Raw genomic sequence first — 102,472 nt, 5'->3', positions numbered from 1 at the left:
CTCACACCACCATCCTTGTTACATCTCCGCATTCGGCTTAGCCTTCCATCGTCATTTACTGCCTCATATCAAGGTAAGCTGCACGCCTTTTGACCGGCATTTAGCCGTCGGGATCCTAGTCTCCGTCCACTGTAGGTTCCTTACCCGCGGATTCTGCTTGGGAATGTACCTTGTCCGTCAGGTCTCTACATGCTCATCCTCTAACACTTCCCAAACTCACTTCCCCCCTCTTTTCTATTTTACATTCACCCCCCACCACTTCGAGGTGGTTCCCCTTAAAGACGGTGCAATCCCCCCCTGTCTGGCCCAATCAGCGTTGGCTTTTTGAGTTGTCCTCGTCTGATCAGGCCCTGACCATCACCCCCCGAAGCACGACCAAGCCAGTCCGCGTGCCAATCATACCAAGTGCACTCTCTAGGAACTCATGCTAATTGGCTCCTATTGTGCAGTGCCCAAAACCAATGATTGCATGAGGACATTTGACTTCCACATCCATCACGTGCTTCCCTCCCAGTTCAAGAGGCCGATATCATGCAGAACTGGCAGCCAAATGGCCAGGCAGGCTCTCCTCAGGGCCATAATAACATGTGGTCGAGTGGTTACACTTTTCCCGATGGAGCGAACCAGTTCGATGCATCCCAAAACTGGCAGCATCATCAACTTCCTAATCAGAATGCCTTCTCGCATCTTGGCGCCCGAGGCAATGGTGCTGAGAATAATCTCTATACCTCACCTCACCAAGCCCATGCAACTGTGGCAACCGAGCACAGCAGCATGTCTGCTCTGAACCACGGAAGCTTTCACAACGGCCACAGCCAGTTCCCGTTGGACACGCCTTATACTGATGCTGGTCAAGAGGATGCCTTGGCTGGTCTGAACGACTTTCCGCAAGACATGTACGGCGAGCCGGGCAAAGCAGACTTCAGTGCCAATATCGACAACTTGAACCATGGCCACACGCCTGACTTTACTCAACAACAATTTCAGTACAACGGCCAGGCCAATCAGCTTTTCAATGGTGGCGTTTCCCAATACACCGACGCCCAATTGATTCCCCAGCATGGTCACCAAACACCAGCACAACTACAACAGCGCTTCGACTCGGTTTCCCAGTCATTTTCGCCGGCCCCTCAAGGCTATGTTCCATCACCACAACCGCAACAACACCAGGCACAACCGGAACGAGTCTTCTCCCAGTCGCCTCACTCCTTTCAGGCCCAACAGTCCCACCAGCAGAGCAGTCAGGGCTTCTCTAACCCGACCCCGCCTCCCTTCCAGCAGAACCAAACTGCGCCCTACCAGCAGCATAAGTTCGTCCCTCAGCAGGTCTCATACCCCCAGCCGGGAGGAAGATCTGCGTTTCAGCCTGTCGCTGCGAAGCAGATGCCTGATCAAGACTCAACACCTCAGCACACACCGCAGCCTATACCTCAACAACAATCTACCCATCAAGTCAAAGCAGTCGCGTCACCGGCTCGTACTGTGCAATCACAGCAGCCACAGAAGCAGCAGCCACACTTACAGCCCATTGCGGCAGCACCTACGTCCCAACCTGGAACACCTGCCATCGATCCCGCCCTCCAACCTGAGCCCCTGAAGAAGCGTAAACGGGTTCTGAAGAAGGAGGGCGAGGCGGAACAGGTGGATTCTCCGAATTCGAAGAGAGCTGACGATGGCGAGACTTTGGCCTTGCCTTCGAGTGTTGAAGAGGAGATGGTGGCCATGGAGAAATTCAGAAAACGCAGTGCTGCATCCAAGAAACAGTTTCCCCCGATTCCAGGAGCGCCGTTTCTTGTTTCTTCAGGCACTGTCAAGTTGGCCGCGCCTAAGAGTTACGACAGGCTCGCACCACTTGTCGCTTTGCCATCGTCTAGTGGACGACGCATTCTTCCAGAACTCGGCCGTGACCTTCCTTGTGAGATTCAAGGCAGGTTCACTGACAAGTACAGACCGTCCGTGAACTTTGTCGGACAGCCAGGGGATAGAGAGACGGAGGCTAAAGCCCTCATCGAGCAGTATGGACGTGAGATGGGGGATCTTAAATCTGGCCGTCCCAAATACTCGGAATTTCCTTTCACCTTCCAGGAGCAACTGAAGGCCGACGAAGCAGCCAAGTCCAAGGCCCAGAGAAAGGCGCGAAAGGAAGAGGAGGAAGAACGAAAAAGACCAATTCGCCCTGAGACGCGGCCAACCGACCCTGTAGAAGCTGCCGTATGGGATGTACTTGGCATCGCCTATATTGATCCTTCAGCCACCAGAACGACTGCCCTCCTTGGCACTACTGTGCAGGCTCTGGGTGAATTTCTTGTGAAGCTCAGATCGGAGTTGAACCGACTGAGACAGGAGGTCGACCAGGCGAGCAAGGAGGGGAAGCCTCCGTCTGTCATGGCCGAATGGAACAGTAAGCTGGATTTGAAGAGGGAGATCTTCACCAGGGTCTGCGACGCCGCAGCTAAGCATGGTGACGAAGCTGTTTTGGAGAACCTCGGTGGTCACCAGAAGGGTGTACTGAGCCTGGTCAACATGCTGATCGGTTGCATCAAGGCAGCTGACTTCAAGGGACCCTTGCCGAAGGCCCTCCTTCGCCTCATGTCTAACATCAGCATACACAAGAAGATCGCAGACGCAGTCAATTTTGAGACTATCCGAAAACGATTTACGGATAGGGGCGACGATGAGATCAAAGAATTAGTTCGTACGATCGCATCTAGGATCAAGAAAGATGCTGAACCAATCAATGGTCTTGACGCCAAGAAGGCACCGTCGACGGCCGCAGTCAGCAAAACGCCAAAGCCTGCTGCGAAGCCCCTTGATGGCCCCTCCGCGAAGAGAGTTCGCGATGACGACAGCGATTCCCGTAATGTCAAGAAGATGGCCATCGAGTCAACAAACACCGCCTCTGGCACCAAACCGGCCGCCAAACCGGCCGCCGGTTCCCTTCAATCCAAGTTCGGCGCTACAAAGCCTCGTCCGGCGGCTTCGACTTCTCTTGCAGGCAAAATCCGAGCGCCTGCCCCTAAATCGGGCACCAGAGATACTGCCAAACCCGAACCTTCGAGATTTGAAGCGTCTGCTTCGTCTGCAATGGATGTCGACAAGAAACCAGCGACATCAGCGCCCAAGCCCGAGGCAAAAGTGCCTTTGGCAAAGGCTGCTACGACCTCGGGCATCGCTTCTTCCAGCATCGCATCCCTGCTTGACTCCATCAACACACCCAAGGCGGATGGTGGCCCCTCAGCACAAGCGAAGGACTCCAGCAAGAACGACATTTCGGAAACTCCCGAAGAGAAGGAGAAGCGGCTCCGCAAGGAAGCACGCCGGAAGCTTCGTGTCAGCTGGAAACCCGAGTCGGAGCTGGTACAGGTTCGCATCTTCCATAAAGAAGCCGCCGAAGACCAGGACAACATGACCAAAGACGCAGCGGATGATCGGTCTGAGGGAATGATGCTCAAGCAGCGCACATACAACGAGGATGATGATGAGGAGGACGACCTGCCCCAGAAGCCATGGGCCAGACCAACGTTTGCCGATTTGTCCAGTATCCCGATGGACTACCGCAACAAATCCTTCATCACTCGTGGAGGCAACCTCACTTTCCATACCGAGGAACAGAGGACCACTGAGGAACGGGAGAAGAAGGAACTGATGGTTACATACATGGACATCTCGGACATTCCGCCAACGCCCAAGTCTCCGCCACCCGAGTCCGCAACGCTTAGTTCCCAAGGCAAGACCTGCCAGCTGCCTCAAGGGGAGCCGAAATACGATGAGATCCACAAGCGGTGGAAGGAAGCACAGCAATTCGGCTGGGAAGCAGCAGGATACTATGCGCGCCAACGTCTCGATGCGCAGGATGACCCCGCTACGAAACTCAACTCGATCTTGGGCAACCTGAAGCCGATCGCGCCGGCAGTCGAGCCTGAACCATACAACATGACTCCGCCCAAGGAGAACGCGCAGCCTATCCTGCCTCATGCCACTGATATGCAGCCTGTTCCGGTCATCCCGTTCGACGACAAGGTGCACGACATTCTTATCTCGGACAAAATGAAAAACTGGCAGGATCCCAGTCCGTTCAATTTGGCTGCACAGCAGACCCATCGACGCTACGACTACCCCGACCCAGCTCTTCAGGCCGCCGCCGATGATGTAGAGGAGGCATCAGAAGCGTTGAAGGGACTGCCATACCCCGCGACTAACCCGCCCGCTTGGCTTGCCAACAATCAAGAGAGAGTGAGGGAGTGGTGGGCCGGATATCAGAAAGACTTGGCGGCAAGAACGAAAAAGGGTGCGGGTGATCAGGCGCAAGCTGGACCCAGTGTCGAGGTAGAGCCACAACAACAACAACAACAACAACAACAACAAGAACAAGAACAAGGACAACAACAGCCTGCGCCCCAGGCTCAAGAGCACAGTGACGCATGGGCAGCATACTACAAGCAACAAGAGCAACAGTACGCCCAATACATGGCCATGCTGCAGGGTAGCCAGCCTCAGCAGCAACTTCAGTCCGTTCCACCAGCCCAACCTACACCAGCAGCTCCTGCCCCGGCAGGCGACAGTCAGCTCCAGACACTCCTTGCTCAGATGGCTCAACAGCAGCCGGCGTCCCAAGGCGTTGCATATGGGCTCAACCCGCAAGATACTGGCTATCAACAGTTGATGATGCTTGCTCAGCTTCAGCAGCAGCAGCAGCAGCAGCAGCAGCAGCAGCAACAACAACAACATACCCCGCCTCCGCCGCCTCCAACTGCTTCACAGTCTCCTCCCAATCACGAACAAAACTCGTTCAAGCCTCCTCATTTGCAGCGGCAGCTGGTCGACTACAGCGATCGGGACACTCGAGACGAGTTTGAACAACTCAGCGGGCGCGATAAGGAACGCGGGCGCGAGCGTGAAGGGAAAGGCGGCAAGCAGGGTAAGAACCGCAAAGGGAACGCTCCCGGGGGCGCCACGCTCCCTCCCCATCGTCCCGTCAACCGTGCCCTCATCGGAACCAAGCCGTGCAGTTTCTGGCAGCAGGGGAAATGCGCAAGGGGTGACAAGTGCACATTCAGACACGACAACTAATCCGCAACCATTTGTGGGCTTAATGTACATATCCGACTTCATTCCTGGCTGGATCGCGAGGGGACAAAACGTGTCCCCCTTACTCATTTTTTCTCGTCGACAACCGAGCTCGATGCTCGAGGCTGAACCAAACCTCGGATGTTTTCCACGGAACGGATTGGGGTGGGGGGATGGAGTGGTTTGTAATTACAGGCGATGTGTTTCTCGGAATTTTGGCATAGCATTATCATGGAACCGGAGGTTAGCATTTGCATCAAGGAAACCATGGACTAGGGAATTGGGGTCTTGGGGATTATGCATAATGGGATAGGGGGTTTGGCAATGATTAGAGCGAGCGCTTTTTTTTTGCGTCGCTCGCCAGGTACCGAGCCTGGCTAGAATTGTACACTACCTACCTAGGTGCCCATCATCCAGGAAAGGCGATACCTCTGCCATCGGCCGCAACTTTGTTTTGCCTAGTGATTCTTTCCGTGATAAGTTCGTACCTGCTGATCAGGAGTTGACGCTCTCAGCACACGCATAGCCTTTACCCTAGCGACAACGACGGCGGCAACAGCCCGTCTATCGAGTCCATCACCGAACGCCAGCCTCGAGTCCCAGCCTCTCTTCCGTGATCTTGACAATGCCCTCCCAAGGCATCATCGCTCCGTTACCCGTGTCGCCACATGCGAGCGTCTTTTCCACCGGCTTCAGCACCTCGAACCACGGCCACTCCTCCTCGAGGACTCTGACCTGCTTCGCGGTGATGGGGTGCACGTGCATGGCCGAATTCATGGCCGTGGCCACTAGAATCTTCTTCTTCTGTCCGTCGATGAGTCCCTCGGGGTCCCACGCGCGGACGACGCTGGTCTTGAGAAGCATCAGTCAGAACGCAGCCGGTGATGAAAGGTCATGAATCTCGACTTACCAGGAGGTTGTCTGAGAAACCGTTGACGATCTTGGCGAGCGTATTCGCCGAGAGTGGTGCGATGAGCATCAGATCCGCCCCTGGACCCGGTGTTAATTGCATAATCGAAAAACAGCATACTGCTCTCTGCGCTCATTCGGGTGGACTTACACCGCCGCAGCTCGATGTGCAGGATCGACGCGCCGCGCCGCCACGGCTGCACCCACTCGTCGGCGTCGAGGTGGAGCGCCTCGACGTTGGGCAGCGCGCGGACGGCGGCGAGCGAGGGCTGCTCGAGGGTCGAGCCGTTGAGGAACTCAGACGCGGAGGCCGTGAGGATGACACGGATCGAGATGTCATGGCGGGCGAGGGCCAGGATGATGTTTTGTAACTTGATGGTCGCAACCGAGCCGCTACAGGCGATCAGGAGATGCTTCTTGCCGTCCGACCGGGAGGCCGCTACGGAGGCCGCCGGGTCGTTGGCGGGTCCGGCTTGAGACATGTCGGAAACGGTTTCTGTGGCAAGTCTTCAACTCCTGGAGAACTCTCTTCGGGGGAGCCGAGGTCAACGTAGGTGAGGTGTATGAAGGGTAATCAGAAAGTCGATATCGGAGGATTAGCTGTAATACTCATCTCTGAAAAGGCGCGGGCTCGCCCCACTTCCTATAATAGAAGCCTACTAACTCACATGTGAAGTCCAGCCAAAAAGTCGCTTTGCAAAACGGGATCCTTGGTGTTGTGCGTTACTTTGGATTTTTATACTCTGTTGGAGGGTTGCCTAGAACAGTAATGTCACATTACAGAATGTGTTAGTCGATAAGATGCTCTAGTAGGGTGATGTAAGTTAAAGATTCGGTGCACTTAGTAATCACTTTCGGAGGTGAAGGGAGTGAGTGGCTCAGCGGCCCCGCCACCGAGCCGGACCGCTCATGCCTGGAACTCCATTGAGAGGAAGGGCTCAAATGCAGCCCAACGAGTGCTCATCATCGTACCTCACCATCGTACCTCATCGAATATTGGTTTTCGTTTAAAACCCCATGGTTTACTTGGTAGGTGTCGAACAACAGTGTACTTCTGCATGGCAATCAACGCCAGAACAATGAGGGCTCTTGTCCCCTGGTGGCAGCAAAGCCCATCATAGAATGATTATCAGACCTTCAATATACAGCCCTCCCTTCATAAAAGATGCCAATATCACAGATCTCAAGCTGTGGAAGATTCGAACGACAGACGAGCTGTAGGGACGACAGCCATAAGCCAGAGTGATTAGATAACACTACTCGACAGGCAGGACTGATCTCATTGGCCAATCACAGCCGACCCACCATCGGGCGTTTTGCGGGGTCCCAAATTTTTTTGCTGGTTCCAACGGAAAGCGTTGGTCCCCCCCCCCAAAAAAGTGAAATCTTGCACGGCCGAAACACGCATATCCCAAGCCCGAAGAAAAAAAAATCATGGCGGCGGGCAGCAGCACGTCTTCCTCACTGACGTCGACAACCAACACGCTCACTTTCGCTCCCGGTATGGCCGCCCAGCTCCCCCCCGGCGGCGTCGCCGACGTGCGAGCCCTCTACGACAACTTGAGCGCCGAGAAACGTCACGCCTTTCTCCAGCCGCCGCCCGCGATCCCGTCCGCCTCGCTGCAGGTCGTCAAGGACACCTTGGACGCTTTTGCCGGCCAGATCAGCGACGAGCAGCTGCGCCTACTGAAGGAGGCGTCAAAGAAGCGCAAGCGGGCTGACGGCAGCGCACGGGTCGACGTTCTCAAGATCCGAAAGGTCCATGTCGACGGTTTCGAAACGGGCCAGGTCTGGCAGCAAGCTCGCCGCATTATCCAGAGCGCCCTGAACCACTCCAAGGAGACGCTACAGGAGCTCGAGGAGCGAAAGGAGATTGTTACAAGAAGCGTCATCGGCGAGGAGAGCCTCGTCGATTCTGACGCGGAAGATTCCGAAATTGACGACGACGACGACGAGGACGACAACGACGACGAGGACTCGAGTGACGATGACGAGCTCTCAGGCTCCGAACTGGAGGGTGTGGAGGAGGACTCCGACGAAGAACATGTTGACGGCTCTGATGTCGAGGGACTTACCGGAGATCTCGAAGAGGACGACGAAGAGGTTGAGAACGAAGATGAGGAAGAAGAGGAAGAGGACGACGAAGAAGAGTACGTCGAGGACCCCAACGGCCTCAACGATGGATTCTTCTCCATCGACGACTTCAACAAGCAGACGCAGTGGTTCGAGGAGCAGGACGCGCGAGGAGATCCCAACACGGATGCCAACAGCGACGACGAAGACATCGACTGGACCGCCGACCCGCTAGCGCCATCAAGCAAGTCAAAGTCTTCAAAACGCAAGAACGAAGATGAGATGGAGGAGGATGCTGGCTCTGACGAGGAAGATGAAGAAGAGGACGGGCCGACGTTTGGCGACATGGACCTCGACGCCCCCGAAGGCGCAAGTGATGACGAGGATATGGACGATGCTATGGAGGATGACCAAGAGTTTAACGCCAACGGTATCTACTTCAAGGACTTTTTCGCGCCGCCGGCGAAGAAGGCTTCCAAGGACGGCAAGTACAAGAAGAACAGATCCGTACGCTTCGCGCCCAAAAAGGTTACCGATGAGGATGTCGAGCGTGCTATGGAGGACGTCAAGAGGGATCTCTTCCACGACGAGTCTGACCACGGAGACGACTCGGACGACGCTCTCTCGGACGTGTCGGCCGGCGATCCGAGATCCCGTCGATCGGCTCACGAGAGGCGTCAAGCGAAGCTCGCCGAGGAGATCCGCAAGCTCGAGGCGGAGTCCGTGGCCAAGCGCCAGTGGACATTAACAGGTGAGGCCTCCGCCGTCGAGCGGCCGATGAACTCGCTGCTGGAGGAGGACCTGGCATTCGAGCACCTCGGCAAGCCGGTGCCCGTCATCACGGCCGAGGTCAGCGAGGGCATCGAGGACCTTATCAAGCGGAGGATTCTGGCGCAGGACTTTGACGAAGTGCTCCGACGTCGGCCGGACGCGGACCTGCCGGCGAACACGCGGCGCGGGCTCGTGGAGCTGGACGACTCCAAGTCGGGCAAGGGTCTTGCGGAGATCTACGAGGAGGAGCACATCAAGAACGCGGACCCCGACAACTACGTCAGCAAGTCGGACGAGAAGCTGCAGCGGGAGGAGCAGGAGGTGGAGAAGATGTGGAAGGATCTCAGTGCCAAGCTGGACTCGCTCAGCAGCTGGCACTACAAGCCCAAGGCGGCGGCGCCGTCGCTCACGGTGGTGTCGGACGCGGCGACGATCGCGATGGAGGACGCGCAGCCAACGACGGCGCAGGGGGTCAGCGGCGGTCAGAGCATGATCGCGCCGCAGGAGGTGTACAAGGCCGGCAAGGACACGGCGGAGGCGGGCGAGGTGGTGGGCAAGAGCGGGTTGCCCATGGCGCGGCAGGAGATGTCGCGCGAGGACAAGGTGCGCCGGCGTCGGCGCGAGAAGGAGCGGATCCGCAAGGCGGGCGGCACGGACAAGAAGCCGCTCAGCAAGAAGGCTCAGATGCAGAAGGACACGATGGCGGACCTCAAGAAGGGTGGCGTCAAGGTCATCAACCGCAAGGGCGAGGTCGTCGACGTGGACGGCAACAAGGCCAAGGCGGTGGCCAAGGCGACGAGCAGCAGCTTCAAGCTGTAATGGAGGAGCTGTCTGTGTGCCTGGTCTATTTTTCTGTCTGTGTCTGCCCGAGACTGTTTGTCAGTCTTTCTGTCTGCATTGGCGATGTCGAGTGGGAGGAAGAGGATGGACACAGTTTCCGGCTTCCCTACGGCGTTGAGGCTCGGAAATGGAACACACACAATCTGGACAAGACAGTCAGTCATCCAGAGCGTAATATTTTCTCATGTATCACAAAGCATCCCTGGTTCTTTTCAAAAAATCAAAAACTTGGGCAATTGAGTTGCGGAATTCAAATGTCGATATCACCGTGCCAAGGGCGCAGGGGGTCTGGATGGAGCCTAGAAGCTCCCGTAATCAATCAGCCGGCCGAATGACAAATGTAAATCTCCAACAACCTTTTGCTGAGGGAAGCCATCCTACCCGATGCCGGCGGAATAGGTAAGGTAGGCATGCTCAATGCGGTTCAGAACGCAGAAGGGCGCAGCACCGAAGAAGTCCGAAGGAAACAGGATGCATGACCCCGCGGAAGTGGACGAGAGATGCTGCCCACCGGCCCAGGGGGACCAGTTCAGTGTGGCAGGGGTCCGGCGGCCAATGATGTGGAAGAGAAAAGCCTTTTGTCAGGGACACAAAATTCGCTCAGCATTCCCACTGTGCAGTCACCCACCACTCAAATAACACTCAGTTAGGTACTCCCAATCTATCGGCGGGTACGCACTAATCAAGGACCGAAGAAGACAAGAAAAAAGAAGAAAAAAGGGACACACATGGTCTGATGAGGATTGGAAACTCTGTGGTTGGGCAGTTGTCGCTATCGGTAATGCAGCGTCAGCATTTGGGTCACCCAGTCCACCTCCCTCGTTCCCTTCCCCTGTCCTTCTGCCCAATACTGTAGTACAGACACAGATACGCTACAGGATACCTACTAGTATGTCATGCTTGTGATTGTCATGTCGATTTTGGGGCGGGGTGCCGCGCTGCAGCCGCCGCCGTTTTCGGACCCCCATCTGCGTGAAGTGCATAGATATATGTCTCCCTTTTTCCCATCTGGTAAGCAACGATCTGATAGTAATCTCTTGTAGGATCTTGCATCTCCGTTTCAACTCCCGTCCCGTCCCCCTTCACTGTACTTTGTTTTCCCTCCCATCAAGCCCCCCCCTCCTTGCCCCTCTCTTCAGCGTCTCTACCTAATCGTACCCAACCGACGGTGACTCTGACCCTGGAGCCACTCCCCGCCACGGAATCAATCAATCAAACTTCTCCATACAGTACCGTACCTACTACGCAATACCGTGCGGCAACCGACACAGATTACGGTGCCCACCCCGCCAACCCCTCATCATTCCAGCGCTTATCAAGCACCGCCGTCCTACAGTACAGCCGCTTTCCGCTACACAGTCGCTTTTTTTCTAGTTTGACTAATCCGCCAAGGAAGTTTCTCTCTTCGCCCTACCTTATCCCTCCTTCGCCCGCCCAGCAAAAAGTCCTCACAACAAACTCTCAAGAAACCTCGTTATTGTTCGACCCCTTCTCTTCAGTTCTTGACGGCTCCTTTTCTCCTCCATTGTCCTCAAACAAACCGACTACACCAGAAGACGCTCCGCCGAATCAAGTGCCCTCTCGCAACGAGTTGACCCATTCTCCAAAATGGCGCCCTCCGTCGTTACCCTCGACACCACCTCCGACTTCGACTTCACCCCCTCCTCTGTCACAACCGCCACGACAACACCTGCGAAGCGCACCCTCCTTCTCGCCCCCCCCTCCATAGCCTCCCACCCCCACAAGCTCCAGACCCTTCTGGCCTCCCACGATCGCGCCACCACAGACCTGCAGATGCTCGACCGCCTCTCGGCCGGCCACGTCTCCCTGCCCCAGTCCGCCTACGACCTCGTCCTCGTCCTCACCGACGCCGACGGTTCCCGAGTCGAGTCCACCCGCCTCCTCTCCGCCCGCGCCGTACTCTCGGCCGTCGCCGAATCCCTCAAGCCATCCGCGCAGCTGAAGGCCCAGGATGGCGGCAACCTCGCTAACGACCCGACCGTCGCGCGCGAGGCCGTCCTCGCTGGTCTGGTCGCCGCCGCTGGGAGCTTCACGAAGCCGGATTATGACGAGGACCAGGTCGTCACATTGAGTTTCGGAAGGAAGAAGGCGTCACCGCAGTCCAACGGCGCTGTGTCGCTGGGGAGCAAGCCCGCCACTGCGCCCCCCGTTTCAGCGCCCCCCGCTGGCGTGGGCTTCGTCGACTTTAGCGATGATCTCGATATGGACGACGACGACGACGACCTCATCGACGAGGATACCCTCCTCACAGACGCGGATCTCTCGCGTCCTCTCAACATCCGTACGTCTTGTCATTTCCCTCGTCCACCATAACCCCTCAGCAGACCAGAGGGAAAACGAAGAGAGATACCCAGCTAACACAAACCTCAAAAACAGCCCCCGAATGCGCCCCCAAAGCCGGAAAGCGCCGTCGCGCCTGCAAGGACTGTACCTGCGGCCTCGCCGAGCGCATAGCCGCTGAGGACGCCGCCGCCCGTGCCTCCGCCGACAAGGCCCTGGAGGCCGTCAAGCTTGGCGCCGACGACCTCGCCGAGGTTGACTTCACCGTCCAGGGCAAGGTCGGCTCTTGCGGCAACTGCGCCCTCGGCGACGCCTTCCGCTGCGACGGCTGCCCCTACATCGGACTGCCGCCCTTCAAGCCCGGCGAGGAGGTGCGCATCCTCAACAACGATATCCAGCTGTAGAGGACAAGGGTGTGCTACCCACCCTCTCCTTCATTTTTTCTACTTCATCATTTTGGACAGAAACTCGGATACTGGCTGGCGTTCATTGTCATGGTATGGGGCGGGGGAAAGCCTGGAACACACACACTCACACATATAACATATATCCGTCGGCTCATGCATTTCACGGGGGATTGGGCAGCGAAGCCAAATTGGAACGAGAAAAGGCGCTTGCTTCACTTTTGAGACAATACAGGTGTTTCGGCGTATGAGAGGGGGGAGACACAGAGAAAGAGATAAGGAAAGAAAAGGAGACGATTACTGATTGAAGCATGGGAAATAGTGTGAGGTCGTAGGACGACGCCAGTCATCAGCAACGGGACTAGGTTGTGCCATCATACATGCCTCGTGGTATGAAGATCATTCAGGGTTGGGCCGTAATTCGAATGGAAAATTTGATCACTTTCTCCCTCCTCAGAAAGAGGGTTGACTATTTTCTCAACTCCATTACTTAAACAAGACGCAACACAAAAACTCCGTACCGTGCAGAATTTCCCAGTATCTCTCATCCGTGCCCCCTTTCTGAGAAGAGCGATGAAGGGGGGGATCATCTTTGCTAAACTTTCCATGCAATTGTTCTTGAGAAGCATCATGTAGTTCAACCAAAACCGACTTATCTTCACATAGCTAGAGTTTTCGGCCTCCTGTTCACCGCGCCGAGCGGCTGCCGTTCGCTGCCGAGGGCTTCTCGTGCGGCTCGTCGTCGCTGTCCCCCCCGACGCTGTAGCGGTCCTTGTCCATCTCTGTTGTCGGCGTCGCCACGTGCAAGTCGTCCAGCTCGCTCTCGTCAAAATCGCCCACCTCAACGTCCCGTGCGGTCCGCCTATCACGGAAGCCCTCGAGGCCGCGCGAGGTGCCGCGATGGGTGGTCGGCGGCGTGTTTCCCATGATGCCGGCGTAGCCCCTGCGCTTGCTGCGCTCGCGCCAGATGTACCAGCCCCAGGCGCCGGCGGCGATGATGACGATGACGAGGACAATCTCGCCAGAGCGGTAGTACGCCTTCCACTTGGCGTCGTCCAGCTTCTTCTGCGTCTCCTCGTCGGCGGAGGTGCTGTTGCCGATGTTGCCGACCGACGTGGCGGGGCCCTGTTCGCCGTCGAGGCGGGAGTCGACGGGCATGCCACCGACGGAGCTGATGTCGACCTGCATGACGCGGTCAAGCATGTCACGACTGCGACGGGCGTAGTCGAAGGGCACCATGTGGGATGAGTTGTAGAAGAGGATGTAGGTGAGGTTGCGGGCCTCTTGCCAGAAACCGGCAGGTTCGCCCTCAACGGTCCAGTCGCGGCGCGGGGCCCAGTTGCCGGGCGTGAGCTCGAAGCCCTTGCCGCCGTTCCATTCCATGTCGCCAATCATGGCCTCCGTTCCCATGTGGTTGCAGATGAGGTCTTCAGCGCCAGAGAAGAGGACGACCGGTACCTCCTTGAGAAGATCGGGCAGAAAGTCTCTCGATGGCGCCGAGTTCTGAGCGCGGAAAGCGGCGCCGACGGCTCCGCTGCACTCGCTCCAGCCCGTGCTCTTCTGGGGGTTGATGTGCAGGGCGCTGACCACATCGGCTCTGCGAAGGTAGGGCGTCACGTTGACCAGGTCTGGGGGCCAGTTCATGCCGCACGAGGGGTAGGTGTCGCGCAGGCGAATGTCGTACATGTTGATGCACTCGCGCTCGCCCTTGGAGTTGACCTTTGCCGTCTGCTCGAGCAGGTTCTGCAGAACAGTCTCGCACTCAGAGAAGTCGACTGTGTTGCCGACAGCCAGCGAGGTGCGGCAGATGCGCCACTGCTGCTCCAGGTTGAGCGCGACGGGAGAGCCTTTCTCGATGAGCTTCTTCTCGTATGCATACTTGAGGTAGGCGTCGTATTGTTCTTTGGGAGAGATCCATGCGTTGCCCATGATCAGACCCTTCAGCCGCCATGTGGTCTTGGTCCCCGGTTTCTTATTTCTCTCAAGGATGTGCTTCGCGATGTATGGGATGTGCTGACCGGCATATGATTCACCTGCGATGTAGAGCTGGACTGGTGTCAGAACGAGGCAAGCAGACCCAAAGTGGAGGTCGTCTGGAATGTTTCAACTTACGTCGTCTTGCTCGTATTCGGGGAACATGGCGAACCACTTCTCGAGAAACTGGACAAACTGATCGGCCATCTCGGGTAGCTCGTGCAGGTAGCTGTTGGTGTCGACATAGCTGAAACCGGTGCCGACAGGGTTGTCGACGAAGAGCAGGTTGGCGAACTCGTTCCAGGAGCCGTTGTTGTACTCGAGATGCTCCTTGTCCTTGAGGCGGTAGGGGCCGATCTCCATGAGGGCGCCGTCTTCGGAACTACACCCCGGGCCGCCATTAAGCCAGATGACGGTGCGCTGCTTGTTGGCGATGTGTTGGTTCTGGAAATGCCAGAAGAAGAGGTTGCCATTGTGTTCGGGTGTGACTTCTACGTGTCTAGGGATGGGAAACGCGCGTCAGCGGGATAGCTTCACGGATTGGGTTGCGACGATGGTTCTCCACATAAGTTCAAAAGAGGAGGGGGAGGGGAGGAGCGTGGCAGCATCGGGAGTTGTCACGTACCCAGCGTGCATCTTAATGAAGGGCTCCTTGGGTGCGCCGGGCAGGTCGTGAACGAAGTACTCGGAGGCGCTCTGGGCGGCGACAGCCGGGGTGCATGATGCCAGCGCAAGAAGCAGCGCTGGCACCATCGATAGGATAGCCATTGATGGGGGGAAGTGTTGGCCTCCCCGAGGCTACCTTTGGGAGGGATCGATAAAAGGCTAGGGGCGTGGTCCAACTTGAGAGTGCATAGAGGCGCTTGTCTCCCCGGGTACTGAAAGAAGGAGAATTGAATGAAAAGGGAAGAATCAACCGCAGCAAGAGAAAAAACCCAGATGCTGCTGGGTAATTAAGCGGCAATGTTGAATGGAGGGAGGGCGACTGCAGAGGGATGGGAGTGGAGGGAGAGAGAGATTGGAGAGAAAGGGGAAAAAAAGAAGTGACGCCGATGGGATTGTCCCCGTCCCGTCCGTCCCATCCAGATCTGAAATGTGTACTCTCCGGTGTCTCGTGCCTCGCCTTTGCCTGGTACTTTGCGGGAGTCCCCGGTCTTTCTTCCTCTCCAACCCCGGCCGCGTACCTCTTCGCCGCCCCACCCTTGTTCCGCCTACCGAAATAGGCTGGATGGAGCTGGGAGCTGGAGCGAGGAGCGAGCGTGGCACAGACTGGAAGGATTTAGGGGATTCGTTATCGCCCGGCGGATGTAAGCGCAGCCGGATAGGGGGGGGGCTGTCTGGATACTTATCCACAGTGGCTTGGCTCTCTCACTTGCTAGTTGAGAAAGTCGCTGGCTGTTGTTAGTGAGCCGCAGCGGATGGATCACCCAGCGTTGAAGATACGGCGTAATTCTACTTTGAAGCTCTATCGAGGTCCAACTATACTCATATTCAAGCTGTTATGAGACTGAGCATTGTTCCGGCAGAAGATGGAGTGGAAACCATGGTCAATCAATCAATCAACCACTCTCATGTCCATGGCTAGGTACGTAGGTACCTATAAATACTCTTCCTCCGGTCAGTACAGACAGTCTGTAGTGCGGTTACAGATCGCCTAGGTCCGGCCCTGCTTATATAAGACATGCTCACCAAGGAACGCCTATCTCCATTTTTTAGCCGTGTCAACGGTAACCTGAGACTTCGAGAGTGAGTCGAGTCGTCCCCGTACCAAGACGGATGTTCATCTCACTCTGACAGTTCCGGTACTGAGATCTCCGACCGAATGCGCATCATCAACAATGCAAAAGGCGACGGCGCCAGCAATAGACTATACGCATCACACACCCCGGGCTGTCGGGACGGCCGTTGCCAAGTGAAAGACAAAACCTACGGAACCTGCGAAACAAGTATACCTTGAGAGCCCCTAACTCGTTGGGCACCTAGGCAAGGCTGGGGAGGCGTCCGTCCGAGCTACAAGTTAGGGCAGGCCTAGCAGCGGTTTAAGCATTGGACCTTGCCGCAACGGCTTGTAGCCTAAGTGGAGAGAGAGAGAGAGAGAGAGGGAGAGAGATAGATCTCAGTCACTGGTCCCCCCCCCCCCCGCCCCCCAAACAAGCGTTTGACCACAAATTTTAGCCCGCAATACTGTACATGGGCCACCACCAAAAAAAAAAAGCGCCCTGAGCCTTTCTGAATCATCCTCCGCAAACTACCTAACGCCATTACGCGGCCTACCATTCCATTTTCGTGCCTGGCCGTCCGTCCATTGATTGAGGCGGGACAATAAAAAAAAAGGCAAACGCGCATAGGTTCTAGGACGACCTCGACCAGCAACATGCCGGGCAAGACGTACATCGTCGAGCACCTCGACCCGGAGCTGGGCCCGTGGTCCGAACTCGAGTACATCGCCATCGCCAAAGAAACCCACGCCGCCGCCGGCACTTTCCTGCTGTCCTCGCTTCCCGCCGGCTTCGTCGCCCCGGACAAGCTGAAGCAGGTGCCGGCCTTCAAGGCCGAGAGCCGGGGCGTCGAGGAGCTCTACGCCCACGACAAGTCCCGCGTGTGCCTCCTCGACCCAGCCGCCGCCAGCGACCTGAGCCCCGAGGACGGTGAAAAATTCGACGCCTTTCTCTTTGGCGGCATCCTGGGTACGTGCAGTTTGCCTGGCGAGTGCGCCGAATGCTCTGAATGCACGCTGACTTCTTCCTCCAGGCGATGACCCCCCTCGCGGTATTTTTTACTCCTCGTCGTGTGAAGTGAATGGCCTCTTCTGACCTCTTCTGACCCCTCTGCAGACCGCACCTCGGAGCTGAGGAAGAAGGGCTTCGAAGGCAGACGTTTGGGTCCCACGCAGATGACGACCGACACTGCCGTCCGCGTCACCAGAATCGTCGTCGAGGAGAAGAGTACGTCCGGCTCACGCCTGTCGCATTGCTTTACTGACGGCCGGCAGCACCCCTGGACAAGATCCCTTATGTCACCTACCCCGAGCTGAAGTTCAGCGAGCATGAGAGCACCGAGATGCCCTTCAAGTACGTCACCGACAAGGACGGCCAGCCCATCATGCCCGAGGTGAGATCTCATTCCCATTTTTCTTCTACCTCGTCTTCCATCATCCTTTCGAGTGAAATGCCGAGCGAACCAATACTGACCAACGGCCTCCAGGGCATGGTCGACCTCATCAAGAAGGACGCCGACAAGGCGATTGACGACCTCTTTTAATCGATACCAATTCCAAATGAACATGAAAAGTTGCGATGCACCACGGCTGATGTACGACTCCATGAAACCCCGTGACCACCGCTTTGCCGGACGCCGGCCTTCGTTGACCCCGCACTGGAGATCGGTCACTACTTTACTGAGTGAGAGAGGGATGCGAGGCTTCGTGCTCTCTGGTTGGCTTGCCTCTCGTATCTTGACGTCCGCCCACCCGCTCTTCAACTGTCTGTCATTTTATCATCGAAGAAGAGCTGCAAGGTCAGTTTGCAGTTCTTCTCTCATCACACATATGCCCTCGACTCGCCGACGCAGTGTGGCTGGTAAAGTTTGTTTGCCGCCATCCGTTCATCTTCCTCAACGGAAAAGCCCCGCGTCATCCTTATCAACTCGACTTTCCCTTCTCGGCTTCCAGATCACCCGCGGCTTGAGGCCGTATCCCTGCTCATCATAGCCATCGCTCCCACCCCGCGATAGCAAGGTCTCCTCATATTCCGAGGTCGCCCTCGTCCCCCATAGTCTCTCAGGAACCCTTACCAAGAAACATCTGTTGCCATCCGTCACATCTTCACCAAATAAAACATTCTTACAGTGACAGAATGTCCAACCCTCAGATCACATTCCGGCAGACGACCTTCACGGGCCCCTCGCTCCTCTCCGCCCGCCGCCGCACCATCTCCCGCACTACCATCCGCGCCCAGCTCGACCAGCTCCGCGCCAACGGCCAGTACGACTGCTTCAAGCTGGGATGGCACCCTATCTATGATGACAAGTCGCGTTGGCCCGCGCCCCTGCACCTGTTCTGGGACAGCGACGTCGCCAAGTGGATCGAGGGCGCCTGCTACTTCCTGGCCGACGAGTACGACGTCGAGGTCGACGCCGCCGTACGGGAGCTGGTCGCCATGATCCGCGGCGCGCAGCACGCGGACGGCTACCTTAACATCCATTTCTCCGTCGTCGAGCCGGGGAAGCGGTGGACTAACATTCGCGATATGCACGAGATGTCGGTTCCCGTCCGGGTTATTCCAACGCGGCGCATTGTGGCTCACGTCTCTGTAGGTACAACGCCGGCCATCTGATCGAAGCTGCCCTTGCGCACACGCAGTATTACAGAAACGACCTCCTCATGGAGCCCATCGAGAAGTACATAGCCCACATCCGCCATCGCTTCGGTACCGGAGACGGCCAGCTGCGCGCCTACCCGGGACACCCCGAGATCGAACTCGCACTTCTCCGGTTCTACTCGGTGACGGGCTCCCGGGACGCGTACGACCTCGCACGCTTCTTCCTCGAGGAGCGCGGAAACCCCACGGGCCAGGACGGCCAGCACTTTTATGACTGGGAGATGGAGCGGCGCGGCGAGCCGCGCTGGAAGCGGCCCAACTCGTTCCCCATGGACCGCTCCTATTGGTACTGCCAGGCCCACGCGCCCATCCTTGACCAGCCCACCATCGAGGGCCACGCCGTCCGCGCCATGTACCTCCTCACCGCCGCCGCCGACCTGCTGAATCTCTCCCGCACAGGCAGCCCCTCGGCGCCGGCCCAGCCGCTGGCCGCCGCCCCGGACTGGCTCGCGGCACTCCGCCGTCTCTGGTCCAACATGGTGGATAAGAAAATGTACCTTACAGGCGGCATCGGCGCCATGGCGCAGTGGGAAGGGTTCGGCATCGACTACTTCCTGCCGCAGGGCGCGGACGAGGGCGGGGGCTATGCCGAGACGTGCGCGTCGGTAGGCGTCATGATGCTCGCCGAGCGGCTGCTGCACGCGGACCCGGAGCTGGACGGGCGGTACGCGGACGTCATGGAGCTGTGCCTGTACAACAACGTCATGACGGCCATGAGCCTCGACGGGCGGGCCTTTACATATGAGAACCCGCTCGCGAGCTGCGAGGGCGCGCCGAGCGGGAGGGAAGACTGGTTCTGGTGCGCGTGCTGCCCGCCCAACGTGACGCGTCTGTTTGGCAGCCTGGGCGGGTACCTCTGGGACTACGGCGGCGGCGGCGAGGACGAGGCATGGGTGAACGTGCACCTGTACACGAACGCCGAGGTGAAATTCGCCGCGGGCGGAGCCGAGGTGACGCTGTCGCAGAAGTCCAACTGGCCGTGGGAGGGCAACGTGCAGTTCGAGCTCGGGGGCGCCGAGGCGCTCGAGACGACGATCCGGCTGCGCATCCCGGCCTGGGCCGAGGGCGCATTCGTGCTCACGCCCGCGGCGGCTCCCGGGACGACCGCGCTGGAGGGCGGGTATCTGCGGCTGGGCGCGGCGTACACGACGGCCCACGCCGTCTTCTCGCTGGACGTAGGCGGCTTTGCGCCGCGGCTCGTCGCGCCGCACCCGTACACGGGCCAGAGGACGCTGGCCCTCGTGCGCGGGCCGGTCGTGTACTGCGTCGAGGACGCCGACCACGGCTGGGAGGGAAACCACTTCAAGGACGTCGGCTTGAGGGGGGGTGAGGCGGTTCGGGAGGAGTGGAGGAGCGCCGACGGAGGGGGCGACGGGGAGGGGTATGTCGCGCTGAGGACGGTCGGGTGGGAGAGGTCGCCGGAGGATTTACAAAGGGGTGGGGAGGGGGTCAGGCGGGAGCTCGTGTTTGTGCCGTTTTACTTCAGGGCGAACCGGGGCGGAAAGGGGCAGATGCGGGTTGGGCTCAGAGATGATGGGAGGTGAGAGAGGTGAAGGTGAATTGCTGTGTGAGGCTATGGGTTCTGGAAGTGAGACTCTCGAAGGCTGTCATGATCACGTCTCATTATATCCGCCACGGGAACTGTTTGTACTTGATCTCTAGACGCAGCCGGTGTCTTGACTACAAGTCCATCTCCCATTAAGCTTTTGACATCCATTTTCAAGATGGAGGTCCGCTTTGTAGACTCATGTCCAGCGAGCCGATTTTCCGTGGTGTTTCTGACGTTTTTGGAGACCGCGATGAAAGCGATGTTCCATGAAGCAAAGTACCTACCAAACATATCAGCTCAAACAGAGCATAGCATAGTACCCGGCGGTGGTCTGGATAACCGAGTTGCAATCAACCTTGCCGGTCCCTCGTTAGATGAGAGGATTCCGTCGCAAGGCAGAAAAGTTCAAATTATCAGCTGCCGACTTAGATACGGGAGGACCAACAAAATTGACAACATTGAAAGTAGTACCGGAGAGGGAAAGTTTGGCGGTGGAATACATGTAGGAGGGATGACATTTGCTGTTGAATGATTGGCGCGAGACGAACCCACATGGAGCTCGCAATGTCGGTGAGTATCGGTGAATGCATGGTCCAAGCTTCTTCACCGAGCTCACCTCATTACATCACCCGTTCTCTGCCATCCGATCAATTTCGCATTTCTCATCATCTCTCTCTCTCTCTGTTGTGTCCCTCCTCCGCCGCTTCCAACGCACCACACAAACCACAGCCCACCATGTTCTCAAGGACGTTCCTTCGCTCAGTATGTTGAACCACCGACCCGTCGCCCTTCCCAAAGAAGGTCCTTTCGCTGACCCAAACGCTCGCTAGAATTTCGCCCGCCAGGCCGTCCGCCCGGCCGCGCGCCCGATCGCCTTCCGCGCACCCCTCCCCTTCCTCACCCAGCACCGCCTGCTCTCGGACGAGACGCGGCAGGCGATCGAGAGCGCTGTCGGCTCCGCGCCCGTTGTGCTCTTCATGAAGGGCACCCCCGAGACCCCGCAGTGCGGCTTCTCCCGCGCCTCGATCCAGATCCTCGGCCTCCAGGGCGTCGACCCCTCCAAGTTCGCCGCCTTCAACGTCCTGGCCGACCCGGAGTTGCGTCAAGGTGCGGGACCTCGTCCGAGACGGACAGACCACAGAGAGAGAGGCTGACTGCAGACGCGAAACAACACAGGTATCAAGGAGTTCTCCGACTGGCCCACGATCCCCCAGCTCTACGTCGACAAGGAGTTCGTCGGCGGCTGCGACATCCTCGTCTCCATGCACCAGAACGGCGAGCTGGCGAAGCTTCTCGAGGAGAAGAAGGTCCTCGCCGAGGCCGAGGCCGAGAAGAAGGAGTGAAGAGCGGGTACGTCCGCGCTTGCGAGCGCTCGGCACGAGGAGGACACTAGGAGAAACTGTACAATTGTAACATACCGAATGGGGGACAACCACACGTGGGACATGTCCGAGAAATAGATTGGGTTTTCATTGGCAAAGCATGTGGTCTCTTGATCATCTTCAACTCGACCATCCGCCCATCGTTCGGGCCGAGGAACTGTCGGTCCGTCGCTATGTATGGGGGACGCCACCACGGATTATCATCTACGTCACAAGAAGTCTTACACGAGGGTCGGTCGACCGACGATTTTTCTACAGGTGGGATTCGCTTGCGCTTACAGATGCCCAGTGGCTTGCGTCATTATTGAGCTCGTGATGAGAGTTTTACTACTTTCAGTCTCTCTGTATTTATTGGCATACCCTTGAGTTCGTCTTCGCATCTCGTTTTGTACTATTTTCTAACGATTACATACATGCAACTAAATTCCCGCTACAGCGCCGGGTACGCCGCGCCGTCGCCGCGCGGATCGCTACCCGCAGACCACACGCCGGTTCCTTCGACCGGATCAACGGTGTATCGGATGATCTGGCCACGGCCGAACAGACCCCTCTCTGTCCCCCGGACGACCTCGACCTTATGGCCCAGCTCCCGCAGGCCCTCGACCGTCTCTTCGGGCATGCCCTCCTCGACGCTCACGGTCCAGTCGAAGTCGTCGTCCCGGTCGGGGAGGCCCGCGACGATGCACACGCGCGGCGCGTCGAGCGTCTGCTGCGGCGAGAGACCCGCCACCAGCTGGCCGAGGAGCACCTGGACGTGGCCCTGCGGCTGCATGAAGCCGCCCATGACGCCGAAGGAGCTGTGCAGCGACCCGTCGGCCTGGTTCGTGACCATGGCCGGGATGATGGTGTGGTAGGGCCTCTTGCGCGGCGCGAGCCGGTTCGGGTGGTCGGCGTCGAGGCTGAAGTTGGCGCCGCGGTTCTGCAGCGTGAAGCCGCAGCCGCGGGGGATGATGCAGGTGCCGAAGCCGCCGTAGTTGCTGTTGATGAAGGAGGCGGCGTTGCCGTGCTCGTCCGAGACGGTGAAGTAGACGGTGTCGCTGCTCTGCAGCGCCGGCGAGGCGTACTGCTTCTGTTGCTTGCCGGGCGGCGAGCCGACGCGCAGCTCATCGCCGCGGATGGCGCTGTCGGGCTTGAAGAGGCGGGCGCGGGCGGCCGAGTACTCGGGCGAGATGAGGCCGGCGGACGGCACGGGGACGACGTTGGGATCCGTGACGTACCAGCTCGCGTCGGTGAAGGCGAGGCGGAGGGCCTCGATGATGACATGGAGGTAGGGCGCCGTGTTGTGGTCCTCGGCGGACCAGGCGGGCACGACGCCGGACGCCTGGAGCTCCTGGATGATGCCGAGGGCCATGAGGGCGACGATGCCCTGGCCGTTGGGTGGGTGTTCCCAGACCTCGACGGCGCCGTCGTTGGAGTGGCCGTTGGAGTGGCCGTTGGTGTGCCCCTTGGCGTGCCCGTTCGTCGTGCTCTTGACGGCAGGCTTAAACTTGAGCGAGATGGGGTCGACGGGCTCGCTACCCTGCTCGAGGTGGTGCGCCAGGTCGTCGAGCTCGAGGTGGCCGCCGAGGCTCTTGACGACGCGGACGAGCTCCTCGGCGACGCGGCCCGTATAGAAGCCCTTCTTGCCGTCCTTGGCAAGGGCGCGGAAGGTCTGGGCCAGCGTCGGATTCTTCATGATCTCGCCGGGGTTCGGGGCCCTGACGCCGTCCGGCGCGTTGGGGTCTTTCTTGAGCATCTCGGCGAAGTTGGGCGACGCCTCCCTGATCTGGGGCTCCGCCGTGTTCCACTGTTTTTTTAAATAATAATCAGCATGGCGCGCGTGGTCCATGGCCCCCCCATCTTTGAGAGCCGGGAGTAGTTCCGAGGGTGTGAAAACGCACGTAGTGACTCGTCAGCTCCGACACGGGGAAGCCCTTCTCGCCGAGCTCGATAGCCGGGGCGAGGACCTGCTCGAGCGAGACGTTGCCGCTGCCGAAGCGTTCGACGGTGTCGACCCAGCCGGCGGCGGCACCGGGGACGGTGACGGCGTGGACGCTCTTCATGGGGATCTTGCCGCGGGCGCCGTCGGCGACGCCAAGGTCGCGACGAATGGTGTCGAGGGTGGCGTTCTTGGCGGAGCGGCCGGACCCGTTCATGGCTGAGACATTACCGGTGGTGGCGTCATAGAAGAGGATGAACATGTCGCCGCCGATTCCGGTCGAGCACGGCTCCGTCATGTTCAGGCCGGCGGCTATTGCGAGGCGGGGGATGCGTGTTAGCCATCGCTGAAGGGTTCCGTTCCCGCCCGCCGAAGAGGGGGAAAAAAAGAGAGAAAGAAAGCAAAAAGAAACTAACCGACTGCGACGGCGGCGTCCTATTTGCACAGCATCAGTTACGGACTCGATGACGGAGGAGAGGGAGGAGTGGCACTGGAACTTACGGCGGCATTACCGCCGGCCTGGAGCACCTGGATGCCGCATTTCGCGGCCAGCGGCTGGGTGCAGGACACGATTCCTTTTGTGCTGTGGACGACGCTCCGGCGGCTGCCATACTTTGCGAACTCGCTCGCTTGCGCCGAATGGAGGGACTCGCTGGTGAGGGGCATGATGAAGGCGTCCGATGCGGGGTTATCGAGTGCGGTAGCCGAGACGGGGGAGTATGAGGGAGTAGACTAAATGATATGTATGAGGTTGGATGCTGGATAAACTGGAATTCGCTGGATCCTGTTTGAGAGAATTCGAAAGAGAGATAGTGAGTGAAAGAGAGAGAGAGAGAGAGAGAGAGAGAGAGACAAAGAGACAGTAAGAGAGTTGTATGCGGTCATTCAACAAGAAGCCGTCAAGTCGCAGCGAGCTCGGAGGCCAAGTTCCCCGGTTGCACAGCTCCTGGTGTCCGGAGTTCTAGCCGATGAGGCCACGAAAGAAGAGAGGGGTCAACAGGCCGAGACTACCAGGGAAATAGGGATGCCGATGATCGGGAAATAGATAGATCACAAAAAGCCCGCCAAGTCAGGGGCAAACACAAGCAAGACAGAACGCAGAAACGCAGGGCTTCCTCCTGTATGTACGTAACACCTGCCTAGGTTCCCTCGTTGGGGTTTACCGAGAGAGGTAGGTCGATACGTTGGAGGTGGACGGACGGCCTACAGAGTACATTTACGCTAGTGGAGTTTAGGTGTACTCCGCACCACCGCATGAGATGCTCGGGATTGGTGCCGAAGGTTGGCGTTGACTCATCGGGGAGAGACAGAACTGGGGATGAGGGGATGGATGGGAACTCAGGGCACGGGGGGGGGATCAATGAGATGCGATAATGGTGAGCTGTCGAGTTCTCTATCAACTGCTAGAATAGAGTACAGTGGGAAACACTCTCGTTGTATGGGGTGTGTGCCTACCTATTAATATATACCTGCCTGTGCTGACAAGAGGTACCCCAAAACGGCCGTCAGCACACTCCTGTCCCGCTGTAACCCGCAAAGTGGCCCGAAACCCGGGTCTTGTTTCAACGGCAACGATGCCATGTGGCATTGTTGAAGTGAGACAGACGTACATACCTCCTGCATACATATATCAGAGCCAACCAACTGCAACAAGGCAAGTAAGTCTACGAGACCCAGCCATTCAATGTCAAGATTGGTCACCTAACCCCCCCCCCCCCCTTTTTTTTTCCAAATAAAATGGAAAACTGTGAATCCCATCGTCCCATGCCTTGATTCGTCTTGGGGCCCGTTAAAGACAAGTTGAGACTCTCCGCCCAACCAACAGCCGCCCGAGCGAGCAGAGGCCGAGAACCCAATGGGCTGTCCCGCCACACCTGAGTTCTCGTTGGAAAACAGTCGCTTGTCCCGAAACGTACGTCGGATCCGAAATCCCGGCGAGTTTTGCTGGTGAAACCCTAAACAGCCCGGGTGCTTGAAGGGGCCCTAGACCAAACCCGGGAATCCCACGCATCCGCTGCCCTTCTAGAAGGGAGTCAAGGTCGGGAAGTGCACATCAGTCCCAACTCTGCCGGAAAGTTTCTATTCTCTCTCTCTCTCCTCTCGAAGGAGAAAGATGCTTCAGTAGACCCGGCGTTAGACCAGAGTCGTACGTCCGATGAGTCGTTTCGTCTTTGCCTTTGACGCTTGTCGTCCCTTTGTTCGTCGTCGTTCATGCGGCCTATGAGTTCAACCCCTCCCCCCCTCAAGGAACTTATCTAGGCAAGCAAATGTGTGGGAAAAGGTTCACATAACACGAAACCGTGATGTCTCGAGGGTCTCTATTTGCATTCCGGCCGCCAAGTCCTTCAAAGTACACGACCTGGCTCGTCCGATGTTGTCTGTCCATGACCGCCGGATCATACCAACGCTCTCTCTGCCTCCCAAAAGGGGACTCGACTCGGCGTGGTTGCTAACACTGGCGAAATCGTAACTTTGCGGAATACACTGTCACACTCGTTATTTCAGGGTGGTCCAGCTGCGATTGGGTCAACAGCATCGTCGGGGAGCGACACCCTCGCAACGTCCGTGGCGGGGGGGCAAAAAAGCACGATACTCGTGAGAGAAAGGAGGCACTGCATCCTCTCGGGATTGGATCAACACTATCAGACCTGTAACGAACATGTTTGGGCATCAATGTGCCAGCTGTCAGCCCGTCATCGCGAGAAAACCTCTCATTAGGTAGTCTGGAGTTGCCGTTGGTTCGACATCGTATGGCCTGTGGTCTCATGAAGGCACCGGACTAACTACATACATACACCAACATATGTTTGCACACACGGTGGAGAGGTTTATCATCCGGTCTCTTTGGAGAACTGAACAGACACGACGCCGCCGCCGCCGCCGCCAACTTACACCTTGAACCGGAACCCATGCGCCGCCGCCTCGCCCGGCGCCGCGTTGATGGCCCCCTCGACGAACTCGCCCCTCTCCAGCCTGCGGTTCAACCGGACCAGAACGGTCCGCAGCACCGTCGCCGCGCAGACGGCCACGAAGCACGCGACGCAGTTGTGCACGAACGCCGCCGTGTACTGCGGCCCGTCGCTCTTTGGGTACAGGTAGCTCGCGTAGATGCTGCTGCAGTTGCTGACCGCGTTGATGAACGCCAGCGCCGCCGCCCTCTTGGCCGGCGGCCGCGGCAGCGAGTTGCTGATCCACGCGAGCGCCGTCGTGTACCCCGTGTAGATGCCCGGCACCATGAGCATCATCGACACGTACCGCGGCGCGGTGGTGTGCGTCGCCGCCCCGAGGATGAAGGCCGCCATGGCCACGCAGAGCGGCAGCACGATGTGCAGGTACCGCTCGCCCGTGCGGTCGGCGTGCCACGCGTTGAGGCACGTCGTGATCACGCAGAGGACGTACGGCGGGCACGTGAGGAGCAGCGAGACGACCGGGCTGTACCCCAGCGTCTGGACGACGGTGGGGAAGAAGTTGGTGATGGAGCCCGACGCGACAATGCTGAAGACAAGGACGAGCTTGTCGGTTGTTAATCGTGCTTCGAAAGGGTGGCGGGGGACGGTGTACATGAGTGAAGACAGGGAACGGGAGATGCTCATACATACCAGGATCCATGTCTTGACATCCTCCAGCGCCGTCTTGAAGCCGTGCCAGAAGGTCTGCTCGCCGCTGCTCGTCCAGTCATCCTCGCCAATGTCCTGTTGCAGCCGCCAGACGGCGAGCGCCGTCTCCTCCTCGTCGAGCCACGACGTCGTCCGCGGGAAGTTGGGCAGCACAAAGTACGCCCCGAACGCCACGGCGACCGTCACGACGCCTTCGATGAGGAACAGCCACTGCCACGCGCCCAGCCCGCGGGCGCCGTCCATGTTGCCCGTAATGCCAGCCGAGATGAGCCCGGAGAAGGCGCCCGAGATGAGGGACCCCGTGTACAGCACCGTCGTGCGCAGGCCGAGCTCCTCGCGCGTGTACCAGCAGCTCAGGTAGTACAGGCACCCGGGGAAGTAGGCGGCCTCGACGAAGCCGAGGAGGAAGCGGATGGCGAGGAGGCCCGCGTAGTTGCGGCACGCCGCCGTGGCGGCCGATATGACGCCCCAGACGACCATCTGGCGAGGGTGTTGTCGGGTCAGCTGTTTCTGTCCCAACTCTGTCCACGGACCAAAAAGTCCGGGGATATGTTATAAGTTTGTGTCGGCGTGCAACTTACACAGGTGGGCAGGTACAGCGCGGGCTTCCCGATCTTGTTGAGGAACAGGTTCGAGGGCACCTGCATGAGCAGGTAGCCGACGAACAAGATGCTCACCGCCGTCTGGAACTGGCTGGAGTTGGGGTCAAGCTTGAGGTCGCGCTCCAGACCGGCCAGCCGCGCCGCCGCGATGTTGTTCCTGTCGATGTAGTTTCTTTCCCCGCGATGAGAGCGGGTCCAACACACATGTGACACGACGGACGAGGGACGGAGGGGGTTATGCCGTGGACTTACAGGATGTACATGATGACAATCATCGGGAGCAGTCTCAGGTCGACCTTGCGCTTGAGCTTCCTCTCCAGCGCGGCGCGGTACTCGTGCGTCATGGCCGCGATGATGGGCGGCGGACGCAGGCCCCGGCTCTCGGCCTCGGCCGAGGGCTTGGGGTGATCATCGACGTCGCCGGCGCGGTGCTCGTGGTGCAGCGAGACGTGGTCCACCTCTGTCAGCTTTCCGCTCGCCATAGCTGTCCTCTTTGGGCCGCGGATGTCGTATCGGGGTTGGCTAAACTCTGCGTTCAGTCTATTGAGAGTCCTCTAAATCCCAATCACCAGAGCACCGAAAACTGCGTAGTTCGTTGCCTGTCTGCAGACTTTCGAATTATTCAATTTGAGGGATCAATCACGGATCCGGGGAGGTGGACGAAAAGCACGACGGATGCCAACCCTCTTATAACTCCGCACCTCAAGCTGCGACTGCGTCCTGCGCGGAAAAGAGAAGGGTGTATGCACCGGTGGTTTCGTCCCAGCTTTTCTCAAGTCGGGGTAATCACCGTCCCCCCCCCCCCCCCCCCCCCCCCCTCCACTGGGAACTGGGATGGCGTGTTCCCAGCCATTCACAGTCGTCAGGGCGGCACTCTTTAGAGCCCAGTAATGATAGTGGTTTTCCCCCGTTCGTACCAAACACCCCCTTTTCTAGTCTCGCGGCGGGAGCCAAGGTTGGGCGATCGTCCCAAGCTCTTCATCATCGGGCGCGGCAAAGCTTGTCATCCTGGGCGGGCAGGGGGAGGGCCCATGCTTCAACATCTCGGTGAATATAGAGCTCGACTTGGTTTCCCCTCGGTCCAACTCATGTAGATGTGCAGCCCAAAGCCACGGCAAGATTCGTTCTCGCGTTCGGGGCACGACCCAGAAACGGAACGTTCCCAGCTCGGCAGATGCAACCTGGCAGATACGACTTGGGCCCCAACGCTCCCCCGTTCCCCGTGAAACCCCTATCCCGCCCTCATAGACGGAAAAGTACACGCACCCAAGAAAGAATCGTCATAATCCGGGGTCAGAGGCAAGAGTGCGAGGGAGCTGGGAGGATGGGGGGGGGGGAGGGGGTTGAAAGGGACTGGGGTCCAGCGGAGCACTCCGCAAAATCCGTACCAATAGCGCGTGAACCGTCACAAAACGCCGAACGGTGTCCGGGGAGGGCAGGTCTACGAACACGCCTGTGATGTGACATCAAATGCGTCGTATTAGTCACGCTGACGGCGTCAAGTGGCCCGGAAAAGACGAGGACGTGCAGGGACGGGTTCTAGTGAGCCCAGCCGCGCTCCAATGAGCATGGCGTCGGTCGCGGTGTCCTCTGCCGTTAGAAGCTCTGAACCAGACGAACCCCCCGCCGTTGATCAAGCCAAGTGAAAAACATGGGCAAAGCCGAAAGGACGCCACGGCCGGCATCCGGCCGAATGGCCCCACCAAAGCCGGCACGGCTCAACACCGCGGATTACCCCATAATATGGCGGAAGGGGATCCACACTCAGGCTCGGCACTTGTTAGGATAAGCTTCGGGACCCAAGAAACGACCCTGGCTTGGCGGGGTCAGGGGGGGGTTTAAACGACGACGGCAATAGAATTAGACGTCCGTAAGTACAATTACACAGGCTGAAGCGGTTGATATTATTACAATTATCGATACATACATAGCGGAAGAGAGGAAACATGTACAGAAGTCGACCGCGGCATAATATGCCGCCGAATTAAAACACAGACACAAACAAGAAGCAAGGAAAAGCAGGACATAAGAGAAAGTTCATGACGCTGTAGTCGCATATGTCGAAAGTGTCAGAGGCCGTTGTGGTGTATGCAGTATGTGTGTGTGTGTGTGTGTGTATATGCGTGTATGCGTATAACCCTTTTGGTTTAGACCCCAGAGTCCTCCTGGTGGACCGACTCCGCCTCGGCGTAGGTTCTCCAGTTGGCGCAGGTGCTGTTCACCGTGTCGGCGTTGGTGAGGGCGGCGATCTCGGACGGGCGCTCGATGAGCTGGAGCGCGAAGCCAAGGGAAGTGTGCCAGCCGATCTGTGTGGCCTGGTGTTAGAAATATCTGACCCAAAGGGGAGAGAAAAGAAAACCGCCCCCCAAAACCGCTGAGGGACGAGTACTTACGTGGCAGTGCATCAGCCAGACGCCCGGGTTGTCGGTGTAGAAGCCAATGACGAGGTATCCGGACGCCGGCAGCATGGCGACGTCGCGGCGCGGGGCGTTGACGGTCTGCAGCGCGACGGAAGAGTCGTACGTGCCGGAGCCCTGGGCGAGGACCCAGAAGTCGTGACCGTGGAGGTGGATGGGGTGGGTCTAGGAGGGGGGATGATAGTTAGAAAAATGTTGCTCTTTTTTTCCCCAAGAATTTTACCTACAAGACCAATGGGGTTCTGGATGATGAAGTGCACCCAGACGTTGGCTTCATCGAGATGGACAATGTTCTGCTGCACCGAGTATGTGTCGTTGCCTTCGATGACCTGCTCGATAGCTGCGGTTTCCCATGTTAGCATGCGGCGCGATCGAATGACGGATGGCGGCCACTTACTCGGGTAGTCCCAGTCGGACAGGAAGGTGTTGTTATTCAGAGTCCACTTGAACTGGCTGGCGACGACCTGTAGACCGACAGTGAGCGTGTCGTCATAACTCTGCTGCCCGGCCTCGATCGCCACGACGGGGACCAGGTTAGACATGAGCTCGTCGGCGCAGCTGTCCGTGTACGTCCCCAACTCTCCCGTCGGGTCCGATGTCGACGACGAGTCGTAGCGCACGATGCCCTTGATGTCGAGGGTGTTCTCGTTATCGCTGCAGGCGAGCTGGGGGATGGCGCGGAGCCAGTAGTCGCCGACAGCCTGGTTCGCGCGCACGACGACGTCGTAGCGCTGGCCAATGCCGACGGAAACGTCCGAGACGTTGTAAGGGTTAATGGGCACGAAGTCGGCCGAGATGACCTCGAGGGTGTGGTTGTCGATCATGAACTTCCAGTGCGTGTCGATGGCGGCGTTGACGAGGCGCATGCGGTACGACTTGCCGCTCTCAAAGGCCGTCGTGAAGCGCGAGCCGAGATCGCCGTACTTGCCGACGCCGTTGATGAGACCCGTCTGCGCGGTGGGAGGGCCGGAGGAGGCGGCACCATCGTAGAGCTCGTCCGTGGTGCGGTGGAACCAGTCGCTGAGGATGATGGTGCCGAGGTCTTCATCGTAGGGGGCGGAAGCAGGACCGCGGACGATTATTCCTCCGAAGACGCCGTTCCTGGGATGCTGTTAGTTAAGCCACAACTGTGAGGGTCTGGGTTGGCGAACCAGGCTTGGAGAGCAAAGTGGCTATGGTACCACGAGCTACCATATTGGGACGCGTGCCACGTGTAAGTGATGGAGTCGCCCGGGGCAGTTGGGCACTGGGTGATGGAGGCAACGCCGTCGGCCTCGTTGGTGTAGTTCTGGCGGATACCGTGGAAGTGGATGCTGGTGCCGTTGTTCTGGAGGGAATTCTTCACGTGAACCACTGGCGGTGATGTCAGGAGCTTGTACAGCAGAGAGGTTTTATCAAGGAACCAGGTACTTACCAACAGTGTCACCCCAGTCAGCAATGATAGTCGGGCCAGGAACGGATCCGTTGATGGACAGAACCATGCGCTCGACGCCGTCGGGAGCCATGGTGGTGTTGGTGACTTCGAACCAGTACTCGCGGACGACCCCGGTCTTGGGAGCCTCCTCGTACCAGTTGGTCGAGAGATCGTGGGTGCCATCCCAGCAGGAAGGATTGAGAGCAGAGTCAAAGACACAGTCTTGACGCTTCTCGACGGGGTTTCTGGGAGAAGGGACGCCGGAGACAAAGACGGGCAACAGGAGCGCGAGGCATCCCAAAAGTGAGCGTCGATGCATGATGGGTAACTGTAGAGTAAACGAGTGTAGAACCGATAGTCAGTGTATAGAAAGAACGATACTGAGCATGCCTAAGGACAAGCGAGGCAACAGAATGAATGAAGACCAAGCTTGAAGAAGCGAGTGATGGTATCCGAGAACAACTTCCCAACGAGAAGATCTGCCTCGTCTTATAGAATCTGAATACGAGATTCGAGGATCCTCAAGACGACCGAATAGAGGGTCTCGTCAGTCGGCGCCTTTCTCGTCTAGGGCCTGTCCCCGGCGTGAACTCGACATCCATCCAAACCCGTACCGTTCCGTTAATGTTGCGTCCTGAAGACACTGCTTGGAAAGAGAGGCCCATCATCCACCCCTGGCTCGAGGAAACAGTCCCGCATCGAAGATCATCACCCATCCGGCAAGACCGTGAGATGTGGTCCGTCTGTTGCTCGGTCGTTGGCCGTAAAAGGGCTCCGGTGAGCACGCTCCATGTGTCATGTGTAGACTGAAGCTATCGAACATCGTGCCTATACGAAGTAAAGTTCACGCCGGATAGGCACTAGAACGGAGGGTCTCCTACCAGTCCAAAGTCCCCTGCATGCACCCTAGCTTTCTTCCTGCATTCAGACACCTCCGGGGTTAGTCCATGTGGATTTATTGCATGTATCACGCACGCCTGCATGTAGGCGCCGTTGCAAGGAATAAGCAAGCCAGTTGTATTGTGTGGAAAGGAAAAGAGGTCCCGATCATCTTGACCCATCGTACCTCGTCTGAGATTCAGGCGGCTCGGGGAGCAAGGCGACGGTGGACGTGAGGTGAATGAAGAGGGGACGTGGTTGCCACGTGCGTCTGCAAACCTATAGTCGATTTCGGAAGTGTATCGTCTGCCACCCTTCCCTTGGTCAGCCCCCCCCCCCCCCCCCATCAAAGTTTGAAATTGCAGACGCGTAGTCGTCCAGCCCAACAGACAAGATGACTATTGAACCATGCTTGTGTAGCCGCAATCGTTCCCAAGGTTACCGCCAAGCCGACCATCGTGCGGTGTCTTCCTTTCTACTATGAAAGCCGTCTCGGAAGAAGTGAGCGAAGAATGGAATGTCGTTGACGTCTTCCACTTCTGTGGTGGAACAGGGAGGAGAAATGACCTTAGGACGTCTCCTCGATTCCAGAATTATCGAGCTAGACACAAAGTTACTCTCAGATAACCCTGGAGCATCTGAGCCTTACCATGTCCGGTCCAGAAAGGAGAGATTCCACCCCGGACATCCAATGAGGAAACGCCGAAAGCCAAGCATCACATGGGAGGGCCGTTGTAAGTTAGCGCGGCAGGTCGGAAAGGAACATCGACGGTGGGAAAGTTGAATCAGGATGGAGGAATAAGACATGGTGCCATGTAGCTGGAAGCGCCAGTAGCTGGTTAAAATCCAAATCTGTGGGCGTCTCCGTTGGATTAGTTGACCGAGGAGACGTGGCTTGGCCGGGGTATCCTGTCTCTCGACCTGCGAGCAAGCTCTGGGGGTCACCATCCTGGCTCATGGTCAACGTCATCCGATGTAATAGCGTCAAGAAGAGGAGCATTTCGGACATGAGGCCGGTGTGGCAAGATGGGAAAGAAAGCTACCATGTCGTCTTGGACGGGCACAGGCCACGAGGTCGCACTCTCGCTGGATACCAAGAGCCTCTAGGATCTACTATCCTTCTCCTCATGTCGTTTGTGGCGTTGTTGGACCTCTGACTCGGCGGAGAGCAACATCAGACTTACAGCGGTTGTGTCGATGTTTGCAGACGCGAGTCGCGGCGAATCTGCCCCCCCCTCCCCTTTCCCTCCCCTGCGTGTAGCTGATTCTGAGACAGGCCTGCCTATTGAGAGGTCCAAAGCCATCGTTACTCTGCGTTCTCTGGTCCCACGTGCGTGGGAGCCCCCATTGTGGGGCCAAAGGGCATGTAAACATAGCAGGCAACAAACGTCCATCGCTGGAGGTCTGAGGGTCACGGGGGACAGCCGGTCGAACTCCGGGTCTCTCCCGCAGGAAGTCTCAATGGATGATGGGACAGGAGTTAATGGAACAAAGAGGGGCTGTTGCGAGCCTTCGACTACCAGGGGAGCGTGATGTGATGCGAAAGCGAGCGAGGGGCCGTTCGTGCCGGATCAGCAAGGGGCATTGCCTCCTGGCGATTAGGCTCTGATTCCAATCTCGTCACGATCTTGTAACCGCGGGAAGTATGCTTGACCAGAAGAAGCTCCCGTCAGTCTCCGCAGCGGGCTCAGGCGTTCGATTGCGAACGTGTAGATAATCCCTCATGCCTTGCAGGGTGGTAGGGTTGTCATAATCACGTATACACTCTGGATATGGAGTCACAGAGATACCAGCACCTGAAAAGTGAGATTCTGCGGGGTCGGAAAGGGGGGGGTATGTGGCTTGCAAGGATTCTGTAGCGTGTTAGTGTCTTGTAAGTCATATGGATACGATGCGGAGTGGGAGAGAGAACAGTGATTGAGAAACAGTGGAGAGGAGGGTAGAGAGGGAAGCATGGCCCCCCTGCTTGCTGGCCACGCAAGCCTCATCTCTGGCCGCTACCGCTTTTAGAACTAGCCAGAGCAGCACACCCCCTGTCCAGGCACGATCGGACAGTGCACGGCGCTAGATAAATACCGGCTCCCGCGTTGCAGGGGGCGCCATCCCGTGACGGGTGGAGGGGGCTCCCTGACACTCTGAGCCGCCATCTTGACGACGACGACGACGACGACGACGACGACGACGAATGTAACTTTCTTACAGGCTTACTCCGGACAACATCAATTCCAGAGAGTTTTCCCCAATGCTACCAGAACTAAAGATATCACAAATCAAGAGCAGCTCAATCTAAGAGACTCTCGGCCCCACTGACGACTACCACTCGTGCTTCGCTCTGACAGTGGTGTCGTCCGGAGATTTACCGCCGTCTCTTCCTTCTTGATGGTCTCTCATGTCGTTACGTTACGGACAACACCATCTTGTCATTTACAATGTTTCAAATTCAGCCCTTCTTGAACTTTTTCGAAGTAAACATCATTCAACGACGGCAATTTGGCTCTTCAGACTCCAGCTGACGGCCATCTCCCGTACATCGGTGCTCGTTGGTCATCTGCTGCCGAAGATTCCGGAGGAACCGAAAGGCCAACCAGAGCATCTGATCAACGCCAATTCCTGCATCTACCATCCTTTCGAGATTGAATTTGAGACCTATACTGATTAAGAAACGTTGGCCCCTTTGACTGGACGATAGAAGACATGCTGATTGGTGAAGAAAAGCTCGGTTTGCCGAAGAATACGAGGGAATGCACACTATCGTCACTTGTCTTTCCCGGGTCCTGTATCTGAATTCTTCTCTTCGCCGACTCGGAAACTACGCAGGCACCCTTATGAATGGGCCATACACCGAAAATCAACGGCGATGTCCAGCAATGAAAGTCTAGCAAGGCTTCACCCCGTTGCTTCCGATGTCGAATGCTACATTCTGCTCTCCTGGCGTCAGGAGGCCATCTACCTGCAGCCGAACATCCGAGCAACCTCACGATGCTTTTCGTCACAAAATTCTGCTTGGGATTTTTGCAGCCACCTGATCACGCGCCCATCTCCGGTACCTGGACCGCCGACTTGACTTGTCGGGTCTCGGAGCCGAATGCTGCCCGAGAGAAGACCTCCTGTCCCGTATGCCGGCGATGATCTCGCCGACGTACGGTCTCGGAGAAAGACGTTGCCCGAGGGGCTTGCTGTCCTCTATACCGTATTTTTGGCGATGATTCCGCCTTCCCCATGCATAGATGGCTATGCGACAACATCCGCACTAGCCGTCAGAGTCAATACAAGCAACTAGACGCCGATTTCTGTAGTCTTATGTCCCGCGTACCTCCGTTCCGATGATGCCGTAGTAGTTGACTATTTCGCTGATCCACTCGGCGCCATCTACAAAGTTCACACCATCGACACGAGAACACACACGAGAAACCACCCCCGACGTGAATAAGATCCAGATGACCGCCAGTTTCGCCCCACCATCATCGCTCGCCGAAGCGGACGGGGAGAGAAACATCTACTTCGTCCCGTAATAGTGGATATTGCCAAGAGATACAAACCCGAGATTTAGACCGATTTAGACCGATAGCATCGTGATAACAGCAGCGTCTAGTCTGTCACTAACTCCAGGCGCTACGGACTCGGCGGCGAAGAGTATTGGCGACACACAAACTCGTGGTATACCAGCCAGTTCGCTGCGGCTCGGGGTCTTGGCAGTATCTGCAAAATGCTTGCCGCCCCAATGTAAATCCGCAAAGTACTGCAGATTTCGACAAAGTGACGACAAAGACTTCCCCCCCTCCCAGTTACAGCGGGGCCGACCAGGACTTACACGGGCAACATCTCAAGTCCCGTTCTCCGGCCTTCAGGGGACCACTGCTTCAGAACATCAGTCTGCCAGGCATCCTCGTAGACATCACGAACGAACCAGACGAACGGATTCCGAGCGAATGTAGACAAACAACCAAAGCAGATCTTTTCCGGGATCGAAACAGACCATCGTGCAGTAGCACCTAGCTACCAGATGCCCTCGTGTGACGCCAAGCCTGGGACGTTTACGTGACTGCAATCGGCTTGTGTTTCTGCCCGCTCGGCAAGACTCTACGCGTCATAGACAAGTATGGGTCAGTTTTTCTCCCTCTTGTTTTCCCTTCCGACGACTAGCAGGCATCTTTCGGCCGAACGGCAACTGCTGATGGTCGAGACGCGTGGGACTAAAAAGGGGGGGGGGGGGTCAAGTCGACATGGCCGACGGACTTCTCCACAGACGGGGGATGAACGAAGGGGCACATGCACAATTTTCCCATCGCGAACAGCGACTTTTGCCTGGGGGGCCACCGGTGATTGTGGCTGGAAGGAATCTCGGCGCCGACAAAGTCCGTCGGCCATTATCTTCCTACTCCAGGAGACCATGCAGGAGCAGGGTGGGTGGCAAGGCGTCTGCCCGGCGCGTCTGCAAAGGCAACCAAAGATAAGGCGGCCGGGTCGGTTGGCGGACGTCGTGGTCCCCACATCCCGGGAGCCGGCGGGAGTCCCCGGGGAACCACACCGTCCGAGCGATGGAAAGACAACTGCTCGAGAGAGTCAATCTTCCGCGTGTAAATCGGAAGTGTTTTCGTCGAGAGTTGGGCTCAATTTATCAGTTTTTTGAACCCCGAATCGCCCCAACGAGAAACCACGCAAGAGAACGGGCTCCACACGCGATGTCGAGATGTTGCCAAGGTCCGGGTCCGGGATCCCACAACCCGTACTCCACCCCCGTCCCGGGCCGATGGGGCTAGCGTCAAACCCCGGGAAACGGTATCATGCAGCCGATGCATCACAAAATGAATAAAGGTACATACGAGGGACAGACGAACGGTCCCATTAGGAAGTGGGCTGTTAATTCATAGACCCTTGTCTATGAATGCGACATGAGAAACCACAGCGAGCAAAAGACGCACACCAATGTCGACTGCACGAGCGGTTAGAGGACGCTCGCCGCTACTGGATGCGAATGGGAAACCCACAACCCGGACACCGGGGCGTCTTCCAAAAGAAAGCAGACGAATTCGCTCATGGATGGTCTCGCTTCATTTCAGACCGAAACGCCTCTACCACCAACTCAATAAAACTGTTCCGAGCTCCGTCTGCTGAACAACGCAAGAAAACAACCAGGCCGTGGATTGGCCCGGCACACGAGCCTATCATCGTACAAATTAGACATCTCAACCTTTGGCACGAAGACCCGAGTACGCCTCAAAGGTGGCCAGCTCCCTGTGAAGTTGGATCATCAATCTCATTGACCATTGCGTGTTCAAACTCTTAACACATTAATCATGCAGCAAATGGCCACAAGAGACGATGAGCCACCGTTGACAATCCTGGAACCATTCCCACCGATCGAACTCCTATCCCAAACCACAAATCCAAAATAACACAATCTATCCCGTTTTCATAACACATTACAATCCGCGTACAATCATCGTCATAAACACATTACACGCACATTCAGTTGAACAGCCGCTTAAACATGCCCTTGATCCCGCTCGACTTCTCCTTCTCCTTCTCTCTCTCCCTCTCCCTCTCCCTCCCCCTATCCTTCTCGACATCTCTTGTCCTTCTTCTCTCCTCTTCGCGCGCGCGTCTCCGGGAATCGTCCGAATGCTTCGATCTGGGCTTCTCGGTCGCCTGGCGCGATGCTTCTTCGGCAACTTGCTCGCGTGCCTTTTGCAACTTGCTAGACCTTCCCACGTCCTCGGACCGACGGGTATGACCGTGTCTATGGCTGTGCTTATCGCGCGTTGTGCTGGATCGCTTGAGAATGCCACGAGAACCAGCTGCTTCTTGTTGTTGATCTGCGTCGTCATCCATCGGTATGTCGTCCTTGGCTGCTGGGGGAGGAGGAGGATCCCGGGGAAGAGTTTTAGCTTCAACCGTACCTTCTGGATTCCTGACGCTGAAGAACTTCTTGGACTTTTCCGGTGATGGGTCTCTGGGCTCTCTCTTGCTGAGTGTACGCTCCGGACGATGGTGCTCTGCGGTACTGTGCCGGCGTGAGCGGCGATGGCTGCGGTCTCCGGCCTCATCCGGCTTGGTAATGACTTCAGGCTCCTTGCCCTTGCGACGTGATCGCTCCATTTCCTCGGCTTCACGGTCTAGTTCACGCTGGCGCTCACGCTCACGCTCGCGCTCCCTATCACGGCGCCTTTCGCGGTCGCGGTCCCGTTCACGGTCTCGATCCCGTTGGGCAACTTCACGTTCGCGCTCCCTGTCCTTCTCCCGCGCAAGCCTGCGCTCTTCCTTGCGGCGATCGTGGGCAGCTTGCTCTTCAGGCGTGCGCTCGGTACGACTGCTACGCTCGCTCCTCTCAGTCCTCTCGCTGCGGTCGCTACGCTCGCTGCGATGCTTTCGCTGTGACACGGTTTGTGGGCTTTCAGAAAACCCGCTGTCTTGTCTCTTTGGTGGTCCTGTTGGGGTGCGAGGGGCAGAGTCGCCGGACCGGAGAGATCGTTCGCTATCCGTGCGGTGTCGCCGGCTCGACTGGTGTGAGTGATGCGAGTGCCGTCTGCTGCCGTCTCTGCCTTCGTCCTCGCCTCGGCTGCGACTGGAATACGATGAAGATTGGTGAGTGGAAGAGTGACGGCGTCGCCTATGCTTTTCGCGAGCCTCTGCATCCTTGTTTTCTACAAAACAGTCAGTATCAATTCTGCTTGGTTTGTCCGCTCCTGTAGTGGTAGTACTCCTGCGTCTGGAAAGAAGGCCGGGGAGAACCCTCGAGAAGAAGGTCCTTTTCCGTTTGATCTGGACTGGTTGTTCCCAGCTAGGCATGGCCTTGATGACCTGGGCGCTGTTCTCCGGTAAAGGGCCTGTCATTGAGCGGAGAGCCTCCGCCGTGGCATAGAATATCACAGCAGTCGCTACGAGTTCTTCGGCTTGCTTGATGGCCATCCTGCGCTGACGTCTCAGAACCTTTGCTCTTTGCTTTGCCGCTGGCGACATGGAAAGCTCGGGAAGAACCACAGCGGGCGTGGACGGCCGAAGACCCCAGACTGAGCTGTCTGTTTGCGTTCCAGAGTCCGAGAAGCCTTCTCTCTGTACGGGGCTGAAGTTGGAATCCACATCCAAGTCTTTCTGCACATCCGTGGCGGCTCTTGTAGGAACTAGAGCGATCCCAAGAGTCTGAGTCAACTTATCCGATGAGCTTCGTCGCGAGATAGTATCTGCGGCACTAAATCTGGGGGCACCGTTGGCAGTTTCATCGTCAACCGAGTCGCTAGCAATGTCGGCGGCAACTAGTCCCCCCAGAACAGCAACACCGGTGGCGGTCGCTCCGACAGCAAGTGTGTCATTGTCAGTGGAACCAGTGTCAGGAGGTACGGTGGTTTCCTCTGACGTTGGTGACGGCAGCTTAGGAGAAGTCTCGTGTGTCTCCAAGTTTGAAGAAGCGTCCTCTATTGACGATTCTTCCGTTGCTTCCGCGTTGACAGGCTGTGTTACTGGTGACTCTTCAAGAGGCGATTCACCTTCGGCCGAAAGTTCTTTGGGCTGCGCTTCCTCTGCAGGTGTGTCGGCTACGGTTTCCGCTGGCGCCGATTCTTCGAGATCGGCCTCCTTTGCAACCTCTTCGTCTGTTGGATCTGTCTGTGTAGCGCCTTTAGGGGCTGTCTCATCGACCGTGGAAAGATTTTCGGAACTAGCCTCCTCAGGGGCGGCTGAAGCAACCTCTGAAGACCCTTCAAGTACAGACTCGGCGACGAAGTCGGCAGGCTCAGAATCTATGGCAGTGTTCTCCAGAGCCTGACTCTCAGCTGGCGGTTCTTCAGAAATAGACTCGGACAATGCCATCGGGTCTTCTGAAGCAGCCGCATTTATCGTTGGTTCTTCGCAAACGACCTCGTCTGTAGCGGTCTCTGCGGGCACGGAATCTTCTGGCACTGCATCAGGTGTAGTTTCCACATCCACCTCCGTTTGTTTGGCCAAATTTGCCATAGGTTCGTCTTCTTCTTGCTCCATTGTCTCAGCCGGCACGGCATCCTCAGAGACATCATCCTCAGGAGGTTCCCGAGAAAGATTGTCCGCAGCAGCCGTCGCCGATATTGTCTCCGCAGAATGTTCTTCGGAAGCAACAACTACCTCCGAAACGGAAAGATCTTCAATGGCGATGACCTCTTCAGTCACAGCTTCTTCAGCCGCTGTCTCATCAGAGGCTGAATCAGGAGCAGAGGAGTCTACAGGGACGTCTTCAGAGACAGGTGCTTCGGTGGGTGGCTCTTCGATCACGGGCTCTGAGGTTGGAGCTTCTACTGCGGAGGGATCTTCGGATACTGCTTCCTTTGTCGCTTCATCTTCTGCTGGTGATGGTCCATCTACTGAAGTATCTGCCGGTACAGATTCCTCATCCAGCGACGACTCTGCTTGAGGCTCTCCAGAAGTTGACTCGTTGACTTCAGCTTGCGCGTTGTTGTCGTCGGAAATGAGCTCCTCAGCTGCCGTGTCAATGCAAGATGCTTCAACCGGTACATCCTCTATAGCAGATTCTGTGGTGTCATGGGATGGCGCCTCCGGCTCGTCGGGCTGGGACAATTCAGGAGATGGTGATTCTTCACCAACAGAAGGCGTCGCCTCCTCAACAGTCGGTTCAGCTGGCGCCTCGATGACAGGATCTTCAGAGACAGGATCTTCGACAGGATCTTCGACAGATTCTTCGACAGGAGCTTCTTCGACCGCTTGTTCTTCAGTCGCTTCAGCAGTAGGCTCTTCGGCAGTAGGCTCTTCGGCAGTAGGCTCTTCGGCAGTAGGCTCTTCGGCAGTAGGCTCTTCGGCAGTAGGCTCTTCGGCAGTAGGCTCTTCGGCGGTAGAATCCTCGATGACGAGATCTTGGACGGCGGCAGGCTCTTCAACAGCAGCAGGGGTTGGATCTTCCTCTGCTGCGTGCGGATCGGAGAGAGAATCCTCTTTGGCAGAATCAATGGGAACCGGCGCCGCCTCAACTTCTTCGGCAGGGTCCTCGGAATCCGGATCTGGTGTGTCGTCCGCGTCGAGTGCTGGGGTTTCCGACTCCGGGTAGTCGACATGGTCGTTTTCGTACGGAACCTCAGGGTCTTGGACACCCTGTCCCTCCCGTATATCTCCATCCGGGTATTCGGAATTAGGGGAAGGAAGGGAGTTCTCACCTGATTTCTCTGCACCTCTCGCATCAGAGGCAATTGGTCCTACCGTGTCCTTGCTCTCATCGATATCAAGGGATCTTGTTTGCTCCCCTTCCGTTGCGGGTGCCGTTGCCTCAGCCGGTGGTTGAGGCTCAACTGGAGCTTCAGACTGGACAGCAGTCACTTCAGTTTCAGCAGACACTTCTGGCTCAGTGGAAGCTTCTGGCTCAGCAGGTGTTGGATCTGTGGGAGCTTCAAGGGCGACAGTAGCTCCAGGCTCAGCAGGTGTTGGGTCGGTGGGTGCTGCCTCCTCGGCAGATGGAGGCTCTAGTGTCGAAGTCTCCTCAACTACAGCAGCTTCTTCTGCCTCCGCAACTTCTTCAACAAGATCTGCTTCCTTGGTATCTTCGGCAGTTGGCTCAGTCTCCGGCTCCGACTCCGGCCCTTTGGCTTCCAGGACGGGTTCTGCCACCGCAGCTGGAACAGGAGCATCAACCGGTGCTTCCGCAGCCTCGGGAACGGTCTCTTCAGTAACAGCATGAGGGGCGGATTCGGCATTAGCTTCATTTGCCTCATCGGAAGTTTCGGTCAGGGGCTCTGGATCTTTGGATCCATCTACGATGGCTTCCTCGGGAGCAGGCACTGACTCTTTGTCGTCTTCGTTAGGTGCCGGGGCTTCTGCCTCTAGGGTCTTAATGTTGGGAGTGTCTTCAACCATGTCAACATCTGAAGAAGGGGGCTCCGATTCTTTGGTCTCTGCCTCAGGGGCCGCCTCGGGCTCGGGAGCGGCATCGTTGGCTTCAGGAGCTATATCGGCTTCCGCAATGAGCCCCTCGGAGTTTAGTTGAGAAACTTCCTCGGCAGAAACTGGCTCCGGCTCCAGCTCATTGACTTCCTCTTCGATAGTAGCCTCAGGGGCAGGTTCAGAGTCTTGAACTTCGACCGTCTCTACCGCTGGTGTAGGTTCTGGATCAGATGCTTTGACAATTGCTGCAGGAGGTGCCTCAACCTCAGGCTCGGGATCCGTCGCCTCAGCAGCAGCAGCAGATTCGACCGCGTCTGCCGCTGATGTAGGTTCCGGTTCAGATTCTTGAGTGTCTTTTTCAGGAGCTGCCTCAGCTTCAGGCTCGGGTTGCTTCTCCGGGGCTGTTTCGACCTCGGCAGCAGATTTCGGGTCACTGGGCTCGGCGTTCAACTCTGCCTCAGCAGTCCTTGTCTCCTCTGCCGTCGCCTCTGGCTCAGTCTCTGGTTCCTTCATATCTGTCTTCTCGAGTGCTTCGATCTCAGGCTCAGGATCTTTAGACTCTGGAGTGGGCCCAGAGTCTTCGGCTTCAGGAGCAGGCTCGACCTCCTTAGTCTCAGGGGCAGCTTGAGGTTCAGGTTCCTTTGACTCGGGGATTGAATCAGCCTTGAGTTCTTTGGCCTCTTCAACAATGGGAACCGCTTCAGGCAACTCGGCTGCGGCTTCGTGAACATCTGCTGGTGGTTCAGGCTCAGGCTCCTTGGCCTCAGCTTCAGTCGTGGCCTCTGCCCCGGGCTCTTTAGCTTCCAAAGCAGCGTCGGCTTCCGGTTGTGTTTCCGGTTCCTTGATGCCAGCTTCCACAGAGGCATCCGCTGCTTCTGAGGTCTCATTTTTGACATCAGGAACAGTTCCTGATGCTTCAGACTCCGGCTCAGGGTCGCCGGCTTCGGCCCTGGCCTCAGGCTGAACCTCAATCTCGGGCTCTTTGGAATCCGAGGCAGCTTCTGTCTCTGGTTCCGGTTCTGTATCCTTGACATCAGCCACGAGAACCGAATCGATAGCTTCTGCAGTTGAAGCTGGCTCTGCTTTAGGATCTTCAGCCTTCGCCTCGGGTTCCTCCGTAACAGGAGCAGGGGTCTCGACTGAGGGCTCGGGCTCCGCATTTGACTCAGTCAATTGCTCTGTGGGTTGCGCGTCAGATGCTGGTTCTGGCTCGGGGTCGTTGGCTTCCAGGCCAGGATCCGCATTAGGCTCAGCGTCCCTGGTTTCTGGTGTCGGTTCGGTGACCGTTCCTGCGGCGGGCTCAGGCTTTGGGTCCAGGGCTACAGTGACTGGCTCTGATTCTTTTTCTTTGGTCTCAAAGGCAGCCTCTGATTCTGGCTCGGGATCGGTGGTCTTCATGTCCTCGGGGGCGAGAGCAGTCTCGGGTGCGGGAGTAGTCTCGGGTGCGGGAGTCTCGGCGGCGGCTTCCTTCTCGAGGTCCTTGGCTTCGTCGGCAGTTGTGGCAGATTCCTGTGGCTCGGCAATGGCATCGGTCTCGGCAGCTTCAGCATTAACCTCATCGGGACTCGCATCAGGTTCGGTTGTATACGCGGGTGCTGGAGCAAGGGTTTCCGTATCCGCTTCTGGCTCATCTTTGACCTCGTCGGCGGCGGTACTGGGCTCCTCTGTGGCAGGATCAGGGGATGGCTCTTCGACATTGACTTCCTCGGGCGTCTCTTCGATTTCAGTTGCTGGTTCTATGTTTTTTTTAGTATCCTTGATCCTTGGGGAGAGTATTTCCATGGTGAAGTTGAATTCTTTGCCGTCACTGATGATTCCGTAAGCGTCCATACCTTCTGTCGAGACAACCGTATCGTCTGCGACGACTGAATCTGCAGGCGTTTCTACAGAAGCAGGCTCTAGGGCTGTGATTCCTTCCCGCGCAGAGGATTTAGTCTCGGCCTCCTTTGGTGCATCGGGCTCGGCCTTAGTCGCTTCGACCCCTACATCTGGAATGGCTCCGGGCTCAGGCTCCGCAGCGGTAGGTTCAGCGGCAGGTTCGGCGGCAAGTTCAGTTGCAGGTTCGGCGGCGGGCTCAGCGGTAGGCTCGGCAGCAGGCTCGGCAGCAGGCTCGGCAGCAGGCTCGGCAGCAGGCTCACCAACAGGCTCGGCAGCGGGCTCAGCTTCAATCACCTGAGGAGCATCTGCTTCGACTTCGGTCACAGCCTCAGCCTCGGCCTCATCTTCCTTAGGGGCCTCAGTTTGACTCTCTGGTGCCGTCTTTAGGGAATCTTGGACCTCCACCGCGGGTTCCGTTGCAGGCACTTCTTTGGCGCCAACATCTGCAACAACTGCAGACTCAGCTTCGGTCGCAACTTCGGGGGCAGAAGCCTGTACGGGCTCGGGCGAGACATCGTCAGCTGGAGCAGTCTCTGCTTCGGGAACAGCATCTTCCGTGGCTTCAGCCTCGGCCTCCTTGGGAACATCTGGCTCTTCCTGGGTCGCTTGGGAGCCTTCTGCCTTGACTGCATCCGATTCGACTTCAGCCGCAGGTGGTGTTTCCTGTTCTTGTGGGACGATAGGCTCCTCCTTGGACTCTGAAATATCGGTCTTAGGGGCCTCGGCATCTTTGGTCTTGGCAACATCGGGGTCTGCTGGCTCAGGAGTATCGGCGGCGGCGGCTGGCGGCGACTCTGTTTCTGCGGCCCTGGGAGCGTCGACCTCAGCTTCGGCTGTAACTGGCGCGGGAGGCCTGGCTTCAGACTCGTTAGGAGCCTCCGCTTCAGTCTCGGGCTCGGTTTCTTCAACAGGCTCCTGCTCGTCTGTCTTTTCAAGTTGAAGTGAAGCTTCAGTGACATCTTCAAGTTCAGGTGCGACTTCGACGAGTCTCTCAGTTTCTTCGCTGGCAACAGGAATGTCCTCTGAGTTGGCTGGCTCACTAGCAGGCGAAGTCTCCACGGCCGGTGCGGTATCAGATCCGTCAGCTGGTTCAGCAACGGTAGCGGATTCTTCATTCTTGTCGCCAGTATCATGGGGAGTTGACGTTTCCGCATCTGTTGTAGGGGCTGCCGCTTCTGGTGCTTCTGGCTCTGAGACAGCGGCGGAATCTTCAGGCTTGGCTTTGTCGACGACTGCCTCGGGAACAGCTACTTCGGGTTCCGCTTCGATATCTTTGACTGAAGCAGTCTCGTCCTCATTTGACTCAACAAAGCCCGTGGAAGCGGTATCCTCGGCAGGAGTGTCAATCTCGACGGGTGGCTCAGCAGCAGGATCAACTATGGGTGGCTCTCTTAATGTTGCAGGAGAGGCCTCTGGTTCAACTGCTGATGGCACTTCAGGCTCCGTATCATTATCTGCAGACACCTCTGACTGTTTCTCGGCAGGGGCTGACGCATCTGGCTCTGAGGTTGTCATCCCAGAAGCATCGTCCTTGGGAGCGTCTTCGGCCTCTGTCTCGACGACGGGAGTAGAGTCGGCCTCTATAACCGGGTCTTCGCCTGCTGCTTCTGTCGCCTCAGCTTCTCCTGGTGCTGATTCAACAGCAGCGACAGCAACGAGAGTGTCTTCTACAATCGATGATTTGGTTTCTGCCGGTTTAGGATCGGCTGCCCCCTCCTCCGTGGCTTCAGGCGCAGCCTCTGATGCAGCTGATGTTGCGGCGGTCGAAACCAGCTCGCTGGATGAGATCTCCGCTGACGCTGTCCCGTCGGACTTCACGTCTTCAGGAGACTCGATCGAGGATTCGGCTTCGGCTGAAGCCATTTCTTCAACATTAGCCTCAGTGGGGGTCTCCGGCGCTGGCGTCTCTGCAAGAGGAGTATCACTCGCTCCAGCTTCGGTTGCCTTCACCAACACTGGCTGTTCAGGTGCGGCGGCTTCAGGGACAGTCTCTACTGATGCTTTATCAAGAGCTGGAGGTTCAGAATTCGCATAAGTAGAAGCATCGGCAGGAGCATCGGCAGGAGCATCGGCTGGAGCATCAGAAGGAACATCGGCCGTAAGATCTTCCGACGCTGCTGCATTGATCTCGACGGGGGTGTCGGCTGCGGAATCTTTCGTGGGCTCGTCGGTGATAGCGGCTTCGTCCAGTTTGGCATCATCCGAAGCCTCGGCAGCCGTCTCAGCGGGCGCGACTTCAGCCGAGGTCTCCGCTTCCGTTGATAAAGGCGCAACATCTTCGGCCGCCGTCTCAACTACAATCTCGGCAGCCAGCTTCTCGGCGGAAGCATCGTCTTCTGGCTTGGCGGTTGCAGGGGCTTCAGCTATTATTTGATCTTCTGAAGGTACAGGATCATCCGGTTGAGTTTCAGCTTTCGCGGTGTCGTCAGGCTTGGCTTCGGCAGGAGTGTCATCCGGTACCTGGCCGGGTCCCCCCTCGGCGGATGCAGACTCTTCGGGCTTCTCTGGCTTGGATTCTGTCGAGATATCGATCGGGGGCTCTGCGACAAGCGTAGGTTCAACGACAGCAGGCTTGGTCGGAGTGTCGCTTGTCAGCTCTTCGGAGGAAGCCGGAACTTCGTCCTTGGCATCGACAAGAACATCAGAAGCTGCCTCTGCGGACGCGGGGTCATCCAGGATTTCGCCAGGAGGAGCTTCTGTCAAAATTTCCGGCGACGCATCTGCTTCGGATGCGGGTGCGGGTCCCTCGGGCTTGATGTCCGAAGTTGGCTCGGCCGGTGTTGAATCTTCTGGCTCTTCATCCGTCGGCTGTTCAGCCCGCCCGTCGGCTGAGGCTTTGGGATCAGGCTGAGTTACCGGTATGTCGCCCGGTTGGGCCTCGGCAGCAGTTGTTTCTGTTTCTGCTTCACGAGTCGGTTCTTCTTCAGGGATTTGATCAACAGAAGCCTTGGGCTCGGACTCGGCTGCCTCTGGTGTTGAATCCGGTTGATCGAAGGGGGAATCCAAGGTACCACCCGGAGGAGAGTCTTCCATTTCGTCACTCAGTACATCGGCGGGCGTTTCAACAGCATCTTTGTCGGCGTTGGCCAACGCAGCTGCCGTTGCCGCCACGGTCGCGGCCGCAACAGCTCCGGCGGCGGCAGTCAGCACGTCCGCTTCCTTCTTCTTTTCGTCGCTGGGCTCGTTGAAACCCCTGTCAGCCGCTGAGGCTGACTCGGCCGGGGGCTCAACAAAAAGACTGTCGTCCTTGGTGTCCAGCACGACCGCCTCTGGGGACGGTGTCGCCGGTTCTTCCATCTCTGGTGGCTTCAACTCCTCGGCCAGCGGCGGTGACGGCGACTGTGTCGATTTTGAGCTTTCGACCGGCTCCGCCTCGGTGCCTTTACCACTCTTGTCCTTCTTCTTTTTCTTGTCCTTTTTCTTGTCCTTTTTGTCCTTTTTCGAAGACTCCTTCACCTTGACTGGAGCTGTCGGTTTCTCCTCTACAACGGTCTCTTCCTTCTTAGTAGGCTCAGGGTCGAGCTCGGGCTCAAGTTCGGGTTCGGACTCTGGTTCTGCGGGCGGAGGGGGTGGAGGGGGTGGAGGAGATGCAGCAGCCGTTTCTTCCTTCTTGCTCTTCTTTTTCTTCTTCTTGTCCTTCTTAGGGGGTGCCGTTGGCCACTCGTCTTCGGCGACGCCGGTATCTTGAGACGGTTCTGGCGCGGGGATATCGGGGGGAGCAAATGGCGGTTCGTCGTATGTGTATTGTGCCGCCTTCTTGTCCTTTTTGGTCTTCTTCTTGCTCTTCTTGCCGCTGGTCGGGGCCGGTTGTGAAGAATACGTCACGCCATTCGCGTATACATCGCCGTCTGTGATTTGGTCGAGTTAGGCGTAAATTTTGTGATGTGCAAATGCTCACCAACGTGGGCAACTCACCATTTTCCAACTCGGAATCCGAGGCTTGGAAGTATTTCACGTTGGAGAAGTCTTGGGTTTGGACATGGCTCCAGTCAAGGTTCTGCCGGTAAGGGCAGTAATCGACTGGCTCTTCCGAATTCATGCTTTCGGGACCTGTTGGTTGGGGGGTTCCTTGCCTCGTAGCAGGTGATCAATGCTAATCAGGGTAGATGGTCTGATATTGTCTGTGGCGCACGGGGACGATGGCCTTTGGCACAAGAGTGAGCTTCGATTTTCTTGTCTTGCTGAGGGTTTCTCTGGGATCCTGTTGATATTCGGTGCCCAAACCGGATGCAGAAGTTCGAGTTTCTTAAGCGGGTATCGCAAGATTCAAAAGCAAGCACAGAATGGTATCTCGTCGCCTATGAGACGATTGTTATGGCGAAAACAACAGAGGAAAGTTCAATTGATAGCATGGACAAGGGAGCAGCAAGTTTCTTGTCTCGGCTTGACGAAGGATAGAGTTAGGAAATAAGGGACCTAGAATGACGAGATGCGCCTTGAACCACGAGAAACCCTGGAGGGCACGATTGGGCCGAGCTGTGGGAGACGAAGTAGACTCTCGACAAACAGGGGGGAGCTTACCCAGCGGCGCCACACAACACAAGCATCACTGGCCAGCGGACAGGGTTCAAGGCGCGGGAGGAAGGGGTCCCTGACACAGGCTTACCCCACGGTGTCTCCACGAATGGAGACAAAATCGGGCAGTCTCTAGAGTCCAAGTGATCACTGTCATGCGTGCCTGAGAGCCATTGGCTTGAGTGAGGCGGGAGGAGTACTGGCGCCACGTCGCATTTGGGTTGGATTTGGGAGGGGGGGCGCGGCTTTTGGGTACTCGACAGCTTGGGTGACTTTGGTGGATGATGTGATGATAGAGACGAGACAGGACGTGTGCAGACTTGAGGGTTGACCATCGGACGGACAAGGAGACGGACGTTGTGGAGGGATGATGGCTGCCCAACCGCGATTCCATTGGAAGCGAGCCGCCAACCCGCATAATCAAAGAGACGGGCTCGACGAGGCCGGGCATAAACGCCGGTGATTTCTTTCGGGATATGTACTCTACTTTTTGTGGTCTTATCTTGTGTGTAGTTTCGAAGGGGTATCGCATTCTCTAGTCATACCGTTCGTGGTACTTCGCCAGGGAAATAGGTCGCTCGACGTTCACCCACGGCGGTTGGACATTGGTACGGAAGACTGATGAGAAGGGAAGGGCCCAAGCCACAATTGCAATGCAAAAACAGGCGTCAAAACCAGGAGACTATCCAGCAATGACAAGCCATACACTCTACAGTGAGATGCTTAGCCTGAAGAGGCCTAGATTTTCCAGTTTTCTCCCGCAGCAAGGGGAAAAAACGGATTTTGATGTGTCGATTGTCAAGCATCCACTCATTCAGTGGTAAGAATGGCTGTGTGCGCTGGTCGTCGATGTCTGGCAAGGGCAATCGGGGCAAGAAAGGTCGATGGGCCGGACCAGTGGAGCTAGGTCAATCCTTGCAAAAACCCTCATGGGTCCTGTCAACTTGTCAAGACGCAAGGAAGCGATTGCCGACGGAAGAGTGGTTCCTGGGCCGCATGGGAGGGTACTGCAACCCCAACCATCCTGCCATCCGTTGTTCGAGGAGGGTGGACGAGGGAGAAGCCGCGGTCTCGCCCGATGCAGTTAGTCGGCGTTGGGAAAGATTATGCTCGTGAATGCTGTGTATGCGACGTAAGATATGTGTCGGCGGGACATCCAGCCGCCAGAAGTCCAGAGGCGGGCTTCGACAGCAGGCGGGGTGCTTAGTGTGTGTCAGCGGCGGGGGTGGGAGGTGCGGTTTGTTTCTCGTCGGCCATTAAACCCCCAGTCAGCGACGTGCAACGTGGCTCGCCTGGTTGAGGCTCGCCTCTGAAGACCCACGCAGCAGAGGGCCGGACCACTGCTGGCGGGAGGGGCGGATGTGACCGTGGTGACAGTGACAGTGGCGCCCACAGACGAGTGGTGGTGGGGGTTGGGCTGGCGGCGACTCACTCGTACGAGCGGTTTTCAACTCGGGCTGCGTGTACAGAGGTCGACGGCGAGGGCATCATTGGTAGACTAGAGAAAGACGGGTGCGAATCAATGGATGGAAACACAAGCCTTGACCATGTCGGCAAGGAGACACGTCGCTAAAACGGCTGATGTATGTTGTATCTCGCCGATACAGCAGCGGTAGTGGCAGAGGGCGAGAGATCGGGCTGGAAGCTGGTAAGGCTTGACACATGCAGCCAACTGCAGTCTGCTGGTGAGGTTAGCGGAGGTTGGGCCGGACGGATCGATGGGTGCCAGTGGTGGCGAGGTGGGATGGCATGGCTCCTCCCGACGACGGTGTCTTGAAGATGCAGTAGCTCCGTTGTGCCCGTCTGGCGGCGTCTGGCCCGGCCAGGTTTGCAGTGCCCGCCGCCAAGTGCAGCAGCCGGTGTGGTATTTGGTGTTACTGGTGCCCTGCGTGAGCCCGATTTGGGTTGACGACATGCGTCCGCGCGCTGGGGCGGGACGAGACGACTCAATGAGCCATGCACTGCTTGAGCGGCGATTGGGCGCCGAGAGACATGACAAACAAACAAAATGGCTGGTGTGGCATTGGGCCGATCTCTGTCATGTGAGGAAGTTGTGGAGTTGCGGTGGTCGGACGTGGACGAAGCCATCGCAAAGCCGTGGTCAGCGCGTGTTGTGTGATATTACCAGGAGCACGTGGTAAGATCCGCCAGGTACAGAAACAAGGTCGGGCGGGAGAGAGGCTGGCTGACCGTTGATGTCGTGGACTCTCTGATGGCCAGTTCAACTCACACAGTAAATAGTTGCTGTTTTGTTGTGCTGGGGGAGGGGCCATCCATGCATATCTTTTCCGAGGGAGGTGGATGAGGGAAGAAAAATCCCACTTCGGCGGCAGCGGTGGTGACCGGAGCTTTTCGGCAGGGAAGATGGCTTCAGTTTCCTCCCGGGAACCTGGAAGGAAGGAAGCATTGGGCGCTGTTGCCAGCAGGCTGGGAGGCGTTGTCATCTCACTAACTGGGTACCTAAGGTATTATTGGTATGGGGCAGCCGCTGACACCTGCGTCGCCCTGCTTGAACATCCGACAAGACACCCAACACCCAACTCAGGGCTCTCCCCTTCTGACTTCTAGCGCCTTGTTGTGAACTTGTGCCTGTCCTTACGTGCCCTGATAAACAGCGCAGGTGGACCCTCTGTCCCGATAAGACGCATGTACTGGCATCGCCGTTTCGCAGCAAATCGGCTTTGGTAGCGCCAGAGGAAATACTTCTCGAATATCTCTTCATCGCAGTCGTCCCTATCGTGCCGCCCACCGGCTTTCACTCTCCTCCTCAGTCTGGGGACGTCCTTGAACAACGTGAACAGCAAGTCTTATTATTGCTGTTCACTTTTATGATAAGCCCAACCGCCTTAACTTTCAGACCCCTCCATCCATGATATGCACCCACACTGTCGTAGGGGATTCCGGGTGTTTGCATTGATCAGGCTGGAAAGCCTCATTTGCTTTCCTCCTGACGATCGATCGAGCCCACGCAACCGCCCAGATGACAGGAAACTTGGCTTACTGAACCTCAAAGATCGAGTGCCTGTGTTTACGTACAGCAGCTAAGTAGTGCAAGTACAACAGTACAACACTGCAAAGAGGTCCGATCTTTTTGACGTGACTCGAGCGAGCCGAGTCCTCCGCGACAGTCACGCCCGCCACCTCACTCACCATCGAACGCACTCCCAGAAAAGCTCACCGTGCCTTCTGGACGCCCACGATCGAACATTTCAACAGACTGGCGGTGTGCCGAGACACGTGAGCGTTGGCTGGCTCCTCAGTCCTGTTCCGGTTCCCGATCATGTGGGCCGTCCACCGTCCTTACTGCTCGCTCACCGGCCGGACCCAGACACCGCTACTGTGCGGCTGCATCTCCGGCGTATTAGCCAACGCCAAAATAAATAAAAATTATATAAAAAGAAGACTCCTCCATCCCGGAGGAAAGGCGGCGCCCAACGCGGCATGCTGCACATGATCCCCGTGCGCGGTCGTTTATGGTTCCTCAACAATGTTCAATATGTGGTGTTCTATGAAAGAAGAAGAGAAAAAAATAAACGACACTCGGGTAGAACTCGGAGACTTGTAAAACTGCCACTCCAGCAAACCAGAAAAAGCGTGTCAAACTCCCATCAACTTCCATCGAATGACACCTCCCCGCGTACCCCTAAAACGCCAACGCCAGTGAACAGGTGTGAGGAAAATGGACCAAGGTAGCCGAGAAACATGTGTGGACGAAGACGGCTCCGGATATGTCGCCGTTGGAGGCAGGCAAGCATGCAAGCAAGCGTGTGCGGAGTGTGAGGCGTATATGTCGTGCAAAGTCGACTTTCCTTTTCCCGGGGAGGCTTGGTCTTGCATCGGCCACACCTTTGTGTCGCGATCCCGTACAAGTCACCGAAAGTCTTATTCCAACCAAAGAATGCTATGCCGTTCGTTCTCGTCCGTCGCCGCAGGGTCTCATGACGCCCGCGACCTCTCACATTGCCATCTCCGCCTGCAGCTTGCGGAGCTCGGCCTCCTCCTCGTCCTCTTCGACGACGGGTGTCTTGCCTTTGACTGGTTCATATTTGTTAGTTACCGAGTCTTGGCGTACCAAAAAAAAAAAGAAAGGGAGGGGGGGGGGGGGGAGAACGGGGGAACGAATGCCTTACTTTCTCCGTTTGCTGCGGCCGGCATCCGATGGACGGCGTCCGACACCGGCACCGAACCAGTGCTGAGCATCCGCTCGTCCAAACTCTCCTGTTGCATGTTTTCCAGCTCCTGGTCCAAGTCTTCGTCGAGGATGTCGTCCGTTTGACCGGTCGTGATGGCGTTGACGATTTCCTCGCTGAGCGCATTCTGTTCGCGAAGTTCCTCCCTGTTGCTACCGTGTGAGCATTTTTTCCAGCCATCTCCCAGAGCAAGCCGCAGAATTCGAGCACGTACATTGTTTGGTCCACCTTGTCGACGGTGAGCTTGCCGTGGATGCCCTTCATGGCCTGTCCGGCCTTCTCCATCGCCAGGAGCGTCTCCCGGTTGATGTTCGCCGACTCGATTGCGTTGATCTGGGACTCGAGTGTCGTGATTTGCGAGATAGTCTGCTCGAGACTGTGTTCATGGCCCTTCTTGCGGCGCAAGGCAGCCTTTGCGGCTATCAGGGTAGCTCGTCAGCCTCCGGCCGCCCCAGCGCTATAAGGCTCACACGACTTACCATTCTTGTTGGTGCTGACGTTCTTCCGCGCGATAGCATCTTGCTCGTCCATCAACGTTTGAAGGTGCTTCTCTCGCTTCTGGAGCATGTCGAGCTGGACCCGGAGGCCAAGGATCGCGTCCTTGGCGTCATTCTTCTTCTTGGCGCCGCCGCCGCCGCCGCCGAACCAGCCCCAGACGCCAGACATGATGATATGAGCTGTAGGGTTTAGGGGTGTTGACTATTGAGACCGAGTAAATCGGGAGGGATCGAGTCGGTTTTGAGGTTGTGCGCAGGCAGCTGTCGGTCCAAGGCAGCCGTATGCTTGGGTTGCGTGGCACTTCGCCCAAGTTTGATGGCGGGGTACCGAAACGGGAAACAAGCGGGCACTCGCCGTCGTCGTTATCGTCGTCAACGAGCCGCGGATCTGGATCAGCGTAGTGATAAATACGGTTATCTGGGACGTAATGTCGTGCGACGAACGCTCGCGGCTCTTCAAGTCAGGACGTCGTGGTGTCGATAGTTGATTGCTGAGAGATAGGGTCACGAAGTCAAGGCAGTATGATGCAAGCTCCCGACTGGCTAGCGATGTCGTTTAGTGGGCGGGCGATGACGGCGCTTCTGCCCAGCAACAATTGCCCGCCGCATTTAGCCGCGGTTGAGCCGGTCATGTGAGACAGCCGCGTGACTTGAAGTCCATATGGTCAGCAGATAAGAACGGTATCTTATCGCCGACAACTGTCTAGCGCCACAATCTCCAAGCGCCGGCAGATGCTGTCCCTGTATTCATGGAAGCTTCCATCTGTACCTACCTTCGGTAGGTAAGTTGAGGGTAAACCGTACTTCCTCGTCCAACATCGGCCAAACCCACCCCATCAGTCAACCCAGCAATGAGCGTTACCATCACCCAACTATGACTAAAGGCTCTGGTGCATGAGGCACATTCCGTTGTAAACGGCGATAAAAGCATACGGCGGCTCCTGCTAGGCTAAACAGCCTTGTCGCCATGTCTAGAGGTCCGCTTCCCTCACAACTGTGTCTTCTCTCAGACCTGTCATCAAAGTCGCCAGGTGAGAAAGTCAGGTTCTTAGGCTGGTACGATGCGTATCCCTTCTACGGCTAGTGTTTACTAATGTGGTTTCAGCGTCACCTCATACTTGACACACTCGGCGGTGCTGACACTGGAGCACGGCTTCCCCAAGGAATCTAACACCATTGCTTTGGTTGACATTCGGCTCCTGCTTGGCATTGTGAAGTCGAGTCAAACGCAAATAGGCGAGTGGGTGAACGTGGTTGGCTATGTCACGCCGCCGCCTCCGGGGACGCGGGCCAAAGGGACGACCCGCGAACCACAGAAAGTAGCCATCCAAGCATTAGTGCTCTGGTCAGCCGGCCCTCTCGATCTTCAACGGTACGAGAATTCCTTTGCAACAACTTGACCGAGAGAGAGTCAGGGCGAACCCACGGCGGCCGCCTCCCTCGACGAGGTAAAGCCTACTTCCTGTTGTGGAAAGCTGCCGCCTGACCCGATCATGCGTCGACCAGAGCCAACGCATTATGCTCGTCATGCTCATCACCGCAGCCAGGCAGCTTCCAGGCCGTTCGATTCGTCGCCAAAACCACGAATTACCGGACTTCGATAAGGATTGATTTTTCCCGGCTGGTGATGAATTCACTATCCAATCTTTGAAGCCGGATATGGGCCCGTTCGGAGTATAGTACAGCCCTGGACATTGGCGTCCCGACTGAAGGGTCTCTTACACAGAACCTAGGACAATGCATGCCGTTCTCCTGCAACGATAACTTGGTCCAATTCTAATGCATCTTGTCTATTTGGGAACTGAGAAACATGCACAATTGGGTATCTGGTCGAGGAAAGACTAGTTGGCTGCATCCCGCTGGCGCTGCACTTTAGCTGCGCGCCTCTCACAACGCTTCCGCATGCGCATACCTATTGGGAGCGAGAAAGGTCGCGCGCCGGAGGGCCGGTCGTTACCATTGGGTCCTCCTCAAAAGCTTTGCCAGATGGCGGACTGCTGCTGGACGATTCCACGGCACATAGTTCTGCCCGTTCCCAATCAAACAGATGTTTGTTCTGCCGCTTCGTCTCGCCTCTGTTGCCCGGCCAGTCAAACAACGATTATTCTGTTGGGTCCACTGTCCGCTGCGGCCATCAACGAGGCCACTCACACGCTTCCCCTCACTAGAGAAACACGACCTTCCATCACTGCACGCCTCGAATCATCGAATCCCACAAATCCCTCCCATCATGCATCAAAGGGCCAACCCGGCCGCCTGCAACGCCTTTAGTGTTCACGCTTAGAGCCGAAAATGTCTGACCCAATCTGAGAGATCTCGATCACAAATGGCCAGCGCTACCAAGCTTGGAGCTGCTCCGGCTCATTCACGCCGCCTGTCGTCGTACCGTCGGTGTCGCTCGTGGCTTCGGTGAGCTTCGTGTCTCCTCCGCGACGAATCATTCGACCCTCGAGATATCACCACCGGCTGGTGCAGCGGCCTTTTGAGTGGCTTGTCCGCTTCTTGCGCTCGTATGGCCGCCTGCCGCTCCCAAATCTCCTTGGACTTTCTGCAAATGTCGTCGATTTGCTCCTAGGAAGACGATCAGCGAAATATGCTCCACTGCAAAGACAGAGACCGGATGGCAAGCTCACGTCGGTCAGGCAAGGGCCTGGGGTAGTGATGAGGAACCCATCTTCTCCCTGTAGATGTTGTGAGAGGTGTTCTCAATCACCTCGGACGAGAGCTCTTCACACCTCGTTTGTGTACGGCCTGACGGTTGCATCGGGCCCGAGATAGTAGGGAAGTTCCTGAGTGATGATCTTCTTGTGGATGTCCAACCGGGGGATCCAGTACCTGTTCATCTCTGTTGAAGAAGACATGGCAACGGCCGGGACATGGGAAATGCGATTTGTCTGCCCTCACGCGAACCTGATTCAAGGCAAAAAATGGCTCGAATTGTCAAGAAGCTATGATGATTAGGAGGAATGAGACGGTATTTATCCTGGCGGGTTGCCCCTACGCGATGCTCCGGGGCTGCGCCAATCGCCAATCCTCGTACGCCGCAACAAAGAGTCGAGATTACGAGTTTCCAAGGCCATAAGAAAGACAAAAAGAGCACTTTTGGTGACTTGCCTCGAAAGGGAACAGCTATTGTCGGCTTCTTCACCGCTTCGGGCTCTCAGTCGTCAGAACCTGCCTTTGGAATGCCTGCATGCAAGGACGAACGCCACACATACTCGCTTGCTGTGTCGGTGCTCATCAGGAGGTGAGAACCCATCCATCCATCCATCCATCCATCCCTCTGGATGTATGTGTGTGTGTGTGTGTGCGTGCGTGCGTGCACGCATGTTCCACCTTACAAGTCGGGGGTGGTGAGCCTGCAGGAGATGAGCAAAGTGAGGCGGACGGCGGCAAACCCCATGACGGTCCGCCTCGCGCACCCGCAGTAATCCCACCTCTCTGCCACTACGAATCACCTTCGGACATTGCACATTGCGTCGGAACAACCCATCCACGAAATTGTGTCGTCGGTTTTCGCATTTAACCTCGTCATTGAACGGCGCGTTGGGTGCTTACCATTCGTCAGTCACTTCTCGACGACGGGGTCCATCTGCTGCCAGATCCAGTGACGGGACTAGACTGCAGTTTCTGCAGGTCCTTCCCCCGTCCCTCCTCGCCCATTGTCATCCCCGGACACGCTGGAATGGAGCCTTCCTCCTCGTGGCTTCCCAGCATAGTGCTGCGCTCTTTCGGGCTCGTCCCTTTCACAGATGGACCTGGTGGGTAGGGTAAGGGCGTAAGGCGGATGATGGTCACTGGAGGCCAAGTGCGCTGATCATGGCGATCGTCGCCTCCGGCTTCGAGTCGGCCGTGCGGGGAAGGAAAGAAGGGGGGCGCCCACTCGCTTGCTAGCCGGGATTGTATATAACTAGGATCTCGGGTTCTTCAACGATGCGGACGAACCCTGGACCCTTCCGTTTCTTCTGTGTTGGTCCCGAAGTGTTGGAAACCCGAGGCTGCCCTGATCGACGCCGTCACCTCCGGATCGGTCGGTCCTCAAACTGCCGATGAACAGTAATCGACAACGGTCCAGTCCATTTCTATTCTAAGTGGGTGTGTACGATCAATTCCCAGCTGCATTTCATCTGCATTCCTGCACCGTCACCTTGGCTGCTCCGAAATAGCAACACAAGGCCCGACTGGCATCACATCCTCCACAACCGAAACTGAGGCTTTCTTACATAGCAGGGATCTCGCGAGTTTAACGATCGTCATATCGCCTCACGACGAGCGGAACGCATGGTCTCTGTAGCCTGCATTGGGATGCCGGCACCGGTGGGCACGCAAAGATGCTCAGGCCATTGAGCCTAGTACGAGCGACAGACGAGCGACAGCCAGTATCACACGCCGCCTCCATCGATTTCTCTCCTACTCCATTCTCGGCATCCTTGTCTGTCTCCAAGGCTGCTGTTACCCCTGGGTCCTCGTTGTCTTCCATGCTCCTCTAGGTAAACCTCATGGGGGATGACACGAAAGAACGAGGGGACTAAAACGAGGCGAAAATATGTCGTCAGTATTTGCTCCATGGCATACTGATAAGCAGAAGAAGGAATGAAGTAGTCGATCTATAGCGCGTACGATGATACGGGCTGCATCGCATTGCACGCCGAAACAATGCAACGCCGCGTAAAGCAAATGTTGGAAGATGCCCTCGAGGCGAGCAACCACCCGGTCCTCTAATGGATCCCCAGCCGCTCCCCTTAATCGAGGCTTCTTTTAAAGAACGGACAGCTGCACGTGCGGACTCCGGCAGAGTTGAACGTTGCTGGAGGATCGAGGCTTTCACTGATCGCCTTAGTTAGCATGAGCCAGCTACACCGCGCTGCTGGGCACAGTTGCGGGAAAGTCAAGGGCAGGCCAGCTTTGGTCAGTAATCATTGCAAGGTAGCTTGTCTCGCTGCCAAGTCGAAGTTGCTGGTCTGAATGACTCCAATCAGCCCAACTCCTTTCAGCGCCTGGCTTTTTGCACGTCCCGGACGCCTTGCTGTATTTGAATCATCCGGGTGTCCAGCCCACTTTGGTTCTACGGAGCTGACAGAGCCTCTTGCTCGTCCCGATCAAAAGCTTGATAGCTTTACCGGGGCCACGCAGTCGACAGTTTATCCTTCATAGGCTCCTTGGTTTTCCTTTCCTTGGAGAATCACTCAGAAACGACCACAGGACCCACCTTGAATGCATCATCACATTGTTGCGAATGTGATTTGGCTATTGAGCCAAATAGCCTCACAGCCGAACCGTACATTCGCGTCTTATTCAGCCTAATCAGTGCTTGGTTGCAGTCGTGTGCCAACACGTACAAGTCTCTTCGCAGAGCGAGACGTTAGTGGAACAACATTATGGATCTAGCCAGATTGAGTCTACACGGGGGACTAACTTGGCGACCTCACAACCTGCCTCTCCAACTCCGCTTCTCGCAATGGCTTCCTTGGGACAAGAGCGTGTTGCAAATCCTCAGGAAGCCCGTCAGTCCTATCAGGTCGATACTCTTGGGGCGTTAAGATCCAACCGGAACACCGTCCCCTCACCAGAACTAGAGAACACAATGCCAATCCATGGTCCGCAATCTCAGGCTCTATCTCCATGCAACCATCTCATTGTTGTTCCATATTAAGTCATCAACACAGCCGGGACGGTGTTCATTCTGCCTGAAGTCATCCCAAGTAGTGGCTCGCAAGAAGTCCTACACGACACTATTATATTGTCTCCCGTGATGCCGCACCGAAGCCGCGCTCTTGGAAGTGCGTCAAAAGTCTTCTGCGAAGCTTGAGCAACACAAGCAACTATCACGATGCACCCAACCAGTGTTCTCACGATCGTTCTGGTTGCATGTGCTACTGTCAGCGCACAACTACATCAGCTCGCTGTTGCAGCAGGGTTCAAGTACTTTGGCACAGCTGTCGATAACCCCGGGCTCAACAATCAGGCGTACATGAACATCGCCTCGAACAAGAATGAGTTCGGTCAAGTTACCCCAGCGAACGGGCAGAAGTGGGATTCCACTGAGCGCGCCCAAGGCCAGTTCAGCTACGCCAACGGCGATGCCGTCACCAACAGGGCGCGACAGGCCAGCCAGATCCTTCGTTGCCATACCCTTGTGTGGCATAGCCAGCTGCCCAGCTGGGGTATGTCATGAACCTGAACCATCCACCGCTGACCGCTGACAATCAACAGTCAACAACATCAACGGACGCGACGCCATGACAAGGGTGCTCCAGACCCACATCCAGAATGTCGCCGGCCACTACAAAGGCCAGTGCTATGCCTGGGACGTCGTCAATGAAGCTCTCGAGGATAGCGGCACCTACCGCAACAGCCCTATGTACCGCGCCCTCGGCAAAGATTTCATCCCTCTCGCCTTCCAAGCCGCTGCCGCCGCTGACCCGGACGCGAAGCTGTACTACAATGACTACAACATTGAGAACCCAGGTGCCAAGTATAACGAAGCTCTCAACATCGTGCGCAGCATCAAGGCCGCCGGCGCGAGGGTCGACGGTGTCGGTCTGCAAGCCCATTTCATCGTGGGCCAAACACCGAGCTTGACGAACCTGAAGACGGTGCTCACCGGGTTCGCGGCCCTGGTGGACGAGGTTGCATACACGGAGCTCGACATCCGACATCCGCGACTCCCTGCATCCGACGCGGACCGGCAACAGCAGAGTCGGGACTACCAGACCGTTGCGCAAGCGTGCCTCGATACGCCCAAGTGCATCGGGATCACGGTGTGGGACTTTGCTGACCAGGTGAGACCTCTTCCTTCGCGACGTGCGGGATCCGAGAGCTGATTGCGCCAACAAGTATTCTTGGGTTCCGCAAACGTTTCCTGGTCAAGGGGATGCCTGTCTCTGGAATAGCAATCTTCAGAAGAAACCGGCTTACACGGGCCTTGTCAACCTGTTCTCGAGCGCTGCGGCGGTTCGGGCTAGTAGTAGTGCGCGACCCACGACATCGACAAGTGTTACCACAGGTAGGACTCAAGTTTACCAACTGCCGGATTGGCTATCTTGGACATGTTGATACTAAGACGAAGAACAGTAACTTCGTCTCGAACCATCTCAACTATCACCAGCTACGTGACACAGATCTCGACTCGATCCTCCTCGATAACCCAAGCTCCGTCATCGTCCTCGGCCAGAGGCTCCACCGTGACGGTTATCGTGTCCAGCTGGACCACCCAGGTCGTGACGGTCACGAACATCGACACCGTGATCGAGACCATTACGGTCTGGGTTCCGCCGCCGACAGCCACATCGACGGCCCGCTCCACGACTAGCTCCTTGACCACCTTGTCGCGGAGCACGTCGACAACATCGCCTCCGGCGCCCGAGGCCACGCAGACTAAGTACGGACAGTGCGGAGGCTCGAACCACCTGGGGCCAACGAGGTGTGCGGCTGGAAGCAGCTGTACGGTGCTGAACCCTTGGTATCATCAATGCTTGTAAGAGGAGAATGGATAAAAGCTTAGTGTCGATGCGACCTGTCCAACGGTACCCGGGCAGGGTTGTTTGTGGCCTGTCGAGCAGCCAACTCAAGCTCAAGGGACCCCAAAGTCGCATTTCACTCTCAATTATACAACCCTACAATCTACGTTGTGAGAACCATACATATCTCTCATGGCTGTGGCACAGGTCCAGACCGGTCCACCACGTGCAGTCTATTATTGTTTCCTCCTCGGCGGCTGAGGTGTGTTTCCGGAAATAAAGTCGAGTGTCCACTTTTGATTTGATACCTGCTGCTAGCATCGAGCACATCATAGTTGATGGACAGCTGTTGAAACAGTTCGCCGGATGACTCATGGCCAACAAGGTGTTGTCGGTGGAACATTGTGCGGATGACAACTGGGACTCACATGAGTCGGTCGAGGTTGTATTCTTTCACTTCCAACAATATACATGTACGAGTCGATTGTTCGCCCTTCTTTTCTTCGAGAATCTCTACCCAGGTCCAGATTCACCTATTGTCAACCGAAATGTCAGAAAAGAAGATCCTTGTCCTCGGCAGCGGATTGGTGGCCAAGCCATGTGTCGAATATCTCCTGCGAAACGAGAAGAACAAGTTGACAATCGGTATAAATCCCGTCCTCACACACACACACTCTCTCTCTCTCTCTCTCTTTCTCTCTAAACTATTGTTTCTGGCAGCTAACATCCCGAATACAGCCTGCCGAACTCTTTCCACCGCTCAGACGTTGGCGTCGAACCATCCCCAAGCCACGGCTATTGCCCTTGACGTCGCCTCCACGGAACTCGACGCCCACGTAGCGACCCACGACCTGGTCATATCCCTAGTCCCCTTCGTGCACCACCCGACCGTGATTAATGCCGGAATCAGGGGCAAGACGCACGTCGTGACGACAAGCTATGTGTCTCAGACCATCAGGGAGCTGGAGAGTGAGGTCGAGGCGGCGGGGATCACCGTGCTGAACGAAGTTGGCGTTGATCCAGGCAAGACACACCACCCTCTTATCTTTCCACACTGCTCTGGAGGACTTGACTTACAGTAACTCCTTAGGCGTGGACCACTTGTACGCCATCAAGACCATCGACGAGGTGCACAGGAAAGGCGGAAAGGCAAGTATTCATTCACTACTCAAGGAGGTACTCTCCAAAGAGCCGGTTCAAAAGGCTGACGAAAGAACGGTAGATCAAGGAGTTCCACTCCTACTGCGGCGGCCTCCCGGCCCCGGAGTGTGCGGATAACCCGCTCCGCTTCAAGTTCTCCTGGTCCCCGCGTGGCGCCCTTCTCTCGCAGGTCAACGCCGCCTCATACCTTCAAGATGGCGAAGTGATCAAGGTCCCCAACCGGGACCTCATGGCCCAAGCAAAGCCGTATCACGTCGTCGACGGCTACTCGTTTGTGGCGTATCCGAACCGCGATTCGGTGCCGTTTCGACGGTTCTACGGGATCCCCGAGGCGAAGACGGTCGTGCGTGGGTCGCTGCGGTACGAGGGAAACCCGGCGTTTGTGGCAGCGCTGGTGAAGCTGGGGTGGCTGGACGCGCGGCCGAGGTCGTGGTTGGCGGAGGAGGGCGGTGAGTTGACGCTGAGGGAGGTGTTTGGGCGCGCGATTGGTGCTGCTGAGATGAACGAGGAGTGAGTGGTCGGTTCGTCTTGTTACATTTCATTGTTGCTTACCGAGTGTAGATCTCTCGTCTCGCGCATCGATGAGTTATGCGGGTTCTCCGACGACGAAGAGAGGCATAGAATTATCGACGGCCTTCGATGGATCGGGCTCTTCTCCGACAAGCCGGCGGCCCTCCGCGGGAACCTCCTCGATACCCTCTGTGTCGAACTCGAGCGGCTCATGAGTTTCCAGCCCGGTGAACGGGACTTGGTCATGCTCCAGCACAGGTTTGTCGTCGAGTGGCGTGGCGGGAGGCGAGTAAGTAACACTGAAACCTCGGACCGACGACCCTCGTTCCGCGATTGTGCGACAAGCCATGCTGACGAGGGATGCGTATTCAGGAGACAATTACCTCGACCCTGGAGCTTCTGGGGGATCCTGATGGGCATTCTGCCATGGCTAGATCGGTGGGCGTTACGTGTGGTATCGCTGCCCAGCTGCTGCTCGATGGCGAGCCAGCTCTCAATGTGCGCGGGGTGTTGGCACCTTACTCGGCCGAAATCTGCGACCCCATCCGCAAAAAGCTTGAGGAGGAGGGCATCAAGCTGGTCGAAAAGACTGTCGAGTGAGTCGACGTTACAGAAGTTTATGACTAAAATCTTTGATCACAAATTCAGTAGTTCTAGCGCGATCCCAAAGCAAGTTCTAAGTCGATAGAGTCGATAGAGTCGATAGAACGGCATCCATTCTTTCATCCACACTGCACTCATAAACCTGGTTCATCTCTCGCCGAGCCCAAACATATTGATACTATTCCTCCAAGCAGCATCCGCGACCTCTTCAACGCTCAACCCTTTCAACCCAGCCACGACGTAAGCCACCCTGTCCATCGCGCAGCTCTCGTTTCTCCCCTTCACCATCAGCCCCATCTCGAACTTGTCCTTCTTCTTGCTTTGCGCCGCGGCCGGCGCGTTCGCCAGATACCGCTTCCCGACGCCGGAGCCCGCGGGGATCTCGCCCCAGGGCGCGTCCGTCTCGATCTGCAACCGGCCCAGCGGCACGTCACGCACCATCTCCAGGCCCCCTCTATCCTGCAGGCTGAAGCCGTTGACGCCGACGTCGAATCCCATGTCCACGAGGGCCTTCATCTGGGCCGCGGTGCCGACGAAGGAGTGGACCAGACCCCGGCGGGGCAGGTTCGGGAGATACGGTCCGATGATGTCGACGAAGTCGTCGAACGCGGCGCGGCAGTGGAGGAATAAGGGAAGGTCGAACTTGGCCTCGACGAACAGGTCGAGCTGGCGTCTGAAAGTGCGGACCTGGGCCTCCTTGGAGGCGTGGTTAAGGCGGTCGTAATCGAGACCAAGCTCGCCAAAGGCGGCCAACGCCGACTGAGATGCCCCTTCCGTCGTGGGTTCCAGGGCATCCCGTACCGCTTGCGCCAGCCTCCTGAAATGCTCGTCCTCGCCGCCCTTCTCGGCGTCCGGCTCGGCTGCGTGGTACGGGTGGATGCCGATGGTGACGAAACAGGTCCCCGCGGGCCGCGACCTCGCTATGGCGAGGTTGGTCTCCGCGTCGCTGAGGGACATGCCCGTCAGCATCACCTTCTCGACCCCGGCGGCTAGGGCGCGGTCGAGGACGGCGTCGAAGTCCGGCTGATGGTACTGCTTGCCGCGGTAGAAGCCCGCGAAGTCCTTGGCCGTTGCCGTGACTGCGACCTGGGATGGGCGAGTCAGCTCATCGTTGTCGGTTGTTGCATGCATGAGGCTCGGGGGGCTAAGAAAGGGGGGGGGGGGTCTCTCACGTCTGCGAAGCGGAGTTTGGCGGTTGGTCTCGCCGGGGCCTCTGCCGGGAAGCCAGCCAGCAGATCCGGTTCCGGTGCCATTTCAGATAGTCTATCCCGGAAGCTTTTGGCTGGAATATCGGATGGAATATGCAGTTTCTAAGGAGATGTTTCTCTCATGAGCAGAGCATTCTAGTCACCATACACATTTCGGCCCTTGAGACATTTTGATGGCGACTGTCGCGCTGTCAAGCAGTGTTCCCCCACATAGCCCTCCCCCCCCCCCCGCTTCGATAACAGTTAGACTAGTGGAGCGTATATCTTGGCGGCCGGACTTGGACTCGGCCGGGGCAGGTGCCATGACCGGGATTGGGGGCCATCGATTCCAGGCGACGGGAAAGCCTGCTTCGACGTACACCCTCGGCTTCTGATGAAGGATAGTGACATGGAGCAGCAAATGTCGCTCAGCAATGAGACCCAGTTATGCGGCTGCACGGGACAGGCCTGGCGAAAACATACCACTGATCACGGCATTTAATCCACACAACACATGTACTTCTGCGGCAATGCACAGATTGGGGAGTTTCACGGGAACTTTGATGTTGACATGGGGATATCCGGCCCGGGCGTCCTCAACCAAGTTGAGTTCGCGGTAGCTTTCGAGAAAACACATTGCACCACAGAGAGCCCTCACAAGAATCGTTGCAAGTAAGCAACCCAGAATTTAGCACTAACATCTACAATGCGAAGCCAAGGCCGGAACACATGGTTGACCAGATCTACCGATGTGGCACAGATCATTAGGAGCCCGGGCCGGTCACGGTGACGGTCGCCGGGCCGGTGCTACCCGCGCTTAGCCACCGTGCCCGCTTGATCGGCCGGATACGGCCACCCGATCGGGGCGGGGTCCGCGGATCAGCAATACGTACCCATTACATGTTACGCCCTTCCGAGCGGAGGTTATCCTTGTCACCACTTCAGCCTCATACGTTCAGAGCTCACAAATACAGATACGTTTGGCTTCAAACCCATCAACTCCTCAGGCCCCTACGATCTTCTTCTGCCAGCATTTAAAGCTAGTGATTCTACCTCAAACCAAGTGGACACTCACGGTCTCCAACCTGCAACCATATCCGCCATTTCAACGACAGCCAGCACCAGCAGCGCTGTTCTGAAACCATGACGAGCCTCAAGGACTTTCGTGTTCTCACCTTCGATGTCTACGGCACATTGATTGACTGGGAGAGCGGTATGCTGGCAGCGTTGCAGCCCCTCCTCGACGAAAACAAGCGTACCGAGTCCGGCTTCTCTCGAAAGCACCTCTTGGAAGTGTACCACGAGCTTGAGGCCAAACAGCAAACCCAAACTCCGGATCTCCTGTACTCTGAGCTCCTCACCACAATCCACCCTCAGATAGCCGAGAAGCTGGGACTGGCCGTGCCGACTCCAGAGGCCTCCAAGGCCTTTGGAGACTCGGTCAGTCGCTGGCCCGCCTTCCCAGACTCGGTTGACGCTCTGCGCCGCCTGAGAAGATACTACAAGCTCGTAGTTCTCTCCAACGTCGACCGCGAGTCCTTCTCCGGCACCAACTCCGGGCCCCTCGAAGGAGTCCCCTTCGATCTGGTCATCACGGCCCAGGACGTCGGTTCCTACAAGCCCGACCAGCGCAACTTTGGCTACATGCTGCGCAAGGTCAAGGAAGCCTTCGGCGTCGAGAAGGAGCAGGTGCTGCAGACGGCGCAGAGCCAGTTCCACGACCACCACCCGGCAAAGGAGGCGGGGATCAAATCGTCGTGGATCGTGCGGCCTGGTGCGGTCATGGGGAACAGAAACTACGAGGTTTATGACTGGAAATTTGACACTCTGGGCGAGATGGCGGACGCTTACGAGAAACTGTTGTTTTGAATAGGTGGCAAAGTTGGCCTGTGTAGCAGAACAGAGAAAGCACCCCCTATGCTTGCTCTATGGAAACTCATAGTGGTGATAAGGTACCTGGAACAGAATGGTCTGGAAATCCAATAACACACACACTGTTAAATTGCATTTCGGTGTATTCTTTACCCCCAGCACAGTCACCCTGTTTGTGATATAACGGTGAAAGAACGCCCGGAGACAAGAACCAGTTGACACCAATGACCCACTGTGGACCGTACATGCAAGAAGGTCCATCAGTCCCTGCACGTACACTGCTCGCTGCTTTGACTGCAACCTGCTACAGCAAGTCTGTTGAAGCTACCTACCTAGGTTGTTGCAGCTAGAAGCTGCTAAGGCCTGGTACCGCCTAGGTACCTTAGGTAGGTAGGTAGGCAGATAAGTAGCAACTTGTCTAGTACGTACCCAGCGCAGCTTGCAAACCACCTTTTGGGCAGTTGCGTCTTCTGCCTCCTTCCTCCTTCCATTTCAGCTCCTGCAGTTTTGTCACCTGCCCTTGTACCTTCCCTTTCTTCCCTCTTTTTGCTTCTTTAAATTTCCTCTTTCCTTTTTCTTCTTTCTCTTCTTCTTCTTCTCCTTGTTGCAAACCATCCAACTTGAGAATTGTGTCTGAGAGGTTGGATTACTTCCCTCTTTTTGCTTCTTTAAATTTCCTCTTTCCTTTTTCTTCTTTCTCTTCTTCTTCTTCTCCTTGTTGCAAACCATCCAACTTGAGAACTGTGTCTGAGAGGTTGGATTTCTTCCCCTTCTACAAAAGCCCGCCCCCAACCCACGTTGAAGCTGAAAATCTCATCTTATAGAGTTGAGCATGGAGTTTGAAGACAGCAACGGCAATGGCACCCTGCCAGGTGATTTCTGGCATGGTCAGGTCGACGAACAAGTCGAATACAACATCGACGTAAGTTGCGCAACTCATCCGGTATATCATCTTTTTGCATACGGCATCTAATATTTTGTCTCAGTGGACGCATTTGGACACACTGATCTCCATGGATTGTCTGCTCACGGTTACGAACGGGAATCTGAAATGGAAGTCGACACCTTCTGCACAGAACGCAGAGAAGCTTGGCGAATGCGGCAAAGAAACCATTTCGGTTAAGCTCAAAGTCTCCAAAGAGACTATTTCGCCACTGATGTACAAGTACTTGAAGCTCGAATTTCATCTCTACGAGGCAGGCCTGCCTGACACCCAGGTTGCAGAGGCCCTCATCTACTTCCGAGACATGGAAAGCATCACGGCAGGCTGCTTGTCTCTCGACGATCGAGCGAAGGCGCTGAAGCAGCACAGCCCAGAAGCTGTGGCGTGCCTCGATCTGATCAAGGTCTCTTTCGAGACATCCCAGATCACTTTCAACATGTCAACCCTGCAACGCCTCCTGGTGCAGGGCTTCGACAAGGCCGAGGAACGCAAAGAAGGAAATGTTCGCCACGGGAGCCGATACGACGATTTGACTGCTCTGATCAACAGCCTTCAGTCCCAAGACCCCAAAGGTATCATCCAAATCGACCTTTTGCTCGTCAAGCCTTTCCTCCGAGGTGGAAAACAGTGGGAGGAGACCCTGAACAACGTGTTCGAATTAGCACACAGAACGGATCGGACTGAAGATCAGATGGCCCAATGGTTTCCAAAAAGCGCTGAAAGTCACGATATGCCTCTCGAACACGTCCCCAGGGCCACCCTTCCTCGGGGACTTCCCAGGCAGGACCCACTGGTGCGTTTTCGCAACGAGGACCAGTACTTGGTCACCCAGATTGTCGGTGCCGCAAACAAAGCAGAGGTGTCCGCCGTCAATGCGCTTCACAATCCTGCATCCACCAAAACCGCACTCATTGGAGATCAAAGCGTCGAGGCTTTCCGGTATTTGCAGGCGTTCAAACGTAATGTGAGAACACGCTCCGTCAACTTTCTGGAGAAGTTCCCAGTCCTCCTCGCACTTACTCAGTCGGACGGCAATCAATCGGCGTTGTCTGAATGTCCCGAGCAAATTGTCTCGCAGTACCTGAAGCTGGACTCAGCCAAGCAATCGGTCATCAGTCGACTCAATGACCTGCCTGCTGGCTTGGCCTTTATTTCAGGAGTCGCTGGGTCTGGAAAAACCGAACTGATCAAGTTCATTATTGCAGCATGCATCTTCGGACAAGGAGCCGCCAAGCCCGTTCCAGCATTGTATCTTGCTCCGAACAACCAGGCAGTGGACGACATGGCCAATAAGTTTCAAGATTATTTTGAAAAATTGGGTCTGGAAGGTGCCCCAGTCATCATGCGTCTGTACAGTTTGGACTTTGAGGTCAAGTCTGTCACTCGTGCTCTTGCTCTCGGCCTTGGCACCTCTTACCAGTACTTCGACGAAGAGAAAGCTCAAGGAGAGATCAAAGAAATGGATACGGAGTCAGGGAAGGAAGACTTGAAAGGCCGAGCACACCAGTTCCTTACCGCTTATCAGCTTGAGAGAATGGGTTACGACTTGAACCAGCAGAACAAGAGTCGCTCCAAGCGAATTCGGTCAACCAATGTGTCCGCAGATACCGCCGCCATGGCTTACTACCAGACGCACATCGAGAAGTACCGCGATCTTCAGGATATTCTCATCATCAGCGAACAGGATGGCAGTCTGAGTGACGATCAGCTCAGGGAGGTTCGAATCTTAGTCAAGGAACTTTTTCACGACATGCTCTCGGACTTCAAGGGCATTATTTGCACAACTTCGGTTGTCTCTGCCAATGTAACGGTACGACGTTTTAAGGCCGAACTGGTGTTCACAGACGAAGCTGCACGGCAATCCGAACTTGGCTCACTCATCAGTATTGCTCACTACCAGCCTCATGCTTGGTTCTTCCTGGGAGATACAGCGCAGCTCAAGCCTTACGTCGGTGAGGATTCTAAGGCAACGGACAATCCATTCATCAGACAAATGTCTTTGTCTCTACTCGAGAGAGCAGTCTTGGCCGGTGTCGAGCTGGGTTGGTTGGACATCACTCATCGCCTTCGGGGCAACCTTCGCCCGCTGCCGTCGAAAATTCATTACGGACACCGCATGCAGAACAACGGTATCCCGGGTTGGAATTGGCCGCCTTCGACAGTTGCATTTGCAGCCGAGATGAGAAAACTACTCGCCCCATCGGCAAACACTTTGTACTCAACCCGAGTGGTCGTGCAGATCCCTTTTGCCAGGGCGACTCTGGATGGGACCTCATACAAAAACATCACGCACGTGCGATGGGTACTTGATCAAGTCAAGAAGATGTTGCAAAACCCGGAGCTGACAGAGATCGACTCGAAAAGGATGGCCAGTATTCTTATCCTGCCTTTGTACAAGGCACAGGTTGACCTGTACCGGGAGAAGCTGCACAACGAGCGGATCCAGAAGAGAATCTCAGACGAACACTTCCGAAGAATTGAAGTCCGGACCCTTGACTTTGCTCAGGGCGAAGAGCGAGACGTTGTCATTGTCGATTACGTGCAGACGCACAAGGCCGGATTCTGTGTTGACCCAAACCGCAACTGCCTGGCCACGACTCGAGCAAAGCAATGCGAGATTCTCATCATCAACGCCGGAATGATCAACTCTACACGAGCCCAGAACAGCAAGGTCGGACAGATTCTGGCAGAAGCCACCGAACTCGGAATTGTCTTGAAGGTATCATCGTGCAGCAACTGCGAGGACCCAAGCCACAAGGAAAAGGACTGCCCTAGCTTGCGTTGCAACCATTGTGGCCAACTCGGTCATACCCAAGTCACCTGCCAGAATCGACTTGTGTAATGCAAGAGTTGCAAGAAGTCGGTCATGTCGCGGAAGATTGCCAATGGGAGGAGGGCTCATCGCGCATTGGGGGCCAGTGGCAACTAAGGCGATCGGTCGGTTGAAGCAGTTTCCAATGACACAGGTAGCGGAGTAGCTTGGTAGAGGAGGTCAGATGGATTGGTATGGACATTGGCTCGATTGGTTGAGCATTGTTGGCTCGTGGACATAGATCATGACACCTAGGCTTTCGTACAGACAGGACAACAAGAAAATACGAGGTGTTCTCATCTCAATACTTCCTTGTTTGCTACGATGAAACCCTTTAGAAGGCAGCTGGTGAAGTATAGTGACCCTTTCCATGAATGTCCCACCGTAGCGTTGGAATCAGATACCGGTGATTCGATCATCTGGAAGCAAGCAGCCGTAACACATATTCAACGTGCGTGGAGCTTCCCTTATGGCTAGGGTCTGAATTGAGATTTCTGCTAACATCACTAAACCCTTCGTCCCTTGTGCCTATGTCACAGAACAAGTCTATATCGAGAAGATTAAGTCCCCTGGCGAGGATCCAGCGAGGAAGACCTGTATCTCTTTAAGGGCTTCGGTATCATTGCTCTCACTAGAAACACCAACGTCTTGATTGTACCATCCATATGTGCGCTTTACATCTTGCAGCGGTGCACCAACAACTCGACAGCTGTCAAAGTCTATGATAACTGGGTTATCGTTTTCATCGATCATTACATTCATTGGGTTGAGGTCGTTGTGGATAATGCCCAAGGAATGTAGGTGTTGAAGGCCAGCTCGTATGTTGGGGAGATAACGAGTCGCTTCCTCCCGGACTGCAGCTCTTTCAGGCGCTTCGATGAGCATGGCTTTGTTGAGGTGGCCAGGGTTGACTTTTCCCATCAATGTTTCTCTGTAGCGTTTGAAACAAATGCCGATGATTCGACCTTCCGACAGCACGCAGCCGCGGTACTCTGCAAGATTCGGATGTGGGTGCCGTTTGATTATTTCGCAGACTCTGACTTCCTCTAGAAGATAGGCCTGCGAATCGTTGGCTGTAGCCAACCGGAGTAGGTCTGGTCTTTTGACATAAGTGTCGTCCATGTTCGCAAGTGTTTCTGGAGCGACAATCACTTCCGGTGGGCAAAAAGGCAATGGCGCTATACGCCTTACATCTTCCAATTCACACAGTTGAACAGTAGATGCTGGGTGTGGATCGGATGATCGCGCCGAGAAGAATTCGTTGTCGTCGTTTCGGAGAAGGAGCATTGAATACTTGAATCGTAGAGTTCCACTGATGTCTTCAAGGCACTTTCGAGACTCACGCACTTCCATCGACATATTTGAGTGTTCTTGACGCTCCTCGCATAAATTTTCACTGATGTGTAGAGGTTAAAGACGGTGAGAGAAAAAGCAACAGTCCGATTTGGAGAGTTGTGAGACCTTCCCGGGCTGGAATATCAGATGGACCGAGAACGCCTGGCTTTTCGGATGACCTTAATCAGCCTAGCCGTCCCTGGCTCTTTCCCACTCACATAAGAGCGTCTCTTTGCTCAGTAAGGAACAGCCAGCGGGCCCGGCGCGACATGGGCCGAAGCCTTGGTGGTCAAAGACCAAGTCGCCAATTGGCGTCATGGGTTAGGGAAGTTCAATAATCACATGAACTACGACGCCGGCCCAGAGACAACAGCCCATCGAAATCCCGCGTTGAAGGGTCCCATGTTCCCTGAAATAAAACGAGCTGGTCTGCTTCTTCTCGACCAATGAGACGGCCGATGAGACGAAAACCACGCCCAGAGGTCACCGCACATTGCGGCGAAGGACCCCACTCCAACTATTACTTTAGCTTTTGAACGATTTGAGAGACATGGCATGAAAATGCACAGGGGTCCTTAGGAATGAATTAAGTAGATGGCCAATTATTGTTGAAAGCCGGCAGAGTTTTGATGTTGTCTCTTTCCCGATATCAATTGTTTAGAGGTGGGGTCCAGACTAGATTCGGCAATCGGCGTTCACATCATTGGCTACATTGCCTCACTGGAGGACAGGGGTCATCCCTCAATGTCCAGAAAAACCAGCTTCCAGCGCCAGCAACAGACCTTGTGTTGTTGAGTAAATGATGTGGCATTACTTAGCTCGCTGCACTCGAAAGTACCAGATAGTGTTTTGATTGCTCAATGAGCAAACCTCATGTCAATGGCCGTCTGCTTCTCCGCCTCAGACGCCTCTGCATACCTCCTCGCCAATACGCGGTTTCTCCAGATGTAGTAGAATTTCATCCCAATGAAAAGCAGAATATTGGCCACACAAAGACCTATCAACGCTCTGTTGGCAGTGTAATCTGAAAATTGGATCTGTCAGTCATGATCTCATTCCGAAAGCGGCACCGTAGCGGCCACACAGGCTCCGGCCCCGCGGTGATACTCACAATGCGGTCTGTCCTCGTCGCGATAGATGTTCGCGGCAATGATGCTTCCGATCTGGTAAGTCATGTTGTACACCGCAGTCTAAACTGCTCGAGTACCGACGCTGCGAGCGTTCCGACTCGTCATTCCTACCAAGATCGAGTGGGCATAGGGGATGGAGTTGATGCCGGTAATGAGGACATATCGGACCCACGGACTCGATGTGTCCGGGATTGAGACGAGAGCGATGAAGAAAGGGAGCATCCAGACGTTGCTCAAAGATCCGATTATCGATCGCTCATTGAACCGCTCAGACAACCAACCAAGTCCGACAACCTGTCCGCCATTCAGGAATTAGCTCGTATGCTTTGGCGAGTCGCAAACTCTTCTTCTGTCACGTTGTTATTCCAGGCTTGGTGAACTTACATTGATGGCGAAGATAACGTAGCTCGGAATCGTCAACATGTTTGACTCAAAAACTGAGTACCCCATCTCTCGCAATATCAACGACAGATAGTTCGCCGTCGGCTGGAACGGTATCCACGCGAAGATACCAACAATGAAGATGGGCCACAGGTCATAGTTTGTAAGCGCACCCCAAAGCCCCTTGAACGTAACGGCGGTGCGATTGTTCATGTCGCCTTTCGTCGGATCGTCGCGGAGGGTGCGGTTCACCAGGATCTTTTCCTCCCTCTCGGTCCACCATTTGTTGGTTCCGTCGGGGCGCCGGAACGCGCGAGCAGGCTCGGTGACCGAGGGGGGCATGACGAAGAAGCTGACAAGGCCGATGACCACGCAAATGAGACCTTCTATAAGGAAGCTGGGTCGAGGTCAGGTTGTTTCTCATTGAGGGGGGGCGAGGGGTAGAACGACTCACAGCCATTGCCATCCAGCCCAGCCAAGGACGCCTCTCATCTCAAGAAAGCCTGCGGCCAGCAAAGCGCCATGTATTTGCGTGACCGGGATGACCGTGTAGAAGATGCTGAGCTTGAACGGCAGTTCGTTGTTCTTGTAGAAGTACGACAGGTAGAGCACCATTTCGGGTATGAAGCCTCCTTGGACGAGACCGAGGAGGGCCCGGAAAGCCCAGAAGCTGGCGCGGCTGTTCATCAACACCTGCAGGGCGCTCAGGACGCCCCAGGTTATGATGATGGTGGGGGTGTATCGGAAAGGACCGACTTTCTTACTGATCAGACCGCCAGGCAGCTCAGCGGCGAGGAAGGTGACCAGGTAAATCGTGTTCCCGGTGTTGTAATCGCTGTCGACATATTAGCCACAAGTTCTGGGTGTGGGGATGGAAATGTCCTTACTTCGTGCTCGCTCCAAGGTCGTCAAGCTGGGAGAAAATGACTGTTGGTACCTCTCTTTCAAAAATCACCCTGGAAAACATACCATGTTATCAGACACGGCACGGTTGATGTTTCTACGAACAAGATCGAGACTTGAGAACTAGGGATTTATCAGCCACACGTCAAGTCGCACCTATCGAGAACTGACGAACCATCACCCAAACCCATGCCATTATCCTCCAGTCAAGCTGAGTATTGTAAGCAAGAGTTTGAATGTATGATTGCGGTGAGAAGTAGCTACCCTTTTTCTCAGCCTCTTTTCCTCATCGGCAGACCACGTCAGAGAAGCATCGAACCGATGCCTTCCCTCATAGGCCGCGTTCTCGTATATCTGCTGCCAATGCGACGCACGGCGAGGATTCGAGAACACATGGGGCTCGATGGAACCAAGCACCTCGCCGGTCGAAGGCGGAAGCTCGTCGCCCACAGCGTAGACTTCGCCGTCTGAGCTGCTAGGCTCTGAAGTTTTGGAAGTCATGGCGAGAACAACGATTTTAGAATCAGGCAGAAGCAACACAAAAATTATCTCTGAATGAGAACGGACTCCTATTTAACACGCCTGGATTCACTGGTAATGGCTACGTACGTCAGTGTGTTCTGTCTACGTCTGGGCATGTGCTGGCAGACTACAGCACGGGTTTGCCTCAGCATCGTTACTACCCAAGACACACGTAGGAACACGCAACGGACGGTCTCGTGATATGCAACTGCGGTTGCGCAATGAGGAGGGAATAAAACACCGTGACTTTACAGTGTGAGCCCAACATCAACATGGATGCGTATGCCTGGTGCTGGTGGGCCCTCGTCCAACAGAGTCCTCCTTGCTGTTCCCTTCCCCCCTGCAACAACTGGGATAACCCAAAAGAAGGCAAAGCACACAACATGTTCCTTGTGAATGATTATGTCATTTTATAAAATGAATCAATGAATTCAACCTGAGTTAGAGTACACCATAAGCACATCGGTGTACGGCTAAACCGCATGCTTGGGGTGTGGGCAAACCGAATCGCGTCTTGCGCCGGAAGCCATCCGAGAGCACAGATGAGTGAAGGGCAGAGAAGACTGTACGGCTGTGTAATTCATACGCCACTCTGTTTTTGCGCCCGCCAAATTGTTACTCGATTCAATCATTTCCGTTTGATGCTTTCGCTTGAGAAAGTTCCTGAGCTACATGTCCTGTAACCTCTGCCTGCTACCCACGCATCCACACCCCACCAGTCTTGCCCTGGTTCCTGCATCGCAAGCTTGTCGGGACTAATCCGGTTCTCCTTTCCATCCCTGCTTTGTGTGGAATAAATACAGTCTTGAAACCCATCATTGTGCGTCAGCGTCCTGCAGTGACATTCTTGGCCCGGTCGCGGCTGTTGGATGGAGACTGCCGGATGACGCGATCAGGCGATCCGCGGACCCCCCCCTGACGATGAACTACTTGTGAGTGCTACGGAGTCCACGCGGGCTTGCGAAAATTGCCGCAAGCAGGGCGATGCCGGCGAAGGCTGTGGATGCGGCGAAAGCATACTGGATGCCTTCATAGTAGACGTGACGCGCGGGGAGGCGCACCTCCACTGGGAGGGTCTTGAGGGCCGTCACGGAGTGCCGGATTTCGTCAATAAGCTGGATGTGGGACACGCGTTAGTGACGCAAAGCACAAGACGAAGGATAATAACGCACTCTCCGTTTATCGGGGATGTTGCCAAGGACCTCGGGCAACCGGACGCTGAGTGTTGTCTGCACGATAGCGGAGGTAATTGCCACGCCCCAGACGGTGCCGAGCGAGCGAACGAGATACACTGTCGAGGCGGAGACCGCATGGTCTTTTTGTTCAAAGGTTAGTGGGAAGCCTAACGGCGCGACAGTATCAAGTTGAGCACTCACCGGCGTGGTCGAATGAAGCCAATGTCGTGAAGAGGATCGCCGGGTAGATGATACCCTGCCCGAGATTCGCCGGAAAGATGTAAACCAGGTATTTCCATTTGGAATCCTGAAATTGCAGCGCTGTGACAAGAGCATTTCCGAAGAGCATCAGGAAGGCGCCGGCCCGGACAAGCCAAATGAGCTTGCCCCAGCGCGACATGACGATGCCCGCGATGAGACCGCCTAGGGGTGTCGCGAGCGATGGGATCGCGAGTCTCGCACCAGCCGTAGTCGCCGAGTCGAGCAAGACTACTTGGAAGAAGAGAGGGAGCATGAATAAGTACTAGATCAACGATTAGCCTCGTCGTTGCACGCAGGGTGCACCATTACGCCCAACTCACCGCATACGCCGCAAGGCCGGCGCAGACGTTCGATATCTGCGTGAGAATCGGTAAGCGGCCCTTCAGCATCCTCAGAGGGATGACTGGGATGGCATTCGTCCGCGCCTCAACCACCACAAAGAGCGCGAGAAGAAGGACGCTGCCGACGAGCGTGCCGATGACCACGGGACTGCCCCACGGCAGCTCGTTGCCTCCCAGGCTCAGCCCGACGAGCTGCACGGAAATCGCGACGACGAGAAGCAGGGCGCCGGAGACGTCCACGCGGGACCAGATGGCCTTGTAGTCGTTCGTGTCGATGTCGAATCCACCTTCCGGGTTCTTGATGACCAGCGCGCCCAGCACGAGCGCCGAGATGGAGATGGGCACCTGCAGCAGGAAACACCAGCGCCAGCCGATGTGGTCGGCGATGGATCCGCCAAAGGAGGCACCGGCAACAGCGCCGAAGCCGAACATGCCGTTCTGCAGGGCCTGATACATGCCCCTCTTGCGGAAGGGTATCATGTCAGAGTTGACGATTGTAGCTGTTTTTTTTTGTTCGGGTCAGTCGTCGTGATTCATCGTCGTTCACTCGGAAAGAGGGGCTGCCTACCCATAGTCATCAACCCGCCTCCCCCGAATCCCGTCAATGCGCGCATGCAGTTCAGCGATACCACATCGCCCGCCAGCCCACACCCTAGACAGCCCAGCCCAAAGGTGACGCTGCTGACGAAGAAACACACCCTGCGCCCGAAGATGTCCGAGAACCGACCGTACAGCGGTTGGAAGGCGGTGCTAGTGACGAGATACGACGTCGTCAGCCAGCTCGCCGTGTTGGCGGCGTCGAACTCGGAGCTGATGACGGCGTAGGTCGCGGCCGTGATGGTGCCGTCGAAGCCGTACAGGAAGACGTTGGCCATAATGGCCAGCTCGATCCAGCGGAAGCCGCGCGGGGGTTTCCACGCCTCGCCGGCCTCGACCGCGGCGGCCGGGTCGCGGAGGAGAGGCTGGTCTTCGCGTGGGGCGGGGGATTCCGGCTCCGGGTCGGAATACGGAGGCGGCGGTGATGCCGGGTTCGGATGGTTGGTGGCTCGTGCCCCGCCGATTTCTTCGTCCGAGAAGCGGGGCCGGGGGTGTTGGTCCTTGGCCATAATGGCGTTGGGTGACAAAGCAAACCTCTTCTCCAACGTGGAGTACGTAAAGTCCTCTTGGTATCTGGGGATTGGATGGTTGCTCCTGCTGCTACTGCTGCGACGCTGCTGGGAAACACTACGGGTGGGGATGAGAGGAAGGAACAAATGGAAAAGATTCGAGAGCAGCGAGAGAGAGGGAAAATCTTGGATGGTATCACGCAATCGCTGCGATCTTCCAACAGACCCCCTCCCCCGGCTTTATGTTTGAGGTGCCAATGACGGACGGACTTACAAGGGTAGGGCGGGATGACGATAAGCGGAAATTTTAGGAGAATTCTCTGCGGTTTCATCGAAACGCCCGCCCGATGGGGAACGGGCGGGGTGGTGGTCTGCGTGGGGCCGGACATTGTCCGGCGCAGGTCCCTGGCTTTCGGTGCCGGGTCGGACATGTGTGTGTGTGTGTGTGTGTGACCCGGCAGCCCGACGGGGTGACACATCACACAATCAGCATCCCGAGCACGCAATATGCGGCCCGTAAGTGGCTTTCGGTCTCGATCCAGGTTTTGAGAGCCATAACTAACTGCGGAAACCTTGACTCCCCGCATTAGTAGCGCGCGGCATTCGACATCGAAACGCCGCCGGGGGGGAGGGGGGGGTGCATGGTTGACATCATTATCGACAATACACTGTGCTTGTAACGAGAGTACCCATGGCTGTGATAGATTCTCTAGAGAAGTTTGAAAGTCTTTGATCTTTGTCCTTTCCACCACCCCCATTTTGGATCCATGTGTGCCACGAAGAAAGCAGGATCTGTACATCATGCCGAATGATTCATACCAAGCACGCCATGGAAGGCTGGCTTGGACAGGAGGTCGCGTGTAACCATACCAGGCAGGTCAAGAGCCCACAGTCAGGTCGATTTCATCCAACTTTTGTCAGATCGAATGGCATGCCTCTGCGTGTGGCCTTGGAGATGTGTTTTGGGTTGACAGGCGTAGACCTGTACCATTGTGCCGATCCCTAAAGTTTTATTCATGGCGGCATACGGTCCCATGATGCCATCATACCAGACGCTCACACAGATGCTCCTATACGCACACTCTTGTTCCACAGCTAGTATGTCAGCGAGCGGAGGCTAAAAAGCTTGAAAAGGGCGCATGGTCTCTTTTCTTTGGAGACTAAATAGGAGCTACATGTACCAATCTGTGATAATCACGATAGCATCGACACCTGGACTTGGAAATTGAGTGGAAGAGGCTTCCAACCATTTGATCTCGGAGTTCTGTACTTCATGACACTGTCCAATATTTCTAGGTGGAAAAAAACGGGCAGAAGAAGCAGAGGAATCTTCCCTCGACCATCACTCCCCCTATCAACACGATGAAGTGTCACTCGCCCATCATCCTCGCCACCTCGGCGCTGATTTTTGCGAACCCAGCAACCGCAGACTGGCAATTCCGCTCCCGCCCAGACCTCGCCCCGCCACGCCTCAACATCACCATCCCCGCCTCCGCCGTTGAGCCGGGCTATCTTTTCCTCGCCCCCTTCGCTGGACTCCCCGACACGCCGACGGCACAGCACGGTCCGCGCCAGGCCGGTCCCTACATCCTCCGCGACGACGGCGACCTCGTGTGGTCCGGATACGCCATCTACAGCATCTGGGCGACCAACTTCCAGGCCGCGCGGTGGCGGGGCCGCGACGTGCTCTTCAGCTTCGAGGGCGATCACAACGCCGGGTACGGCCACGGGCACGGGCACGTCACGATCTTGGACCAGCACTACGAAACGATCCGCGAGCTGCGGGCCGGAAACCACAAGCTGGTGGACAAGCATGAGTTCCACGTCGTCAACGAGGAGACGGGACTGATTCAGATCTATCAGCCCGTGCCGAGAGACTTGACGCCGTGGGGCGCCGAGCCTGAGCAGCAGTGGATTGTGAATGCCATCATTCAGGGTGAGATCCACCCAAAAGGGGTACGCACGCTAGAAGGGTGCTGACATTTTGATTAGAGCTCGACATCGCCACCGGAAAGGTCCTTTTTGAGTGGTCGAGTCTAGACCATGTCTCGCCCGACGGTAAGAAACCTCATCTCACTCGAGCCAGAACTCCCAGTCTCATCAAAAGAATACAGAAGCGATCCTGCCCATCAACCCGGGCCAGGCTGGCTCCGGCTACAACAGCTCCGACGCCTGGGACTACTTCCACATCAACAGTGTCGACAAGGACGACCAGGGAAACTACCTCATCTCGGCCCGCGACGCCTGCGCCGTGCACAAGATCAACGGCACCGACGGGTCCATCCTCTGGCGCCTCGGCGGCACGAACAGCTCTTTCGCCCTCGGCGACGGCGTCGACTTTTGCTTCCAGCACCACGCGCGCTGGCTCTCGCAGGCCAGCGATGGCGATGACGACGACGGACAAGAAGTGATCAGCCTGTACGACAACAGCGCGCACGGCACGGAGCACGACTCTGGCGGCGAGGTTCACACGGCGCCGACGAGCAGCGGCAAGATCATCCGTGTCGACACGCGGACCGGCAAAGCGGAGCTCGTGCAGGGGTTCTACCCGCCGGACGGCCTGCGTTCCAAGAGCCAGGGGTCGACGCAGATCCTGCCGGGGGGCAACGCGCTCGTCAACTGGGGGTCCGAGGGCGCCGTGACCGAGTTCGCGGCGGACGGCACGCCCGTGTTCCACGCGTACGTGGACTCGGGCGCCCTCGGTGTCGGGGTGGAGAATTACCGCGCCTTCCGGTTCAACTGGACGGGTCTACCGTCCGAGGAGCCGGCGATCGTCTCGCTCGAAGACGCGGGTGGAACGACATTGTACGTCTCGTGGAACGGGGACACCGAGACCAAAACGTGGCGGTTCTACGAGGTCAGCGACAAGCACGGTTCGAGGGAGTTCCTGGGCGAGGCAAAGAGGAGGAGCTTTGAGACTTCGCTGCGAGTTTCAGGACGGCGCGTCAACGAGGCCGTGGCCGAGGCTGTTGATGAGAGGGGAGGCGTCTTGAGGGGGACGGGCATCGCGAGGATCGAGCCGGAGGTCCTGCCCATCACCGCCGGTAAGGGCCGTCAGGTGCCTCGTCCAAAGGTGTCGGAGGGCGAGCCTGTCGAGGGGGCGCCTGGGAAGGTCAAAGGGCTCTGGGAGTGGTCTGCGATCTGGATTGCTGGGTGGCGCAAGACCGGTGACCTCTGAAATGGATGCTGACTCAAAGAGTTTCGAATAAGCCGTTATGAATGGATGGAGGATATGCAGTGACCTCGATGTTAGCCGCGAACGACAGCGATTCAAGCCGCTGCTGTTCGCAGTATAACTCTTTCCATAAGGAGCACATCCAGCAGACCTAGTCAGTTTGTCGACACGAATACACTTGCCCGGGTCAAGATGAGGTGGACCGGAGTGATGACAGATCAACCATCTAGAGATCAAGAGGCGTTGAACATATCGAGCTGCCTATAGGGTCGTGCAGATAGCACCGTATTGTTGAAACCAGGCACAGAACCCGGTCCCTAGGATATTCTAAAAGGTAGGACTTGTCCATCGACTAAGGCCATCGGGCGTGCCCGAGAAGTGATCTCGATATCTACTGTCGGTCTCATAAAAACTACAGTAAAACGAACGAAACAAACGCGTCGACTCAGTGCTGCCGGTTCAAAGGTAAGGTTACGATTCAACCGAAGTAAAAAGAAGGTGAAGTCAAAACAAAATGTCACAGCCGTTGTCTTACACCAGCTGGCGTCCAAGCGACGGTCCAGGTGGAACGTGCGTAGGTAGGAAGGAAATATTGCTTACATAACACGACCCACGTCGTCGGACAGATAAAAGCAGACGGGCCGCAGAAATTTCTTCTCTTCTTCCCGTCCATCACCAAACAGGAAGCCAACATCAACTCGGGTTGGTCGTTCGCCCGACAAAACCGAGGATCAGACGCGCCGCAGAGACGTATCCCGAGTGGCAACTGCTACCATGATGAAGTCTTATTCAGACTATCGAGGCCGGGCGTCAGCTGGGGTGCGTCTGATCCTGCAGCACTCACGGTATGTTCACCCACTTTACCAACCTACCTGCCAATCCCTGTCCTTCAAGATGATACCGGGTTAATTCCCATCTGTATTGATATCTTATTAAATGATCATTTATTCACACTGAAAATTCTGAATCGACACAACATCAAAAAACTTGCTTTTACGTCATCGTTTGGACTGGAACACTTTACTAACGAGACTACTCAGGTTCAGTTTAACAACTATAGCCGTGGAAGCTTAAAGATAATATAAAGAGACATGCTATGCTTAATACACTGTTGTTTCCTCTCTAGCACAATCTGTGTCCCCTGTCATTCGTGTGAAGGTATCTCTAGAAGGTTGTGATGCGTTTCCTGGATTACTTGGTCTGCGTGGCTGCCTCTTGGCGAGGTCCGAATCTGACACCGAGAGGTAGGCAAGCCCAGCGGCGGTGCATGCATGCCTGTGCTCTCTGTCTCCGGAAAGCTCTCGGAGCCAATGGATGCATTAGAAGCAGCAACGACAAAGCCACGACAAAACGGGTCGGCGTCCACGCGGCTCCAAGGCTCTAGGCCATGGGAGGCCTCGGGATCTCTGGGATCTCGACGAGCAGTGGGCAGCAGTCCTTGGCGGGGCAGATGAGCCACGGCGGACTGCAGGTCATGGTCAAGTGCCGGCTCTGTGCAGCAAGACAAGTCAGCTTTGCGGCTGGCCACAGTCGATTGGTCTCCGCTGGATGGCACGCAGACTTTGGAACTTGGACGCCTTAATGCAGCGAAGTAAGAAAACACTTTCTGGGAGTAGAACTGGGACACCGAGCTTTCCAATGGTGCAGCGTCAGGAATAAGTTGGCAGCTGGCGGGAAGTCGTGGCAGTGAAGCAGGGCTCAGGCCAACATTGGGCGACATTCCTGACAATGGAAGATGCCAGCAAAAGCAACTAGCTTTGAGCCTTTGCCCACCGTCCAGGGCATCACTCTTCTCCTTCGACTACGGAGGGGGCCGAGGCCCAGGCCAGGCCCGAGGTGGAGCGCAATGAGAGTCTTCTTCGCGCTTCCCGAAGCCTTCTGGCGTCCCGGCGTGCTAGAATTCAGAGATGCGACGGCGCTATAGGATTGGGCGCATGTATGTTCGTACACATTACAGTACCTGTAAATATCCTTTTGTGCCATGACGACACCACCTAGGCTGCAAGGAAGCGCTGCAAGGAAGCGGGGCGGAAAATTCCAGGGTTCAAATGTGAGCGAAACTGTGCGTAAAGTGAAGCGCGATGCGATGCGATGCATCTTTGAACTCTGCCGCCACGGACGCCATCCCAACTGTCAAGACTGTTAGCTCGGTCTGCCCTGACGATTGAGGGCTAAGGCTGAATGGCCTCGAGGGTAGACTCGTTCGTCCAGTTCCGCATGGAACAAGAGTTTCTCGAAACTCGAACCGAGCCGCTGCTCGTCAGCCACCACCGACACCACCACGGTCTAGCACCACTCTCCAGCCCCTCCGGACACCTGCGGGGTGGTGTCTTTTTACAAACTGAGCAACTAGCGTAAACGACAAGGATGGGGGCCGGATGACAAGGCCGCTCGAGGGGGAGGGGTCGCGCGGCCTGTCGTTGCCCTGAGCCGCCCACCCTCCCAAGCTTCGGACGGCGTGCCGCACCAGAATCTGCCTGGTCACAAGGCTGCCTTGGTCTTGATTGACGGTGCTGGCGCTGAGAGAGCGTTGTTGTTTTTGTTGGGGAAGCGGGAAGTACGTGTGTGTGATTCTGACAAGTGCCTGCTTTCATGTCTCGCTCGTGGTCAGTTTTTGGCGAGGAGAGTTGGCCAGGCTGTCGACCAGCGTTGGATGAATTTCCATCCCAGGTCCAGGTGGGATGAAGATAGTCAGTACAGATGACGTAACAGTCTGGTATCGCGGCGCGAGCGATGGCGAGGGAGCATCGTATCGGCTTTGCGAGGTACTCTGCGTGCCTAACAAGGCTTGAGGTTTGGGTGAATGGCATGGAACACCCTTCGAGGGATTGTAGGAATTAGAGAAGAAGGCGCACTAGGTGCATCACCACCTGCCTGGTTGATGCGCAGTACCTACCTATCCGTGCCTAGTATTAGTAGAAACACACTCATTGCCTTGGTAGGGAGATAGGCAAGTAGGCACACTAATCGTTCTTACCATGGCAAGCTTCCCATCTCAGCCCAACTGGCAACCACAGTGCCCCTCCATTTCCTGCTGTGACCTCCCCCTCCCCCTCCACTCCTTCTTCCTCCTCTCCCGCGCCGCTCTCCACCCAACTTCTCTGTCCTTCTCCCGGGCACTTCCTTCTCTCTTCTTCCCCCTTCCCCTCCTTCCCATCACGCACCCAACTGAGAGTGAAACTAACGCTCGCGAGTCGCTTGCCAGGAATACATCGGTTGGAGTGTTCAATAGACAGAGATCTGTCCCGCTTTCCATCCAACCAGAGGCTGTTGCATGCCCACCAGCCTCCCAATAAATCAGTATACATACTCAGCAACGGTACATACCACGACGAACTAGTCACCACATATGCACACCATTTAATCCGTGCCTCCCCTCCGTCATCATCGCACATCCTTTGTGTTCAACCCCCTCCCCCGCAAACGCAAACCTACACCACGGCGATCCGAACCGCCCTGCCCGTTTGACTTTCGACTGCCGCTTTCCGCAAACAGCGTTGCCCGTCGTTTGCCCCCGTCGCATCTAGCGATGGCTGGAGTTTACAGAGAGTCGACCCGGGTCTACCGGGATCCGACCGACTACTCGTCCGATGAAGACCGATACAAATCCACCACTGTCCGTCGCTACAAAGTGGCTCCCAGCCGTGTTGAGAGGGTCGAGCGCACAGAGCGAGTTGAAGTCGTCGACGACGACGATCGCCGATCACGCTACTCCGGCTACCCGCTGCGCAACTCGGGCGACTATGCCTATTCCCCCGATCGTCCACGCTCTGCATTCGAGTCACGGACCCAGGTCATTGAACGCGAGCGCGAGCGCGAGCGCGATGTCGCTGACCCCTACAGAGGCGACACCCGGAGTGTCATCTCCCAAATCAACTATGACCGTGAGCGTGGTCGCTTCGACGACAGCCGTTTCGACGATGTTCGCAGTGTCGCCGACAACCGGACTCTCATCGAGGTTGAACGTGAGCGCGACTGGGACCGCCGCTCCAGGGGGCCTTGGGACCACCACCACCATCACCACCATCATGAACCCGAAACCGAGGTCCGTGTGGACAAGCGTGTCGAGCGCCGCGAAGATGGCGACATCAAGGTCGAGAAACGTGTCGAAGAATACCGCGACGAGCATGGGGGGGCAGAGGTCGAGAGATACCGCAAGGAAACCGAATACTACTCTCCCATCAGTCCCCCACCTATCCCCCAGCCTGTCATTATTCGTCAGCAGGCCCCCGAGCCCCAGAAGATTATCGTCCAGGAGGCACCCCATCCCGCTCCCATCATCGTTCCTCGCCAAGATCCCGGCATTGTTGTTTTGAGAGAGCGTGAGTCTCCTCGCGAAATGGTCCGCCGCGAGCCCCGCGAAGATGAGTACTACTACCGCCGGGAGACCAAGGACATTGGCCCCTACCGCCGAGACGAGCGTGAGTATCATTACGATCGCCGTGGTCGTGGTAGGGACTACATTAGCGACGACGAAGACTACTACATGAAGCGGACCGTCATTCGCCGAAACAGGAGCTCCAGCTCCGACCATCACCACAAACGTCACCTTGCCGAGGGTGCCCTCGCCGGTGCCGGTATTGCAGCACTCGCTGCAAGCCGACGAGACAGCCGTGGTGAAATGGCCTCCAACCGCGGAAGCAAGGTGCTCGCTGGCGCGGCCCTCGGTGGCCTGGGCACGGAAATCATTCGACGAGCTCGCAGTGCGTACGAAGAGAACTACCACGACGACCGCCGCAGGTCTCGTTCGAGATCCCACAGCCGCAGCTCCAGGATTAAAACCGGCCTTGGCATCGCTGCCGCCGCCCTTGCCGTAGCAGGTGCCGCCAAGTATTATCAGAGCGGCAAGATTGAAAAGGAAGAAATGCATCGTGGCCGGAGCAGAAACCGAGGTTACTCCGTCTCGAGCTACTCGGTATCCCGATCTCGTAGCCGTAGCCGCAAGAGCCGCAAGAGCCGGAGTCGGTCCGTAGCCAAGGCCGCGGCTGCAACTGCCGCCGCCGCCGGTCTGGTGCAACACTTCCGCAACAAGTCCAATTCCAAGTCTAGGAGTCGTTCAAGGTCCAAGTCTCGCATCAGGACCGGAGCCGAGGTTGTTGCCGCCGGCCTAGCGGGAGGTGTTGCCAGCAAGATTTACAAGAACCGGAAAGACAAGAAGGACCGCGAAGTAGATCGCGAACTAAGCGATCAGGAGTATGAGGAGGAGCTCAGGCGGGAACGGCGCGAACGTCGTCGGTCGCGCAGCAGGTCTCAGGCCCGCTCTCTTTATCCCGAGCCGCGCAGCGCTGATCCTGAGCTAGGCTTAGTTGAGTACGGGACTTCACCGCTGCCGACCGACCCGCCGTACCCGCCAGATGACGGGTATGAGTCTGCAGCAAACGAAAGGCGACGCCGTCGACACCGACGCATGTCAGGCGACGATTACGACGATGCCGAGCCGGCGAAGAAGAGGAGCAAGAGTCGTTTGAGAGATATGGCAGCAGCAGCAGTTGGCACAGGAGCCGCCGCCATCGGAATCAAGCAATATCAGAAGAGGAAGGAGAAGGACGAGGACCGTAGGTCGAGGGAGCGAGCCTCCAGATCCCGCTCCAGGGACAGATCAATTTCGCGTGACAGAGCACATTCAAGAGACCGGGCGTACAGCAGAGAACGAAGCACGGAAAGACCCAGGAATAGGGACCGAGAAAGGGACCGCAGGAGTACGTCGAATCATGATGTATTATGAGGGTGTTATGAACACTGGCTGATGATCTTAACAGGGTACGAAGAAAGTGTTCGGGATGACGGGTACTACGACGACTACAGCCGTCCGCCTTCGCCGCCTCACGCATCCGGCGGCTCTTACTATCCGCCACCGCCGGCACCCACGGCGGGCTTCACTCAGCATCCCAACATTTCGACCGCCAACTTGAGGGATCAGTACCCACCGTATCCTCAAGACTACCCTCCCGGACCGCCACCAATGGGACCATCCCCGCCGATGGCCACGGGCGGTGCCGGAGGATATCCTCCCCCTCCGCCTGCCGGTGGTCCTCCCCCATCAGGCGGTCCGCCGCCGGGAACGAGGTTCGGCCCTGACCATGTGAGTGATGAATTATCTCGTAGCGCCTCACCACAAGATGCCCAACCAGTCGGTTTGGGTCGTGAGGGTGGGTTGATCTAATCGTTGTTTCTTCTGTGACTTCGTTTGCTCGTATCTGAGACCACGCTGACATGTCTCGTAGATGGTATAAAATGGCGAGAACGTGTCAAGCAGTTTCTCCCAGGGTCACTATCCCGGTCTCGGTCTCAGTCCCAGCCTCGGTCTCGGTCGTTATCCCCCTCGTCAACTTCAGTCTCAAGTGCTATATCCGACAAACGGCCCCACGCTCCACAACACTCATCTTCTAAATCTGTCACCTTCATTCCACTGTCCCCTCAATCATCACAAACTCTGCGCCGGCACCGCCTGGAACAAGAGCAACAGGCCGAGGAAGAGGCTCGAAAGCAGGAAGATCCGCCCTCCCTTAGCGAAGAACAGCTAGAAAGTCTGCGTCCTGTCCTCAGCCGCCGACGCTCCTCGTCAGACCCCTCTTCGAGCAGAGCACCGCTTTCCCGTCGCAATCGGGAGTTGGAGTCTTCACCCGAATCGAGTGACGAGGTTGAGATGCTACCTGATCGGTTTGACCCACAGGGACGCCCTCTGGGTAGCACGGGAGCCTTGAGATGGAGACAAGGTGCCTTCGAAACCCGACCTCGAGACGGCAGCGGCTGGCACTCAAGTGGAGCATGGGCTGTTGGCGGTACAGACGATGACGCGGTGCAAAAGATTGCGAGCGATATTGAAGGCATGATCAGCGGACAGGGCAGCTGGAAGAATCTGCTGAAAGATGTTATTGGAGTCGTTCAAGAAGTACAGCACGGTGGACAGTCGCGCAGGATCAAGGAGTGGGATGAGGAGGAAGGTCACCACAACCGACGAAGGAGGAGAAGTGACTGATGACTTATGACTGCTTTTCGCCTTTTTTTCTTTTCTTTTCTAATCTATCTTGTGCACGGGACACCTTTTCTATAAATTTGGCTTGGATACCTACCTAGACACGACTTGATGGTAGATGTTTACGATTTATGATGTTACTTTGAACGCTTGCGAATGTGGTTACGGTGGAGTATAGATATTTACAGAACTCATGATATTTTGACATGCCCCCTCACTGTATTCGCGGCGAATGGATCGAAGAAGACAAACTCATGCACACACATTATGGCCGTCTATTTATATCTCACTTCATCTACATCTTTCATCATAATTCGTCGTGCACCACAGGCTTCTCGGGCCGCCCGGTGTCCTTGTGCAGGTCGACGCCGATCTTGCGGCGCCACTTCTCAAAGAGAGCCCAGAACTCCTTCTCCATGCCCGACTCCATCTGATCCGGCAGCACGACGACGTACTTGACGTACAGGTTGCCAAACTCGGTCTGGTGGTACACGCTGTCACCGTCGTCGTGGTACACTGGCATGCCCTCGCCCTTGACCGTCTCCACGTGGCCCGACTGCACGACCTGGCCACGGTCACGGCCGAGACGAACGATGTGGCCATCCAGGTGTGTCAGGTTCCGCGTCCAGTCTCCCATCCAGGCCTCGCGCAGAGAGAGCACCTCGGTCCAAAACAGGTCGTTGTCCTTGCGCTGGAAGAAAATGCCGTCGACGCGATCCGGGTTGTCCTGTTCGAGCTCGGGCTCCTTCTCGGCGAGCGTCACGACCAGGTTGCCAGCGACGTAATCCGGGCTCGCGTCGGCCTCGTTCTCGTAGACGATCTGGCTGTCGCGCGCGGCGCCCCGCGTAACGGTGAGCTGCACCGCCGTGGGCTTGCGCACGACGCGCTCGCCGCCGCAGGTGCGGCACTTGTGCTTGATGCTCTTGCCGCGGCCGCCGCAGGCGTCGCACTGCATCTGGACCTGCTGGAACATACCGGGCGCGAGCTGGTGTTTGACGATGCGCATGCCGCGGCCCTGGCAGACGCCGCACGTGTCGACAGTGCCATCGGCGGAGCCTGTACCCCCGCAGTCCTCGCAGATGTGCTGCTTGTCCCACTGGAACTCGGTGTTGACGCCGTTGTAGAAGTCGCGGAGCGAGATGCCGACGCGCACGTTGATGTCCTGTCCGCGGCGCTGACCGTGGCCGCCAAAGTGGCCGCCGCCGCCGAAGAAACGAGAGAAGACGTCGAAGGGGTCGTGGCGGTGGAAGCCGCCGCCTTGCTGTTGCTGCTTGAGGCCCTCGTGGCCGTGCTTGTCGTAGATCTTGCGGGTTTCGGGGTCGATGAGGGCTTCGTATGCTTCCGAGACTTCGACAAACTTGTCCTTTGCCGTGTCGTCGCCACTGCGAAGTTTTAGTCAGTTTCAGTCGCATAGAACAAGGCGAGAAGAGGGGAGGAATTCAGCGTACGGATTCTTATCGGGGTGGTATTTCTTGCTCAGTTTGCGGTAGGCAGACTTGATCTCTCGATCCGAGGCAGACCTGCCGATGCCGAGGACGTTATAGTAGTCCTCGGCGCAGAGAGCCAGCTGGACGAGGCAGAGGAGCAGCAGCATGAGTGCTGCCCCACGGACGAACATCGTGCCCCCCCTTTCCAATGAACTCGGCTGAGAATTTGAGTGTATAAGGACCAGGATTTATAAAAAAAGAAGAAAGAAAGAGCGGGTGCGGATGGTCCCTCTCGTGGTGAAAATGCCCAAGTCGTGAGTGAGAAATGGAGAAAACGTGGACTTGTTGAGGAGGCAGTCACCCGGGTATATAATGGGAAGCAAAGAAAGGTGGTGGATGTAAAAGGAGACACCGACCAGAAGCAAGCATATCGGAGCCGGCTTCTTCTCAAAATGTAAAGTTCCAACGTGTTAAGAAGGGAGCTGTCGAGGTCCGATAAGACATGTTATCGGATGACGATTATTGGGCGGTGGCTTCTAGTTTGCTTTCGCCCCACACCATGCTGCAAAAAGATGTGGGTCCCGTTGAAGTTGAGACGAATGCGCAGAGACACGCCAGGCACATCAACTGGGTGAGGCCTCACCTTCCATACCTTACTTGAATCGCCAGGCATTGCGTGTGCCTTGCCCCGACACATCATCACCCCACAATCGGGTCGCCTCTCTGTTCTGGTTTTGCAGTGTTCGTCTTCCTTGAACCTTTTCTCATCTCAGCCATGGCGTCAAAAAAGTACGCCTTCCTCCCGATGGAGGACGACGAGGTCGGCCCCACGAAGGTGGTCAAGGACAAGAAAAAGCACAAGTCGCGCCACCGTGATCGCTCGCGCGAAAGAGAAAGGGAACGCGATCGGAGTGAAAGAACCTCGAGACGCCGATCACGATCCAGATCACCGGCCCGACCTACGAAGCAGTACCGCAAAACGAATACCAACAACGACGACAGATGGGCGGATGAGGAGCCGCCATCGGAAGCTGACGAGGTTGAGGAGGAGGACGAGCCCGAATTCAAAGAATCAGCCTCGAAGCGCGTCAAGCTCGATCATGATGGCCGCGACGGCGACCGCGACGGGGACCTATCTGACGGCGCGAAGGAGGAGCTGGAGCGCCAGCGCGACATCGAGGAGCGCGAGGCCTTTGCGAAGCGGTTACGCGAGAAGGATGACAAGAAATCCAAGGGCGGCCCCGAGAGCAGGCGGCCGGAGGTTGACCGCAAGGCGAACATGGAGGACTTGCGCATGAAGAGTCGACAAATGTACCTTGGCAAGCGAGAGGCCGAGAAGCTTGCTCTGCTGCGCAAACAGGTCGCCGAGGAGACAGAGGAGCTCAGGAGTGGTGTGAGGCTGTCGGAAAAGGAGAAGGCCGAGTTTGCCAAGAACCGCGAGATCCTGCGGTTGGCGGAGGAGCGCCTGAAGATCGACGACCACATGGACGGGTACTACATACCGGAGGATTACATCACGGAGAAGGGCAAAATCGACAAAAAGAGAAAGGAGGAGGCCATGTACAAGAGATACGTGGAGAAGGACGAGTACGGGCAGGAGAAGTTCGTCACGGAACACGAGGAATGGGAACGGGAACAGGCCACCAAGGCCAAGGCGCAGATCCAGAGGGCCGAGAGAGAAAACGACGACTACGCGTACGTCATGGACGAGGAGCAGTACATCAAGTGGAATCTGGGCTCGAGCTTGCCTGGGGAGGGCAAGTTGACCAAGGAGCAACAGTTCCTGGCGGCGCAGATCGAGGCGGCCGAGAAGAAACAGCTCTCGATCCAGGAGACGAGAAAGAGCCTACCCATCTACGCCTACCGAGACGATTTTCTTGCGGCGATGGAGAAGTACCAGATTCTGGTCATCGTCGGAGAGACGGGTTCCGGAAAAACGACCCAGCTGCCGCAGTACCTCCACGAGGCGGGCTACACCAAGAATGGTATGAAGGTAGGGTGTACGCAACCACGTCGTGTGGCCGCGATGAGTGTTGCCGCGCGTGTGGCAGACGAGGTCGGCGTCAAGGTTGGCCAGGAGGTCGGCTACTCGATCCGTTTCGAGGACAACACCAGCGACAAGACCATCTTGAAGTACATGACGGACGGCATGCTGCTGAGAGAGTTCATGACGGAGCCCGATCTCTCCGGATACTCTGCCATCATGATTGACGAGGCTCACGAGAGAACCGTCCATACCGATATCTTGCTTGCTCTGGTCAAGGACCTGGCGAGGGAACGGCCCGACCTGAAACTGCTCATCTCGTCTGCAACGATGAACGCTGAGAAATTTGCTGCCTATTTCGACGATGCCCCTATTTACAACATCCCCGGACGAAGATACCCCGTTGACATTTACTACACGCCGGCGCCAGAAGCCAACTACCTGGCCGCCGCCATCACGACAGTGTTCCAGATCCACACGACGCAGGGCAAGGGCGACATTCTCGTGTTCCTTACGGGTCAAGACGAGATCGATTCCGCTGAGCAACAGATTGCGGAAACGGCGAAGAAGCTGGGAAGTCGGATCAAGGAGCTGGTGATCTGTCCCATTTACGCAAACCTGCCATCGGAACTCCAGGCCAAGATCTTCGAGCCAACGCCCGAAGGCTCTCGCAAGGTCGTCCTGGCCACCAATATTGCCGAGACGAGTTTGACCATTGACGGCATCGTTTACGTTATCGACCCGGGCTTCGTCAAGGAGAATGTCTACAATCCGGCGACTGGCATGTCGAACCTCGTCGTCACGCCCTGCTCGAGAGCCTCGGCAAACCAGAGGAGCGGTCGCGCCGGTCGTGTGGGCCCCGGAAAGTGCTTCCGACTGTACACCAAGTTCGCCTACATGAACGAGATGGACGAGTCGCCGATGCCCGAGATCCAGCGGACGAATCTCAACGGCGTCGTGCTCCAGCTCAAGTCGCTGGGCATCAACGAGCTTCTCGATTTTGAGTTCATGGACCCGCCGCCGACGGAGGCCCTCATCGGGGCGCTGAACCAGCTCTTTGCGCTGCAGGCGCTCAACCACAAGGGCGAGCTTACAAAGATGGGCCGGCAGATGGCCGAGTTCCCGACAGACCCGATGCTCGCCAAGGCGGTCCTCGCCGCCGACAAGGAGGGCTGCGTCGAGGAGGTGCTCTCGGTGGTGTCGATGCTCAGCGAGGCGTCGGCGCTCTTCTTCCGGCCGAAGGACAAGAAGATCCACGCCGACAGCGCGCGGGCGCGGTTCACGGTCAAGGAGGGCGGCGACCACCTCACGCTGCTCAACATCTGGAATCAGTGGGTCGACAGCGACTTCTCTCCCATCTGGTCGCGCGAGAACTTTTTGCAACAGCGGTCCCTCACGCGCGCGCGCGATGTGCGCGACCAGCTCGCCAAGCTCTGCGAGCGCGTCGAGGTGAGCCCCTCGAGCTGCGGCGCCAGCAACCTGCCGCCCATCAAGCGCGCGCTGACGGCCGGCTTCTTCCCCAACGCCGCGCGGCTGCAGCGCAGCGGCGACAGCTACCGCACCGTCAAGAAGAACGCGACCGTGTACGTGCACCCGAGCTCGGTGCTCATGGGCGTCGACCCGCCCGTCAAGATGCTCGTCTACTTTGAGCTCGTGCAGACCACCAAGGAGTACATGCGCAGCTGCATGCCCATCGAGCCCAAGTGGCTGGCGGAGCTGGCGCCGCACTTTTACAAGCAGAAGGACATGGAGGCCATGGAGGACAAGAAGATGCCCAAGGCGAGGAATTACGAGCGGTAGTCCGGGTTGGTTTGGTTTGTAGAAAGGGTAACACATGTCAATCGTAGCATGGTCCCCTTCGGTGGCGGCCGTCGGCGTAAAAAGGAGGAGAGGGAGGGATTGGGGAAGGGTTTTCGAAGATTTGGGCTAATTGATGAATTCATGTCACAATGACAAAACTCCTGACCTAGGTCACCACAGTGTAGAGACCGCCGACAGGTACGAGTTGTCTGTCCGCAGTCCCTTCGAGGCCACAAGTAACAGCCACTGGGCAGTCCAAGGAGTGTGGGGGGTCGGTCTCTTCCACTGTTCCAAGCATGATGCTCATTGTCCCCATGATGCGTGAGAGGCACAGGGCGTCGTCGTCGTTGTGGTTGTGGTGTTTTTCGCCTCGGCTAAGGCCTCGACGGTTGAGACAACCGGCGGTCCCGTCATCAAGTGACATGTCAGTTCCCCCCTCTTTGGCGTTGGAGTCGTCGACCAAGCTGAGCGAGTTTGTCCCCCCGAACAAGTTCCGTCTAAGAGCTGTACTAAGTCATCCGAATGAGCCGTCTAGCGCGGGCGTCGTATCCACATGTCAAAGGCAGGTTTTATCTTCACCTTTTTTTCGTTCACTTTACTTTTCCAATGTTGTTGGACAAGACAGGGAGAGGGGGCGAAGTATCCTTGATCTGAGAAAACGTATTCCATTCATTCATCCATATTCCTCTCACCCAGAGGAATTTGCTTTCAAGTATTTCCCATTCCGCACATTGCAATCTTGGTTTCCGTTGCCTAGGAAGTCGTGTCGCGCACGATTGAAAAGAAAAAGGCAGAGTGCATCTGATCCAAGCTTGGATCGTCTAGGCGGTTTGTTCGAGTCTCCCGCCTTGAGATATCCCGCAAAACAGCCGCACGCGCGCTTAGACGCAAACAGATATCGTTTGAGAAGCAACAAGATATTTTATCTTTCTTTGCCCAACAACTCCAAAAAAAATAAAGGAAGAAAAGAAGAGGAAGAAAAGCCGGAAAATCTCAGTCTTTTTCCCTTGTGCATGAGATAGCTTCCCAGAGGCTGCTTTGCTCATGTGAGGGCGTTTTGAAAGAGAGAACATCGTTAGTGACATGAAATAAAAACACGCGATAGAAACGTCCACTTTGGTATCAATGGTTCTCCCGTTACCTCCGACTCCGTACCTGTATAAAAAAAAATTGTGTGTTGCCTTTCTTCTTTTCTTTTCGGTTGAGGTTTCATCATACGCGGTGATATTCAGCGTAACGGTCCCTCGATGGGGCTTGTAGGCAAGCTGCGAACCCCGCCGAGATCTGTGCTTCCCGTGCGCCTGAGCGCCTGCGACATTGTCTCAATGTTGAGCTCGCCGCTCATGTTGAGGTTGTGGTGGGATGAAATGGGGCTGCCCAGGGGTTTACGGCCGGGGGACATTTCCAGTCCCTTGATAGAGGCCGGGTTGCTCGTCGGCGGCGAGGTACCCGGGCCCTGCGACGACACGGGCGACCGAATGGGCGAGGGCGAGCGGGCGTTGATGGACGACAGGGACGTCAGGCCGGCGACATGGATCGAGTCCCGCGAGCCTACTGCACCGGCGTGGCCGCCGTGCTCGGCTTGGACGACGTCGGCAAAGGAGATGAAGCTCAATCTTCGCACGTCGGCGTTGTCGGGCGAGTTGAAGTTGGATGCGTCATCGCGGTCGGCGAATGCGCGAAGCTCCTCCGTCCAGGATGCCGACATGGAGTCGGAAGCATAGGGTGTTCCGTTGGCACCGGTCACAGCGGCTGCGGCGGGTTGATGCTGCGCATGGGTGACGATCTCGACGGAATCAGGGTCGAGGTGGTCATCCGTGATGGCTTCGGACGAAGCATCGAGGACTGGCGGAATGTGGTTCTCGGTCTGAATGTGGGAGGGAATGGCAGGCGATTGAGGCTTGATCGACATATTGTCGACATCTCGCTCGAAAATCTGGGAGCCGGCAGGGGAGGGCACCCGCGGGGAGGTGGAGATTCCACGGCCTGGCGACGCGGGATAGGCTTGCGAATAGTCGCCGACGGAGGGCGAGGCGGTAGATCGAGCTGACGCGCTGGAGGGATCTCTTGACAAGGAGGGGTTGCTGGTGACGGTGGAGGCAGGCTTGGTCGAAGACGACATCTTGTTGGAGAGATTTGAATCTTCCTTCTTCTTCCCCAAACCGAACAGGCCGCGCACCTTGTTCTTCACGTCCTTCTTGCTGTTATCCGTCTCCGTGTTGTGCTGGCTCGAAGCGCGGGGAGTCGCATCGCCACCTAGTCTGTCGGCGCCGACGTGGGTAGCGACGGCGGGGTTCACAGCTGCCTGGCCGGCGCTGAGGGGTGTTGCTTCTGCCAGACTCATGACGATCGATGATTGTTCGGTTTTGGATGGTGTGTCGTTGGTTTGGCGTATAATGTGGTTACACGACTGACTGCGTTTGTCGATAGCACGAGGATGGGTGGTTTGGCCTTCTTTAACAAGGAAGGGAAATTCTGCAAGAAAGGATGAAGTTAATGAAAAATGTCTTTCTGACAAGCCGGGACCCCGACGTTGACGTTATGTTTTGTAGGCCCAAGAGGAGGAGGAGGAAGATGGGGCCAAGGACGTAGTCGTAGAGGAACGAGGTCTGGAAACCAGGTGGTGGTGGGGGGGACAATAGATTGGCTTGGTGGCCCTGTGACCCTGATTGACGTCGATTCCCGCGATTCGCCCTTTTTGGGGGTCACTGCAAGGGAAGGTGGGAAAGTGGGAAGGGGAGGGGGAGGGGAGGGGTGCAGTCCATCAAGCAGCGCCAGGCCACACTGATGGGCCCCCGGGCAGCAGGGCGGCCGGAGGAGGTTGACCTGAAGAGGAACATGGGATGAGAATACTATCGACAGGTACATACCGGAGAGATTTCAAGACCGACCGTTGGAACGACCTGGTTTGAGGGTGCAGTTGTGTTTCCCTGCGAACGGGACTTTAGGAACTGGGAAAGGACTAGCCGGTGAGCGAGAAATGGGATGATTTACACCGAACGGCCACTTCTTGTCACTTGTTTGTCGTGGGGTATGTAGGTCGACCTGGAGGATTTTTTCTTCTTCTTTTTCCCTTCGTTTATATCTTCTCTTTATTTTCTCCTCTTCTTGCAACTCGCGAGAGATGTGTGACCAAGTGCTTCTGCAGTCCGCCAGTCACTTGTATTTGAAAAATGGCGCTCGATCCAGATTCCCAAGGGCCAAGAGGAAATTCGAGAGCGGCGAGAGAGAGCGAGAGTGAAGGAAATGTCCCCGGTGACGCAACGGTCGAGAGCGGCAAGCAAGCAGATTGGCGCCCTTACCCCTGCCGCAGGAGCCTTGTTAGTGGAGGTGGGCGTGGACGTGGTCGGGTGCCGGTGTGCTGATCCTGTAGGAGAGACGTAGGAGGGAGAGAGGAGGGCCCAGGCCGGGGTTCGTTGTGGTTGGTGTGGTTGGAGGTGGATGACTGGTCCGGTTGTTTGGTGGGGGGGGTGGTCCCGTCGATGCGATACGGTGCTTTTCTGGTGCTTGTCAGAGGATATCAAAAGAGGCAGAGAGATGTTTCTGTAGTGTCGAAAGTAGGAAGGGAATGGAAACTTTGGAAGGGGGGACATGCAGTTGTTATTTCTTTCGCGAGCTCTCATAGCAAGCAGAGTGCGTTGGGGATGTCAGCAAATGGCCTTTTCTTCTCTTTTTCTCCAACTAGTTTCTCATTCGTTTATCCTCCCGCCGGTGCTAATGCCGCCACTAATGGACAACCATCACCCGTCAGTCACCCGTCAACAACGCCCTGGCAGCTTGTGAAAGGAAGAGGGGGGGGAGCCGGGGCCCCGTCACGTTCACCCCCCGTATCACGCAGCGCGCCGGTGCTGTTGTCTGTTGTCGCCGGATAGAGTTCGGGCATTGACGTGATGCCGTACCAACTTTCCAAGGAAGGCTTCTCCCCTATCCATACAGAGTACACGATGCTTACTCGCCTTACTCCGTCCCCAAGCTGGCTCAGTCATCTTTCGTGCCGTTTATCCATGACACCGCGATGGAGAAACAACCGTCGGATGGCCCATCCATCCATCCATCTATCCAGAGTAGGGCTGGTCTTCCGAGCCATCTCATGAATACCATTCATCCAATCGTCCACCGCCAATCAATTACACCCGATCCCGTAGCTCAGGTACACCGTCAAGTACCTAACTTGTTCTTTCCCACCTCAGCTTTAGGCCCAGATTAATCCTTCGTTTTAGTCCTCCCAAGTTTCCCACATCGACTTCCGCAGCCTCCGATGGCCCCAGGCTCGGGCCTTTTTTTTTTTTTTTTCTACCTCAAACAATTTCTGGATTGTTTTTCTCCATCGGCCCGGCGTCAGGGGGATCGCCCCCTAACTCTGCACGCTGTAACACCATTACATTAAAACTTTGTCTGGTCACTTACCCTATAGTTGCTCTATTGCGAGGTTCCCAAATTCCTCATCCGGCACGGTAAGAGGCGTTGTACTTCTCTCTCGTCGCTGCAACCACGCCTTCTTGCACACACACACACACACACACACAAGGGGGTTATTGATGGATACGCGGGGAAGCGAGAGATTTCACGACGACCGCCACCACGACGCCTCGCGTTTTTGGCGTGTGTCGAGTCCAGCTGATTGTCCGTGTGTTTCGCCCATTTTGGTATTTTACCCGTACAGATAAGAAATGCCAATTTGTTATGAACGCGTCGCCCTCACCCCTTCCCGGCCGTTTCTCTTTTCTTTCTTTCTCACGTACACGCGTTCCTCGTATGCAAGTTTTCCGTTTGTTCCTTTTCGTCAGGGCTAATTTCCCTTTGCCATGGGATTCGGCTCTCAGACCCTCTTGTCTCCATCCTGACCTATCCATGTAAATGGGAATTGAGAATCAACAGCTGCTAACTAGACAATGCTATTCTCGACCCTGGATCCCTTGACGGAGGGGAAGGATGCAATGTCTTAGAACCAAAAGAACTCCTGAAATCCCCTCCCTCGGGTCCTCTATACGATGTACTTGGACCCTAAAACGAGTCCCCGATCGACCGTTTCCTTGATCCTGAACAGAGTATCTGTACTCTGTATTCTGCACATAGCGGTGCTTCCGTCAAAGTCGGTGAAGCTGTATCCCAGCTGTTTGTTTGACTCGCGTACCGGCATGGGCGACTCGTCACGAACCTCCCGGAAATGGCCACCGTCCGAAGTAAACTACCATGCCCCGTATCCGCAACCCCAAGGCCCGAGTCTGGAGCAAGCCGATGGAACATGACCGAACAGAGAGTGTCGTGGGGATGCTCCCTGTCCAAACCTTCGGACGAAAAGAAAAAAGAAAAAAAGCCGCGAACAAACCAAGTCGATTGCATCAAGCAAATCACGTCTTGGCTCTGCGGTGGCTCTGCCAACATTGACTCTGCCCCAACTGTGCCGTTCCCTATTTCTGAAGCCCTTCTTCCCAGATCCCTTCCTACATCTATCTGCGGCGCTATCTTCTCTGCATGTTTCCCCGCAGGTCTAACTCTGCATCCGAGCACGCGACATTGGGAGGGAGAGGGAGAGAGAAATGTTCGGATACACGAAAAAAGCTTGAAATGAGACATTCACTGGGGGGACAACAAGAGCGCCTGCGAATGCCCGCCTGAGAAATGGCGGTCATGACGGCAAGCTGCCCCTCTATACCGCCTCGCCTTCGACATACCGCCCAGCAACAGAGCAAGTTAGCAACTGAGCATCAGAGGGGGGAGAGGCCCTTAATCGATGGCAATACAAGGCACGAATCCCTGCGGCAATCCGAGGTGGTCCCCTTTCCCGCCTCGCTTTGCGGGAAACCGGGGGGGGGAGGGTAGGAGGCGGGGTGGGAAAAGCACGTACGTCACTTGCCATCCCGCATGAACAACACCAATGCGAAGAACCGCCAGCGAAGCCTTCCAAAGACTTCGGTTGGCGGGGCTCCGCGAACAAGCAAGAAGGTGAAAAAAAAAGCCTCAAAATAATGAATAAGGGGGGCAAGCAACCTCAAGATTGCGGGTTCAAGCGACAAATGTCTAGCGGTCAGAAGCGCCTCCTCCCCTTCCCGCGTGACAGAAAGCGAGGCGTTGCCGCGGTTGCGAGACGCCCTATCTGAATCACAAGTTTTGAAACGAACCTGGCTTGTTTGGGGTTTCCCCCGTCATTAACCTTCTTATTCGCTGGAGCGACCATTGGCTGCGAGTCGCGACGAGCTGATGATGATCAGGGGGGGTTGGTTGCGAGCTGTGCAGACGTCACCGGCGCTGCGCTGGCGAGGAAAGTTCCACATCTTCGGATTAAGCCGTCTGCTGTCCGTCCATTCAAGATTCCACGTGCTACATCATGTGACAGAGTGATCTCTGATTATCTAACACAACAAGTTGATGCCTCAGGTCTAACACTCAAGCCTCAACGTGCTCATTACCTAAGCATTTCCGAACAGCTCGCTCCACAGTATTACCTAAGCCGAATTTCCATCGCGCTCCCGAAAAACTTCAGATCATCACTCCAGGGTCCCCGTCATGAGCATCTCGAGAGCTAGCACGCGACTCCCCGAATCCCGTCCTCGTCCGTCTGAGCATCACGCCTCCCCCACGCCTGCCGTCGCCTCCTTCACGGTCTCCCCCGAAGCGACGCTGGCCGTGCTGTCACTCCCTCCAATTGGTCAATCGGTCACCCGTCTCGGTTTCCCCCTTCAGTTACCCAACACCCGGGTCTTCGAATCCGACAACACACGGTCTACCCGAACCAGTTCGAACACACACGCATAGCCGAACCACGAGATGGAGGCCAGGACGTTAACCAGACCGGCCACTGCGCTGGCCACCCTCCTCCGCCAGCAGACCGCCTCTGCCGTCCCCCGACGTGGCCACAAGACCTTCTCCCGCACGAAGCGCTCCCTCAACATTCCCCCACACCCCGACTTCCTCCCCTCGACGACTCCGGCCAGCGGCGACACAATCATCTACAACCCGCCCTCGGCCGCCCCCTCCGTCTTCCACACCCCCTTCAAGTTCCTCCCGCCCTCCGACCCCCGCCGCCGCGCCAACCTCTCTTCCCTCTTCGCCAACTCCAACTCCTCCGCAGCGGCATCATCACAAACGTCGTCCTCCGCGAGACCATTGCCCCCGGCCCTCAACGTCCCCTCCCGCGGCGCCAACCCGCGCTACCACCTCACCCGCGACAACGTCGCCGAGATCCGCCGCCTCCGCGCCGAGGACCCGGACTTCTGGAGCGTCACCGCCCTCGCCCGCAAATTCGACTGCTCCGAGACCTTCATCACCATCTGCACCCCCGCGCCCCGTGAGCACAAGGAGCGCCTCCAGCGCAAGCTCGAAGGCGTCAAGAGCCGCTGGGGTGCCATCCGCACCAAGGCCCGCGAGGACCGCACCCGCCGCAAGGAAATGCTCTTCCGCGGCGAGTTGTAGAACAGACAAAAGGTGATGAGTGTGAACTGGACGTACTCGCCTCAAGGGGTGTGAACGTTGCTAGGAGGGTCTTGGCCAGCAAGGTCGACTTTCCTGCGTGGGCTGTAGGCCATTCATGAGAAGGAGGCCGCCTAGACGCAAATATCAAGATGTACCGCCACGGCGAAGGAGGGGCTGTGTACCAATATGAGACGGAAAGGGGGTGGGTGAGTTATGGCACATCCATTCTCTGTAGCATCAAATAGCAAGGAGTATCAAAATGGGGATGAGATAGAGGGGAAAGTGAGAGATACTGTAGGATAAGAAACAGGGCATTTGCGGGTTGCGAAGCTACTGAAACCACCCCCAAAACACATGTATACAAAAGAATAAAGCTCTGTATAAATTCGTGTATGATGTTTTTCCGTATCTACTCCGCCATTATTATGTGCGCCCAGATGCCGCTATCCTAAATTTGGTCCTAACCAGGACGACCATGGTCTGGACTGTCCTATTGACCACGAATGCCGTAGCTCGGCGTGTGCTGCGTTGAACATCGTCTCGCGCCAATCCTTCAGTGGGAGATGCTTGGCCTCCGCCGCATCCCCGTTACGGCCATGTTCCTCTTGTGCCTCTCCGGCATTGAGTGTAAAGTTCGCCGTGCAGCTTATGCGACGCGGCATCATCTCCCTAGTGCCACAACCCAACCCCCTTCATAAGAAACAGATGTCATCAAGCCATTACAATGAAAGTATACTCGTTACCCGGGCCTCAAAGTTGGCGCATCGTAGCACCGACCTTTTTCAAGTCAGCTTCACCAGGAATCACTCCATAGCACCAGCCGCACCAACTTCTCCTGATACCCTTGACCTCTCTTCGGAGAATACTGTGATGACTCTTCTCGTCGTCCCACTCGGGCACACAAGCACCAACTCTCACCATCCTGATGAGCTTGGTCTTGACACAGCCGCCGATGCCTTCAATCTCATGCCTCTCGTAACCAGGGCCGAGCTGGGGACTCGGTGTGCGTTCATAGCGCACCGTGTCAAGATGCACCTGGTTCGTGGCCGTCCACAGGTTCGCGCCGCTCACAGCTGCATCCTCGGCGTCACAGTCGGTCTCGTTCTCTCGCTCCTTGGCACCGGCGCAAGCGCTCCCGCGACCACAAATGACGCCACGGTCACCCTCGCCGATACCTGTTCCGAGGCCGCCGAGGACTTCGCCGTAGTGGGCTCGCCATTTCCAAATGCTATGAGAGCCTGTTAGCATGCCGGCGGTGAGGTGTTATACTTGGAGGATAGGTCAAGTACCGCTGATATTCGTGGTCATCTCCACGCATGCTTCGCCCACATGGTTGGCAGAGCCAGACGCCGTCAATATCGCACCGGCAAATCTCTCGACGCACCGCGTCATCCAAAAGGGGCGTCTCGGTCTCCAGGGCGGAGTTGACGAGCGACGCGATTGGGGCCTTAATACACGGATTACACAGCCTGCGATGGCGTTCACGGAGGGCGTTGTGGGCTGGCGGCTTGATGGCGCAATTCTGTTCACAGGGTCAGCGATCAACTTTACTCGGTAACCTCGATTATCCTCCCCGGCCATTGCCTCACGGCCCTTGGTCTCCCCTACACATCTGTAAGGGTGGTCCCTCTCAGAAAAAGGGCCAAGGGCGTGTGGCTCGGCATAGAACGGCATACCCTGCACACAACGGTCCTGCACCTCCGACACTCCGTCACCAGGTCCCGGGCACAGCTGCCGCTCTTGCCGTTGTAATTTCGGCCGTCTTCCATATAGTACCAGTTGCCGGCCCTCGCGCGGAAGCGGAAGGTGGATTCTGGGTCGACGGGGGTGCCTTCATTGGAGCAGTGTAGCGTCGACGATAAAAGGATAGAGCGGTACTGCAGCAAGCCACGGCGAACCTGGCGCGAGGTACGGGCTAGGCTGTCGAGGGTGTTGAGGTCGATGTGTTCAGCAATTGACATGACGATACTGGTAATGAACTCGGTGTCAGCCGCGATATGGATGGGCAAGGCGCGTAAGTACAACTGCGATAAGCTTACGGATAGCAGCCAAAAGCCTCGGTAGCAGCACTCTGGAATGCCGGCGTGGGCTCCGGTGCGGGAACTGGAGCTACCGACACAACCGGAGCGCCCATCGGCTTCTCGAGCTCATGATTAAGCTCACGGCTGGTTGGTTCTAGGCCATGCGTCGCGATGGCGGCAGCAGCGGCCAGGCGGCGCGCCTCGAGAACGTGAAGAGGCTCCATTTCCTCGTCGAGATCAACAAAGACAACCATGCTGGGCAACAAGCGGCTGGATGACCAGGGAGAGCTTTTTGACTGATTGGGACGAACGAGCTATGGGCGAGCTTGCGTTGCCGCCGATCCTCTCTCTCGGTTCCTGGGCACCGAGCCGAGCTGAGGTGTGATGATGGGATGGGCGGGGTGGGGTTCGAGATTCCCCCGATGCCGCAGCTTTCTCTGGTCCCTGACCGGGGCGGATGGATGACGCAAGGCAGATCTTTTGGCAGATCTTGTGGGGATATAAACAGGAGAAGAGAACAGCACTGGAAAGATGGAACAATGA

The 102,472-nt window shown here is 56.5% G+C and overlaps 31 protein-coding genes across 31 annotated transcripts; 15 read left to right on the top strand and 16 right to left on the bottom strand.

Annotated features, from left to right (window-relative positions):
• Positions 1–531: 531 nt before the first annotated feature.
• On the top strand, positions 532–5,070 carry CH63R_08877 (C-x8-c-x5-c-x3-h type zinc finger protein; the record flags this gene model as incomplete). Its single annotated transcript, XM_018303851.1, has 1 exon — positions 532–5,070. The coding sequence occupies one exon, from the start codon at positions 532–534 to the stop codon at positions 5,068–5,070; it is 4,539 nt and encodes a 1,512-aa protein (XP_018155874.1).
• A 573-nt stretch (positions 5,071–5,643) lies between these two features.
• On the bottom strand, positions 5,644–6,458 carry CH63R_08876 (Flavoprotein; the record flags this gene model as incomplete). Its single annotated transcript, XM_018303850.1, has 3 exons — positions 5,644–5,919; positions 5,978–6,057; positions 6,128–6,458. The coding sequence occupies 3 exons, from the start codon at positions 6,456–6,458 to the stop codon at positions 5,644–5,646; spliced, it is 687 nt and encodes a 228-aa protein (XP_018155873.1).
• Positions 6,459–7,410: 952 nt separating this feature from the next.
• CH63R_08875 (U3 small nucleolar ribonucleoprotein Mpp10) lies at positions 7,411–9,639 on the top strand (the record flags this gene model as incomplete). The annotated part of the gene is made up of 1 exon (XM_018303849.1): positions 7,411–9,639. One exon carries the CDS (start codon positions 7,411–7,413, stop codon positions 9,637–9,639), a length of 2,229 nt encoding a protein of 742 aa, XP_018155872.1.
• A 1,629-nt stretch (positions 9,640–11,268) lies between these two features.
• CH63R_08874 (Fe-S cluster assembly protein DRE2) lies at positions 11,269–12,365 on the top strand (the record flags this gene model as incomplete). The annotated part of the gene is made up of 2 exons (XM_018303848.1): positions 11,269–11,962; positions 12,058–12,365. The coding sequence occupies 2 exons, from the start codon at positions 11,269–11,271 to the stop codon at positions 12,363–12,365; spliced, it is 1,002 nt and encodes a 333-aa protein (XP_018155871.1).
• A 687-nt stretch (positions 12,366–13,052) lies between these two features.
• Positions 13,053–15,107, bottom strand: CH63R_08873 (Serine carboxypeptidase; the record flags this gene model as incomplete). Its single annotated transcript, XM_018303847.1, has 3 exons — positions 13,053–14,411; positions 14,478–14,838; positions 14,965–15,107. 3 exons carry the CDS (start codon positions 15,105–15,107, stop codon positions 13,053–13,055), a joined length of 1,863 nt encoding a protein of 620 aa, XP_018155870.1.
• A 1,606-nt stretch (positions 15,108–16,713) lies between these two features.
• CH63R_08872 (Duf431 domain-containing protein) lies at positions 16,714–17,600 on the top strand (the record flags this gene model as incomplete). Its single annotated transcript, XM_018303846.1, has 4 exons — positions 16,714–17,026; positions 17,174–17,284; positions 17,332–17,450; positions 17,544–17,600. The coding sequence occupies 4 exons, from the start codon at positions 16,714–16,716 to the stop codon at positions 17,598–17,600; spliced, it is 600 nt and encodes a 199-aa protein (XP_018155869.1).
• Positions 17,601–18,193: 593 nt separating this feature from the next.
• CH63R_08871 (Duf1680 domain protein) lies at positions 18,194–20,420 on the top strand (the record flags this gene model as incomplete). The annotated part of the gene is made up of 3 exons (XM_018303845.1): positions 18,194–18,597; positions 18,654–20,099; positions 20,381–20,420. The coding sequence occupies 3 exons, from the start codon at positions 18,194–18,196 to the stop codon at positions 20,418–20,420; spliced, it is 1,890 nt and encodes a 629-aa protein (XP_018155868.1).
• Positions 20,421–21,002: 582 nt separating this feature from the next.
• On the top strand, positions 21,003–21,610 carry CH63R_08870 (Glutaredoxin; the record flags this gene model as incomplete). The annotated part of the gene is made up of 3 exons (XM_018303844.1): positions 21,003–21,029; positions 21,098–21,374; positions 21,444–21,610. 3 exons carry the CDS (start codon positions 21,003–21,005, stop codon positions 21,608–21,610), a joined length of 471 nt encoding a protein of 156 aa, XP_018155867.1.
• A 469-nt stretch (positions 21,611–22,079) lies between these two features.
• On the bottom strand, positions 22,080–24,233 carry CH63R_08869 (Gamma-glutamyltranspeptidase; the record flags this gene model as incomplete). Its single annotated transcript, XM_018303843.1, has 3 exons — positions 22,080–23,435; positions 23,530–23,913; positions 24,069–24,233. The coding sequence occupies 3 exons, from the start codon at positions 24,231–24,233 to the stop codon at positions 22,080–22,082; spliced, it is 1,905 nt and encodes a 634-aa protein (XP_018155866.1).
• Positions 24,234–26,455: 2,222 nt separating this feature from the next.
• Positions 26,456–28,268, bottom strand: CH63R_08868 (Pantothenate transporter liz1; the record flags this gene model as incomplete). The annotated part of the gene is made up of 3 exons (XM_018303842.1): positions 26,456–27,664; positions 27,766–27,958; positions 28,039–28,268. The coding sequence occupies 3 exons, from the start codon at positions 28,266–28,268 to the stop codon at positions 26,456–26,458; spliced, it is 1,632 nt and encodes a 543-aa protein (XP_018155865.1).
• A 1,665-nt stretch (positions 28,269–29,933) lies between these two features.
• Positions 29,934–31,936, bottom strand: CH63R_08867 (Multicopper oxidase; the record flags this gene model as incomplete). The annotated part of the gene is made up of 5 exons (XM_018303841.1): positions 29,934–30,092; positions 30,180–30,368; positions 30,431–31,304; positions 31,355–31,556; positions 31,618–31,936. The coding sequence occupies 5 exons, from the start codon at positions 31,934–31,936 to the stop codon at positions 29,934–29,936; spliced, it is 1,743 nt and encodes a 580-aa protein (XP_018155864.1).
• Positions 31,937–37,965: 6,029 nt separating this feature from the next.
• Positions 37,966–48,268, bottom strand: CH63R_08866 (uncharacterized protein; the record flags this gene model as incomplete). The annotated part of the gene is made up of 2 exons (XM_018303840.1): positions 37,966–48,077; positions 48,145–48,268. The coding sequence occupies 2 exons, from the start codon at positions 48,266–48,268 to the stop codon at positions 37,966–37,968; spliced, it is 10,236 nt and encodes a 3,411-aa protein (XP_018155863.1).
• Positions 48,269–52,699: 4,431 nt separating this feature from the next.
• On the bottom strand, positions 52,700–53,600 carry CH63R_08865 (Snf7 family protein; the record flags this gene model as incomplete). Its single annotated transcript, XM_018303839.1, has 4 exons — positions 52,700–52,779; positions 52,875–53,080; positions 53,149–53,353; positions 53,414–53,600. 4 exons carry the CDS (start codon positions 53,598–53,600, stop codon positions 52,700–52,702), a joined length of 678 nt encoding a protein of 225 aa, XP_018155862.1.
• A 798-nt stretch (positions 53,601–54,398) lies between these two features.
• Positions 54,399–54,831, top strand: CH63R_08864 (uncharacterized protein; the record flags this gene model as incomplete). The annotated part of the gene is made up of 2 exons (XM_018303838.1): positions 54,399–54,487; positions 54,537–54,831. 2 exons carry the CDS (start codon positions 54,399–54,401, stop codon positions 54,829–54,831), a joined length of 384 nt encoding a protein of 127 aa, XP_018155861.1.
• Positions 54,832–55,792: 961 nt separating this feature from the next.
• On the bottom strand, positions 55,793–56,292 carry CH63R_08863 (transcription factor RfeG; the record flags this gene model as incomplete). Its single annotated transcript, XM_018303837.1, has 3 exons — positions 55,793–56,002; positions 56,065–56,112; positions 56,167–56,292. The coding sequence occupies 3 exons, from the start codon at positions 56,290–56,292 to the stop codon at positions 55,793–55,795; spliced, it is 384 nt and encodes a 127-aa protein (XP_018155860.1).
• Positions 56,293–59,261: 2,969 nt separating this feature from the next.
• CH63R_08862 (Beta-xylanase) lies at positions 59,262–60,255 on the top strand (the record flags this gene model as incomplete). Its single annotated transcript, XM_018303836.1, has 2 exons — positions 59,262–59,595; positions 59,645–60,255. The coding sequence occupies 2 exons, from the start codon at positions 59,262–59,264 to the stop codon at positions 60,253–60,255; spliced, it is 945 nt and encodes a 314-aa protein (XP_018155859.1).
• Positions 60,256–61,439: 1,184 nt separating this feature from the next.
• Positions 61,440–63,162, top strand: CH63R_08861 (Saccharopine dehydrogenase; the record flags this gene model as incomplete). Its single annotated transcript, XM_018303835.1, has 5 exons — positions 61,440–61,898; positions 61,957–62,067; positions 62,114–62,562; positions 62,614–62,851; positions 62,935–63,162. The coding sequence occupies 5 exons, from the start codon at positions 61,440–61,442 to the stop codon at positions 63,160–63,162; spliced, it is 1,485 nt and encodes a 494-aa protein (XP_018155858.1).
• Positions 63,163–63,312: 150 nt separating this feature from the next.
• Positions 63,313–64,418, bottom strand: CH63R_08860 (TatD family hydrolase; the record flags this gene model as incomplete). Its single annotated transcript, XM_018303834.1, has 2 exons — positions 63,313–64,251; positions 64,338–64,418. The coding sequence occupies 2 exons, from the start codon at positions 64,416–64,418 to the stop codon at positions 63,313–63,315; spliced, it is 1,020 nt and encodes a 339-aa protein (XP_018155857.1).
• A 1,077-nt stretch (positions 64,419–65,495) lies between these two features.
• On the top strand, positions 65,496–66,221 carry CH63R_08859 (Haloacid dehalogenase; the record flags this gene model as incomplete). The annotated part of the gene is made up of 1 exon (XM_018303833.1): positions 65,496–66,221. The coding sequence occupies one exon, from the start codon at positions 65,496–65,498 to the stop codon at positions 66,219–66,221; it is 726 nt and encodes a 241-aa protein (XP_018155856.1).
• An 835-nt stretch (positions 66,222–67,056) lies between these two features.
• Positions 67,057–70,009, top strand: CH63R_08858 (Nonsense-mediated mRNA decay protein 1; the record flags this gene model as incomplete). Its single annotated transcript, XM_018303832.1, has 2 exons — positions 67,057–67,146; positions 67,211–70,009. 2 exons carry the CDS (start codon positions 67,057–67,059, stop codon positions 70,007–70,009), a joined length of 2,889 nt encoding a protein of 962 aa, XP_018155855.1.
• Positions 70,010–70,525: 516 nt separating this feature from the next.
• CH63R_08857 (Serine/threonine-protein kinase) lies at positions 70,526–71,338 on the bottom strand (the record flags this gene model as incomplete). Its single annotated transcript, XM_018303831.1, has 1 exon — positions 70,526–71,338. The coding sequence occupies one exon, from the start codon at positions 71,336–71,338 to the stop codon at positions 70,526–70,528; it is 813 nt and encodes a 270-aa protein (XP_018155854.1).
• Positions 71,339–72,171: 833 nt separating this feature from the next.
• Positions 72,172–74,229, bottom strand: CH63R_08856 (OphD encodes a permease for phthalate transporter; the record flags this gene model as incomplete). The annotated part of the gene is made up of 9 exons (XM_018303830.1): positions 72,172–72,338; positions 72,426–72,504; positions 72,556–72,738; positions 72,829–73,222; positions 73,280–73,660; positions 73,713–73,738; positions 73,795–73,851; positions 73,904–73,939; positions 73,993–74,229. 9 exons carry the CDS (start codon positions 74,227–74,229, stop codon positions 72,172–72,174), a joined length of 1,560 nt encoding a protein of 519 aa, XP_018155853.1.
• A 947-nt stretch (positions 74,230–75,176) lies between these two features.
• CH63R_08855 (Major facilitator superfamily transporter) lies at positions 75,177–77,133 on the bottom strand (the record flags this gene model as incomplete). Its single annotated transcript, XM_018303829.1, has 5 exons — positions 75,177–75,365; positions 75,423–75,565; positions 75,627–75,948; positions 76,007–76,527; positions 76,596–77,133. 5 exons carry the CDS (start codon positions 77,131–77,133, stop codon positions 75,177–75,179), a joined length of 1,713 nt encoding a protein of 570 aa, XP_018155852.1.
• Positions 77,134–78,495: 1,362 nt separating this feature from the next.
• On the top strand, positions 78,496–80,311 carry CH63R_08854 (Secreted protein; the record flags this gene model as incomplete). Its single annotated transcript, XM_018303828.1, has 3 exons — positions 78,496–79,069; positions 79,126–79,191; positions 79,248–80,311. The coding sequence occupies 3 exons, from the start codon at positions 78,496–78,498 to the stop codon at positions 80,309–80,311; spliced, it is 1,704 nt and encodes a 567-aa protein (XP_018155851.1).
• Positions 80,312–81,452: 1,141 nt separating this feature from the next.
• CH63R_08853 (uncharacterized protein) lies at positions 81,453–82,405 on the bottom strand (the record flags this gene model as incomplete). The annotated part of the gene is made up of 3 exons (XM_018303827.1): positions 81,453–82,030; positions 82,114–82,226; positions 82,269–82,405. 3 exons carry the CDS (start codon positions 82,403–82,405, stop codon positions 81,453–81,455), a joined length of 828 nt encoding a protein of 275 aa, XP_018155850.1.
• Positions 82,406–83,837: 1,432 nt separating this feature from the next.
• Positions 83,838–86,541, top strand: CH63R_08852 (uncharacterized protein; the record flags this gene model as incomplete). The annotated part of the gene is made up of 3 exons (XM_018303826.1): positions 83,838–85,863; positions 86,068–86,390; positions 86,533–86,541. 3 exons carry the CDS (start codon positions 83,838–83,840, stop codon positions 86,539–86,541), a joined length of 2,358 nt encoding a protein of 785 aa, XP_018155849.1.
• A 1,050-nt stretch (positions 86,542–87,591) lies between these two features.
• Positions 87,592–88,902, bottom strand: CH63R_08851 (DnaJ domain-containing protein; the record flags this gene model as incomplete). The annotated part of the gene is made up of 2 exons (XM_018303825.1): positions 87,592–88,666; positions 88,733–88,902. The coding sequence occupies 2 exons, from the start codon at positions 88,900–88,902 to the stop codon at positions 87,592–87,594; spliced, it is 1,245 nt and encodes a 414-aa protein (XP_018155848.1).
• A 584-nt stretch (positions 88,903–89,486) lies between these two features.
• Positions 89,487–92,495, top strand: CH63R_08850 (Helicase associated domain-containing protein; the record flags this gene model as incomplete). Its single annotated transcript, XM_018303824.1, has 1 exon — positions 89,487–92,495. The coding sequence occupies one exon, from the start codon at positions 89,487–89,489 to the stop codon at positions 92,493–92,495; it is 3,009 nt and encodes a 1,002-aa protein (XP_018155847.1).
• A 1,228-nt stretch (positions 92,496–93,723) lies between these two features.
• Positions 93,724–94,839, bottom strand: CH63R_08849 (uncharacterized protein; the record flags this gene model as incomplete). The annotated part of the gene is made up of 1 exon (XM_018303823.1): positions 93,724–94,839. The coding sequence occupies one exon, from the start codon at positions 94,837–94,839 to the stop codon at positions 93,724–93,726; it is 1,116 nt and encodes a 371-aa protein (XP_018155846.1).
• A 4,424-nt stretch (positions 94,840–99,263) lies between these two features.
• On the top strand, positions 99,264–99,908 carry CH63R_08848 (60s ribosomal protein l20; the record flags this gene model as incomplete). The annotated part of the gene is made up of 1 exon (XM_018303822.1): positions 99,264–99,908. The coding sequence occupies one exon, from the start codon at positions 99,264–99,266 to the stop codon at positions 99,906–99,908; it is 645 nt and encodes a 214-aa protein (XP_018155845.1).
• A 750-nt stretch (positions 99,909–100,658) lies between these two features.
• Positions 100,659–102,183, bottom strand: CH63R_08847 (uncharacterized protein; the record flags this gene model as incomplete). The annotated part of the gene is made up of 4 exons (XM_018303821.1): positions 100,659–101,136; positions 101,198–101,430; positions 101,585–101,876; positions 101,948–102,183. The coding sequence occupies 4 exons, from the start codon at positions 102,181–102,183 to the stop codon at positions 100,659–100,661; spliced, it is 1,239 nt and encodes a 412-aa protein (XP_018155844.1).
• Positions 102,184–102,472: the final 289 nt, after the last annotated feature.

Source organism: Colletotrichum higginsianum, chromosome 6, assembly GCF_001672515.1.
Source record: "Colletotrichum higginsianum IMI 349063 chromosome 6, whole genome shotgun sequence".
Lineage (NCBI taxonomy): Eukaryota > Fungi > Ascomycota > Sordariomycetes > Glomerellales > Glomerellaceae > Colletotrichum > Colletotrichum higginsianum.
Note: the sequence above shows the minus strand (reverse complement) of the source record. Positions and strands in the feature narration are given on the sequence as shown.